Raw genomic sequence first — 143,015 nt, forward strand, 5'->3', positions numbered from 1 at the left:
AAGGTTCTAGAAAGTTGTGCTTCACTGTGAGGCTATAGTTTACCAGGCATGAGGCCCTGGGTGTGAGAGGATGTGTGTAGTTCAGCATGCATGAGGCCCTGGGATGTATGTAGTTCAGCATGCATGAGGCCCTGGGTGTGACAGGATGTATGTAGTTCAGCATGCATGAAGCCCTGGGTGTGACAGGATGTATGTAGTTCAGCATGCATGAGGCCCTGGGTGTGACAGGATGTATGTAGTTCAGCATGCATGAGGCCCTCCCTGGGTGTGACAGGATGTATGTAGTTCAGCATGCATGAGGCCCTGGGATGTATGTAGTTCAGCATGCATGAGGCCCTGGGTGTGACAGGATGTATGTAGTTCAGCATGCATGAGGCCCTGGGTGTGAGAGGATGTGTGTAGTTCAGCATGCATGAGGCCCTGGGATGTATGTAGTTCAGCATGCATGAGGCACTGGGTGTGAGAGGATGTGTGTAGTTCAGCATGCATAAGGCCCTGGGTGTGAGAGGATGTGTGTAGTTCAGCATGCATGAGGCCCTGGGCTTGAGCCTCGGCTTTGGGGGATAAAAAGGTACCTGAGCTCATGAAGAATGTTTACCCTCTACCTGACATCACAAACTAGATCTCTAGTCTTGGGGATACAGTTAATCCCACTTTACTGACAGGGAAATGGAGGCCCAGAGTGGCTACATAGCTTGTCCAAGGTCACACAGATGAAGAGTGGCAGAGTGGAGCTCTGAATTTAGGCCTTTGGGCCCAGAGCTTACTGTACTTGTGCCAGCCTGATTGCCTTCCGTTTTAAAAAAGGTTTTATTCATATATGCGTATTTATGCACCTGTGTGTACAGGTGCCACCAGAGACCAAGGGTGTTCGATCACCTGGAGCCAGAGTTCCTGGATGTTTTGAGTCGTACTCCCCACCCCCACCCCACCGTGAGGGTGCAAGGATCTGAACTCTGGTTCAGCTCCTGACTGCTGATTCGTCCCTCCAGCCCCCTCCTTCCCCTTTCTTCCTACCAAGGGAGGATACTGCTATGTAACGAGGGCAAAGATGCTTACGTTCTGCAGACAGACAGCTCTTTGAAGCCTGGTGCTTGAAGAGCTGCACTGTACACAGTAGAAGACTTGACCTCTGGGCACTGTTTTCAGAGCAATTAGGCAGCACCCAGTTGAGATCAAGATCCAACCTTGTGTGTGAGCTTTGTCTCCTTGGAGGTGGATTGGGAAGGGCGGGTCCCCAGTAATAACAGCTCCTAGCCACTAGTTACCTTTGGACTTGGGGGTGGCATGAAGGCTTTGAAGCCTTGGCAGTTAGGGTTATATTTAGGGAGAAAAGGGGAAGAAAGTGTTGTGAAAGAACCAGAGAACACACGTGCCTGCTTTGGGGTGATAGCCTCCCCCAAGTCAATTCAGGAACTAGATGGCTTCCTCAGCCTTCAGCAAATTCAGCTTGTGCAAGGACAGTACGCCTCACAGGGTAACACCCATTGTGGACTCATTCCCTGGCAGGCTCAGGTGAAGTTCTTTCCTCCTGGTATCTTACCCAGTGGGCAGGATAACCTCCGGAGGGCTGGAGAAGTGGCTCAGTTGGTGGAGCACTTGCCTGGCTTAAGTGACCCAGCATGACCAATGTGGGGCACTCCTCTAATCCCAGTTGTCCAAAGGGAAAGGTTGGGTTAGGAGTTCAAGGTCAGCCTTGTCGGCAGAGCAGCTCTAGGCCAGCCTGGGCTGTGTGTGACACCTGCCTCCAAAAAATGAAGACAAAGCAAACCAAATCAAGATAACCTTGAGGAAGGGACTGTGAATACAGGTTAAGAAATCTAGGTTGAAGCATATACTCACAGGAAGCACTACTAATAAAAACTCAAAAGACAGAAATCAGGGTTCAACCTGAAGGTCAGAAAAGCAAAACAGTCAGCCACTGGCTTTTACCTCAACCTCAGTCCGAAATGGCGATCCTGCCTCCAGGAATCTCAGAATGAGCCTGAGCCTGAGAGCTGTCTCCTCCTGTTTTATAATCCTCTCTAGTTCTGGGATTAAGGGCGTGCACCATTACCACCTGGTTACTATGGCAAGCTAGTGTGGCTACTGGGATTAAAGGTGTGTGTTGTTGCTGTCTGATCCGAAAGGCTGGCCAATGTGGCCGTGTTACTTTTCTGATCCTCGGGCAAGCTTTAGTTATTAAAACACAAATGAAATGCCGCTGCACTCACAGTCATGAGACACAAAAGCAGGGAGGCAGAAGTAGGCTCAACAGTCTGAGCAGAGAGCTCAGCATCCACTGCTCTTTCAGAGGACCTGAGTTGGGTTCTTAGCACCCACATCAGGCAGCTCACAACCAACTGCAACTCCAGCCCCAAGGAACTAGACCCCCTCTTCTGTCCTTTGTGGGCACCAGGAACAAATACAGCACACAGAATCATGTGGGCAAAACACCTATACACAGAATTAAAATAAATCTTTAAAAAATTAGGTGCTGGAGAGATGACTTAGAAGAGAACTTATTGCTCTTGCAAAGGATCCAAGTTCAATTCCCAACATCCACATGTTGGCTTACAACTGTCCATAACTCCAGTTCCAAGGGATCCAATGTTCCCTCTGGCTTCCAGGGGCACCAAGCACATACATGGTACACATACACACATGCAAACACAAAATGAATAAATTAAAATTCTTAAAAAAATAGATCTTCAAAAACAACAGCAGCAAAAGGCTTATCATCCAGAGGGAGGGTCCTTGAAAGATGATCCAGAGATGTTTCATTCAATGAAAAGAAACAGTCAGCTTTCAGGACCCACATCTACAGTACACGCAGGCTGAGGCAGTAGAATTGCCTTGAGTTCAGGGACGGCATGGTGCTACGTAGTGAGTCGCCTGGGATAGAGTGCAAAACTCTGAAGGAGCCAGGCAGTGGCACACACCTTTAATCCTAGCACTTGGGAGGCAGAGGCACGCAAATCTCTCAAAGTTCAAGGCCAGCCTGGTCTACAGAGCTAGTTCCGGAGAGTTGTTACACAGAGAAACCCTGTCTTGAAACACTAAAACCAACCAAACAAAAAACCAAACCAAACCAACAAACAAAAAACTTCTGAAGAAAAAAACAGACTGTAAGGAGAAGTGGGTGTAGTGTTGTGACTCTCAGCTCTTTTGTAGGGATGGGGATAAAGACAAAGGGAAGGTTGGCAAGGTGGGTTAGGTGCTTGATGACCTCAGTTGGATCCCCAGGGTCATGGTGGCAGAAGGTAAGAACTGACTCCCTCAAGCTGTCCTCTGACCTCCACATGTGCTGTGGTATGCAGCAACACCCCCCTCCACCTAGCACCCACAAACACAATAACTAAATGTAAAAACAAACAAAAAGGTCAAGCTGGAAGGTGGTTGCACACACCTGTAACCCCTGCACCTAGGAAGTGGTGACAGAGTCCTAGGCCAGCCTAGGCGACATAGCATGTTTTAGGCGAGCAAGAGCTGCTACCAACCAACCCCCAGTAATGACAGATGTTGCTGAGTGCTTAGTGCTTGTGTGGACCACCTGCCATCAGCTGCATCCTGTAGGTGCTGTGGTCATCCAGAAGCTGACAGCCAGGAGCCTGAGTAGAGGCTTCAGGCTCTCTAGTGCTCACCAGACACTGTGAGCTAGCACTCCGGAAGACACCATCCCTACTATGCACAGCACAGTGTGTTCCAGGCTCTAGTACTTTAGTACCTTGTTTTGTGTTTGCCAGCAGCTGGGTCTCATCTCCTGGTTCTTTCTTGCCTGATTGCTTTCTTCCCTTCAGCTGAAAAGAAGGCCAGACCTGTGCATAAGCTCAAAACCCAACCAAAAAACTATGGAACTTATTGAGTCCCAGGGGTTGAACCTGAAGCCTCGTGCTGTGAGGCAAACACTCTGCAACAAGAAGCATGCTGCTGGCCCTTCCAAAGGACTCAGGTTCAACTCCCAGCACCCACACGGAAGTTCACAACCGTTTGTAACTCTAGCTCTAGATGATCTGATCACCCTGACCTCTCTGGCTTCCGGGGGCACCAGGCATCCACGTGGTACACAGATAAACATGCAGGCAAAATACCCATGCACATAACTTAAAATAAATTGTCTTTGCTTGTTTTTTTGAGACAGGGTTTCTCTTGTAGCCCTGGTTGTTCTAGAACTCCCTCTGTAGACCAGGCTGGGCTCAAACTCACAGAGATCCGCCTGCCTCTGCCTCCTGAGTGCTGGGATTAAAGGCGAGTACCACACCACCTGTCCGAGATTCTTTATGTGCAGCTGGGCGTCAGATCCCCTAGAGCTGAAGTTATGGGCGATTGTGGGCTTCGTAATGTGGGTGCTGAGAATTGTAATTTGGTCCTCTGGAAGAACAGCAAGGGTTCTTAACTGTGGAGCGCCTCCTCTACCCCCAACCAGACCACTTTTCACTGCTTAGGTCTCAGGTTGGTATTGAACTCACATTCATTCTCCTGCCTTGGCCTCAGTGCCGGGCCTGGCACGACGGGGAAAACAGGCATCTGGCCTATATTCCTGTCTCTGGTTGGCTTTGGATATTTACACGAACCTAAACTCAGTAATGCTGGCTGATGCTTGTTTTGTTTTTGCTGTGCGGTGTCTTTTCCTTGCACTGTGTTTTGAGGCATTGTAGAGGTTCAACATCCTCTGCAGGTGCCGGTTGGTTAGGCAGACACACCACTCACCTGCTGCTGTGCAGAACCCACCTCCTTTGTCTGCCACTGTAATCATTCAGCTTCCTGCGCTTGCGTTTCTCTCTCAGAGGCCAAGAAAGCCCACTCCTGGGTCACAGGGTAGCTCCTCTTTTGGTTTTCATTCTGTGTGCTTCTGTATTGTTGGACTCCTGCTACTTTTGTGATTTACAGAAAAAAAAATCATAAAAAATAGAAAGAGGTAGGTAGAGTGTTGGCTCCTAAAAAGTGAGGGTGCCTGACGGTTGTCACATGATCATTATGTAACCTGCTAATCATTATGTAATGAAGTCTGGATACTAAACACAAAGTCCCAAGTCTTCATTTGTGTCAAGGATGAGAAATGTGTCTCTCTTGAGACCTTGGGTCTTTTCTAACAGGAAATGTCACATGTTTCCATCACCAGGGCTTCCCTCTTGGCTGTCACAGAACCACAGAGGTGGAAGGGACTTTCTCGAGGCTTCATGTGAAAATGCAAGCTTGTCACACTTGCCGAGAGGGCTTTTATTTCCTTTCTTTGTTTGGGGAATTGAAACAGAGTCTCATGTAGCTCAGGCTGGCCCCAACCTACTATTAGGCAAGGACAGCCTTGAGCTCCTGATTCTCCTGCCTCTATCTCCTGAGTTCTGAGAGACTACAGGCATGCACCACCACTCCTGGCTTGAAAAGATTTATTTTTTAATTATATGTACGTGTCTGCAGGTGCTCTCAGAGGTAAAGCTAGAAGATGGAGTTGGATCCCCTGGAGTTGGAGTTACGGTTGTGAAGAGCCTGATGTGGGAGCTACAAACCAAACTTGGATCATCTGAAAAAGCAGTGCACACTTCTAACCTAAACTTACGTGTGGAGTTACATCAAGCTTTCTGACAAACCTTACTGGCTTTATTTTCTTGGTGTCACCCTGGTTCTAAGAGTGACTCGTACAACCAAAGAACACCAGTTGGATGGCTCCTGATCAGACATGCACAGGGCTCCTTGGGAATACAGGTGAAAAGGGATGTGGGTCCTGGTGCAGATAGCAGGCTGAATACATCTGTGGCCTGTAGTGCTGAGATACAATTCCGAAAGTGTTGTGGGAAGCCAGAAGAGAAATGCTCTGGATCTTTTAGCCGGAGAAATCAGAAGACGCCAGGAAGAAAGCAAGACAGGGAAGGGCATTCATTATCCATTACCAGGCAGCAGGGTGTGGAGAGGCCAGAGGGGTGAACAAACAAGGTATAGGGGCACACACCTTTAATCTCAGCACTCAAGAGGCAGAGGCAGGTGGATCTGTTAGTTCGAGGCCAGTCTGGTCAACATAGTGAGTTCTAGGACAGTCAAGGTTACACATCGAGACTGTGTTAAGAAAACAAAAATTCCAGCCAATCAAAAATGATGCTCTATGCCTAATAAATGTATCTGGCACTCAACAAACTCTGGGGATTCTGCAGCAAACCATCTCTCTCTCTTAAGTTAAAAAATATATACATATATATTTTTTGAGACAGGGTTTCTCTGTGGCTTTGAAACCTCTCCTGGAACTAGCTTTTGTAGACCAGGCTGATCTCGAACTCAGAGAGATCCGCCTGCCTCTGCCTTCTGAGTGCTGGAATTAAAGGCGTGCGCCACCACTGCCTAGCTTAAAAAAATATTTCATGTGTATGATCATTTTTTCTTTTTGCCTGGATGAATGACTGTATACCACATGTGCAGTGCCGTCTCGGAGGCCAGAAGAGGGCGTCTAATTTCCTGTGACTGGCATGTGGTTCTGGGGAACTGAAACCAGGTCCTTGAGCAGCATCCCTTAAAGGCTGAGCCATTTCTCCAGCACAGCCTCCTGAAGTTATCTCTCAGAGAGCTCCCGGTCAATGTGACAAATAGGAGTTAGAGAAATCTATGAAAAGTCAAGTGGCAAGCTGTTAGGACATAAGCCAGTGTAGACAGCAGGTCTCAAAGGGAAATGGGTGGACTGTTTTTGCCCCTCTGGTTTCCATGGTTACAGAACAGAGGGAAGAAGCCAGCTTCATTCAGGAGACAGGCAGACTGAGCTCCACGAAGTAGCCAGTGTCCTTAGGAAAGCTTTCCACAGGTTACAAGTGAGTTCCAGGCCAGAACACATAGTAAGCTCTAGACTAGTTAGGGCTACGTGTCTCAAACAACTCCTTTAGGTCCTTAGTCTGTGCTCGCTATGTACTAAGTAGTTTCTATGTAGTAGTTCATTCTGACTACAGCTCACTAGGCAGCTGCTATTGTTATTATTACTGCTTTTAAAGGGTATTATGATGAGGCTCAGAGAGGTTAGGTGGCTTGTTTAAGGCCATGCTTCTGCCAGTAATCAGTTAAGTCAACACTGGGAGTCTCCCCACCCTTTTTCATTGTTGAGAACTGAACCCAGGGAGTACGCATGGGCTAGGCAAGGGTTCTAGGCCTGCTACAGCCCCAGCCTATTATTATTATTATTTTAGACAGGAGCTCGCTAAACTATTCATGTTAGCCTTAAACTCACACTTCTCCTGACTCAGCCTTCGGAATAGTTGGGATTAGTGAGGTTCAATCTATGGATTAATGGGAATAATGGATTATTATCACTTGAGACAGTTTCGCTATGTAGCGACTTATTTTTATTTTACGTTATGTGTTGCCTGCATTTATGTATGTGCACCACGTGCGTGACTGGTACCCGTGGAGGTCAGAGAGGGCATCAGAGCCCCTAGAACTGTTATCGATGGTTGTGAGCCTCCACGCGGGTTCTAGGAATCAAACCTGGGTCCTCTGAAAGTAACAAGTATTCCTAAATGCGGAGGCTTCTCCTGAGCCCCATCCCTCCTCCCCCATCTGCATCATTAATCTCGGTCGCCTGTAAACACCCAAGGTCCTCTCTCCAGTCTCACGTGACCTCCGCCTACGCTTTGTCTCTATCCCCAGCGGTTTTGTCTTTGAAACGCGAACGCGGGTCTCGACGTCAGTCCGGGCTCTCAAGTACTGTCCTGACCAGGGGAAAGCCGGCCAGGTGGAAAAACCAATCTCCCCGCTCTAGTACCCGTTTCCATGACAACCCGGTTAACCAGCATCTGCGGGCGAAGCGTTGTGCGTCACTTCTAGCTCATTTGCTTCCGGATTCCACTTGTGCCTCCTCGACGGTCCCGAAGGGGTGAAGTCGGGTTCCGCGGAGAAGTGCTCCCCATCCCATCTCCCGCCGCCTCCTCTCCGCTCTCCGTTCCTCGTGTTAATCGGCTGGGCACAGGTTTCCGCCGGTCCTTTCTAGGCTCAACGCGCAGCCGTGACCCAGCCTCTCGCAGAGCCCGCCTCCGTGGCGTCACTTCCGGGCTGAGTGCTTCCGGGCCGCCGCTGGCTCGGGTCCTGGTCTCGGTCCCCGGAGCCGGCGGGAGCGGTGGGACCGTACAGGGGTCGTGCTCCGGCGGCGTTCGCTTCTCTGGCGGGCAGCGGCGGGTGAGTGCGGGGCAGGCGGGAGGACAGGTCCCTGTGGGCGTTGTCGTTGGCCAGGCCCTCGGCTTCGTCCCTGCGGCCTCAGCTGCTATTTGCGGCCGACCCCAGCACTCGTTCCCGGGTGAGACTGCACACGCGTCCCCGGCGGCCCCGGGGGCAGGCACCGCGCGCGGCCCGCAGCTGGGAGGGGAGGCGGACCTGGCTTTGGGCTCACGGAGTAGTGACCTTACCTGAGTCGCTCCGCCTCGGGAGTCTCAGTCTCCGCGTCTGTGAGGAGGGACGCGGCGGCCTTCCGGGGCTGCGGTGGGCGTGGAATGAGAGGACGCAGGCGTTACACGGTGCCGGTTACAGCAAGTGTCCAGTGACGGGTCCCGGTACTTCATTGGCAGAGGGAAGGGCGTTAGCGAGAGCTTGCCTAGCGTGTGAGGTGCTCTGGTTTCTGCCTCCAGTTCCCAGCACCACCGACAAAAGACCGTACGCGACTGCCTCTGAGCTTGGGGCGTTTTCCGCGCCGCTACGGCGGTCCGAAGCTGGCGACTCACCCAGCAGGGAGAAGCCGCCGCAGGTTTGCGTTCCCTGCAGAGAAGGGACGTAGCTCCCTTCAGAACCCCCAGGAGAAGCAGCCGTGGGGAAGAGAAGCCATGTTCCAGTACAGCCCAAGCTGTTTTCAGAGCTTTGGAAGGCCGGGTGATAGTGTTTCTGGAGGCTAGAAGGGGTGGGGAGTTCCTGTAGTGTTCTACAGTCAGCAGGAGATGCCGCCGATGGGTCTGGGAACCTCTGGCTTAGAATGAGTGCATAGAGGTTGGGTAGAGAGAAGAGAGGTGGAGCCGCGTCTCTCTGATCCTATTTGGAGGCCGAAGCTGAACCAGGGGTGTGTAAACATATAGATTGGAGAACTGGGACCCAAATAGCATCTGCCAGTGTAGGGAGGGGGTGTGCCACGGGACACATTCTGCTCAAAAGGACCAGGAGAGGTAAAGCCGAACCGATGTTCTACTTCCCAGATTATTTGGATTTCATTCGGGTGAACTTTAAACGCGTTCGGCTTTCCCCGTTGGATGTTTAAAGAATAATTGTTGGTTAAGGCCCCTCCCTCCCTGTGCACTGGTCATCCATCCTTCTGCTTCTGTGTTCCCGATATTCTCAGAGCTGTATTTTCCTCCTGCCAGCCTAGTATGGCTTGGCATTCCAGTCTTTGGGTTGCTTGGAGAAATTAGCAGCTTCTGTCGCTGGGCTATCTTGCTCTCCCGTAACCAGGCTGTGTTTTGCAGAGAACGTGTTTTTTTGTTGTGCTTTCCAGAGTGTTGGGAATAAATTGCTGGCTCTGTGCTCAGAAAAGACACCAGTTAGGGCCAGCCACAAGGCAGCCTGTATTCTTAGGGAATGTATTCAGCAGGGATGATGTAACTGCCTCACTGTTGGCTGGTCTCTGGCCAACCTCTCTCCTGGGCCCTTGAGCTTACATCATAAAGAGGCTGGTGGCTCTCCCAGCCCATTCAGTGTGGGAAGATGGCAGTTTTGCTACTGTCAGATTTGGATTCCCGGCTGCAGGGCATTTTGACTGATGGAGCCCTTCAAGGAGCCCACTCCAGAAGATGCAACAAGATGGCTTTTGCCTAGGGTTCGACTCAAGTTCAGGTCTCATATCCATGTCTTCTTGGCTCTGTGACTTAGGACAAGTGAGTTGCCTCTTTGTGCTCAGTTTCATCTTGAATGTTGGGGCTGTCCTGTGATCTTTCTGATTTTTAAACAGCTGGCACAGGGACCTGCGTATCCTGGTACCAATTACAGCCAGAAATGAGTGAGCTGAATGGAAGCGAGCCAGTCCTCGGGACCCGTTGGCCCGTTTGGCCCTGCTGGAGATGTTGAGGGCATCTCGGTTTCCTCAGCTGCTGTCAGGATGAAATGGGAGATGTGAATAAAGTGGGGAGCCTGTCATGTCACTTGGGACTTAGTAGGTCCCCTATTCACTGTTCCATTCTCTTACCCTGCCATGTGTGGTCATCCGGTCTTCATACCTGCACATATATCTATAGAGGAAGCCAGAGGTTGCATGACTCTCTTATCTCTGCATTTTAATAATTTTTTTCTATTTATTTTTATTTATATGGTTGGGTGTTTTGCCTTCATGCATGTCTGTGGACCATGTGTGTGCCTTGGAGGCCTGAAGGGGATGTTATATCCCCTGGGGTTGGTGTGTTCTGGGAATTAAATCCAGGTCCTCAGCCAGGGCTCTTAACCACTGAGCCATCTCTCCAGCCCCTTCCCCCACTAAAAAAAAGTTTGTTTTAATGTGTGTGGGTATTTTGTTTGAATGTATATCAGTCCACATTCTGGGCATGCCAGATGCCCACTGAGGTCAGAAGAGGGTGTCAGATCCCTGGAACTAGAGTTATAGACAGTTGTTAGCTGTCATATGGGTGCCGGGAATTAAACACAGGTGCCTGTAAGAACAGGTGTTTTTAACCACTGAGCCCTCTCTTTAGCTGCTGCTGTCACCTCTTTTTTTTTCTTCTTTTTCTTTTCTTTTTTTTTTTCTTTTTTTGAAATAGGGTATTGCTGTGTAGCCCTGATTGGGCTGGAAATCACAGAGATTCACCTGCCTGCCTCTCTCTGCTATCAAGTGCTGGAACTAGGCTCTCTTCACATTTTATTTTATTTTTAAAATAGGGTGTATCTGTGTAGCCTTGGCTGCCCTGGAACTCTGTCTGTAGACCAGGCTGGCCTCATCCTCCTGGCACTTGGGACCAAAGATATGTGTCACCATGCCCAGCTTTTAATTTTATTTAAGAGAGAGGGTCTCTCACTGAGTGTGCAGCTCCCGTTCTTTTATTTATTTGTTTGTTTGTTTTGAGACAGGGTTTCTCTGTAGCTTTGGAGCATGTCCTGGAACTAGCTCCTGTAGACCAGGCCGGCCTCGAACTCACAGAGATCTGCCTGCCTCTGCCTCCCGTGTGCTGGGATTAAAGGCGTGCGCCACCACCGCCTGGCATCACCCGTTCTAGGCTGGCTGTTCATCAAGCTCTCAGACTCCCCAGTGCTGGTGCTACAGTGTGCACAGTGCCCTGCTCGCTTGCATGGAAAGCACTGCTGAGCCATCTCCCTGTTCCTCTGTTCTTTTTTGTGCAGGGTCTTACTCTGTACCCTAGGTTGGCTTTGGACTCTTTTTTTAATTATGTATACACTATTCTGTCTGTATGCTTGTAGGCCAGAAGAGGGCACCAGACCTCATTACAGATGGTTGAGAGCCACCATGTGGTTGCCAGGAATTGAGCTCAGGACCTTTGGAAGAGCAGGCAATGCTCTTAACTGCTGAGCCATCTCTCCAGCCCCCTGGCTTTGGACTCTTAAGAGATCTTCCTCTTCTAACCTCCTGAGTGCTGGGATTGCAGGAATTCGTTTTCTTTGCCTTTCGCCTCTCCTACTAGACCTATTTGAGATTTTCCTGAGAGTAGTCCATACTGTGCTTATGTGCATAGCAATCCTCCTGCCTCAGCCTCTAGGGCTGGGTTTCTAGGTGTGTGTTGCTGCTACGCTCAGCTTCAGGATTCTTCCTACGTGTGTTTTTCACCCTTATTTTGGGACTGTGAGCACCCACTGAAGTTGTGGGTCTCCTTTTTTGTTTGTTGTTTGCCAGCAAAAAAACAAGAGTGTGGTGTGAGGAGCCATTGCCAAACAGCACCTTTAAACTGATCAGGGAAGGAGGGTGGCTCACTTTGAAAACATCACCTGTTTGGATCTCAAGGCTGGCTTCTATGGAGAGAAGAAAATAGCAATGCTTAGGGAGATGCATGGTAGCCACCCCACTGCTGCCCTCCTCCTCAAAAAGACTGTTTCTTTGTAGCCCTGGCTGGCCTGGAACTCACAGAGATCCACCTGCGTGCTTCCTGAGTGCTGGGATTAAAGGTGTGTGTGGCCCATGCCTGTCTTATATGTATGGGTGATTTGCCTGTATATAGGCCTGTACATCGTGTGCATGCAGGGCTCTCAAAGGTCAGAAGAGGCCATCAGATCCCCTGAGACTAGAGTTACAGACAGTGTTGCCATGTGGCTCCTGGGAATCAAAGCTGGGTCCTTTGCAAGAGCTGTCAGAGCACTTAACTGCTGAACCATAGCTCCAGCCTTCAGCCCTTCTCATTAATATTTTATCTCAGGACCTGGAAGGCTGAGGCAGGAGGATCAGAAGTTCAAGGTCATCCTCAGCAGTGTAGCAAATTTGAGGTCAGCTTGCTTTACATGAGACATGTAAACTGCATGAGACCCTGTCTAGAGCTTATGATGGGATTCAGGGTCTCATGCATATAGGCAGGTGCTCCACCACTGAGTCACCTCCATCCACTTGATATTCTTTTTGGTTTTCAAACTTAACAAAAACCAGTTCAGCTTCGTAAGCGGGAGGGAGCTTCTCATAGCTAAACCCCATATTTATTATCTAGAGCAGCTGCACATGTTTATATTGAGAGGATGTGCATGCTCAGGTGGCTGCTGAGCTGTTCTAGGTAGAACTGGTCCACACTGTCTTCCTCACCGATGGCTTCTACAATTCATGTCCCCTACCCATAACCAGGCCAGGCAGAAGGTAGGTGCTTTGTAAAACATTGGTGTGACATGGACTTCATGGTTGTCCGGGGCACAGGCTCACCCTGAGCTTCAGGCTGCATGGCATGCCATATTTGCAACCTGTCCTCCAGCTGCTCTCATGACCCTGCTGAGAGGTGAAGGTCAGTGTGTGTGTGCATGAATTCCTTGCATCATGCATTGCTCCATGTATTAGGTGCCTACTTTGCACTGCATCAGCACTAAGTGCTGTGGTGACCTCCAACTCGGTGGGAGTTACAGGTTATGAGGGAGGAACTGAGAGGAAGCTAGTAAAAGAATAAGGCTGAGAGTTCCAGGACAGGCTCCAAAGCCACAGAGAAACCCTGTCTCGAAAAACCAAAAAAAAAAAAAAAAAAAAAAAAAAAAAAGAATAAGGCTGATCTTTTCATATTGTGGCTCTCGTAGGGTTACATGGCATTGAGGTGGGGTTTCCTCAGTGTGACGCAGCAGCAGCAGCAGCAGCAGCAGCTCTGTGTTGGAGCTGAGGCCTGCTTGATGCAGTGAGCCAGTCACTCAAGCCAGAAAGAACAGAAAATCCATGCATGTACAAACAGCCGAGGAGCCAGGGACTGTATGGCTGTTGCTACGAGGGCGAGTGGGGCCCCAGAGGCCTCTGGCCTTGGTCTGGAGTTAGCACTCGCCTTTGGAGCCCTGTGTTTGCCTTTTGGGCACTCAGTCATTTGCTTCTAAAGTGCTGGGTACCCTCAAAGACAGTGGGTAGAAGAAGGGGGCCTTTCAGGTCCTTAAGTGTCTGTTGTTAGTTTGTTCCAACCTCACTCTGTAACCAAGGCTATCATGCCTTACCTCCAGAGTGTGCCCCACATCCATTGTGTTACCCCAGTTTTGCTGTGTGTTCCACCTCTTACCCTACTGTTAATGCTGCCAGACATCTTTCCAAACCAGAGCTCCTGAGCTTACTGAGGCCAGGGTGGTTCTGTGGACCTTGTGATTGTTGTCAGAGCACAGATCTGCTAGAGACCCCACAGGCCAGCCTACTTACCTCCCCTGCCTTTTTTCATCCCACAGTCTCAGTGATGTTGAACTCTAGCCCCACCTGGGCAGGTGCAGAGGTTCGCTTAGAGTAAGGTAGTCACCACCCATACTCTGGGTTTCTGGCCAGGAAAGTGTCAGGTGTGGTTCACATCCACTCTGCTGGAGCCTTCTTTAGAGCCTAGTGTCTTGCGAGTGGGCACCTTGCCAGGGTGGAGAAAGTCCTGTCACCATCTTGCTAAACAAGTATAAGTCCTTACCTGGCCACATTTGCAGAGCTATGTGTGCTGATCAGGGTTCATGAAAAAGGAGCCCAGGGGTTGAGGGATTGTCCCAGTGACGTGGACCAGGGCTCTGAACTCAGGCTTGGGAGCCCCTGCATTGCTGCCTCATTGGTCCTGGTGTACCCTTTTGAGCCATGTGTGGCAGTGTGAATGCTGCTCTGTTTACCCGAGGTTGCCTGTGAGCTGCCGGACTGATGTGCATTCTGGCCCCATCTAAGATGAAGGGGACAGCAGTCTGTTTGGTCTCTGAGGTCCCTCTTCAGACCCTTGAGCTAAACTCCTCAGTGGCCATTCACAAAAACCCTGCTGGGTGTGCTGTTGGGAGTGGGGCCCAGGGTCTCTCTCCACATAGATCACTACGGTCCCAGCCCCCACCACCAGGACAGGGGTTGGTGTGCCCCGTGAGTAGTCAGCCTTCTCCAACCTTCCCCCATCTCCTCTTGCTGCCTGGTCTTTAGCAGCCTCCTTTCTGTTGGTGCCAAGCTACTTCCTGCTCCAGGAAAGCTGGGTGTGGTGGTCTGGGCCTGGACTCTGGAGCCTGCCTGGTCTCTGACCTTAGCTTTGCCTTGGGAGCTTTGTGACCCTGGGTAGTTTTCTCAATAGCTGCCTGTCTCCAGGACCCACAGTAGCTCCCTGTGCTCCACTTGCTTAGGAGTAAGGGAGTTAAGTGCCTGGGACACGCTCTGCAGAGCCAGCTCAGCACCTCCCTCCTGCCTCCTGCAGTGTCACACCCTGGCCTGGCAGTGCTTCAGGTTTAACTCTGCCTCGGGGCTTTCCCAAACTCCTCCTCTGTGACACCAAGGCCAAAACATGCACCAGCTCCCTGACCCTGCCTCCAAGGCATTAGTCACTCCTGTGAGCTGCTGGACCCAGGACCTGGTGCGTTTTCTCTTCCTTGCATCATGGAATCTGTGCCAGGTGGAAGAGCATATGGTGACCATCTGGGCTAAAGAGCCAGCATAGCCAAGGCCAGCTCTGGGCTTTGCTGTCCTCAGCATTCTGAAACTGGGGTAGGGACCAGTCAGATGGATAATGGCTTCTTGTTCCTCCCTTTTCAGAGCATGCGCTGGTCCATGGGCACCATGCCAATTCTTCATGTGATGTACCAGCCTCCAGTTCCAGGGCCATGGGGGAGATGAGGTAGCCCTTGGGTTTGATTGGGGAAGCCCAGTTCAATGGATACGAAGTACAAGGATGATTTATTTCGGAAGTACGTGCAGTTCCATGAGGGCAAAGTGGACACCACCCCCAGCAAGCAGCAGCCTGGCAGCGATGAGTACCTGCGAGTGGCAGCCGCCACCCTGCTCAGCCTGCACAAGGTGGACCCCTTGCACCGATTTCGGCTGATCCGGTTTTATGAAGTGGTAGAGAGCTCCCTCCGCTCACTGAGCAGCTCCAGCCTGAGTGCTCTGCACTGCGCCTTCAGCATGTTAGAGACGGTGGCCATCAACCTCTTCCTGTTCCCCTGGAAGAAGGAATTCCGCAGCATCAAGGTGAGGTGGGGTGGCCGCCTCTGCCTGCTGTTCCCTCCTGAGTGCACATACCCTGTTATCATCTCATGGGCTCCAAACAGCTGGGAGCTGGTGTGGACCAAAGCTCCAGTTGGGGAAGGTGGGGGGTTGAGAGAAGAGCCATAGCAGGGGAATGGGGGTGAGTAGATACTGCCCCAGGCCAGGCTGGAACCGTGGCGTGTTTATTGTAGTGGGATTAAACCTGTAGTGCATGCTGTATCCCAGGCCATATCCCCAGGCTCTGTGTGTTCTTCAAACTTTGGCGAAGGCCCAAAAAGGACATTCTCTGGGTTTAGTATCCCACTCCCTATAGTCCCATCCCCTGTGCTTCCTCGTGGAGCAGAGCCTTCATGCCTACACAGAGAGCTGATGACCTTATTGGGCTCATAGGGGCCATGTGTGTCCCTTGCTTGGTGGTGAGCATTTAGCATGCTCTTGCCTCTATGGTCTGCAGGCAGAATCTTCCCGTCTCTCCTTGCTGGTCCTGCTCTGCACTTGGTTTGAATAGGCCTCTCTGTAGCATGCCTCTTTTTTGTTTTTGTTTTTGTTTTTTGCCCGCTTTCTCCCTAGACCTACACAGGCCCTTTTGTTTACTATGTCAAGTCCACTTTGCTGGAGGAGGACATCCGAGCCATTCTGAGGTTCATGGGCTACGAGCCTGAGTTGGGAACTGCGTACAAACTCAGGGAGCTTGTGGAGTCCCTCCAGGTGAAGATGGTCTCCTTTGAGCTCTTCCTGGCCAAGGTCGAGTGTGAGCAGATGCTGGGGATCCACTCGCAGGTGAAGGACAAGGGCTACTCAGAGCTGGATGTGGTGACTGAACGCAAGAGCAGCACAGAGGATGCGCATGGGTGCTCAGACGCTCTGCGGCGACGGGCTGAGAGCAGGGAACACCTGACCACATCCATGGCTCGTGTGGCACTTCAGAAGTCAGCCAGTGAGCGGGCAGCCAAGGACTACTACAAGCCTCGAGTAACCAAACCCTCCAGGTCTGTGGATGCCTACGACAGCTACTGGGAGAGCAGGAAGCTCCCCTCAAAGGCCTCACTGAGTCTGCGAAAGGAGCCCCTGGCCATGGATGTAGGGGATGACCTGAAGGATGAGATCATCCGCCCATCCCCCTCCTTGCTGACCATGTCCAGCTCCCCCCATGGCAGCCCTGATGACCTTCCATCCATCTCCCCCATCAACGGCCTTGGCCTGCTGCGCAGTACGTACTTTTCCACTCAGGATGACGTGGACCTGTATACGGACTCAGAAACCCGGGCCGCCTATCGGAGGCAGGATGCTCTGCGGCCGGACGTATGGCTCGTCAAAAATGATGCTCACCCCATCTACCACAAGCGTTCACCCCCCACCAAAGAGTCTGCCCTATCCAAGTGCCAAAACTGCGGCCTGTCCTGCAGCTCCGCCCTCTGCCAGCGCTGTGACAGTCTACTGGCCGCCAAGCCCAGCGCCTTTCCCAGCAAGGCATCTGCTCACGACAGCCTGGTCCATGGGGCAGCTATGCGGGAGAAGTATGTGGGTCAGACTCAGGGCCTTGACCGGCTGCCACCTGTCCACTCAAAGCCCAAGCCCTCCACCACAGCCACCTCCCGCTGTGGCTTTTGTAACCGTGTGGGTGCCACCAATACCTGCACCCAGTGTTCAAAAGTCTCCTGTGACGCCTGCCTTGGCGCCTACCACTACGACCCGTGCTGCAGAAAGAGTGAGCTGCACAAGTTCATGCCCAACAACCAGCTGAACTACAAATCCACTCAGTTCTCCCATCTCGTGTACAGATAGGCCCCATCCCCATCTTCCGCTACAAGGGCTACACCGCTGACCTGGCTTGGTCCCGTCCAGAGGTAGCAGAGCAGCATCAGAAGCTGGGACCTGAGCTTGACCACGGAAGCAGCCAGGGTCACTGCTCCTTCACACTCTTGGTCTGAGGGACAGGGTGGCACTTCCATTCAGTCATTCCGCTGACCTCTCCACTCCCTGCTCAGCTGGTTTGGGTTTGGGTTTGGGTTTCGGTTCTGGTTCCTTTGAAAGAAGATCTCTGTCTCTGGGACTCTTGCCACATCTACCCCTCCCACTGCAAAGCCAGCTTGGACTGGGAAGGATCCTTTGGGTCACCTTCAAATGCCCACCAGGAGTGGCGAGCTAGAGGCCTGCTGGCTTGTGAAATGAGCCCTCCTGCCATACCGGGCCTCTCTGATGGCTCGCCTCTTTTCCTGCTCCCGATACAAGGATCCCTAGGCAGATGTCCCCGTCCCCTACCTCCCAGCAACTGGTATCAAAAGGGAGCAAGTCCAGTATTAGCTGAATGCCTTCTTGCCAGCTCCACTCAATCAGCTCACAGTGTTGGCGAGCTCTGCTCAGCGATTGGAAAGTGGACTCCACAGCAGGACTGATGTCCCTTCCTGTTTGCGCACCCCCCCCCCCCACTGTACTGTATATACAGAGTTTGAGGTTATTTTTAAGTGAGTATTCAACTTGCTGTGTATTTCAACATGGTGAAAGAAACTAATGATAACGGTATTTATAAAGGTGCCCTGGGTCCTTTAGTCTTCCAAGGGGGGTGGAACCAATAGCCTCGGGGTAGGGGACTGACAAAGCCCATGGTCCTTGTATGGGTAGAGGGTGGCTGCCCTTCCCTACAGTTAATATTATACACCTACCTCCAGTGTGCACGTGGGGTTAGCACGGTGCCGAGGGCTGCAATGACCCCAGTGACAAGGTGGAGACCTCAGCCCTCACATCTACAGCTCTGGTCTTGGTGCCTGCTGAGCATGATCTCGCATCCCAAACCTCAAGTTCATTTGAGAAGGAAATTCAGGTGGGGTTCCCTCCACCCCATCTAAGCCTTCCTCACTGGTTCGCAGGGCTCTCAGCAGTAGCTCTCAGTCTTTTTGCACTAGGGTGGGCAGAGGTGGTGTGTGCCCATCAGATAAACGCTTCTCCAGTACGCAGCTGAGTGTCCACGACTCCTTGTATAAATTACCCACCTCTCGATTTTCCTTTTTTGGGGAGCAGAGACAGGAGTAGGGCAGGAATTTTAAGCTGTCACTTTCTTGTGAACTGGTAGCACACTTTAGCCATAGGCAGCTGTGACGTCTGCTGTTTGGGACATATATGCTAGTAGGGTTTTCCCGAAGAAAGGCACAGCTCTAGAGCAGGCTTGACTCTGGCCAAACCCTGAGCCACTGTGAATTTGCTGGTGTTCTTCCGATTTACTGGAGTGATTTTAAGGTTTTCAGATCTTATATGGCTCTTTTTTTTAATCTCTAGCTGATAGATTACATGTAGATAGGTGTATATACAGCTAAATTTGTGCAATTTTATTACTGAGACTAGCCTCCCTGGGCAGCGGTCTTTGAAGTTCCGTCCATGCTTTGGAACTGGCGATGCCTGGCCCACTCCTGCGAGCTCTAGTTTTCCTTTCCAGTTTGCTCCAGCATTGCAGGGACTCTAAGATGGAGGCCAGGTTGCCCAGGTTAGTCCAGTGTAGTTTCTCCCAGGAAATATTGTGTGTACAGACTGGCATGGCCTCACCCTCCTAGGTGTGTCTCACCATAGGAGAGTGCTGTGATCCGGAGAGTTGAGTATATGCTAATTTAAAATGTACATTATTTTACGTTTGATTTCTACAGAGTTGAGATGTTCAGAGATTTAAAAAAAAACTAAATAAAGTGTCTTCCATTGTTAAACAAAGTGTTGATGGTGTTATAGCCCCCTTTTGTGGCTCCCCTCATTTGCAGCAACACTGGCCTCTAAGCCATTGTCCATTCAAGTAACAGGACTCAGGAACTGTCTGGTCATCTGGGGGAGATGGGAACTAGGCTCAGGGGTCAAGCTGCCCATTTCCCCAAAGTGGGTTGTCCTCTGGGAGTAAATTGTTGGTGGCTACAGACATTATTAAGATTCCTCCCTCCAGATTTCTCTAATTAAAGGCATGCTCTACCACACCCAGTCAATGATTCCTTTTTTTTTTTTTTTTTTTGGTTTTTCGAGGCAGGGCTTCTCTGTAGCTTTGGGGCCTGTCCTGGAACTAGCTTTTGTAGACCAGGCTGGCCTCGAACTCAGAGATCTGCCTGCCTCTGCCTCCCGAGTGCTGGGATCAAAGGCATGTACCACCACTGCCTGGCTTAAAATCTTACCTTTCTGTATACAGTGTTCTGCCTACATGCCGGAAGAGCACACCAGATCTCACTGTAGGCGGTTGTGAGCCATGTGGTTGCTGAGAATTGAACTCAGGACCTAATAACCTCTGAGTCATCTTTCCAGCCACCCCCCCCCCCCCCCAAATTTTTGGGCTTTTTATATGTATGGGTATTTTGTCTGTAAGTTTGTGTATTATATGCATGCAGTGCCCACTGAGGCCAGAAGAGGGCATGGAATCCCTTGGAATTGGAGTCAAGGTAGCTGGCAGAGAGCCAGATCTGCTGGGACTGGAACCCAGTCCTCTGTGAAAGCAGCCAGTGTTCTCAGACTGAGCAGGAGGCATGGCGAAGCCATTGAGGCCACTATTCCCTATTTAGCTGTCATTTCACTCAATGCTAACATGTGGGCACTCCAGTTCTGTTAGCAACTGGATCATTGCTGTCTCTTCTAGAAAAGGACACTCTTTGGTGGTGTGAATCTAGATGTGAAAAACCATGCCGAACTGAAGGAACACACAAACCACATAAACATTTTCTGGTTTTTGCAAGAATGTCTCTCTAATCATTGTTAGCTGGTGTTCATGGAGCCCAGGCTGGTCTCAAACTTGAAGCAATCCTCCTGCCTCAGCCTCCCAAATGCTTGAATTTTAAGTACCTACCACCATACTGTAACTGCATGTGAAACAGACTGTTCTGGGGAGATGGCTCATTTGGTTAAATGTTTGCCTCAATTATGAAAACCCAAATTGTTTCCCAAAACGCATATTTAAAATACCAGATGTGGGACTAGAGATGTCTTGGTGGAGACTGCTTGCCACTCTTTTGGAGAACAGGAGTTTGGTTCCTAGCCTCACCTTAGGTGGCTCACAACTACCTGTAATTCCAGCTCTTAGTGGCACAGGCCTTTAAGCCCAGCACTCAGGAGACAGGCGGACCTTTGAATTTGAGGACAGATAGGGATACACAGAGAAATTCTGTCTCAAAACACAAACCAAAAAATGCTCTGCCATCCTCATGAAACCTCCCTTCTGGGCTTCAGAATGGCTGCCACAAGTCCAAGTTTTACACCTGCATATAAGGGGAAGAACTGTGAGTAGCTCCCCAGGGTGCTGCTCTCTCTTGCTACGCTGGGTCTGAGGTGTTCCTCAACAAATAAAAGGACTGACAGGAGTGCTGGCCTGGGACTGGGCCTAGCTTTTCAGAGATTACCCACCCATCAAAGCCGAAGGCCCAGAGACACCATGGAGAACTCAAGTGTAATTTGTAGTATGTGTGTCTTTTCTGCTTTGCCTTTTTTTCCTTTTTGACTACTTTTGTGTAATCAAGGATGGCTCAAAATTGAGGACATCTTTCTTGTCTCAGCCTCCTTAGTGTTGTGATTATGGTTATACACCACTATGTCTGGCAGCATAGTGCATTGCCCTGGTTGGCCTGGAACTTGCTATGTAGGCCAAGCTGGCTTCCAACTCAGATTCCCGTCTCTGCCTCCCAAGTGCTGGGATGGAAGGCAGGTATCACCACACCCAATACAGCATGTTTTTAGCGTGCACTAAATGCATACTCTTCCTCAGACTGAGTTCCTTCACGGGATGGTTTGGGGGCTCTGGGACCCTTTTCTCCACTGCTTCTGGTCTCGGAAGAAGTTATTTCTTCCTGCTTCTCTCTCTACCTTGAGGGCTTTTCTCTGGAGTTGCCCAGGTTATCTTTCCATGGGGCTGAGCCCTCCTCTCCTCCAGGCTGGCACTACTCATCTTCAAGGCCAGGGCATCCTGAGAGTTTGGTCTGTGTTCACCTGTGTGTTCCCTGACTTACGCTAATTAAGTCTGTACTGGGAGATGTCACACTAGGGCAGCTTTCGCTGACAGGCCCCAGGCTACACAGAGGGGCCCTCGTGACCTGCACCCTTGGTGCATCGTCAGCCTGGAGATACGGGTGCCACTTCAGTCTCTCAGCTGCTGGTGGGTGGAGGAATCTGAGAGCTAGAAACCAGGAAGTTGGTTTCTGCCTTGTGTGTGCATGCACAGGACCTTACATAAGGCCTCCCTTTGTGCGCTGAGGACCAGATAGGCTTTGGTTCCTCAGTCATGTGGATTTAATGGATAAGTTTTCGATTCTTCTGCATGTAGACAGCTGTAAAATCAATGGGCAACCAAGCAGCAGCAGGCCCTGAGAGGCCTGGAGCTCTGGAAGGAAGCCATGGATAATAGAAGCATTCTGCTTCGCATGTGGCTCACTTCTTGGAACATGCCTAATGCTGCCCTGGAGAGCTGTGGGGACCCAAAGCCACATTCACGAGTGTGCAAACCCAGCTTTTGCAAAGTCACTGACACAACTGAGCACTCTGGTTCCACAGCCTTTTATTTCTAACTATTCAGGGAGGTGGTGAGGGGAGGGAGGCAGGCAGGCGAGGGGGTACTCCAGCAGAGTGACACAATTCGCACTGCTCAGGCCCAGGCCCCTTCCAGAAAGCAGCAAAGGGTCCCTCAGATCCCAGGGACTTTACACACATGGCTCCCAGATGCCTCCCCAAACCACAACAGAAACGGTGCTCATCCAAAACCTTCCACTGTCAGAGAAGAAAGGAACCCAGGCTTGTGAAGAGAGCCTCTAGCTTCTCTTTGGTGAGAAGAGAAGCTCTCGCCCCACCCAGAACCATGGCTGGATATCAGGGCCACAGCTACCAAGAGTGGCCTGTCCCACCATGACTACACATGATCGTGCCTTGGTGAGGGGGCCATAGCACCTCCCTCGTCTGAAACTGGGTAGACAGGGGGGAAGGCTAGATGGAGAAGCAGGGCCACAAGAAGGCCCTCCCTCCCTCCTACCATTCAGTTTTAGGTAACACAGCCTGGCTCTGGGACCCTGAGAGAACCTGGTGACTTGCCGCTGCCACCGCTTAGACCTGGTTTCCTGGGCACCAGCCAACAGAAATCAAGCTGCTATTTCTGAGAGAATTGGAAGGGCTCCTGTCTCCATGTGGCATCTTAGAAGCCTTATGGGTGGCAGACAGCCACTGAATTCCTCCTCACATGGGAGCCAGGAACAGCTGACCTCTACCTCTACCTCCACAGCTAAGGGGGGCGGGATCTGGGCAGCAACCACCCAGCCCAGAACCTACCATGGACATGTAGACCTAGTAGTCCTTAGGGTGGGTTTTAAGAAGGCTTCTCTGCTCAGTCTTGGCATTCTATTGCACAGAAAGGAATCTGCATATCAGGCCGTCAGCCTGTCAGGTTTCACCCTAAAATGCAGGATGAGGCTGTTTGGAGGAACCCTGTGACCATAACACTGCAGAAAGCAGGTCACTGATCCCAAGAATTGGCTCATACACACTGCAGGGATGGGCCACCAGGACTTGAGGGTGGGGCCTGCCCACTGGCTAAAGTGCCAGATCTCCAAGGGCAGCCATGCCCCTCACTCTGAAGTATTACCTTCTGTGTGCTCAGCTGGCCTGTCCCTTGGCCTAGACCTGAAATCTGCAGCACAACTGGGTCCTCTTCTACCATACACATCCATCGCTGCACACAACAAAACGGGCGGGTCTGAGAAGGTGGTGGCAGCCATTTGTTTCTCATCTGAGAAATCCCCTCTAGAGCTATGCTCCCTGGCCATGGGCCCTTGAGGGCTGGGCACTCTCCAAGCTGCTAAGTCCACATTCCCCAGGAAGGGGCAGAGGTGCTTATACTGGCATTCAGGGCTGGTGCAACAGTCCTACCACCAAGTTCCCAGAAGATCACTTCATGTCTTGGCCAAGAGTGCTGTGTCAGAGACCTGGCGACAAGGGCTGAGTAAGTGACATCCCGGTGCCTCACTGCTCAAAGAAAGCACTGAGCTTGGAAAGCAACTTCCATCTTAGAGATGGAGCCTGAGTTCTGGAAAGAGAACAATCCAGCTTGACCTCAGCCCCACCCCCAATTACACAAGGCCACAGGTGGCTACAGCTCCAGGTTTAAAGCGAGAGACAAGGAAGAGGACCATATCTTGGTTATGCCAAGGATAAGTGACTGCTTCCAACTCTGCCACCTTCTGCAGCAAGTGAGGTGGAGAGCTTCGAACAGCAGAACCACAGTACCTGAGGTGGGAAACACCTGCAACTAGCTCACTCAGGCCCACTGTGTCCCCACTGTGAGGACAAGGCCATACACAACAACTAAGCCACCTGGGGAGCAAGGAAGGACTATGGCCACATGAGTAGTTGCTGAAGGGCCATGGAAGGGGAGACTGCAGCAGCTATAAAAGGGCAGGTGAGGAAATCAGACAGTAACCATCGCCTGTGGTGTGATCCAGCACGCCTTACACTGACACATGCATGGGAGTGTGTTTGTGTGACCCAAAGTCACTGGCATCCCCAGAGGCAATTGGCTGGAGTAGGGAGCCCTGGCCTCAGCGGCTGTGCTGTGGCCCCTGCCCCAGTGTCTTGGAGATCTGGGGTCCTGGCACGGAGGGCAGAGGACCCAAGCTCCAGGAACTGGTGAAAGAAGAGGCGGGGCTCTGGGCAGAGGACAAGGTGAGGGATGAGGCAGTGGTGGAGAGGAGAGAGGATATGGAAGTAGCTCCGACACTTGGGAAAGGTGCCCCCAAGGATTCTGTGCTTCCAGGGTCAAAAGACCCCCCTTGTCTCTTCGAAGAGTAGTCCAACAAAACCTTTCCTGGAAGCCTGCAGGCTGATCCCTGCCAGGTACCAGTGTAAACATTTGCAGTATGCCCACAGGAGGGCTGCAGCTGTCTGCCCAAAGGCAGGCCTGAGAGGTGCCAGTTCCATGGCAAGAAAAAGGTCCTTCAGCCTTTCTTTTTGGGGACACAGGACAGGACTGTGGGGCTTTTAAAGTCTCTCAGCCTTGGCACCAGGCCTGAAACTGCTGCTGCCGCTGCCGCCACCAAGGCACCTCGACAATGCAGAGACAAATAGCAGATGTGCCTGCCAACAGCTGCTCCAGGGGTGTGAGGAAGGTGTGGCCCTGGCACGGTGTGAGCTGAGCACGCCAGCCTCCCAAGTTTTCTCTGGGCCTGGCACAGAAGCAGGAAGGAGGCTGGTTGCTGCCCTCCTCTGTTCTGCAGGCCCAGAAACAACACAGGGGCAGGTCTGGCTCGTGAGCCATGGAGACCAGTCACATTCCCAAAGCCAGCACTCTCCAAGGGCCTCAGGCTTCCTAGCTAAGACTAGCCCTCAACCTACCATCCCGTGTTCTGAGGAGGCTGCACGAGGCATCATCTTCTGGGCTTGGGGCACCGTGGACTCAGAACAGCTCCTGCTCATCATCCTCAGAGCCCGACGGGCCCTGGCGGACCTCCTCATACCACTTGTTGGTGAGGCTTTTCATCTGGATGCGCCCATGGTGGAGGTCCTGGAGCAAGACAGGGAAGTGTCAGTGACAAGGTCAGGGAACAAGAGGCTGCTGTGAAGCTATGGGTTGGAGGTAACAGGAGGGCCTGGTGAGAACTGAGGGATGGAGGGGGAAATGGCACTTTAGAAATTCAGCCTTAGGAATTAGGTAAACCTCATCTCTGCCAGCTTTGGAACATGTTGCCCTGTGCATGTGAGCTTTCGCTGGGCCTCAATTTCCCCTGCTGTCAAATGAGATAACATGCTTTTCTGCTTAGCTGTTGGAGGACTTGGTCTTGGGGGTGTGAGGGGCTGCTGTGGAGAGAGGGAGAGCAGCCAGGGGAGCCGTCACCCCTGGAGGAGGCAGCTGCAGTGCCTGGAGGGACAGGGTCACAAGCTGATCTAAGACTTCTTGGCTCAGCATCAGGAGCTGATTCATGTCCATGAGGGCAGCAGGGTCAGAGCTAGGCTGCTTACTAGCGTACTCCAACGACTTCCCTCCCCACCTCTGGCCACTGCAGGCCTGATGGGAGGCAAGGGATTCCTGATATGCCCACCTCCTGTGTCAGCCGCCGTGTGAAGAAGGGGTTCAGGTACTTGGCATCCAGCCACATGAAGCCTTTGAGGTCCTGCTGTCTGATGTAGTGGGCTTCATATTCCTCCTCGGTGAGCTCAGACAGGTGCTCTGACTCAATGGCATTGCCCTGTGTGACAGAGCTGGCAGTGTGAGCAGGCACTTCCCTGGGAGCCCCCACTCTGCCTTCCTTCTAGAATACCACCCCTAACGCATGCGACCCTAGTATAGGTGATCACCAAAGGGCTCGCAAAGCCTACTCTCTGCAGGAAGGCCCAATGACAAGTTTTGTGCATAGGAGTCTCCAAAGTTGCAAAGCCCTGCTTGCCTGGGCCTGCAGTGCAGAGGACAGTGGAGGAGTGCATGGTCAATCTCTGGGGTCTGAGAGCCCTGAAGATGCTACACATTTCAGCCCCAGCTGTAATTCCTGCAATAGCAGGTTAGCGGGAGGGCTACCACATCTGCACACTTAATAACTTCCTACACTGCTGCTGGGACCCTCCTCTCAAAACCTAGTTAGAGCATCTGTCGGTGAGTACAGGCTCTGAGTGGAACCTTTTTTGTGCCTCAGTATCCTCCTCACCTGCAGACTGGGGACTATAAAAGACCCTGCTTCCTGTAGAGTCCAAGTGCCTGTGTTATGGTTGTCCAAGAGGGACTGACTGTAGCCTTGGCAGAAATGTCAACCTACACAAGGATCCCATCTGTAATTCCCAGAACTTGGGAGGTAGAGGCAAAAACACTGCAAGGCAGCTGTAGCCACAACACAGTCAAGTCCAGTTTAATCTACAGTGAGCCCATATCAAAACACAAAAATGTTAATCCCAGCACTCGGGAGGCAGAGGCAGGCGGATCTCTGAGTTCGAGGCCAGCCTGGTCTACAAGAGCTAGCTCCAGGACAGGCTCTAGAAACTACAGGGAAACCCTGTCTCAAAAAACCAAAAAAAAAAAAAAAAAAAAAAAAAGAAAACACAAAAATGGGCTGGAAAGATGGCTCAGTCGTTCTGAATGTTTGCTGCTTTTCCAGAGGACTGCAGTTCAGTTCCCAGTACCCATGTTAGGCTCATCATTGCTTGTAGTTCCAGTTCTGGAGGATCTAATGCTCTCTTATTGCATGGGCATGAGTACATGTACACATGTACGCACACGTGAGCGCACACACACAGCTTACACATACACAGACAGATGCAGACTTTTAAAAAGTTGAAAATAAGGAAACAAAACCAGCAAGAACAAAAAAGTAAAAAAATCACAACACAACCCCAAGCAAACTGGTTAGCTAGACGCTGGGAAGAGAGGACTCTGAGCATGAAAAGGACCTGCAGAGTCCAAGGCTGGCTACCTAGAGGAAAGGCCCTGGACCAATGGCCCTGACTCTCCCATTCCAGATAGCACTGTGATGATTGACCCAAGTTACTGACATCGTCCTCAAAGAGGGAGACTAGAAGGAAATGCATCTCAGAATGCAGAGGGTGGGTAGAAAGGTGGGTCAGGAGTCAGGGTTGCTGCCATGAGGAAGGAAGGGCAGGGAGCCAATGCAAGGTGGTCCCAGCCTGAGAGTAGGCAGCAGGAGGTGACTCACAGGAAGCAGAGGTGTGCAAGGGGGCACAGCAGCCTCAGTTTCCAATGTCGGGGCCCTGAACCCTTCTATCCCTAAACCATGACCCCTGTGTCCTTGAGGATGCCACCTTGAGCTGACCCCCCAGCTACAAGCCATCATCCTCTTGGTCCCTATCGAGAGGTATAAACACACACTGAAGAATACCTAATTTTGAAACCATCTGGTCCCTGACCTGGCCTTCTGGCTCAGCTCCTGGCGGCTGAGGCACTCTCCCGGGACTCTGGCATAGGACCAGGCTCTACTTCAAATGTCCTGAGCTACAGATGGCATCAGTTCTCAGCTGCTGTGGCTTTGGCAGGTCACAAGGCTGGCACACGCCCTACCCCAGAGTCATGCTTCAGAAGCCAAGTTGCCGCACCTGTTCTCAGGCCTGCACTGCTGGCTGACCCTGGGGTAAGCAAATGCATATGTGAGAGCCTGACCTGCTCTCCCTGGCAGACAGGCCACAGGGCCCACAGCCGCACTAACCATCTTCTCAGTCTTGCTGAGGTTGACGTCCTTCTTGTTCCTGCGGCGTGCCCGGGCATCCTCAATGTCCACGAGGTGGATGAGAGGCATGGTGCTGCCTCCCAGAAGCAAGATGGTGAAGAGCACAATGACAATGGTGGTGGTGCCGATGAGCTGTCGCTTCTCCATGGGCTCCAGGCCCAGATGCAAACTCAGGGCATAGGGGATGGCCCCTCGAAGGCCTGGAACGGTAAATGGAGATTCAGGGCCAAGCAAGAAGCAGGGAGAGAACAGAGAAGAAAGTGGCTCCAGCTTAGCACCACTAACAGTAGGACCTGCAGAAATGGCCTAGGATGTGAGAGTAGGTAGCAGGGCAGACAGGCTGAATTCCCTTGTGTGTTCTGCATGGGCTGGTTCCAGGCAAGGTGACTACAGCCATGGCACCGTGTAGCAGGCGTACTCGGGGACCCATCAGATCTGTTATATGACAGCGATGGTAGCTGAGTCCTACCCGGGTGCCCCAGGCCCCCTACTAGGTGTTCTGTGCACAGACAGGGCTATCTGCCACAGAAACCTGCCCAGCAGGTGCTTCCACTCTCCACAGTGCCCAGGCAGGGACCAGCCTAGAGTAGAAGTGCAGCAGACAGGGTATGATTTGCCGAGTGACTCTCCTATCTGCGGAGCTTGCTGGTAATGATGACAGGACTAGGGGTGTGGGCAGAGCTGGAGCCAGTTGCTCTGTACCATACACACAGAGCAGAGGCTCCTGAGCCCTGCCTCCAGAAGGTCCCAGAGCAGCTAGGTCAGTAAACACAAAACTAAATTCAGAAGAGGCAGCTAAGACATGTAAGGGGAGTGGGGGCTCTGAGAAGCCTGGCTGCTGCAGCAGTCCAGACCTGAGATGGCCAGGAGGTCAGGATTCAGAGATATAAGCAGAGCAAGCTACTCTTCTCCAAACCTACAAGGGTCACAGGATGAGGGGACCTGACACATGTGACAGGCTCAGTGTGCACGTATGCCTAGCAGGGCTAGGAAGGGAGCGATATATACCAGTCCATAGTGCTGCTTCCCATGGAAGGGAGGACAAGCCAAGCAGCAGGCAGGCAGTGGGCTCAAGGAACTCGCTGTGGCCCATGACACCCAGAAATAGAAAGGAGTAGGAACTGGGTTCCAAAGGAAGGGCTGGTTTGGAGAGCTGGATAGATGAAAAGGCCAGATCAGGAAGTCCAATACTGTCAGAACACAGACTCAGAAAGAGGTGGGGCCAGGACCCAGGATGCCACTGTCTGGGGTCGGTGTGGGAAGGGCTGAGTGGGAGACTGGGGAGGTGTCTTTGGTATACTAGCAACAGTAGTGGGAAGAGGGAGCCTGAAGCATGGCAGATACACTAGGTCAAGGGATGATTCTGCAGAAGCCACTGGTGAGCTGCTCGGGGCCAAGGCCAGCACAGCAGACAGGAACAGAGGTGGAGAAAATGAGGAGAGTGAGGAGCTGGGGCTGGGAGAGTAGCTCTGGTTTTGACTGGGAGGAGACATTAACTGTTTAAATGATAATTCCAGCACTTGGGAGGCAGAGGCAAGGAGGATGGCTGCAAGTTCAAACCTAGACTCCATTGCAAGTTTCAGGTCAGCTAGATCTCTACATGTTTATGTGAGACAGGGGTTCAGGTTGGACTCAAGCTAGAAATCCACCTGCCCTGTTCTTCCAAGTAGCTGGCATTACAGGTAAGTGCCAGTGTACTTAGCTCAGTTTTTACAATAAGGCCTTTCTGAAGAAAAAGAACTATGAGGCAAATTGTAGTGAACATTATGAAGCACTTCAACCCACATGGAAATATTCAGTTATATTTACTTATTTTATTTTTTGAGATGGTCTCACTCTGTAGCCCTGGCTGGCCTGGAACTCAGAGAGATCTGCCTGTCTCTGCTGGGATCACGGCCTGTGCCTCCACACCTGACTAATGACACTTAATAGGAAGAGAACAGAGAGTTAGAGTTCCTAAGGCTCTGCAGCAGAAGAAGAAATAACCTGGATAGCATCAGGAGGCAGTGGGTCGAATCCCCATGCTTAGCACCACCCCACACCACACACCATGCTACACAGGCCTGCCCAGGGTATGCATGGAGCTGGACAGGTTCTTGCTTTGCCTCCAAGGGTTCCTGGATGCTAGGCATGATCTTTGCCCTCCTGGAACCTGAGCATCCTCATTCCAGAGTTGGAAAAGGGCCAACCACTTCATGGTGCTGTGACAAGGACGCCATCTGGTAACACCTGTTGGAGCCTGACTTGCCAGGGGCCCATGTACACAGCCCAGGTTTAGGCCCACCCACCCTGGCTGCCACTCACCACTGAACCACATGATGAACATCATCTTGGGGGTAATTTTGTGATCTCGGAAGAAATTCAGCAGGTAGGACAGAGGGAAGATGTTGACAGCTCTGCCGAACAGTACCAGTACCTGTTGATATCAATGTGCTCAATGCAGGAGGAATCCACTGCACCTTCAGGCCAATATTAGTGTAACACACCTGTCTACGGTAGTCCTGCCTTCAGCTAGAGAGACCCCAACATCAGTGTAACACACCTGTCTAAGGTAGTCCTGCCTTCAGCTAGAGAGACCCCAACATCAGTGTAACACACCTGTCTAAGGTAGTCCTGCCTTCAGCTAGAGAGACCCCAACATCAGTGTAACACACCTGTCTAAGGTAGTCCTGCCTTCAGCTAGAGAGGCCCCAACAGTCAGAGCCTCACACATGTGCTGCTGCCCTGGCTCAGCCTGGGTGGAGCTTTTCAGTCTGACATTTTGTCTCAGATGCTAGAAGAGGTTAGAAGCATCATCCTAGGTTTTAGTCATACAGCCTCAGAACAAAGGCAGCACCACCAGGCTCCCAGTGGGGCCTAGAGACAACTAGGAATCCATAATGGGATGGGCTTATGCTAATCCTCCCCACTGTGGCACTGTGGGGAAGAGGGGACACAGGTACTTCTGCCTTTGCTCTGGGGTCTGGCTCCTCAGAGCAAGGAGGACTGGCTGAGTGAGGCCTACCTGGGAGCACAAAGGTGGCTCAAGTCCTGGGCCTATTGTGGGGTAAAGCCTCCTACTTTAAACAACCACAGCTCCAAGGGGCTGGGGTAAGGGCTGGGCGCCAAGCATCTGCTTCTGCACAAGGCCCTGGGTTAGCTGTGAAAGGCCTTCCCAAGGCTTTCCCCCAGACCTGTGTCACAGGACAGACTGACATAGGCAGGCAGCCACTCTAAATGGAGGTCACATGGGAACGGGAAAGAGTCAAAAGGACCCAAAATAACTGGGGTCTCGTGCAGTTGAACACATTTCTCCTTTCCTTTGAGGCAGGTTCTGCTTGTGAGCCTAGGCTGTTCTTGAACGTGCAATGTAGTTAAAACTGCCCTTAAGACTTCTTTCTGGGGGCCTGGAGAGAACATCAGTGCACATAAAATAAAAATAAATAAATCATTAAAAAAAACTTTCTTGAGACAGGGTCTCACTGTGTATGTAGTCTGGAACTTGCTACACAGACCAGGGTGGCCTTAAACTCACAGAGATCTGCCTGCTTCTGCTTCCCAAGTGTTGGGATTAAGGGTGTGCACCATTACACCCAGCTGGCCTTAAACTCTTAATCCTCCTGCCTACATCTCCCAAGTGCTGGGGTTATGGGCACCCACTGACATGCTCTGGCTAAGACTGTACTGTTTGAAGGTGACCACACCATTCAAGGACACTGAAAATATAAAACATCCAGATGCTTATGTCTGGGATTTTTTAAAGAAAAGTCATTTTCAACAGAATTACGTCTCTGTAGTTGTCGGCTCTAAACTGGTCATAGTTATATAGATGGTTCCAGACCATGTAGTTGATATTCTAACAATAAACATTCAATAAAAACAAGAAAATACTTACTATGCACCAGATGACAAAGGAAATTTCAAACTTGTGAGGGAAACTAAAAATGGACAGGCCAAGAAATGCAAACACACATGTTTCTGAAAGAAATCAAAGAATGGATTATTCACTCCAGTTCCTTTCTTACAATCCAGTAATAACTTAAGCAGGCATTCCCAAGTCACACCAACAGCCATCTTATTTTCTGGAAAAATCTTGCACCAGATACTGTGGTTAGACTTTGTACTTAGTATTTTTTTGGTGTGTGTGTGGGGGGGGGGGGCGGGGTAGATGGAATGAGATAAGGTCCTGCTATCTGGCCCAGGCTGGCCTAGAATGCAATCTGAGTACTGGAATTGCAGGCATGAACCACCATGACCAGCTTCCTCCTTTACTGTCACACAGGCAATTTATCTCTGCTATTGACAATTTCCCAACATAATAAGCTGTCAGATACTGTATGCAAATAAAACAAGCTCCCACCTGTGTATCTGCTGAACACAGAATCAGTCAGGATCCTACATGGCTCAAAATGGCAAGAATTCCAAGCATTTGACTGTAGGTTCCGTATGACAAGTGAGAAAGGGGGCTTTAGTTAACTCCCTCCCAGTTCATCGTGCCGACAGCACCCACTGGTGGACAGAATGTACCGATGTTGGCTGGAGGTTCAAGAGGCAGCAAACCCACAGGGTTAGCTTGTGGGAAGGACCCATTTGCAGACTTAGTCACACTTGGTGCAAACACTGTGTGTGCTAAAAAGAGCACCTCATAAATTTACAGGCTCCTGATTAAACTACGGGGCCCAAAAGAAGAGCCTAAAGAGTCCAACACCTAAGGAGACAGGGATTTCATTTTAAAATGTGCACATCAGCTGGTGAGGCTATTTAAATCACTTCAGTGGCGTTTGCAGTGGCTTATGTATTCTTCAACACAGCACTAGCCAGGTGCTTGTCCCTCCCCCTCCCTGGGACACCTTATCTAATAAAGTGCGATCCTTCAAGCCAGTGCATTCAGGCCTACTCCACTTCTCCCTAACAGCGGGAAGTGTGCTTGACTTAAGCCATCCTTTCAGGGTGGCCACATAAGCTGCTTCTGGAAATGCAAGCTACATGAAGGCAGCCTAGCGCACTGGCTAACCTCCTCACAAAGAGCCTGGTGAATTCCCACGGATGCTGTGATGGCGTTTCAGAGATGGCGTGCATGTACAGTCCCAGAACTGAGTACTAACTAGAGCTGGTCAGGGGCACAAAACAGAAGCCAAGAGGTGCGCTGTTCTCTGCTCCACCCTGTGAGGACCAGGTCAGAGCCTTTGGCCAAGGCTTTCTGGTAAGAGCTGTGGATCAGCTGGGCAGTAGTGGCACACGCCTTTAATCCTAGCCCTCGGGAGGCAGAGGCAGGCAGATCTCTGTGAGTTCGAGGCCAGCCTGGTCTACAAGAGCTAGTTCCAGAACAGGCTCCAAAGCCACAGAGAAACCCTGTCTCGGAAGAAAAGAAAAAAAAAAAAGAGCCGTGGATCAAACAGCCACTGGGGCACTATAGGCCTGTCTCCTAGCTTGTACCTTGGCAATGGGCTATCTGGCCTCTCCTTACCCAGCTTCCCTACCTTGCAGACAGCCCTGCCATCCCCGGCTCCAAAGTGAAACAAGGCCCCTCAACACCAAGGAATGCTAAAATTGCAGCTGAGGTCTAGCCCCAGCGCGTATGCACACCTGAGCAGTTTAGAGGGATGGTTAAAGATAGCATCTTTACTCCAGGTATGAACAGGAGTGGGTGTGTGGTACATGGAGGGGGAGGAAGCTCCAACTGTCACTGCTTGACAGGCCTCATATTCATCCCAGGGGAACACATCTCTGGAATTTCCCCCAGGGCTAGGATGCCCTCGTTTAGAAGCTCACAGTGCCCCTAGATGGAAAGCCTAAGACCCCACCACTCAAGGGTGGGGCCATTTGACCACCCTCAGCATCATCTCTAAGGAACATCTGTGGAGATCTCCACATTAACATCCAGAATGTTCAGCAGCAGTTCCATTTTTGGCCATAAACTACAGGCACCAAACGTCCATTTCTTAAGTATTGTACATCTTCTATGGAATCACAAAACCACAGAAACCAACCCAGGAGTTAGGAGCATGGTACTTGCTTGGGCTTGGAAGGATTCTGGGCCCTGCTGCCAAGGAAAAACCCTAGCTTACACCCGACCAGGGCAGGAATCCCAGTTTGTGTGGACACTCAGAGGTGGGACTCACCACACAGGAAGGCCACTGTCCGGAGCGTCTGTTGCATGAGGATCTGGGTGACTGGGGAGAGGTTATGGTGTGTGTAATGTGACATCACGATGCCAGAGAACAGGATAGCCATGATGCCTGGAGAGAGGGGCAGAGGGAAGACATGACACACAGCACAGGACAGGTGTGCAGATTAGACCACACTCTTCCCTGGGTCCCAGAACCCCAAATATTAGGGATTTAAGAAAATGGAGGGTCTGGAAAGATGACTCAGAGGTAACAAGCAGTGGCTACCCTTCCACAGGACCCACACTCGGTTTCCAGCACCTACAAGGTAGCTTACAACTATGTGTGACTCCAGTTCCAGAGGACCCGCCACCCTCTTTTGATTCCATGAGCACCAGCTTTGCAAGCAGTACAAAGGCACACATTCAGGCAAAACATGCAGGTACACAAAAAGGAAAGAAAAAGAACACAGAAAGAAACTGGGATACAGTTTCAGTTGGCAGACTGTCTGCCTAGCATGCAAGAAGTCCTGGGTCCCATCCCTAGTAGTACATAACCAGATGTGGTGGCACACACCGGCAATATCACCAACTGGGAAGTAGACAGCAGGTCAGAAATTCAAGGTCATCATTGGTTAAATAGCAAGTTTGAGGGCAGCCTGGGCTACATAAAACTCTGCCTCAAAAATGAGAAGGAGACAGAGAAAGAAAGTGAGGAACAAGGTGTGGGGAGAGACAGAGGCAGGGAGAGAAGGGGGGCTGCAGACACACAATCCTGAGGCCTTTCAGAAGCTACAGAGAAATGGCCAGGGCCTTGCCTCTCTCTGCCAGCTGGTGACACTGGCCAAGTGGCTCCCCATCTCCAAGCTACAGTTCCCTCGGCCCTGCTCCCACAATAGTCAGGGGTGAGTAAAAGATATGAACTGAACATCACAGTTGTGGAATATTCTTTTACATTGTGTGAAGATGTGTCACTGTGACTGGTTTAATAAAAAGCTAATAGCTAGACAGGATTTTCAGGGCAGAGAAGATGCTGGAAAAAAGACAGAAGTCGAGAGACAGACATGGAGGAAGTAGGAAAGCAAGATGGACAGAATGTAGATGAGGTAAACGAGCCTGGGGCAGCACACAGATGAACAGAAATGGGTTAAGTTGTAAGAGCTAGTTAGAAACAAGCCTAAGTTACTGAATGAGTTTTTATAATTAATAAGAAGTATCCTTGTTGTGATTTGGGAGCTGGCTGCCAGGACAGAGAAAGACTCGCAACATATGGCACCCAACGTGGAGGACATATTTCCACATAAGACCTGAGAAAGCTTTTTTAAAAGGCTGCAAACACACAAAAACAGAGCCAAATGTGACTTTTTAGTCCCACAGTCTCTCATGCAGGCTGCAGTACTGAAAAGCATCTCTCAGTCACTGCCTGTGGGCTTGAGTCACTAGTGTACCATGAGCTAAGCTGTGCAGTGGTTTAAGGTTTTGCTCATGTAGACAGAAAAAAATTACAGATACGTAGTAAAGCCAATTCAAAGAGAAAAAAACTCTAAACAGGTTACAGTGTGTTTAACAATGTGTGTAGGCTTAAAGGGGAAAAAAAGCAGGGTATAGACAATCATAAAAAATAATTGAAAAATAAAGTAGCCTTTATTTTTCAGAATTAGAAAAGTAAAGTAATAAAAAAAGGATAATCCATGTAAGGATGGGAAATATTATAAAATAGGAGTTTGACCTTATATGGTACTTTGTTAATTTTGAAATTTTAAAATGATAATGAACAGATAACAGCTGATGAGAGACACTGGGTTGTAGAAGGGACTGCTAAATTAAATTACCCTATATATTTTAACAATGTTTTAGATGGGTAGTGGTGGTGCATGCCTTTAATCCCAATACTCGGAGGCAGGGGTAGGTGGATCTCTGTGAGTTCGAGGCCAGCATGGTCTAGAAGAGCTAGTTCCAGGATAGCTAGGGCTGTTACACAGAGAAACCTTGTCTCAAAAAAAAAAAAAAAAAAAAAAGTCTTAACTTCAAAATGAAAGTCAAAAACTATGTTACAGTGGGGAAGAAGTTATGCTTTTGTTTCCACAGAAAATGAAAGGCTGTGGATTCATTCAAGGTTGATGGAGATCAGATTTGATCAGAGAAGACCCCCTGAAAATTCTGGTTACAAACAAAAAGAAAGACATGTGACGTATACTTTACCTGCTCAAACATGAAATAAACACTCATCTCCGGCTCGATTATGTACAGCACATAGTCCGTCTTATGTTAATATAGATATTATATTACCTTTAAAGGTTTGTGTGTTTTCAGAGCAAGGAGACCAGATACCAATGAAGACGAGTGGCCTAGGTGATCCAGCCTCTCAGAGTGCCTCTGCTGCAATTTCCTCAGAGTTCTGCATCCAGAACAGCTTCAAGGCTGCTGGCTGAGATGGTCCACCCTCACAGACTATTCGCCAGGACTTGACCATTATCCTAATTTTCTCAGGGTCCCCCAAAGATGCCAGAGCCCCCAGACAACAGGAAGCAGTCTAGCATTCCCAAGAGGTGGGATGGGTGGATTTTGGTCATTTGGTGGGTTTATAGATATTTGTCATCATTTGGGGGGTTGGTTATGAATTGTTACTGGTCATGGTCAGGGAGAAAGCTAAACAAAGATTAGATCCAGGGATCTCTTTCTGAAGGGAAAAAGGGGGATACAATATAGAAATGGTGGGATAAAAGGGTGAATTGTTGAGTCTACTTTTAAACAACCAGTAGTCTCAAATATTTGACATTGGTATGGATCTTTTTGTATATTGATACAGATTTAAGGTTATTTGTTAGAACATACTTATGTTTCTGCTATTTTTTAAAGATTTATTTATGTATACAACATTCTGTCTGCATGTACACCTGCATGCCAGAAGAGGACGCCAGATCTCATTACAGATGGTTGTGAGCCACCATGTGGTTCCTGGAGATTGAACTCATGACCTCTGGAAGAGCAGCCAGTGTTCTTAACCACTGAGCCATCTCTCCAGCCCCCTCTGCTATTGTTTAAGGTATTATACCTATGCAACTCATTTAACAATGGAATATAAATTTCTAGTCTTTAAAAGCTATTATTACAAACGAATTAAAATAATTAAAAAATGCAGGTTAGTAATCAATCATTTATACCAATCAAACTTGTAGCTGTGGTAGATATGTTTTCAAGGTGAAACAGATTTTTGAGGTAGACAGGTGGTCTTCAAACACTTCACAGATCTACAAAATATGGCATTTGAGATGTTTTAATAACATAAGGTTGTTTATGACAGTGAGACATGTCTGCTCCTGGCAGCACTGATCTATTTCAGAAATGACTGACATCAAAGAACTCCATATGGAGTTTGCTTTCTTTATAGCAAAAGTAAGCCAGTGGGCAAGAAATGGCCCTTTCTTCAACTGTTGACAGTATGCTGTCCAAATTGGATAAGCAGGACACAAAAGTGACTGCCAAACATTGCCAAAATAATGTAGATCAGTCCTTCAAAATTCTTGCTTCACAGAAAAAATATGTCAGATATTCTAGTTCATAGGCTAAAGATGGATGCCCCAACATTACAGAGGAAGCTTGGATGACTGTCTAGGCAGCCAGCTGTATCTGTCATTTCTATAGTTTTGAAATTTTTTTTGCTCTGCACTTCCTGTTTATGCAGGTAATATTATATCCTTCTGGGGTTTTTGACGGAGTTGAAGACTAGGTAGTTATAACTGCAGCTTTTGTTAGTTATTACAAAAGATAAATTAGATTCAGAGCTTTGGACACATCAAGATAGAATAAATAATGGAGTATTTTCTCAAAATAAGACAAATACAAATGGGCTGGACATTGTTAATGTAATTCTTACCTAATAATTGTTCTTATTGTTTTTAGTTTTATTATGTTAGCATTAAAAACTTTCCTTTTTATTTGGATAAAAAGGGGGAAATGTGGAATGTTCCTTTACACTGTGTAAAGACATGTCACTGTGATTGGTTTAATAAAAAGCTAAATGGCCAATAGCTAGGCAGGATTTTGGGGGCAGAGAGAACACTGGGAAGAAGGCAAAACTGCCAGCCAGACACAGAAGCAGGAAAGCAAGATGGACCGAATGTGGATGAGGTAAACGAGCCTCAGGGCAGCAAGCAGATAAACAGAAATGGGTTAATTTAAGTTGTAGGAGCTAGTTAGAAACAAGCCCAAGCTATCGACTGAGCTTTCATAATTAATAAGAAGTATCCTTATTGTGATTTGGGAGCTGGCTGCCAGGACAGAGGAAGACTTGCCACACACAGTACCAGGCTCCATGGCTGTGTGGCTGGTACTGTCACCTAAGAACCAGGATATAAAGGGTGGCCTCATGGACCTTTAAGATACTCTCAGTCCCATCTGAGCAGAAGGAAACTGAGTTTTTTTTTTTTTAAAGCCACTTATAAGCCAAATTTTAATTTGCTTCCACCATTTTGGAGAAGCAGTTAAAACTACACTTGTGCAAGACAAAGATCACAAGCTGTGTCACATACTAGCCACTGAACTGACCACACACTAGACCCTGCAAAACAGGTCACCTGCTCTTGGAAATCCCCACACAGCACCTGCTCTTGGAAATCCCCACAGGGCTGGGCTGTGTACATGACAGAAGGACTGGAATGTTGTATCCCCAACCTCCAATGAAGCAGCCCTTTCCTTTATGCTCCCATTTTGTCTGCAAAAGGGGACAGACAAGGAGATAATCCAAAGCAGATGAACAAAGGGAAGGGGCAGTAAGTACAAAGTGGGCTTTTCCTAGAGCTGCAGTGGACAAAGAACCCCTAGCACTCCCCATCTTTGCCTGCTCTCACTGTGTCCCTGAAGGTGTTCTCTAGGAAAGCTGATCCTCCCTCATCCTGCAGTACCACCATAGCCATCAAATGTGACACCAGGAGGCTGGCAAGATGGCTTGGCGGTTAAGGGTACTTGCTGCTCTTGCAAAGGACCTGAGTGTGAGCCCTAGCAACCATGTGGTAGCTAACAATCACCCACAATTCCCAGGCATTTATGTGGTACACAATCATACACAACAATAAATCTAGTCAGGTGTTGCGAATTAGGTCAGTCCATTAACTAACCAGGCCAGCTCAAGAATAACAATTATATTTTAATGGTTATAAGGGGAAACTCACGCTACAAGAGTGGGAGGACTGACTTCCTATCTGCCCGGTGGGCGCCGCTCAGAGAGCGAGTGCACCTGGGTCCTCCCAGGATCCTCCCAGTTTTTTTTTTTCCTGGGCCCCCCGGTAGCCATGCCTTAACTAGATGTGATTGGTTGACAGAGTTTCCCCATCAACCAGGCATGGTGGCAAGCCTTTAATTAAAGGCAAACCTTTAATCCTAGCACTCAAGAGGAAGAGGCAGGCAGATCTGTGTTGAGTGTCAGGAAACTCAGAGCTACCCAACAGAAAGCCCATGTTATCAAAAAACAAAACATGCAAAAAATAATCTAAAAATTAATAAATAAAATAAATAAAAATTTACAAAAATGTGACAGCAGGCAGGGATGCCAGTTTGGAAAGTCACGTTCAGCACATGTGAGGTCCTGGCCTTGGGCCCCTCTGTCCAGCACTATAGCAGCAACCAGCACCAAGAAGCACCCATGGACTAGGAGGGAGGCCATGACAGGGAGTGGTCTCAAGCTCTCTGGCCCTCCTAAGTCCAGTGCTCACAGGGCTGCCTTAGACAAAGGTCATCGACATGCTTTTAATCTCAATGTAATGTTAACCCAAGCTACAATGCCCCCATCAGCTGAACCACAGCTCCGTCATGCTACAAAGAGAGAGGCTGCTGTGACTGGCAGAAGGAACTATAAATACTTGCTCCAGAGAGCGAAGGCTCAGGGAGCAGCCTGTATGGAAATTTCCCAGGATCTGTCCAGAACAGTGTTGCTCAGTTCCTGTAGGGGGCAGTCTAGGCAAAGGGCTGCAGGTGGTCATGTTGCACTGGACCAGGGTTAAGTACACCAAGAACACTTGGTATGGGAGAGTACCAGAGCAGTGGCCGCCAGGACGAATGCACAGTTCTCTCTCTTAATTAGGGAGCTGCAGACCTGCTGGGCAGCATCTTCACTTCTGAGATAGAGTTTCTTACCACATGGATGCTGAGTCTGACCGAGAAGAGCCCAGATGGGCACTTCAAGGGACAGTTCAGGAGTCTGCCCATGAAGCCTCTCCACACCTGACCACCCTGACCCTTAGACGATCTCAGCTACTTAAATTGTCACCCATACAGGCCCAAAGAATCAGAGGTCAGGGATGGTGCCACTGAGGCTCTCTTTTGGGAAAATACATGAATTAGCTACATTCAAAAAAACCTTTTAAAAAAATTTATATGCCCATGATCTGCTGGAAAAACACAAGAAAATGGGTTTTTGTTTGTTTGCTTGTTTGTTTTTTTGATTTTCGAGACAGGGTTTCTCTCTGTAGGCCTGGCTGTCAAACACTAAACAGTTCTTAACAAAGTAAAACTGAGGCTGGGCAGTGGTGGTGCCTGTCTTTACTGCCAGCACTCAGGAGGCAGAGGCAGGTGGATCTCTGTGAGTTCAAGGCCAGCCTGGTCTACAAAGCAAGTTTCAGGACAGGCTCCAGAGTGACAGAGAACCCTGTCTCAAAACAAACAAGACAATAACAAAAAAGTAAAACTGATATGCATCACATCACCTAGCAAAGTCACATAATCAAAAACATTTGAGAATATTCACAGGCCAAAGTGGAAACTCTGATCACCCCTTGAATGAGATGGTAGTGCGCTAGTGCTTCCTGCCACCTCTGTCATAGACAGAATCAGGTACCAACGACTAGATGTCACATAATGTCACCTAGTGACATCTGGGAAAGAACTACTAACAATGCAGTTCATGGTGACTGCAGAAGACACAGAGATCTGACCAGAGCCCTGTGACTACACACATCCATCAAAACTCAACAGAACACCATACATCAATGGCTGCTGTTATTGTTGTGATCAACCCGATCAACCCCACTGTAGTTTAAACTCAAAAGAACACCAACATGGACAGCTGCTGTTTACTACTGTAGAGATCAACCCACTGCAGTTTAAAGGAGAAGCCTTCCCACAGCAGAGTTCAGTCCGATCCGTGTGCTGCTTCTCTTCCTCATACAGCCCTTACCTAAGGGTGGAGTCCTGGTGTCAAGGAGCCCTCCTCATTCAGCTGTACCTGCACCTAGGAACAAGGCATGGAGCTTGTGCTGGACCTGCAAGGCTGGTGCTCTTACAATTTGACAAATAGTGGACACAGGATCTACACCACTTGGGGCAGAAAGCTAACAGACAGGCTGCTGACTGATCCCACAGCATGGAAGGCTGCAGAAACCAGTGCTCAGTGGACAGCCCCTCCTCCTACAGCAGGGAAATAGGCACCTGGGAAGTATGGGGTTCAGGGAGCCAGTGTTTAAGTCTCATAACCTCACAACCTAATCAACTGGATACCCACTCCAGGGGCTGGTGAGGTTAAAACCTAAGTGCCAGCCAGCGAGGGAACACACCTCAGCTATGAAGGAGGCTGAGGCAGGAATATTTTGAGTTCAAAGCTAACCTGGGCTAAATTCCCACTTCAAAAATCAAAACAAATATGAGGCCAGCCTGGTCTACAAAAGCTAGTTTCAGGACAGGATCCAAAGCTATAGAGAAACCGCCTCAAAAAAAAAAAAATCAAAACAAATAATACATTTTCCTGCGTGTAAGCCCCACTATGTTATCCTGTTGCAGCGTGTGGTTTCATGAGAAGCTTGCTGGAGGGAGCTGGATAAGCCGGTTCTGAACCTCACTCAGTTCAGGGGACCAGACATCACTGCTCTAATTCCAGTGCGACAGCAGCAGGTGTTTTGCTTTGCTTTTGTGCTGTGTACACGCTCTATATGGGCATCTGCATGCCTGTTTGTATGTATGTGCATGTGGAGGTTGGAGTTTGACTTCAGGTGTCTTCTGCTTTTGATCTCATTTTTAAGGCAAGGCTTCTCATTGAACCTGGAGCTCATCAATTCTGTTAGACTGACTGGCCAGCAAGCTCTGAGAATCTCCACGTCTCAGCGCCCCAGTGCTGGGGTTACAGACACACGCACGCTGTATACCTAGCTTTCACTTGAGCAAGGCGGGTCCAAACTCACATCCTCATGTTCCACAGTGAGCACTTTACCAACTGACCCATCTCTCTAGCCCCTGACGTTTTAAATAGAGTACACTGATTTAGCTACTTTGTCTGTCTGCCTTCTGTCTATGTTTTCGGGAGTGTGTACACACGCGGAGGGCAGAGGACAAATGCTGGAGTCAGTTCTCAACCTTCCACTATGGGAATTCTGGGGATCAAATTAAGGCCATCAGTTTTGGTGGCAGCTGCCTGCACTTGCTGAGCCATCTCAGAGTTTGAGTGTTTCTGAGGCAGAATCTCATGAAGCCCAGGCTAAACTTGCTGTGTGGTGGAAGACGATCTTGAACTCCTGACCCTTCTGCCTGCATCACCCGCCCTGCCCCAGTGTAGTACACTTCAACCTCAGGTTTTCTTATGGTAAAACTGGAGCCACCACAGCACCGTTACCTCTGCCAAGAGAAAGCAACTCACCTGACAAAACCTCTATCACCAGGTAAAACACTAAGCCACAGTCACAGCATGCTGGTTACTGTCTCTAGCCACGGTCACAGCGTGCTGGTTACTGTCTCTAGCCACAGTCACAGCGTGCTGGTTACTGTCTCTAGCCACAGTCACAGCGTGCTGGTTACTGTCTCTAGCCACAGTCACAGCGTGCTGGTTACTGTCTCTAGCCACAGTCACAGCGTGCTGGTTACTGTCTCTAGCCACGGTCACAGCGTGCTGGTTACTGTCTCTAGCCACGGTCACAGCGTGCTGGTTACTATACCTTACCTGAGAGTGAGATTCCCTCTGCCAGCCCATATGGCAGGTAAGCAAAAATGATCATCATGCCAAACTCCAGGGAAGGCGTTCTCCTCAGGTCAATGTGCTTCAGCACGTGGCACAGGTGTCAAGGAGAAAGGCTCAGGGCACTGGAGGAAGGCAAGGCCAGGCACAGATACACAAAGCAGACGAGCAGCGAGAAAGATGCTGATCCTGGCACAGTTACAGCGGGGAATTTCTCACTACAGAATTGTTTTTCATTGTAGAAACAAGAACCTGACAGACATTCAGAGACACTGACTTATCTGTGGCTGCAGACAGCTCACTCAACTGCTTACTCTCCAAGGACTCATCGCCCTGCTGAAAGGCCTGTCCTTCCTGTCCCTGCATAATACCACTCATGCCCCTAAGAGCAGAGGGCCTGTGTTCCCAGGCCCTGACTGAAGCGGAGTTCCCATGTTCTTGCCTCATTACAATATGTGCTCCTTGAAGGCAGCCACATTCACTGCCGTTTTCTTTCTTTCCTTCTCTGCCCCTTCCTTTTCTTTTTGCCTCTCTTTCAGAAAAGATCTTATTATGCAGCATTGCTGGCCTCAAACTTGTGGGAATCCATCTGCCTCAGTCTCCTGAATGCTGGGATTATAGGCATGTATCACTATCTCTGGCATGTTTTTAATTTTTTTTTTTTTACATTTTATGTGTATGAGTGTTTTGCCTGTATGCCAGTGTACCACATGTGTGCAGTGCCCACAGAGGTCAGAAGAGGGTGTCTGATCCCCTGGAACTGGAGTTTCAGGTAGTTGTGAGCTGTCGTATGGGTGCTGGGAACTGAACGTGGATCCTCTGTAGGAGCAGCAAGTGCTCTTAACTGCTGAGCTCTAAGTGTGGAGGAAACACTACATCCTCACTCTGCTTATTGACAGCTGTTCATCAACTCAATCAGCCTTCAGCCTCTGGACAGAGGAACAGACCAGAACATAGCCAGCATGGTAAGAAACATACTCAGAACCAGGCAAGAGTGTTCCAGCTAGCTGAGGGACAAACTGCTTCAGGAGGGCCATGTGGCCATTCTGGGGACATGGGCCAGTTGCCGAACTTCTCTGGAGCCTGTCCTATTTCTGCAGATAAACTGTCACCAGCAATAAGGTCTCACTGCTATAGAGTCCTGTTCTCTGGCTGACAGCCCTCACCTGGAAAGCAGTTCACAGTGCAAACCATGTGGGCGGTACTTCCTAAAAGCCCACGTGGATGGTACTTCCTGAAAGCCCATGTGGATGGTACTTCTGAAAGCCCTTGCCATCCTTCCAGATAAACTCTCACCCAGGGAGGATGGTCAGAGCACCAAACTTCTAGGCTAGGGAGATGGCTCTGTGGTGAAGAGCTCACTCTGTAGACCAGGTTGGCCTTGAACTCAGAGATTCACCTGCCTCTGACTCCCAAGTGCTGGGATTAAAGGCATGCACTACCACCACCCGGCTAAAAATAAATCTTAAAATAAAAACACACAAAACCCATATACAACCTAGAGTGGCTAAGAAAATTCCCAGTTTTCTGGGTGTGAAAACCATGGCAGTGATAGAATGATGTCATCTGTCTGTGGCTCTCAACCTGCAGCAGCAGCAGCAGGTCAGATCAAATCTGCCACCCTAACAGCAAGGCTTTGAAAATTCCCTACCAGGAGTGGTAGCACATACCTCTAATCCCAGCTCTTGGGAGGCAGAGGCAGACGGATTTTTGTGAGTTTAAGGCCAGCCTAGTCAGACATACTGAGTTCCAGGACAGCTAGGGCTATGAAGACACCCTGTCTCAGAAAACAACAACAATAAACAAACAAAAAAAGGAACCAAATGAAAGAAATTGGTGTCCTTGAGTAATGGCAGGAAGACCTGTCATTTCAGCAGGACACAAAGCTCAAGGCCAGCTGATGTCTAGAAGAGAAAGTGTCCTCCTAACACTTCAGAGGTTGAATTTAAGAGTCCTTGAGTTTAGAGTCTTTCTCAAACCACAATTTAGCACAAAACCTTCCTTTAAAAAGCTTTAGATTAAAATTGGACCCTTGAGGAAGAGGAGAAAATAGTGAGAGTGGATGCCATCCATGTGATCCCTACACCTCATGCTCCCATGCTAAAGGATATCAATGCAGAAATCAAGCCAGTTAGAGTGCCAAGTGCTGCAGAGCCAAAGAACATTTTGAGGAAGTAGCCGAGGGCCTGTGAGAACGTCTGCCACCCACTGACATCCGACATATGTTTTCTTGTTAGACCTTCAGCCGTGCTAGGAAAGAAGAAAACAGAGAAAGTTAAAGTGCTGTAGACAGAGTCCTCCGCCTCAGCTCTGAGCATAACTGTTCCTTCCAGATCCCCTTTCTTTCCCACATTCTGTTCATCACTCCAAGTTCTATGGTTACCTACTTGTCCAGGTGGTTTCTGGGGCTCAGAGGTGATGTCCTCAGGAGCTGCCCTGGGAATGAGGGGGAAGGACCAAGGGCTGTGAAAACAGGGTGGGCATCTAACTCAGACTGGGGAGAGGGTGACTGAGGAAGGTTCCTGACGCAATATAGACTGGGTTTCCCCTAAAGGGTTCTCAGGCTGAGGAAACTGCCCAGGGGTGGACATAGAAGAGCAGCAGCCAGTGCAGGGCCCATGGACAGTGGGAGGGCCAGCGGTTCACCCTGAAGGCCTCACCTCTCAACCATTATGAGTATAGGAATCCTACCATAAAGCCCCAGACAGGGCCTCGGGCTGAAAGGAGAACTCAGGGAGCCCAGAGATGAGCTGGAAGGTCCTCCCTTTCACTGTGCCAAAGCAGCAGTGGGAAGCCAGTCAAAGTGGCTTTGTTACCAAAGGGAAGAGCACCATTAATAGATAACATCACACACGGTCCTTCGCTCTCCGTCCTGGGTCCATCTGTTCACAGACCACACCTCCACCCTTCTCTGAGCCACATCTGTCTTCAAGTCAGGTCTGCATCAGCAGCTGAAGTGATCCCTTTAACACGCACTTGCCAAGGAACAGCTGCTCCAAAGCTTCAGCATGGCCAATCCCTGACAGCTCTGTCCAGTTCTTTCTCCTCTGTGGTATCCTACATGGGCAATGGCCTTTTTCTGCAGGGCATTCTTCACTGTCCCTGGCTCTGCTAACTTACCTGTTCTTTGGGACAGTCCCCTCCTTCCCTAAAACAACTTTCCTGAGCAGGTCAACCCATTTCCAGGTCCCTCTGAGCCAGCTCTTCCTTCAGAGCATGTGGCAACTACAGTGGGACTCTCTCCATCCTGTTCTGTGTTCCAGGCCAAAGCACAGCGCAGCCTATCAGAGGTACTCATGTGTGTCTGTGGAATCAGGCAACAAACTAAGAGCCATTCAGCTTCACTAACTGGTATTCTATCTGACAGGAGACCGACCTCTGAAGAGATAAACTAGTCAGGTGACTCAGATCCCTGGTAACAGATGCACAGGCTGGAGGAGCGCGACACAGTTCTGAGAGGTCTCACAAATAAAGTCTGCCCTCAGAGGGCGGCAAGATGGCCCAGAAGACAGAGGTGCCTGTGCCAAAACCTGGGCATCAACTACTGAAGGATATACTCTGAGTTCCAATTTTGGACTGTGTGCATATAAGTGCACACATCCATATAAAATAAATAAAAGTATTAACTGAAAAGAACTCATCACCTAAGTTTCCTGGGCTCCTGTGTCACCTCCTCGACTCCTCCTTTCCCAGCAGATCAACTAGGGAATGTGGGAGCAACAAGGGCTCTTGCTGGAAGCTGATTTGGTTGACCAAATCCCCAGTGGACCACACCCACAACTGTGTGTAAGAATGCAGTGGGAGGGCCCAGCTGCTGCTCAGGACTTACCTGTAGCAGCCTCCCTCCCCACCTTCACCTACAGACACCCTGCTGAGACACTGGGAGTCCCTGGATAACAGACTTCCCTGAACCAGGGCCTATTGGTGGCCATACATGCTGCTCCCACTCCCTCCCCTGCCTCCTACCCGGGAATCAGAGCCTCTACCCAGGCTTATGTTGTGAAACCTTTCCATTCTCAGAACAGTGTAAAAATTAAACTCCTACTTCTGCCTCATGGGTTGACTCCTCCAGACCCTGCATGGTATTTCTGATGCTAAAGCCTGAAAGGTTCTTGGAGCCCCCACCATGGCCTCTGGTATCCACAGTGTTAGCAACTTTCCCAATAAACTACTTATCGCCCTAGAGATCCATCTCAGTGTCCCTCATGAACACACTCCATCTCAAATCTCCCTGTGCAGCTCAGCATTCTGTATTTCTGGTTGGAACACACTAATCTGCTGCCTGCTTACTAGAGCAGGGAGCAGAGTTCCACAGAATAACTGGCTGTCATAGCCAAGGACCAGCAGGTGGCTTAGGATCATGATGTGGGATTCCCCTCTGTATGCTGTGAATATGTTTTATTACCATTGGTTAATAAAGAAGCTGTTTTGGGCCTATTACAGTGCAGAACAGAGCAAGGCAGGAATTCCAATCAGAGATTGAGGAAAAAAGAAAGTGGAGTTGGAGAGATGCCATGTAGCCACTGAAGCAGACTGATCTCAGGAACCTTACCGGTAAACCTTTAGCCTCGTGGTAAAATATAAAATAATGAAAATGGGTTAATTTAAGATATAAGAGCTAGCTAGTGATACGATTAAGTGATTAGCCAAGCAGTGTTGTAGTTAATATAGTTTTTGTGTGATTATTTCAGGTGTGGGCAGCCGGGAAACAAGCATTCCACTGCCTACGGGAGCACCAAAGAAATTAAAGCAGACTGACACCCTCAGGGTATAAGATGGGGTTTCCTGGGCTGGAGAGATGGCTCAGAGGTTAAGAGCATTGCCTGCTCTTCCAAAGGTCCTGAGTTCAATTGCCAGCAACCACATGGTGGCTCACAACCATCTGTAATGAGGTCTGGTGCCCTCTTCTGGCCTGTAGGCACACACACAGACAGAATATTGTACACATAATAAATAAACAAACAAACAAACAAACCTTTAAAAAAAAGATGGGGTTTCCTCCCCAGCAACTGACAAAAGGAAAAACTGTGATAACAACAAATTAAAGCTAGAAAGGAGCTACTAGGAGGTTGAGGTAGAAAGATTAGGAGATCAAGACCAGCTTGTGTCAGGAGACTGTGTCTCAAAACAAAAAAAAAAAAAAAAACCCAAACCACCAAGTAAATAAATAAAGGTTAAAAACAACCCAGGAGTTAAAGAAGAACCAGAAGGGCTTAAGTTTTCTGGCAACACTGAAAGGAGGCCCTGCAATTTGCTTATGTAGGTGAGAGGCCTGAGCACTTTGGAAAGAACTGTTGTTGACAGGCATCCCTTCGGAACCAGGAGGACAGCAGCTGGGTTTTGGAAGTTCAGAAGCCACTGAAAAGGGGACAAGCCTTCTATCTCCATTCTTCCTCCTTCTGTCTGAAAATGCTCATTGGCCTGGAGCATAAGACACCCTTTCTGGAATCCTCTATGGCATTTCTGCCTCTGCCCCTCTCTTGTGTGCCACTTCTCTTTGGCCCACCATAGACCAAGTAAGTCACATCCAACTGAAATCTAAACCACATAGGCAGAAAGTAGACAACCTTTAGAGCATTTGCTGTCCAGAGAATCTGACTGTAACGGAGGTGGCCTTGACAATGAAAAAGGAAGTTGCCCATTCTAGATATACATAATGCAGAGCCACCTGCAGGAACTAATGTGGGTGGCTGTTGAAGCCACTCTTCCAGTAAGATGTGTAATGATGACAATCTTTCCCGTTTGTTTTAAAAATATATCTTCAACTTGGCAGTTGTGCAACAGAGGCCTGAGAAAACTGATATTTCCTACTGACAGACTTGTTTTCAAAGAAATCAGAGGCAAAGCAATTGAGTTCTGCTCCTAACCATAAAAATAGCTCATGCCATCACCTACAAGCAGGCAATTCCTTACCACATCACTTAGTGTGTGCACTAGGAGATGGGATGCAGGCAGAGCTAAGAAGCTTTTAGAAAAGAATCTATTTTGGACACAGGGTCCCATGTATCCCAGGCTAGCCTCAAACTCCTTATGTAGTAGAGGATAACCTTTAACTTTTGGTTCTGGGATTATAGGTATGTGCTGCCATGCACGTTGTATGTGCTGCTCTGGGCAGAACCCAAGCTTTTGTACATGTTGGATAAGTACTGTACCAACTAAGTTAAACTTTTAGGAAATATCTTACAGAAGAAAACCAGCTCTAAAGGCCGTATGCACGATGCTCACCATCTCCTACCTAAATCCACAGGCGTTTCTATGAAGAGGGAGTGCGAGGGCAGCGGGTGACACGACAGTAAGTGACACCCAGAAAATGGTGACACCCTAGACAGTTTTGTTTTATTTTATTTTGAAACAGGGTTTCTCTGTATAGCCTGGCTATGCTGGAACTCACTCAGTAGATCAGGTCAGCCTCAAACTCAGAGAAATCCTCCTGCCTCTGCCTCCTGAGTGCTGAGACTAGAGCTGTGAGTCACTAAGCCCAGTGACTTTGAACTCTTGACCCTCTTACCTCCACTTTAAGGATAATAACTGCGTGCCAACATTTTCTACCTTTTTATGAGGACTATGTATTAGCCTTAGAATAACAGAACATTCTGAAGTCTGGGTCTGTTTTAAGGTCGGAGGACTTCCTGCACTGAGCACTGCTTGGCAAGCCCTGCCTGCAGCAACTGGTAAAGAGGTGACCTCATAAGAACAGTGCAGGGCTAGAGGAGCTGGCTGCCTCTCAAACGGCGGGCGTTGCATTTACCCACCTAGTCAGTCCTTCAGTTCAACGTGAGGCCAAGGCCATATTGCCATCACATTGTAACAAGGAACATAATCTGTTGGGGAGCTCAGAGAGGCAGAGAGTCACATGGCTGGGTGGGGTCAACAGGAAAACCTGTGCTTTGCCTTGCAACATGTCGGATCTCAGATTCCATCAAAGGCAGCAACCCCAGTGAACATGGACTTTCATTTTTCAACCTCATGTGGTGGAGCAGGACTCTTACCCTGGCACATGGGAGGTAGAGGCAGGAGGAACAGCAGGTCACAGTCATCCTTGGCTACATGGTCAATCTGAGGCTAGCCTGGGCTACATGAGACTTTATCTCACAGCCGGAGGAAGCTGAACAGATGGCTCAGCAGTCAGAGGACTCTGGTTTGATTCTCAGCACCCACACTGCAGTTCACAATCACTTGGAACTCCACTTCTGCCCTCTGTAAGCTGTTGGTCTCTATGGAGCTGGACATGGCACCACGGCCTCTTACAGGGTTGAGCAAGCCAGCAACATTGGCCCACACTGCATTCACTACTCCAGCAATGCTGTCTGAACACTAATCCCTCACTTGGCTGCTACCAGTCATCAAGGGAGCATACCACAGACCCACTGCAAAAGAGGTTATGAGGTACAACTTGGGATGTCACCTCTGAGAAGCCCTTCCAGGATGCTGAGAAACACAGACACAACTCCTTGCAGCAGCCTGGCTGAGAAACAGTTGATGCAGAGGCAGTAGGGAGCCGATCACACGGGACTAACCTCTGTACTGGCATCAGAGTGGTGCTGGGACCTTCCACTCTCTCCTACTTACTTGGTTAGGACAATGGAGACTGCATCGTTGAGAATGCTTTCTCCAAACACCAGCATGTTGAGCACAGGGTCCACGTGCAGTGCATTGAAAATTGCGATAGTGGCTACTGGGTCAACCGCAGATATCAGGGAGCCGAACGCAAAACTGCAAGGAGAAAAGCAAGGCAGATTCTGTAAAGCATGATGCTGGGTCCACACAGATGTGCTCTGGACATGATGCTGAGATGGGAGCTGAAGGGCCAGGAGAGAGGGTGGGCTTTCCCACCGACCCCTGCCTAGCACAGGAGTGGAGAGGCTTAGACACAGTGCTGAGAGTGCCCACATCCCAGCGGTAGTGCTGTACTCTGTTCTGGCCAACGCTGCCCAGAAGACTGCTTACCCTAGCACACACTGCCCAGCTTTCTCAGCCAGAAAATCCTATAAACAGTAGGCTTTGACCTCTGTTCTATCACCAGGTCAATTGTGCCAACTGTGCCCAAGACCAGCCTCCACTTAAGATTTGCAACATCCAAGAAGGTGCCAAAAGTGAGCAGCCATCAGAGGATGCAGCCGGGGCTGTTGACTGGAGTTGGGCCCTCAGGTTTCACAGGCAGCACTTGATCATAAGGTCCAATGCCCGAATACTGGTCATCCGCCTACCAGGTTTTCAGCCCCTAGGGCTCACCAGTGAACATCTCCTTAGCATGTGGGATCTGGCCCCAAGCCCTTCACCACTGACTGTCTAGCTCAGAGCCAGTGCCTCTGGCCTTGAGGAGGGTGTAGCAATAAGCAAGGCCCAGGTCAACTTAGGAAGCACAATGTGGACTGGGTTACAGTGCTCACTAAGCATGCTGGAGGCCAAGCATCACAAAACAGCTGAGGGTACACACTTGTAACCCCAGCACGTGGGAGATATCGCCCACAGGAACATCAAGGAAGATGAACAGCTCACTGTGTCAAAGGAGGCCACAGTGGGCTGTGCTCTGCAGGGGTCTTGTATGGAGTGCATTAGACATAGTCTCTGGTCTCACTGCCCAACACCCACAGCCTCTGGATGCTGTCCTCCCACTATCTAGGGAGTGGGTACAGTGCACAAGGTTGGACCAGTTTTGCCAGGTCATTAGGAGCGGACTGACCCTAAGTGAGGAATGCCTGGAGCTGCCTGTGCTCCATGTGAGGTGGACACCAGCGAGGGGAGAGCTGGTCTGAGACCTCTGAGAGGAGTGTCCTGGAGGGTGTTGAGCTGGGGCCATCATGCTTGAGACACTTCAGCCCTATGAGCCAACTACTGGGTTGCAGGTACACAGAGAGATGCCTGTCCAAGGTACTTTGTTAGTTACTGCAGCCTCTTAACCAGAACTCTGGGATCAGGGCCCACAGGCATGCCTGGGGAGGGATGGACAGAGGGAATGCTAACACAGATGCTGGAGATGCAGGCCGGGAGGAGCTGCAGGTGCAGGTGCTCACTACACAGGGTCTCGATGTTTGAGTCATACTCTTCAGAATACAAAACTGGGGCCATGCCTTGTGGAAAAGCCAGCACAGGACAGTGGTGCCCGCAGGGAACTCAGTTGGCAAGGGTTGACCATGAGCCCCGAGGTCCCAAAAGGCCTGGGTCTGGCCAGCAGTGGTTCCACATCCACTGTCAGGACCTAGTCCTCGAAAGGCTTCAAGCAACTGGCTCAAGCTAAAATCATGTTCTTTTATTCTCTCCCTCAGAGTCAGTGACACCAACAAAACATGGGAAGATGGACAGGGTGGGAATGGGAGGAGCAGGGACAAGCTGGAGAGTTGTTGCCATCTATGAAGGGCAAACTCTCACCAGCAGAGATATCTGTGGCCAGACCCATGCCACCAGCAATGGCTGTATTCTCGGAAGAGCAGAGGCGAGACAGGCAGCCTGTGGGTCTGTGGGAAAACTGGTGTTGTCAACACTCAAAAACTGGAGCAATGGGCAGGGCGTGGCACGTTAATGCCAGACAGAGGCAGCGAACCTCCTCCATAAGATCCAGTTCAAGGCCAGCCTGAAGGATAAAGTGACTTCTAGGTAAGCCAGGGCTACACAGTGGGGTGTCCTGTCTCAAAAAGCAAACAGTAAAACTGAAGCAAGGTATGGTGGTGTACATTTATAATCCCAGCACTTGATCAGAAATTCAAGGTCATCCTTAGCTACACAGTAGGTTTGAGGTCAGCCTGGGCTACATGATGCACTACATGACAACAACAAAAACCACCTAAAAAAAAGAAGCCAACAAAAAGTCCCAGGAAATATCTATAACTTGGCTTTCTAAAATCCATACTCTGTGTATGTTTGTTTGTGGGGGAGGAAGGAGGGGAAAAGGAAGGAGAGGGGGAGGAAGACGGGGGGGGGGGGGGGGGGGGGGGGAGGGGAGAGACAAACTTACTTCCTTTTGGCTAAGAAGAAGCTTATTTATTTATTTATTTATATTATTTTTTCCCCCAAGACAGGGCTTCTCTGTATAACAGCTCTGGCTGTCCTGCAACTCTCTGATTAGACTGGCAGCAAATTCTCAGCAATCTACCTGCCTCTGGAGTACTGGGATTAAAGGCGTGGTCACTATGTCCGGCCTGCAGGTTCTTTAAAGCAGAGCTGCAGCACATACATGCAGCATCTGCCTAGCACATGAGGTCCTGGGCTCCACTCCCAGCACAAGAAAAACTTAAAAAAAAAAAAAAAAAAAGGATCTATCTATCTATTTATTTATTTATTTATTTATTATGTTTATAGTGTTCTGGTATGTATGCCTGCAGGCCAGAAGAGGGCACCAGATCTCATTACAGATGGCTGTGAGCCACCATGTGGTTGCTGGGAATTGAACTCAGGACCTCTGGAAGAGCAGTCAGTGCTCTTAACCACTGAGCTGTCTATCCAGCCCCAAGAAAAACTTTTTAAACATTTAGTAACTGCAGGCCATGTGTCCACAAGGTGATCAGGAGGAGCTGAGGAGTGCTGTCTCTTGCAGATAGCAGAGCTCACCTGTGGCCACCATCAGACCTCCATTACCCTGGTCACTTCCCTCTGTTAAGGCTCTGCTGTTCTATACAGCAGTCTCCATCCAATGCACAGACCATCCAAGAGAAAGGGGCACATCTGCACAGGGGAGGCTGGCTGGAGGTCCACCCATTCAGCCAAAGGTATTGCTTTTGTCTCTCCACCCAAATGTCCAACTGGCTTTAACTTTATTCTAAACAATGATCAACACTGCTTTTTCACAAGTATCCCCAAAAGCAGGCAGAGCCCACACCTTCCTTAATGCCAAGAGTGCTCTGGGCATTTCCTTTCCTTTCCAGCACACCTAGAAAACACCAGGTCCTGGTTCTGTTGTACTTCAGGCTCCTGTAGGAAGGTGACTCCGGCTGCTTGGCTATGTATCAAACTTTCTGGGCTGCTCACACATCTGTAATCCCGACACTTGGAAGGCTAAGTTTGGGGGCCAGCCTGGACTACATACTGAATAAGACCTTGTCACAAACAAACAAGAAATACTTTTTCTTTTTTTAAACAACAAAAGCTCCAATTCTCCTGCCTGGGGAGGGTGAATAATGGGCACTGGGGACCAAGCTTGTTATCAGTGGTCCATTTCCATGAACAGGTTCTGAGGCTCTGGTCCAAGGTGCTACACTGTAGCTGAAGTCTGACATTCTCAGTTCACAGGAATGATCTAGAACTGACTACTTGGCTTTCTTCCTCAGCTCCCCACTCAGTCACTGATAGGTGCTGAGAGTGGACACAGGGACACAGAACAAGGCACAATCCAGACTTCTCAACTGCACTGGGCTAGGGTCTTTTTGGAACTCTAGATCTGGTACCTTCTGGGATGCAGCTGCCCAAGCTGCTGCTCCCTGAGCGGGTTAAGAAGATTTTAAGAGTCTCCTGAGCAGAAGGTCACTGGAGTGTCTTCTGGACACTCAATCAGATTGAGAAGATGTCCATCCCACGGTCAGGTTCTGCCTGCTTCCCCTAGTCCTGGTGGGAATTCCAGATTCACTCTCTCCCATTCCATACTTATTAGGAAGGCAACCTCCTTCCACATGGCTATCAAGAAAACTGAGGTTTTTGTTTGTTTGCTTTTACAGTGTTGGGGACTAAAGCCAGGGCCTCGTAAGTGGCAGGCTAGGGCTCTGCCACTGAGCTATACATACATTCCCAGCTCTGAATACAATTCCTAATGGAAGGACAGAGTATATGATGTGACTGGGATACAGGTGGGTAGTTAACTGGCCAGTCATTCCCTCCAAAGCATAAATGAGATCAATCATTTCAATCAACAAAGTTGTGACCAGGGGTCTTCAAAAGTCTCAATATAATTTTGATTCATTTCAGAGATAATTAATTCAGAATAGATTCTGTACTGAAAACATTGGCAAGTCAGGCAAAGGGAAGAGAGGAAAGGACCACACCCAGGAAGCCACGTGCAAAAAATGTCCCAGGCCTGAACAGCAGTTGCATGAGAAAATTACAGTGTGAAAGATTTACCTGTCTGTCATGTTGAGTTTAAAGATTACATCAGCCTGTAAAATAAAACACACAAACACACAGACACACACAAAAAAATTCCCTGGAGAACAGCCAAGAAAATGTCCATCAGTGCTTTCTTATCAACTAATAAGGACATTATCTTCAGTCCCCACTGAAAGGAAACCCCAAAGGGCTGCTGTAAGCATGCATAGGCATCTAGACCCAAAGATGGGCACAATTTTCCTTCTTCCAGCCTGGCAGCTATGATCCTCTGCTCGAAAGGGGGCTCCCCTTGACCCTGAGGGAACACAGAGAAAGCAAGCATCTAGGAAAGCTGCAGGGCACACTTGATCTTGGCTGTTGAGTCAGCCATGAAGGTAACACAGTCAGCAGGAATAGGCTGTGGCTACCAAGAGAAACAGCAGCCACGTGAACAGCAATCGGCTGGACCCCCAGCTTGGTTTGTTCTCAGCACCGGGGTGGCTCAGCTTTCTGCACACGACACAAGAACGGGTGCTGCACAGCACAGCACTGCACTGCACAGCACAGCACAGCACAGCACAGCACGCACGTGAGGGTCTGAGTGCCACCTTCCGAGGCTTTTGTTCTAGCTGAAGTAAACTAATGTGAAGCCCAAAGCCTGGGCTGCTGCCTCATTGAAGGGCTCACAACAGCAAGGAGCATCATGGGAACTGAGAGAACAGATTCATAGCCAGCTCTGGTTTAAAGGCAAATCTTCACCCAAGAACAACTTTTGGCCCTACTGCAGTTGCCCGGAGAACACAACTGCCACTTGTATCATTTCAGGGTGCAGTACTGCACACTACTCTGCTTCATGGCATTCCAATGGAAGAGACTGGTTTGCAAGTAGAATCAAGTATCTGGGGGTGATTATAGTCTCCTCAATTCCAGATGCCCTAGACACATGCATGAGCGGGGACTTCCTCCAAGGAGGGCACACACTACCAGGCAGCTCCTGCCCCACCCTGCACTGCCCTCCAATAGAAGATCTTCAAGGTCATCGGGGTGCTTTGCTTACCTGACCCAGAAAGTAAATTCCTCCACCTACTACAAAAGCAGAGATAGCCGTTCCAAAGACAGCAAAGAGGGTGATGGAGCCGATGTTCTGAAAGAAGTTCCCCTGGGAAGGGGGAACAGAGGGACAAGAGGCCTACTGGTGAGCCAGGGAAGCCAAAATAGACTTTTCCCAACTGTGCCTTCTCCAAGGCTGGACTCTCCTACAAAGGTCAGGGTACCCCTGCCTGCCCTGCTGGCTGGAATCCCTGCCACCGTCTCCGGGCTTCCCTGTCTCACAGGTCCCTTATCCTAACCCAAGGCAAGAGCTAACCAGTCTCACCTGTTCCCAGTCCCTTTCCCTCTACTGTGTACCGCTTCCAGAGTAATCTGCAAAAGCTCAGTCTGATGGTGCTGCCTCTGCCCTGATTCCCACTAGCACTTGAGATGCGAGCGAGCCCCAACCCTAGCTGAACCTGGGAAGGCCTGTGCCTTCATGAATCAGCATGCCACCTAGTTGCCTGGGCCCTAGTCATAAGGGTGTGCCCTGAAACCTCCTGCAGAGCGGTCTTGCCTGGGCCTACCACCCCCCCCTCCCCGCTGGCTCCCATAAAGGATCTGGCTGTGTTCTTTCAATGCCAGCTGCACCGCAGCGCTCACTTATGTAAAGCTGACTGACAAGTGCCTTTCTCAAAGGGCTGAAGGCTCAGGAGGAACAATGACATCAGTCATATGGACAATGCTCAATTCACAGGTGTGGAAAGAATCAACCATGGTCCATGTTTGGTCTCAGTCTAAATCCACACTATCACAGTTTTCTTTTATTCAATTAAAAGGTGCATTCTGAAGTCACCTAAACTCAAAGATCAGAACAATAGTGTTAGGTACCAAAGAAACCTGGGACAAAGGCTGAGTGCCTATTACCACATCAAAGTGGAAGCTGGCTGCCAGGCTCCTCAGCATCAGAAACACCTGTTACAGAGTCCAGGCTCCTCCAGCACTTCTCACCCTGTCCCCCACACTAAACCTCTCCAGTCCCTGAGCTCCCCTTCCCTTCCCCCACTTCTCTTCAGCCATTTGGCCACAGGCTCCGGGCTCTGCTCTTGGATCTCTCTTGATCAGCTTGCCCCATCTCGCTCTCCCTTTTTCTCTCCTCTCATGACCCTGTCTATTCTGCTAGTCATGGTCGGTCTGGACCTTTCTTGATGCCTCTGGCTGTCCTCTCCCTCATATTTAAAGACCTCCTCCTTAACCACACCTAGGAGGCCCATGCCCTCACTTTCATTCAGTCAGAAGACCTTTATGCTGTATTAGCAGCATGAGACAGACAGGCAGAAAGCTCGGCTGGGGCAGGGCTAAACTGGTAAAGTGCTTGGGTTACCCCAGCACCGCATACACCAGGTGCTGGGACATATGCCTATAATCCTAGCACCTGGGAGGTGTAAGCAGGAAGATCAGAAGTTCAAGGTCATTCTCAGCCACGTGGAAAGTCCGGGCCTGCCTGGGCTATGTGAGACCCTAACTCGAAAGATCCTAAACCATAAAAGAGAAAATATTTCAGTTCTGGCAGCATGGAAGTTCCCACATTCCCACACAAGAAGGAAATGAAGCTACCAGACCCTCACAGACTCCACTTAGGAGGCATCAAGGGTTTCAGTGACCAAGATTTTTGCTCCTTGTTACTAGGGTCAGGTTTACTTCAAGAGTATCCTCTGGGGGTGGGGGTGGGGGTGGGGTAGAAATGGTTTAAAGTTAAGAGGATGTTCTGTGGCTAGGTGTGGTGGTACACACTTTTAATCCTACCACCCAGGCAGCAGAGACAAAGTGAGGTCCAGGCTAACCAGGGCCACACAATGAGATCTTATCTCAAAGAAAAAAAAAAAAAGAAAAGAAAAGAAAAAAAGGGCCTTCTGCTCCTGTAGTCTGCTGCACCCTGTCGTGGCTGCCAACCTTCAAACTGCTGCCTCAGAAGCTCGGACTGTGTGAAGGATCAGCATGTCAGTCAGTTCTTCCCCAGGCACTAGAGGTCACTGCTGTTAAAGTTACTGAACTCAAAGGAGCACCCCACCCCCAGACAGGAGTAGCCACCCCCACCAAAGCTCCAGGTGAACCTTACCTTGTGCAGTGAATATCCCGACTCAAAGATGATGGGTGGGAGCAAGAGAAGGAAAAACATGTTGGGACGAAACATTTCTTCTTCCTATGAAGTCAAAAAGGGAGGACACTCAGGAGTGGGAATGCACAACCATGAGACCTAGCTATCAGTCCCCACAATAGAGCAAGTATTCTTAACCATAGTCATCTCTCAACCCACACCCCCACTTGGGTCTTTTCAAACCCTAAGTATTCACAAGCACCTTAATCTGTAGCCCAGGCTACAGAACTAGGTTCTGCACTGAAGTACCCCTGACTTCATCTGCATCTAATCTACTTAGAAAAACAAATATAGGCTATAGGGGTACAGCTCAGTGGTAAAGTCCATGCTCAGCATGCTCAAGGCCCTGCGTTCCATCCTCAGCACCACATTAAATGAACGACCGCCCAACAGGGTCCATAGCATTCACCTGTAGTCCCATTTACTTGGGAGGCTGAGGCAGGAGGATTGACAATTCCTGGATATAGAGAGACCCTGTTTTGAAAAAAAAAAAAAAAACAAACCAAGCCAAGTCTGGTGGCAACTCCTTTAATCTCAGCACTCAGGAGACAGAAGAGGAATCTATCCCCAGCAATTAAACATAAAGATAGGATGCATGTTTGGAATCCCAGCACCAGGGATGCAGAGACATGATGGTTTCTAGTTTCATGGCCTTCCTGCCTGGCCTACATAATGAGTTCTAGGCCAGGAGAGACCTTTCTCAAAAAATAAGGTGGACAGCATCAGAGGAACATGTGACACCCAAGACTATTGGCCTCTGGTCTCCAGACATGGGCTCATGCATCCACATACACACAATGACAAGCAGAAGCTGTGACTGTGTCAAACCTACCTTCCAATTTGCCAGCTTTTTAAACTCTATAATTTTTATAACTGCTCCCATGAGAATACCTAGAAGAGAGAAAAGCAAAGTTGAGCAGAAACACAGCATAAGGTTGCCCGGCTGGACTGGGTGGTGCCCACTGGTGCCCTAGAGCTCTGCAGAGGATCTGAGAATAACAACAGGAACTGCCGGGAAGCGGTAAATCACCGAGTTTCCCACTTACATCTCAGGCAAACACACCACGGCAAATTTAAGATATGTGGGGAGAAGAAAACTCTTGTCACTGCAATGCCAAGTGTGGAGGGCTCACGGCTGGTCACCCTCTCTGGACCACCCAGTTTCAATGGAAAATAGCAGAAGGCTATAGGCCAGGCACGTCCTACACTGCTTATTCTTAGTCCTGTCATTCACAAATGGGGGTAGGGGTAGAGTGGCTCGGCTGGTAAAGCATTTACCACTAAGCCTGATGACGCGAGTTCTAACCCAGGACTCCCAGGCTACAAAGAGACCAACTCCCAGAAGTTGTCCTCTGACCTCTACCTGGCACAACAACAGCAAGGGCACACAAACAACTGTTGGGTGTGGTTTCCAGTGAAGGCAGGTAGAGGTGAGCACAAGCTGATTTAGAAACCGGCCTCAAACTGTAGCTAGGAGAGCCTTGAACTCCTGATCCTTCTACCTCTTGTAGTGATAAGCTGGGGGCCAGCTTCCCGCCACCGGCTAGCTTATGCCCCGAAATAACATCACACAAATTGTATTCTTTTAAACACTGCCTGGCCCATTATTTTCTGCCTCTTACTCATATCTTGACTAACCCATATCTAATAATCTGTGTAGCACCACAAAGTGGTGCCTTACCAGGTAGATTCTAGTGTGCGTCCATCTTGGGCTGGAGCTTCATCGCGTCTGGCTTCTCTCTCTGAGGAGAGGCACAGCGGTCTGTCTAACTTAGGAGAGGTGTAGCATCTGACTGATCCATCTACCTCACTTCCTTCTTCCTGTTCTGTCTGCTCCACCCACCTAAGGACTGGCCAATCAAATGGGCCAGGCAGTTTCTTTATTAGCCAATGAAATCAACTCAAACAGAAGACTCTCCCACATCATTTCCCCTTTTTCTGTTTAAACAATAAAAAGAAGGCTTTAACTTTAACATAGCAAAATTACATATAACAAAACAGTTATCAAGCAAGAATTATAGTTATAATATTTATATCTACTTTATCTTTTATCATAACTAAGGAAAACTATAACTATCTATCCATTCTTCAACTCCATCAAAGACTCCAGAAGGATATAATATTACCTAGGTGAACAAGAAGTAAGCTACTTCCAAAACTCTAGAAATCACAGAGACATCTCGCTGCTTGGACAGTCACCCAAAGTTCCTCTGTACCGTTGGGGCATCCATCTTCGGCCTACAGGCCCATAGTTTCCAGCAGACGTTTCCATGAAGCAGGAAATTTCAAAGGCAGTTCAGTCAGTATCTGCTGTGTCCTGCAGAATGTCTCGCAGACTCTTTCATGAGTCAGGAACCCCAAAGAATCATCTCACCTTTAGGCAAGTTCAGCAGTCCTCTCTCTGTGGGTTCTTTGTGTCCAGTTTCTGCAACAGTCCAGGCAAGAGCAGTTTCTTGCCCAAATTGCTACCAAACTCCATAAGGATCCTCTTCGATGCCCATCATCTTCTTGAAGTAGATTGGTGCTGCCAGGAGCAGACGTGTCTCATTGTCATGAAAAGCCTTAAGTTATTAAAACATTTAAGTGGAATATTCTGTAGTCTTTGAAAGATATGAAGAATGTCTATCTAACTGAAATATATCTCTATATATCTAGAAAATCTAACTAACATGACTATAAGCTTTACTATTATCGATGATTATCCATTAACAACCTATATTTCTTAACTATACATTACATTTTTAAAATGAACTACACAATCACAATACCTTAATCAGTATCAAAAATACATATACATATAACAAAATTGACCTTAAAATCCATACCAATGCAAATTATTCATATATATATCATATCCCCCTTTAAATGTAAAAGAACATTTATAAACAATATTTGGGAACATGGGCGCAGTTATTTCTCTCCAAACTGCTTCCTGCTGAATGGGGACGCTGTTAATCAAATCTTTCATGGTATAACCTGTGTGCCAGGTTCATCTCAGTCATCAGTTGAGTGAAGTAATTTTCTGAAGTTGTTCACAGCAACCTTTCAGGAGGCCGTGGTCTATCATACCATATTGGGATAGATGCAATCCATAGGGTCTCATTTTCTGTAAAAATAAAAGAAGAATCTCTTTTCCAAAGTATCATATCCTTAGATCCAAATTCTGAAGTCAAAGTATTTTCAAAATATCTATCTTGGATTAGTTCAGCAGCATTTATAAACAAATATCTTTTAGCAGCTGTTGCTCCTTCCTCAGCATTCAAACAATTCAAAGAGAGCACAATAGCATATAGTATCAAGATTCTCTGTTTATTTTCCATCTTTGTGCAGCTTTATTTTAACCTCTATTTCATTTATTTTTACTTTTATTTTTTGAGACAGGTTCTCTTTATATCTTTGTCCTGGAATAACTCTTTAGACCAGGCTGTCCTTGAACTCACAGAGATCCACTGTCTTTGCTTCCCAAGTGCTGGGATTAAAGGTGTGTGCTACAACACCTTGAACTCACAGAGATCTGTCTGTCTCTGCCTCCCACGCATTGGGATTAAAGGTGTGTCCTGCCACACCTTGAAGTCACAGAGGTCAATCTACCTTTGCCTCTCAAGTGTTGGGATTAAAGGTGTGTACTATCACACCCAACTACTTTCTTTCTTCCTTTTTTACCCTAAGAACTTTAACCTTTAGCTTGCGTATATTTTTAACACACTGTAAAACATTTAGAGGTTTTCTTTGTCTTTGAATCTTTCTTTACTGTATATTTCTCTTTTTCTGACCACATGAGTCTTTAATTTACCAAACAATATCAGTAGGACTAAAGCCGTGACTTTGGCGGCTGGATCCAGCCCATTCCTTAGCTTTCCAGCCTCGTGGCAGAGGTACCAGCTGTAGCCATGTTTATCATCACAACTCTGTGGCGGTTCAAGGTCCCTGCCAGCAAGCAAGCTGCAACAGTGTTAAACAACACCCCAAAGCTCCGTAGTCAGGACTGCCTGCTTGAAAGAGTCAGAATTTGCCCTGGCAGGATGGCCCAGAAAGCTGGCATTTTAAAACGGCACAGCTTTTTTTCCTGCTACGGCTAAAAAACAAAAAACACACATTCAGCTTTTCATCAACACCATTTAAGTGTTTCGTGGCAGGACCTCTTAAAAGAGCTGCACGGTTTTGCAGCTGAAGCTGAGTCAGGAAGCCTCTCTTAGATGAGAGCGCTTGCTCAGACCCGAGAAATTGCTGTTATCAAGAACACATGCTTTACTCTAGTCTTTCCCAAGCTTTCTCAGGCTTTCTGTGGATTCAGTTATCCACGTTGGGTGCCATTCTGTAGTGATAAGCTGGGGGCCAGCTTCCCGCCACCGGCTAGCTTATGCCCCGAAATAACATCACACAAATTGTATTCTTTTAAACACTGCCTGGCCCATTATTTTCTGCCTCTTACTCATATCTTGACTAACCCATATCTAATAATCTGTGTAGCACCACAAAGTGGTGCCTTACCAGGTAGATTCTAGTGTGCGTCCATCTTGGGCTGGAGCTTCATCGCGTCTGGCTTCTCTCTCTGAGGAGAGGCACAGCGGTCTGTCTAACTTAGGAGAGGTGTAGCATCTGACTGATCCATCTACCTCACTTCCTTCTTCCTGTTCTGTCTGCTCCACCCACCTAAGGACTGGCCAATCAAATGGGCCAGGCAGTTTCTTTATTAGCCAATGAAATCAACTCAAACAGAAGACTCTCCCACATCAACCTCTGATTTTTGGGGTTTTTTTTCCTTGATTTTCTGCAATGTTATTCAACTTTGTGCCCCTTTATTTTTTAAAAAACACACTGGCAACAGTGATGCACACCTTTAATTCCACCTCAGGAGGCAGAAGCAGATGTATCTCTGTGAATTTGAGGCCAGCCTGGTCTACATAGAGAGTTCCAGGATAGCCCGGGCTACAAAGTGAGATTCTGTCTGGAAAAACAAACAAAGCAAAATTATCAAGTCCATACATGTTGCCCATATATTCTCTTGGATATGTGGCCTTCTACCAGGGGCCATTCCCCTTTAAAAAGCCTGCCTTTCCCTCTCTCTTCCAGCAGCTGTGAGCTGTCTGGAAGAAGCAGAGATCAGCTGAGCTGCCTGGAAATGCCAGCTGTACCTGCTAAGCTGCAGCCCATGCTGGGGTGGGCTTTGGTGATGCTGCTGTATTTGAGTCAGCTTTGTTCCTAAACACAGGGACAGCCAGACAGCTCTGAACCAGGACTAAGGAACCCTCTTAAGGATATACAATTGGAACTGTTTTCTGGAGCAAGTGAAAAGACAGCTAGGCCTTCGCTCAAAGCAAAGGAAAGTGGAAGGGGAAGTGCTTTTGAGTGTGGACGGAGGTCCTCTTAACCTCAACACAAAAGGCCAAAATGTGCTAAGTGACTGAAGGCCACATATACCCAAGGGGACATGTCTGCTTCCTTTCAGCCTCCTGTGGAGTTGTTTTTGTCACAACAGTCAGACAGTCTTGAAGGAGCCACCTCAACTTATGTAACACCATGCTCCAGCTGGAGAAGTCCATTTCCCATCATTTAAAAATTAGTTAATATATTTTATGGAGGAGTGGCATCCATTCTATAGTGGAGCTCAGAGGACAACTTGAAGTAGTCAGTTGTTTCCTTCTACCCCGTGTGCAAGCTGAGGATTAAACTCAGGCTGAAGGCCTGGCAGCAAGCACTTTTACCCACCGAACCGTCTCACCAGCCCCAGGTTACAGTGGGCTGTCAGTTCAAGACAACAATAAACCAAGACTCCGGCCTTCCCATCTGTCCCCTTGGACAGACTCAGTATTCTGGCTTTTGTCTTTGTGCTATGTAATTGCAAGATGACTACAATGCTCCAGGCATCACATCCCAAAAGAAGGGGAGGCTAACTTCTCTCACTTTTACCAGGAAAGAGAACCAAACCCCACCACCCTGGAACACTTCCCTTTGGCCCGATTGTCTTATCCCCTCAACCAATCAGAGCAAAGAAACATGTGATATCATGATAGCCAAGACTAAAACTATCTGAGCACCTCCTTCCTCCTTGGGCACCACAGCAAGATGCCTGATCAAAATGAGGATTCCACTAGGTGGTGGCACACACCTTTAATCCCAGCACATAGGAGGCAGAGGCTGGCAAATCTCTTGAGTTTGGAGCCAACCTGGTCTACAGAGGGAATGCCAAGACAATCAGGGGTACACAGAGAAACCCTACCTCAAAAAACCAAAGGTGGGTGGGAATACAGCTTAGTGGGAGAGCAACCACCTGCCTATGGTGCCCTGGGTTCGGTTCCCAGCAGCAAAAACCACGTACAAGATAAAGTTTATTTCCAGGAAACAAGTGGCAAAAGGCTCTTGCCAGGCAGCCATTTCTGCTGAGAGCCTGAGAGCCAGTGCTGGTGTCAGGAGTCATAGCACCCACACTTAACAGTCTGTCTGTATACCTGTGTGTGTATATGCCCACAAGTAGGTACTGGACCCACTGAAGTCACAGCCAGCTCTGAACCACCTGATGTGGGTGCTGGGAACTCAACTGTGTGCCCCGAAAACGCAGCAAGTGTTCTTAACCACTGAGAAATCTCTCTTGTCCCTAATTTTTAATTTTTTTAAAGATTTTTTTTTTTAATTTTATGTGTGTTTTGTCTGCATGTATGTCTGTACCACAAGCATGTCTGTTGTCTAAGGGTATCAGGTTCCCTGGATGGTTACCATGTAGGTGCTGGGAACTGAATCCAGGCCTTCTGTAAAAGCAGCCAATGCTCTTAACTGCTAAACCAATTTTTGCTCTTTTTTTCCCCCCAGACAGGGTAACCCTATGTAGCCCTGACTGTCCTGGAACTTGACACAGACCAGGCAGCTCTTGAACTAATATAGACCTGCCTGCCTCTGCTTCCTAAGTGTTAGGATTAAAGGTGTGCGCCCAGCTGAACATTTATTTATTTTTTTATTGGGCAAATAAGTGTTTTGTCTTCATGTATATCTGTGCATCCCCTGTGTGCAGTGTTCTAAGAGGCCAGAAGAGGATGGCAAATCTCCTAGAACTGGAGTAACAGGCAATTCTGAGCTGCCATGTGGGTACTGGGAATTGAATCCGGATCCTTTGGAAGAGAAGTCTATGCTCTTAACTGCTGAGCCACCTCGCCAGTCCACCAATATTTATTCTTAATAACTGGTGAAACTATTTAGGAAAAGTCAGGCTGTGGTGGCACATGCCTTTAATCCCAGCACTCAGGAGGCACAGGCAAGTGAATCTCTGAGAGTTTGAGGCCAGCCTGGTCTACAAAGACAGGCCTCCAAAACTACAAAGAAACCCTGTTTCAAAAAACCAAAAAAAAAAAAAAAAAAAACAAAAAAACAACAACAACAACAACAAAAAAACCCCAGCTATTCAGGAAACTGTCCATTCCCTGAAGCAGGTTTTTAACCCCTTTCTGAAATGCCCCAGAAAGGGAGGGAGGCTCTGGTCTACAGGAGCCCTTTGCCAGCTGTAAGGCCAGGGCCCTTCTAGCTCTGTGACTCTGCAAGCTAACTGTCAGCCAACTTCAGTGCAGCAGGACACTGTCAGGCGAGAAGCAGTAGGCCATAGAAAGATGGCTTCTCCATCACCTTTAGGCGGTCAGCACCCTTCTCAGATTCCTCCCCGCCCCCAACACACATTGTAAAATGGACTCTAAGGCCCTGTGGTGAACTGTGGAAAGGTGACCCCAAGAAAAAGAGTGTTATTGTGTACCAGTGCAGTGTTCTGGACTGCCAGTATCACTTACCTAGAGAAACGACAGCCACACTCTCAGGCAGGAAGTGTAATCGGTACCGGATCAGCAGGTGCACCAGGATGATGCAGATGGCTGTGAGAGGCACAAGAACTGTGTAAAAGCCCCATCAGGTAAGAGACAGCAAGCTCAGGGCTTGCTAAATGTCAGCTAACAGACATTTGGCAAACAAACAATGAACAGTGGTCATATTTTTAGTGTCTTCTTCCTTTTTTTTAAACAACAACAACAGACTACTTGTAGAGTCTGTGAGATGGCTCAGCAGACAAAGGCATTTTCTGATAAACCTGACAACCAGAGTTTAATTACCATGATCAACATGTAGGAGAGACTCTCTACTTCTGAGGTCTGTCTCAGATTTCTCTCAGACCTCTGAGTGTACATTTGCTGCATATATACGCACGCATGCATAATCTTTATTTTGTGTACACATCTGAGTGCCTACATGTATACATGTGTTTCATGTGAACACGATGCCCAATAGAGGCCAGAAGAGGGCACTGAATCCCCTAGAATTGAAGTTAGAGGCCACTGTGAGCCATGGTGTGGGTGCTAGGAATTTGAACGTGGGTCCTTTGCAAGAAATGCTCGTAACCACTGAGCCATCTCCAGTCCCACAAATGGTTTGTGTGTGTGTGTGTGTGTGTGTGTGTGTGTATTATTGCTTTTTGGTTTTTTTTGGGACAGGGTCTCACTATGTAGCCGTCATTTGTCTGACCAGGCTGGCCTCAAACTAACAGAGCTCTGCCTGCCTCTGTCTCCTGGGGCTAAAGGTGGATAGCACCTATTTCTAAAATAACTGTGGGGCATAACACAGAAGGTATAGCTCTGGCTACGGCCCTCTCCTTGGAGCTTTACATGGGTTCTCAGGATGGAACTCAGGTCACCAGGCTTGTGTGGCGCGCGCGTGTGTGGCGTGTGTGTGTGTGTGTGTGTGTGTGTGTGTGTATTATTGCTTATTGGTTTTTTTGGGGACAGGGTCTCACTATGTAGCCTTGAAGGCCCTCTAATAGCAGATTTTTAGAAATCTATAGCTTTGACAGCCATTTTTTTTTTTGGAGGGCAGAGTATTTTTTGAGACAGGGTTTCTCCATAGCTTTGAAGCCTCTCCTAGAACTTGCTCTGTAGACCTGCTGGCGTTGAACTCAGAGACCCATCTGTCTCTGCCTCCCAAGTGCTGGGATTAAAGGCTGTGCCACCATCACCCAGAATTTGACAGCCACTTAAAAAGGTTCACATTTTCCTGATTATGATACATGTCCTGCTCTCTTCTTTTTGTTGCTGGGTTTTGTTTTGTTTTGTTTTGATTTGATTTTCAAGACAGAGTTTCTCTGTGTAGTCTTGGTTATCCTGGAACTCACTCTGTACACAAGGCTGGCCTCGAACTCAGATCCCTGCATCTGCTGGGAGATTAAAGGCGTGCACCACTACCACCTAGTTTTGTTGTTGTATTTTAAGCCTTGGTCTCAGCCTAGGCTGCTGTATTTGTTATGTACAGGAGTACAGGAGGATGACCATCAATTTCTGATTTTTTTTAAGTTATAAACTGACTGGCCCATTAGCTCAGGCTTTGTATTAGCTCTTATATCATCTCATTATTCTTATCTATGTTAGCCACATGGCTCAGTACCTTTTTTTTTTTTTTTTTTTTTTTTTTTTTTTGGTTTTTTGAGACAGGGTTTCCCTGTAGTTTCTAGAGCCTGTCCTGGAACTAGCTCTTGTAGACCAGGCTGGCCTCGAACTCAGAGATCCGCCTGCCTCTGCCTCCCGAGTGTTGGGATTAAAGGCGTGTGCCACCACCGCCCTGCGGCTCAGTACTTTTTTCAGCAGGGCAGGTCACATCCTGCTTCTTAGGTGTCTGGACAGGACTGCGGAGGAATGGGCCTCTTCCTTCCCAGAACTCTCCTGTTCTCATTGACCTGCCTCTACTTCCTGTCTGGTTGTCCCACCCATACTTCCTGCCTGGCTACTGACCAATCAGTGTTTATCCAAAACATAATTGACAGAATACAGGATTGTCCCACACCACTCCCCCCCCCCTTTTCTTGTTTTTTTTTTTTTTTTTTTTTTTTTTTTTTAAAACAAAGGAAAATATCCATAGTCCATTTTTTGGGGGAATGTGGCCATAGTTTTCCAGGATACTTCCTGATGGTTGGAGGTGCTAATAATCTTAATGGGGACCTAAAGAAAATTTAGAATTATGATCAAGTCCTGACTGGAGTATCCTGTGAGTCTTGATCATCTCAGGCAGCAGTCTTGAATCTGTCTGGATGTAGAACTTAGACATCTGGGCCATCTGTTCCTACCAGAAATTTCTCAGGTGGTCTTCCTTGATCAAACCTGATTTTCCTTAACTCAGAATGAATCCACAGCATCTCATTTCCTTTTTCAGCAGGGCAGGTCACATCCTGCTTCTTAGGTGTCTGGACAGGACTGCCAATTTCTAATGTTTTTGCCTCTACCTTCCTAGTGTTGAGATTATAGGTGCCCAGTTTATGCTAGGGACTAAACCCAGGGCTTTGTGTGCTAGGCAAGATCTTAATCAACTAATCTACATTCCCTAACTAAATAATATAACAGTTCATATGGCAAGACCCAGCCTTAAAACACACACACACACACACACACACACACTGGGTGTGGTAGCGCACACCTTTAATCCCAGCTCTCCTGGAGGCAGAGGCAAGTGGATCTCTGAGTTCAAGACCACCCTGTTCTACACAGTTAGGACAGCCAGGGCTGTACAGTGAAACACCTCATCTTAGGGGGCAGGAGAAAAGCCAGAGAGATGGTTAGGGGGATTGGGGACACTTGTTCAACAACACTGATGAGAAACCAACTCCTGAAAGTCTTCTTCTAACTTTCACATATGTATAACCACAAACACACTAATAAAAATAATAAAAACTTTTGAAAGAAAAAAACTTTTGGCCCCAAACCCCACTTTTGTGTATTTGCACCACTCTAAATGTCACTTCATGGTTCAGATGCTAGTGTGCATGGCTCTCCAGCCCTGAGGCCACACCCCAGTTCACTAACTACAGAAGAGCATCAGCAGGGTCTTACGACATAGGACTAAGGCTAACCTGGTTCTTACTTAGTAGCCCTCCGTGGTCTTGAACTCATAGCAATCTCCTGCTGCAGATTCTCAAGTATTGGGATTACAGAGTTGTTACCATGCTCAGCTCTAGAAATAATTTTTTTAATTTATTTTTATTTTATGTGCACTTATTTGCCTGTATGTCAATCTGTGTGAAGGTATCAGATCACCTGAAACTGGAGTTATAAGCTGCCATGTGGATGTTGGGAGTTGAACCCAAGTCCTCTGAAGAGGTAGTCAACACTCTTAACCAGTGAACCATCTCTCCAGCTCCTAGAAATATACTCTTTTTTTTGGGAGGGGGGTTCGAGACAGGGTTTCTCTATATCTTTGGAGCCTGTCCTGGAATTAGCTCTGTAGACCAGGCTGGCCTTGAACTCACAGTGATCTGCCCATCTCTCCCGAGTGCTGGGATTAAAAATATCTGCTACTACCACCTGGCGAAATAATTGTTCAAATGGGGTAAGGAAGTGGGTGAAGTGCTTGCCACATAAGCATGAGTTGAGTTCAGAGCCAAGCTGGTACACATCTCTGTAATCCCAGCACTGGGGAAGTGAAAACAGAAGAGTCTCTGGGACTCTTACCAGCCTGGCTGTGTCAGTGAGCTCTGGGGTCCCCAAGAGACCTGTCAGTGAGAGCAGTTGAGGAAGACACCTGTAATGGACCTCCATCTTCCACAAGCATGTGTGCATATACAGATATGTACATACTACACTTATACCCCAAACATACACATAAAACACACACACACAGACACACACAAAAATTGAGAGAGAGAGAGAGAGAGAGAGAGAGAGAGAGAGAGAGAAAGAGAGAAGCTCTGACTGTTCGGAGCTGCTAACAGACCACCCTCAGAGTTTGTACTGACAACTTTGGTTTCATCAATCCCATCAAAAAGTACCAGATGGCCAAAGAAAACACTGTCAATTCAGAAGTCTGGTCCTCTTTTCCTTCTGCACTGTAAGCTATCAATTTGTGATATTGTTTCAATGTAAATATTTAACCTAGTTAGTGAATGAAAAAAAATAAAAAGGAAAGAAAAGGACATGACTGCTCCTAGGTACCATGGAGGAGGAAGTTTATTACAAATGAAAGGAAGAGCATAGTTATCATTTTTAAAGAGGTGGGACCATGACTGGTGCCATGAGGGGTGGCGGTGGGTCACCCGAGAGAATTTGGGTATAGAGTTTATTTAGTGGGTTATAGAGAGGAGAGGGAAGAGGAAGGGGAGAGAAGGGGGGAAAAGAGAGAGAGATAGAAGCTGCCTCTACAGAAGAAGGGCAGACAGAGAGAAAGAGAGAGAGGAAGGGAGGGAGAGGAAGGGGGACCGGAGAGGAGGTGGGAGATGGCTTGCCTTGGCAAAGGGTGAGGGGAGGTTTAGGAGTGGGCAGAGCTTGTCTCTTAAAGGTACAGGGTACCCAGGTAACAGAACAAGCCAGCAGATTACAACAACAGCCACAGTCAGACACCAAGTTGGAGAGTCCAAAGGGATCATAAGTAGACTGAGCTAGCCCATGTGAGGAAAGGGGCGAAGAAGGGGGAGAGGGGAACATGGGTATAGCAGCCAGGAGGCTATAAGTCACAAAAAGATGTGGTAACCAAAACGTCTGGATTATGGAGAGAAAAGCCTCTGGGCTGCAGAGCAGGGGGGTGTATGCTATCCATATTCTGCAATAGGTAGGGCCACAGGAATGCTGGAAGAACCTGTTGGCCAGGTCTGCTTAGATATGTTATTTTTGTCCTGTTTGTCCTGGGTTTGACACCTAGAATTAGAAGTATCAAATTAACAATTAGAATAATTAAAAAATCTTGCACTCTCTTGCTGAGCCAAAGCCAAATAAGCACAGGAACCACTAATACACTAGATGAGAATTGAGGTCTCTGCTGCTTATAATCTGTCTGTCTGTCTGTATGCAAACATGCAGGGGGTGCACACAGAAACGAGACAGTGTGGTGGTTTGAAAGAAAATGGCCCCCAAACAGAATGAAACTATTAGGAGGCATAGTCTTGTTGGAGGAAGTGTGTCACTGTGGGTCTGGGCTTTTAGGTATCCTATGCTCAAGCTACATACAATGTCACAGTTCACTTCCTGTTACCTGAAGATCAAGATGTAGTTCAGTTCCACTTACAGGAGCTAACTTATCTGGCAACTCCCGAGACAGCATGACCAAAGTGCTGGCTGCCAGAAGAGGGAACATCACATCACAGCTAGCCATAGCCTGGACTGAGATTTCTCCTTGGGTGATGACCGTTTTGTAGAAGTAGATGGTAGGGATTGTTGTAGAATATTTGTATACACTGTAATGATGTGTCTCTGCCTAAGGTGCCTTCTGATTGGTTTAATAAAGAGCTAAATGGCCAACAGTTAGGCAAGAAAAGGTTAGGCAGGACTTCTGGGGACAGAGAGAACTCTAGGAATGAGAAAGGCAGACCCACAAGCCAGATGCAGAGAAAGCAGGGTGGGTAGTGCAGCAATGAGGTAACTGAGCCACATAGCAGGACACAGATTAATATAAGTGGGTTAATTATAAAAACTGGTTAGGTGGTGGTACACGCCTTTAATCCCAGCACTCAGGAGGCAGAAGCAGGTGGATCTCTATGAGTTCAAGGACAACCTGGTCTACAAGAGCTAGTTCCAGGACAGGCTCCAAAGCTACAGAGAAACCCTGTCTTGAAAAACAACAACCACAACAACAACAACAAACAAACAAACAAAAAAGAACTAGTTAGGAACTAAGCTAAGGTCGAGCATTCATAATTAAGTCTCCTGCTGTTATTTGGAAGCTGGCTATGGTACAGATAAAGGAATAGCAACACTATGGGCGTGATAAACACGAATGATTAGGGGTTCTTTAGATCCAAAGGAAATTCCAATTCCCCAAACTCCAAAAGGCAGTCCAATAAGCTCAACTGGGACTACAGGAGCATTAGATAAAAACCAGCATCCCTCAGGAACTAAAGTGACTACCAAAGGAGTCACTTCCCTTACCTCTGGCAGAAGGGACATATGGACCTGGGCACCTACTAGAATATCAAAGTGCACAGCCCCCATGCTCCCTCAGTATCACAAGTACCTGCTACACATTTCAACCCATGCTAGCACCCTAGCCCTTCTCACCTCTCCAGCTCACAGGCTTCCCTCTCCCCAGCTACTCATTCTCCTTATGCTCTACCCATGTTTCTGTTTTCTGTTCCTGTCCCCTGCTGTGCTCCCTCTCTCACAGACAGCCCTGGCCATATTTGTATTTCACTTTCCCTCTGCTCTGGACTCTTCCAGAAGCCTCTAGCTGTTCTACAATAACCCCCTCTTAACCACACTAAGGAGTGGTCATGTCAGTTTATACGAGGACTTTGGCTGGGTAAACAGAAGGATTGTTATCTGGTAAACAAGCCTTTAAACAGGTTTCTGTTTACCAGAAAAGCAGATCTCTCTAAACAGGGTTGTCAGAAACTATCCTTAGTCCTCCAAGAAGCTCCCTTAATCTTCGAGCAAAGGTCAATGACCTCTAGCAAGGGCATCTAGTCCTAGTGAATCCCAACACCCTGTATTAGCTCAGATCCCCACCTGCTGACATATAATATCCGTTTGCCTTTCCACAATTTTCTCTTCTCTCTGCACCCCCACCAAATTGGTTTTAGCAATTTGATCCCCAATAAACCTTTCTACCCACAGAGCAGTCTAGTAGTTTCTCTGCACCATCAGTTCTATTTGGTGTTGAAACCTAGGACTGACCCAGGGACCTTTATACCATGGCTAACTGTCTCTCCTTGCCTCACACTAGGAGCAGTCTGTTCTGTCTCTGCCCTTTCACTGGCTTGCTGGAACCTGCTGTCTCTGTCTCTTGGCTCCTGGAGCCTACCCCATAGAGTTGTGCAGGTAATCAGGCAGCTTCTCTATGCCATCCTGGGGCCATACAATATTGGATTCCTCACTCTGGCAGAGTTCCTGCTTGTGACCCTTCCCCTAACCCTCTCCCACCTCCTCCTTACTCTGCTTCCAACGAATGTCTTCTCTTTTCTCAGCTTGCTCCTGCCTCTAACCACAAGCTCTTCCCATTCACAAGTTGTCTCATGACTCCTCACCACCTCTATTCTCTATCCCTCCTTGAATTCAGAGATTCCATTAGAGCCTGCTGTCTTATTGCGAAAGGCTGGCCTCACTGTAAACTAAATAATCAACCTCAATGGCCAAAAAACGGCACACTCAATTTCAGATTCTCACACCTCTGCCACACACAAGAAAGAATTCCTTCTCTGCTCTCTGGTCTAGTTTCTACCTCTCATCACTAAATTCAGTTTGTAAGGATTCAAATGTCTTTGGATATGGATAATATTAACAATTGCCACGTGCTGTTCTACTTTATTAAAAGGCTGACTCTGGAGCTCAGATTTGGCCCCCCTCTCCAGACCCAAGCATGCTTGTTTGAGTTTCTTCCAAAGTGAAGAGTCCAAGAATAAGAATATAAAAATGTAGATACCAAAAATAAGTAGAAATAAATATAAAGTTGTGAGCCTAGGAGAATAAGAGCATCGGCAGCTTTCTCAGCAGCTTAAGGATTAACTATTAATAGTGGATTACTCTGCTTTACAACCCACAGCTCTATTTGCAAGGCTGAAGCATCTCTCTGCAAACTTAGGGTGGTTCTGCAAACTGAGGATCAGCTTTTAGATACCCTGCCCCCAGCCACTCATGACCATAAATTGATGTGAACTGAGTTAACTTTTAAATGATGGGGTGTACATGATTTTTGACATTTTGGTTTTATAGTGTCCCATACCCTTCCCTGCTTTGCAAAACTGGCAGTGTCAGGGGAGGTGCAGAGCCTTGGTAAACACTATCAAGAAATGCCAGGTAAGACAATAGTAAGTACAAACACTAGTTTAACTGAAAAACTCTGTTAATGGAAAATGCAAAGAAGGGCAATTTGTTACTCAGTTTTACCTTGAGATTGTAAAAATTCTTTTGTTATTGCCTAATGCTTGCTATAAAAGGAGTTCAAAAACTGGTCTTGCCACAGCCTTACAAGTCCATCTCTGACTGTGGTCTCAGCTAGCTGATAAGCTTTTTGTGCCCCATGGAGATTTATTTTTTAATTATTTTTTTCCTGGAATAAAGTTTGCTTCTAGATTATTAGACTTTGGTAGTCTGTCCCCATCTTTGCACAACTCCATGGACCCAACACAAAGTCTCTGTCCTGGTCAGGCTGGCTATGTAACTCTGTGACAGGGAGGAGAGCCACGCAGAGCAGCACAGGAAAACACCCTATATTGAAACAGTAAGAAGTAGAGTATTCCCAGCAGGGGCTGCTGCTGCTCGTTTCAGCCCTTTTCTCATTTCTGTTTCCTAGCTCTAAAAAAGACGAAGTATAATCATGATGTTTAACTCTCTGAATACAACCACCCCAATATCTCTAAAACTTTTGCTAAAGTATAAACTTCTATATCCCAGGATTTGTAATTCACTGGGTGTGGTTTAAAAGATCTGTAAAATCTTTAACCAAGTTAGCTTCAAACTTGTAAAACAGTTGATGGTTAAAAGAAAAAAAAACTATACATAGGTAATCTTAATTTGCTACAGCATGCTTGTATGGAACTTGGATTCAATTCTTGTTTAGGAAAATAGATGTTTTTAAAAAAGAAAAAGAGGCAGTTCCTGATGGGCTCACCATGGAGTAAACAGCACCATGGCCTGCTGCCATCTTGACTGATGACCTCACCAGGATGGAAGCACCCATGTGTGCAGCAGCTGTCATCACTAAGGTTAAAAAGAGGGCACACTATGGGACTTCACTATTATCTTGGTTAAGGCGACCGCATGGCATACACCAACTAAAGCAACACCAATAAAGCCCTCACTAAGGAGGCAACAACAGACCTCCAAGATGATTTTTTTTTTATTTTATTTTCCCTACATTAACGAGGCAACAGCAGGCCTTCAAGATATTTTGGATCAGGATAAATTTTTGTATGATTTTTGCCATGAGAGTGAAAAATAACTGATAAGGATAAAATCATGAACAAGGTTATGGGAAGTAGGACTTAACATGTATTTGATCGTTATGGTTTCTAAATTCCTAAAGTTATAATGATTTACTCAGGTGTGCTTTTTGTGGTCTGATCTTGAGGCAAGTTCTGGGATTGATGAGATTCTGAGGCAGCTCAGGGACTGGTGGGATTTCGTGTTCAGTCACATCTATTTGACACTAACCAGCTCCTCCACCTTCCTGCCCAGATGCTTGGTGAGGACTCACTAACTAGACCACTTGTGCCAGCCAGGGTTAAATGTTAACTGAGTCACTGTTCCCTGTGGAGCCAAAGCTCAGGCAGGGTTAAATTCAAGGTAAAGCCTTCCTTCTCAGCCCAGGGGCCATGGTGGACTGCTGTGACGAGCTTAAAGAACACCAGGTTACAATTCTAATGACTTCTCTCAAACAGAAACAAAAGTGGGGGCTGTGTGGCCAGAACGGGGTTCCCAAGGTCTAGAAAACACTAGGACACTAGGCACAGCAGTTACAGGAGGGTTAAAGGGTTAGCAAGTTCTTCAGTCACTAATTAATAGTTTCCCCTTATCAGGTCAACGGATAGCTAATCAGGAATGGCTGGCGATAACACAGGGACACAGGAAACCCATACCTTTGAGTGAGGTGTAGCGCCACATTGCAGTGGTCCAGAGAGGTGAAGGCAAGGAGGAGGAGCAGGAGTTCAAAATCATCCTTGGAGCCTGGCAAGGTGACAGACACTTAATCCTAGCACCTGGGAAGGCAGAGGTAGCTATCTCTATGAGTTCCAGGCTAGGTAAAGCTACACAGTGAGACCCAGTCTCAAACAAACAAACAAACAAACAAACAAACAAGAAGCCAAAGATCAGAGAGAACCTGGAGCCTCTGAGTACCTTGCAGTCCTTTTTTTTTTTTTGGTTTTTCGAGACAGGGTTTCCCTGTAGTTTCTAGAGTCTGTCCTGGAACTAGCTCTTGTAGACCAGGCTGGCCTCAAACTCAGAGATCCGCCTGCCTCTGCCTCCCGAGTGCTGGGATTAAAGGCATGCGCCACCACCGCCTGGCCCCTTGCAGTCCTTTTTGCCCCCAGGGGAATTAGCAGCTACAAGCATCCAGCACCTGCTAGTTCTGTAGTCTCCAGGTCAAACTAAGCTTAAGTGCTCCACACTCTGAAAGTGACCTTCAACATCCCTGCACTGCATCCTCCACAACAAAGGGGCTGCAAAAGTCCTTTCTGGCAGGTCTCATAGCCTCTAACTGCGACCACTGGTCAACACCCTCAAAGAAAATTTCAGACATTAAAGATTTCTTAATCTGATAAAAAGTCTGTTGTTCCAGGAGTGTGACAAAAGCCAGCGTGTGGTGGCATCTGCCCACCTGTGAGCCAACCCTGGGAAGGAAAAGGCAGGTGGACAGTGGGGAGTTTGAGGCCAGCCTGGGCCTCACAAAAGCAAAACATCAATCAACTGACCAACTGACCAGTTGGTCATTACTATGGTGTTCAGTTGACTATTTACTACAGTATGAATGTAAATGTAGAAAAAAATGCATTTGTCTTTAAGATCTAGTCCTAGCAGGCATTAGAGAAATGCTCAAGGGGGGAGGGTATATGATGGTAACCTGCGATCCCAGCAACAGGAAGGCAGAAGCAGGAGGATCACAAGCTCAAGGTCAGTTACTCCAAGGTACAAAGCTTGAGGCCAGCCTGAACTGGCAGAGATCCTGTCTCAGGAAATACTAAAACCCCAGTTCTGCCTTCTGCTCTCCTGGAAATGTATGACCCAAAAGATGACTCTGGTATTAGCAAAGAAGTGTAGATGGTAGACAAGGCCGGGGTGGTGGGACACGTCCATAATCGTAGCACTGGGGGTAAAGACTGACTGCTCCCTAAAAAGTCCACGGCCAGCCTGGGCATCCTGAGACCCTGTCTCCAAAAATGTGGAAAGAAAGAAAGGCAGAACAGGAAATGCGGCAGCGTTACTGCCTGGCAGAGCAGGAAATGCGGCAGCGTCACTGCCCGGCAGCGCACAGGATTGTGTCATATTCCCTAAGCCTTTTCCTTATCCCTGAGATAATCTAAGTAGTGCTTCTCAACCTTCCTAAGGCTGGGACCTTTTCAATACACTTCCTCATGTGCTGACCCCCAACCATAAAATGATTTTCATTGCAATTTCATAACTGTAATTTTGCTACTGTTCTTGTGAGGTCCTGACTTTGCAAAGTCCATTTTAAAGAAGGGGCTTCATTTTAAGCCATATAACGAGCTGGGAGGTGGGTCATCTCAGTTCCAGAAATGTGCTGCCATAGCAGAAATTTGAACAGATACCCTAAAAATGGCCAATGAAGAAGATAGGGAGCAGGCCAAAAAATTTAATAAAGTCCAGATGTTCTTGGGAGGCATAATGTCCTTGAAGATACCTTGGTCTGTAATTTGTGGCTCTTTGTTAGGTTTTTGCGCCCCAAAACTGACCAATGGGTTCAGAAACTATGTACTCCTTACCCGATCCCAAGACGACAAGACATGAACTTCCCTGATTACGACATTTCCCCTTTAAAAGTTCTACCCTCCCAGGGCTCCCTGCCACACTTTCTGCACCCACCATGCTGGGGTGCTGGAAAGGTATTGGCCCAAACTTAAATCTGAATATTATTAAAAACCCTCATGTAATTTGCATCGGAAACCAGGCTCCGTGAATTTATTTGGGAACCAGAAACTTGGGCATGACATTCTGATTCACAATGTAAATTTTTCTGGTGGAAGCTAGAAGACATGTTGGGTGTTATCTTCAGAAATGCTTCCCACCTTCTTTGAAACAGGGTCTCCAACCAGCCTGGCGCTCACTGATTCAAGTAGACTGACTAGCCAACGATCCCAAGGGATCTTCCCGTCTTTGCTGTCCCAGCAAGGGATTACATATGCAAGCTACTACCCCTGTCCAGATCAAGAGCTCTTTCATGGCCAGGATAGTGGCGCACACCTTTAATCCCAACACACGGGAGGCAGAGGTGGGAGGATCTCTGAGTTTGAGGCTAGCCTGGTCTACAAAGAAAGCTCTAGGACAATAAGGGCTTTACATAGAGAGATCCTGTCTTAATTTTTTTTTTTTCTCAAAAGCTAAGACATTGCACTAAAGGTTTTCAGAACTGCTAGACCTCTGATGTAGCAGGTAACTGAGAGCCCTGGGCGTGCTCACCTAGGACGAGAAGGCTGAAGAAAATGGTCATGCCACTCGACTGTTCCTCCTGCTGGGCCTGCTCCCCTGTTTGAACCGGAAGGATGGGCTTGGCAGGTGTCGGGAGCACCAGCTTCGTGGTGACACCCAGGGTGGTGTGAAGGGTGAAGTTGAAGTTTTCATGGGTTGTGTTGGAGAACCTGTTGGAAACACACAAGTGGGAGTCAGGTAAAGAAGAGGGTCAAGGAATCAAAACACACCTTGACTGAATTGAGGACAGAGCAAAGCCCTGAGGGTACAAACAGCAGGCAGGTCTTTAAGAAGGAGAGCTCTGCCTACAAATGCCCCAGCCAGTGACCTCTAGCATCTGTGACCTTGGCCATCCAGAGGTCAGGAAGAAGGGGGTCAGGCCTGTGGAGAAAGAAACGCAAAAGGCTGGGTCTAGGCCAGGGATGTAGATCAGCTGGTAGGGCTGGTAATGAGGCCCTGGGTTTGATCCCCAGTATTATACAAGCCAGGTGTGTGTGGCACAGGCTGATACTCCCAGTACTCAGGAGGAAGAGGAGAAAGATCAAGAGTTTGAGGGCATTTTCAGCTAAAAGACCAGCTTGGGCAACGTGAAACCCTGTCTAACAAAGCAAAAATGCTGAGCCTAAGGCTACCAAACAGTCGGTTAGGCAGGAGGACCACAAGTTAACCTGCAGGGGGTAGTGAGTTCAATGTCAGCCTAGGCAACTTGGTGAGACCCTTTCTCAAAATAAGTAAAAGAGGAGATAGCACAGTGGCACCCGCCTGTAATACCAGCAGAGGAGAACCACAAGTTTTGCTGTGTACCGAAACCGTCTCAAATACATGACTAAGAACAGCTCGGCTGTAGAGGGCTTGCTCAGCCCTACAGGCCCTAGAGGTCAATCCTCAGTAGGCCCCTTTCTTCCCAATAAAAATAACAACAAAAAAGACGAAATGCCGTCTGTCCTTTGAATTTAGTGAGGGTAGCAGGGTATGGTAACCCAATGCTTGCAATCCCTGCATTTGGGAGACAGAGGCGGGAAAGTTAGGAGTTCAAGACAGGAAAGTTAGGAGTTCAAGGCCAAGGGCCCTTTGGGCTACATAGTGATGATACACAGTGAGCTGAGGATCAGCCCTGTGGGCTACATGAGACAGACTCAAAAAGGAAAAACAAAACAGATTCCCGGAGTGGGGCTGGAGTCTCCCACACCACAGGTTCTACACTATTTACTAGGAGCCTTTCCTGTGCTAGTCACATTTCTGCTTGGATTCCATATGCACTGTATGTCACTTGGACTTGAACCCAGGACCTTGTGTGTGGCCAGCAAAGCTCCACAACTTAGACCCCAGTCCTTCTGGGATTACGTCCATAAACTAAAAAAGTCACCTGAGTTTGCCCAGCTGTTGTGCTCAGAGTACACTAACCTACCCTGCCAAACCCTTCTCGAATGTCAGAAGGCTCGGGTTGCCTGCTCTGGTACACTGCACGCTACCCAAGGCTTTGGTCCTTGCTCTCCTTGTTAGGTTTGTGAGGTAACGCTGTAGTGGCCCAGATGTGAGTGGAACAGGTGGTATCCACCGAGCAGGGCTTCACTCCAGCATCTAGTCACACAGCAAATCTCTAGAGACTCCATAACTGACCAAGCTTCAAATACACACTTCAAACCATTTGACCCCACATTATCTCTTTAGTCTTGAACGGCCAAGGCCTACTTTATCATCTGGGACAGCACGCATACACAGTGAGTTCGTGACTTGGCAGCTGACTAGCCAAGGGACACCTGAAATGCATGATCCCAGTACAAGTTCAGTATTATTTAGAGGGGTTCCTTGTTCATTTTCAGGAGCTCATTCCAAAGACAGAATTTGTAACATACAACAAGAGACGGCGTCCTGCCAAGTAGGAAGATGGACTAACAGCGGCACATGCCCAGAGAGCGGGAGCTCACCTGGTTATGGAAGACGCTCTCTACACTGTCAACCAGCGGCCAGCGCCTCACTCCAGAGTACTCGCCCTCTCTCTTTTCTTTCCTGCCTGGGATGAGGACTGAACTGGGGACTCACGGAACTACAGCCCTTTCTTGGTTCAGGCTTTGGAACTTGTCACCCTCCCTATCTCTCCTGGGGACTCAAGGTTTGGGTCACAAGATATTTTTCTTCCAGGGCTGACTCCTCGCCCCTCACACTACTCATTTTCCTTCCAAACATTTGGCAGGGTCGGAAAACACCCTGCCTACACAAAGCCTCCTACGACAGCAGAAAGGCCGCTCCCTGCGGGCAGCTCTTGGCGCCCAAAAGCGAGCGGAGCGAACAACCAGCAGCTAATGAATGAATGAAACCGTCTGGAGACAGACATCAACACTGAGGTTGCTGATGGTTTTAAGGAGGACGAGAGCCGCTTGTGTGGCAATGGGAGGACTTCCTGAAGGAGGAGCGCCTGGGACACCTCAGATAACCGGAAACTGGAAGCGGGATGTGTGTTGGCGTTTCCGCCCGGCTACGCTACAGGCCTGCGCGCGTAGGCCGATGTATGACCTCCGGGAGGCCGCAGGGCCCGAGTCCTCATCCCGCCCCCCGCCGACCCCGGCCGGCTGGGCCAGAGCCACTCTACCCGGGCTCCCGAGGCCCGTTGTCGCCCGCCGGCCCGGCCCTGCCGCCTCCGCCACCCGAAGCAGCGCACTCACTCCTCCTCCGCCATCTTCTCCCCCATCCTGCTAGCCTCCGAGACTACCGAGTTGGGCGCCGCAGGGCTAGTAGGGCCTGCGGCTGCTTCCGGCTTCCGCTGCGGGCGGAGGCGGGGCTTAGCCGCCCAGGGAGACCCTCTGCCCCGTCGTCTCGGTGGCCCAAGACTTCGGGGGTTTTCTCTACGCCTGTTCCATCCGAGCCATGTGACGGTCAAGCCCCTGGACTGTCCGACTTTTTCCGGTCACCGGGCGGGAAGGACGTGGGGGATACTCTTCTGAGATCCCGGTGACTCAGCTGTGAGCAAAACCGTCCTCCCCGCTTGGAATTCACAGGGCTAAGAATAGAGGGGGACGGACTTTGTGGGCATCCGGGTAGGCTGTGCCAAGGGGCGCGTCCCGAGTCAACTTCAGTTTCCCCAGACGTGGGAGGAATAAGCAGAGGGCCTTCGGAACATCCCTAGTGTAAAAGTGAGTGCAGGGGATGTACGGGCTGGGCATTCACCAACCCCTACGTTGGTTCATTGGCTTGTGTGGTTTATGTGTAAATGGGGAGATCCAGGACATTCTGAGGGCTTTGATTCTCGCCTTCCACCATGTGGGTCCTTGATATTGAACTCTGGTAGTAAGGCTTGGCAGCCAGCGCCCTTATTCATTGATCCTTCTCACCACCCAACAATTCTTACTAACCTGCGTGTGTGGTGTGTGGGTGCATTAGGACGCCCGAGATTGTTGTCAGACGTCTTCCTTGCTCGTGCTCCGTCTTAATTTATGAGACAGAGTCTCCACCTGAACTGAAAGCTGGAGATCTGATATACTGGCTGGTCAGCAACTTAGCGATCCTCCATTCTGGATCTCTCTAGCCCTAGGGTTACAATTGACAGCAGCTCTGCTTGGCTTTTATGTGGACGTTTGGGATATGAACTCCAGTGTTTATGCTTTCCCAGTAAATGCTTTACCCACTGGTCTTTAAACACGGGGAAACTTTATTTTCTGGGACAGCCTTACTCTGTTGCCTGTAGGGGAAAAGGGCCAGCCAAAGAAACCCACCCCAGCCCTGAAACCAGAACCAGTAAAAGAAACACACCCTGGCTCTGAGACCCGAGCCAGTGAAAGAAATGCCTTAGTTCTGAACCCAGAACCAAAGAAATACACCCTGACCCTGAAACCTGTGCCAAAGAAACACACATTGGCCCTAGAAGCAGAGTCAGTGAAAGAAATATGCCCTGGCCCCAAAACTGGAGCCGAAAAGCTTTAAAAGGCCGGTGAAAGAAACACAGTTTGGCTCTGAAATCAGTCATCTCTGCCCCGACCAACTAAGCTAACCAATCCCTGAACAGGAAAAATTAGCCAATCCCTCTTCTCCCAGGGAAAATTCTGCTCCTAAGAAGCCCTATATAAGCCCTGTGCCTGTTCAGATTGCAGCTGTTCTTCTTCTACCCTGGAAAAGGCAGCCACTTTCCTGGTTCTTCCCTCCCAATAAATCTCTTGAACACTTTCGCTGGGGGACCTTCCCCTAGCAGAGCAGTGTCGCTGCAGAGCCAAGCTGTAACAGCTTCACTAGGGAAGCCCTGTCCTGCAAGAGCAGAGCTGTTACACTGAGGAAGCCTTTCCGCACCTAGAGCAGGGCTGTAACACTCAGTATTCATTCCCTGGCCCCTGACTGCCAGAATACTTTTCCGTCTGAGCTATAGCACTGAGTATCCCTTGGCTCCTGGCTGCCAGGATCCCTTTCTATCTGAGCTGCAAGGTTTATATTGCCCAAGCTGGCCTGACACTGCCGAGGTCTTTAAGGGACCTTCTCAGTATTGGTTCTCCACAGCCTCACCCTGGGTAGTAGTCAATGAACCATAATAAACAATTGCTCTGCCCCCCCTCCAAAAATGATCCTTCTTCCTCAGCCTCTGAGCAGTTGGGATTTGAGTGTGAGAGCCCCCTCCAACTCAGGCAGCTGTCTGTCTATTGTGATGCAGGGATGGAGCGTAAGGCAAGGTGTGTAGGTGGTCTCTGCTGAGCTAACATGCCCGAGTTCTGAATAGAGACCTGCTGTTTCCTTAGGTGTACCTTCTGAAGTCGAGGCTCAAGGAACAAGATACACAGATATTAGGCAAAGTAAAGAAAATTAAATGGGCCTGGGAAGGCCATGCAGAGTGTAATTGAAGCCTCCCACCAATTCTAAGAATTCTAGCACAATTAATGTTTGCCAAGAAGGCCTCCCACATAAGGACATTTTCAAAGGTAAATGTTAAAAATAGGACTGCCTCATGACCTTAACTCAGTTCCTGTGACACTCATGGTGGTAAAGGAGAGAACTGACCCCTGCAAACTGTCCTCTGCCCTCCACATGGATGGTATGACACATGTCCACACTCACACTGTGCTGGCTAGTTTTTTTTTTTTTTTTTTTTTTTTGGTTTTTCGAGACAGGGTTTCCCTATAGTTTCTAGAGCCTGTTCTGGAACTAGCTCTTGCAGACCAGGCTGGCCTCGAACTCAGAAATCTGCCTGCCTCTGCCTCCCGAGTACTGGGATTAAAGGTGTGCGCCACCACCGCCCGGCTGTGCTGGCTAGTCTTGCATCAAATAAGCTAGAGGCATCTGAGAGGAGGGAACCTCATTTGAGAAAATGCCTCAATAAGATGCAGCTGTAGGGCATTTTCAGATCACTATAGGTGACGCCATCCCTGTGCTGGTGGTCCTGAGTTCTGTAAGACAGATCAGCAAGCCAGTAAGCAGCACCCGTCCATGGCCTCTACATCACCTCCCTCCCTGACTTCCTTGGATGATGAACAGTAATGTGGAAGTGTAAACCAAATTAACCCTTTCCTCCCTAAGTTGCTTTGATCATAGTGTTTCATCCTAGCAAAAGAAACCCTGACCAGGGCTGGAGAGATGGCTCAGTGGCCAAAAGCATTGGTTTCTTTTCCAGAGTTCCTGAGTTCAATTCCCAGCAACCACATGGTATCTCAACCATCCATCATGATATTTGGTGCCCTCTTCTGGCCCGCAGACATACATGCAGGCAGAACACTATACATAATAAATAAATAAATCTTAAAAAGAAGAAAGAAAGAATATATATAATTTTTACAAGGAATTTAAAAATGCAGTAAGCCAGCTGGGCAGTGGTACGCATTGTTAATCCCAGCATTTGGGAGACAGTGGCAGGCAGATCTCTGAGTTTGAGGCCAGCCTGGTCTACAGAGTGAGTTCCAGGACAGCAAAGACTGTTACACAGAGAAACCCTGTACTGAAAATCCAAAACCAAAAAAAAAGGAGGAGGAGGAAGAAGAGGAGGAGGAGGAGGAAAAGAAAGGAAGAAAGAAAGAAAGAAGTAATAATAATAAGCAATAAGGGCTTCGAGGTTACTTAGTGGATAAGAGCACTGGCTGCTCTTCCAGAGGACCTGGGTTCCTATCCTAGCACCACTTAGAGCTGTAACCCCAGTTCTGGGAGATTCAGCATTGCCTTCTGGCCTCTGCAGGCTCTGCATGTACGTAGCGTACAGGTATACATGCAGGCAAAACACCCATACACATAATTAGAAAAAATTATAAATAACGGGGACTGGAGAGATGGCTCAGTGGTCGAGAACATTGACTCCTGTTCCAGAGAACCTAGGTTCCAATTCCAGCAGAGGACACCTTTGTGGAGCCTCTTCTCCCCCACCTTTATGTGGATTCGAGGTACTGAACTCAAGTCTGCAGGCTTGGCATGCACAGTAGTGGTTCTAGCTTGCTAGCTAAAGCCATGAGCCCTCTGCAATCCACCGCAGCAAAGCGTTCTTAAGGCCTGTGCACAGACTACAGTAACTATGACCTCACTCCCTACTCAAATGTTTTCTGGGACTCTCCCAAAATTACTGTGAAAGCACCTGAATTTCCCATGGAGCCCTTGGGAAGGAGGGTTTTACCTAATCAGCTACAATCCTGTCCTTGGCACATCAGGAATCAACCATCCTATGATTGATGTTCTCCACCCAAGAAATTCCTTAGCCACCCTGTGAGCCCTGACTTTAGAAGCCACCAAAGCCAGGTAGCTAGGTTTTGTAAAGACAGCCAGCTCTCTGGGGAAGCCCGAACCCACACTTTCAGGTGGGCCTTACCCCTTCCTAGACACTTTGCTTCTTTTCTCTTTTTTGATTTTTTTTGTTTGGTTTTGGTTTTTTAAAGCATGATTTCTCTGTGTAGCCCTGGCTGTCCTGGAACTCACTCTGTAGACCAGGCTGGCCTCAAGCTCAGATATCTGCCTGCTTCTGCCTCCCAAGTATGTGTCAACATTGCTTGTCCCTGGATGTCTTTCTTAAACCTGTGTGTGTGTGTGTGTGTGTGTGTGTGTGTGTGTGAGTGTGTGGGGGTGTGTGTGAGTGGGGGGGTGTGTGAAGAAAAACCTCTAAGGGGCCAATGAAATGGCTGAGCAGGTAAAAGTGTTCGATGCCAGGCCCTTCAGAGAACTGACTCCTGAAAGCTGACCTCTGACCTACACATGGGAGAGTGCACACACAGAAATGTCAAAAGAAACCTCATCATACTCATCTTGAAATTCTGGGGCTGAGTCAAAAATCCTGGGGCCAGGCTGGCAGGATGACTCAGTGGGTTGAACGCACCTGCTACCAAGCCCAAGGACCTGAGTTTCTTCCCTGGGACCCACATGGTGGACGGAAAGAAACCTTTGTTCTTTAACCTCTGTACGTGTGCCGTTGCGCCTGTACACCTCTGACACATAGATAAATGTGTTTTTGTTTTGCTTTTTTCTTCTGAATCTTGGGACTGAGCATATTGGTCAGTTGGTAGAATGTTTGCCTAAGTGTGTGAAGCCCTGGGTTTGATTAAGACCTCGCCCTGGGGAGACTTGAGGCAGAAAGGTCAGGGGGTCAAAGGTCTTTCCCTGATTGTTAGTGAGCTGGAGGCCAGCCTGGGCTGTGTGAGACCCTGTCTCCAAAAGAGAAAAGGAATTCTTCTTAGATTTACCTGATAGGAAATCTCTAGAAGGAAATCTCTAGAAAGAACTGCAGGCGGCAGTATAGAACTGCCTGTCTCCAGGTACACTCTAAGGCCACCAGTAGTAAGACAGCCTCTACCTCTCTAGTCCCAGCGCTCTGGACATTGAGGCCAATCTGGCCAGTATAGCAAGACCCTGTCCAAAAAGGGGGGAGGGCATGGGTGTTGGGCCCTGTATCTACTACTCAGAAGGCAGATCACTGTAAATTCAAGGTCTACCTGCCGTAGGTATCCAGTTCCAGGCCAGCCAGGCTTACGTAGCCAAATCTGTTCCCTCCAGAAGTCAGGACTTTAGGTTCCCTGGAACTGGACCAATGGACGGTTGTGAACCACTATTCAGGTGCTGGGAATTGAACTCCGGTCCTCTGAGAAAGCAACAAGTGCTCTTAACCGCTGAGCCTTCTTTCCAGCCCCACAGAATGAATGCAAATAAGTTCATCCTGGGTGTGTTAGGAAGTAAAGCCAGGGGCCTGCCTGGGAGATGGCTCGGCAGCAAAAGGTGCTTCCCAGCAAGATGGCAGGCCACATTTGATCGTCAATAGCGAAAAGGTGGAAGAGGAGCCAGCGCCACAGAGTTGTCCTCTGACCCCCACACCCATGCACATACATACTGTAAATAAAAATTTTAAAATAAGTCAGCCAGGTGTGGTGGCACATGCATTTTAGTCCCAGCACTTTCAAGGCAGAAACAGGCAGATCTCTGTGAGTTCAAGGCCAACCTGGTCTACCTAGTGAGTTCCAGGACAGAGACTCAGTCTCAAAAGAGAGAGAGAGAGAGAGAGAGAGAGAGAGAGAGAGAGAGAGAGAGAGAGAGAGAGAGAGAAGAGAAGTGTTAGCTGCTTGGCTGGCGGGACCTAGGGTGGAAGCCCTGAACCAGGAGCCCTGTGCAGTGACTCACACAGAGCTAATGATGGCAGGGTGACAGGGTGGAGGTGGCAGGAATGAGTGGCCTCCTAGTGCAGACTAAAGTCTAGTTTGGGCCTAGTGGCTGAAGCAGCCCTCTAACCGCCAAAGCCTCTTAGGACTATGGTCAAAAACACACTGACACAGTGGTTAAGATGAGCCAGTTTGACACTTAGTCCTTCCTGTAGGTGTGGTCTTCTTTATTGTTTCCTTAATTCCTTATGCGTCATCCCAGCAGATACTAAAATATCCAGAAGTCACAAAGAAGCCAAACCTGCTGTCATACAGCGAGCCACTGTTGTGATTGGGATTCTGGTACAGTCTGGTTTTGACGGAGCTGTGCTGCTCCAGACTGTCTTAGTTTGCCTGGGTGGAGACTGGGTCTCTGACAGGTCACACTTGTCAACTGTGGGCAAGAGGCTGTCACTCTTCTAGAGGCAGAGACCTAGCTGTAATTCCCTGCGGGCTGCCCTCCCTCCCTGCCCACTGCCCTTACAGAGCCTGCAGTCAAGGCTGAGCTGGGTTTTCATAAAGACCACAGGCCACCCAGCCACGCCTCTGTTGGGCCTAGCACCAACCTCAGCCAACCCTGGGGCTGCTCTGTACCTGCCCTCTGGCTCCTGCGTAAATCCCAAGGCTCTTGTCACCTATTCCTGGGTTATTGCCCCAGGGAGGCAAATAGAGTCTTTGAACTTGAGCGTGTGCTGTGCCAGGCGGAGAGGTTAGTGTTGTTAGTGTTAAAGAGCGCAGCCGAAGCCGGGCAGGGACGGTGGTGGTTCAGTCTTTAATCCCAGTGCTCGGGAGGCAGAGGCAGGTGGATCCCTGTGAGTTCGAGGTCAGCGTGGTCTACAATGCTAGTTCCAGGACAGCTAGAACTGTTACACAGAGAAACCCTGTCTTGAAAAACCAAAAAGGAGCACAGCCAGTCCTGGCGCCAGGTCCTGTTTCTCAGCTGCAGGGGCCACAGCACAACCACAGAGCACTACCTGCAGCCCTGACACCCCTCCCTGAAAGGCTGCTGTCTGTGCTGTCTAGTTACAGGGCAAACTCTTGCCTGTGTTCTCTGCGTGGCCTTTAATGTTCCCATCCTTGTCATTAAGCCTTTGGTTGTCTCAGTTGAAAGGTCGCCGCCTCTGGAAGCCCTCTCTGATTGTTCATGCTGAGACTTGTCTCTAAAGAGCTGGCAGGAAGTACTGTGGGATTTGGGGCCTGGCACCCTGTGGGGCATAGCCTCAACTTCACAATATGCAAATACCAACGGATCAGCTGGCTTGTGCTAAAACCTTTAAGCACTGAAAGACTTGCACTGGAGGATATAGCTCTGTAGTAGAGCTCTTGCCTAGCACTCATGAGGTCTTAGGCTCAATCCACTAGTAGCAGAGGGGAAAGTCCAGCACACACGTTCCACTCCAGCACTAGGAGACCAGACACAGGCAGACCTTTGTGGGTTCCAGGCCAGCCTAGTCTACGTAGCAAATTCCAAGCCCAACAGGGTTACATGGTATCAAAAATATATATGCGCTGCCAGTATTTTGGGCTGGTTGGATGATTCAGTAGGTGTAGGAGGAAGTCACTTGGCTGCTTATTTGTTTCCTGGCTGCACAGACCCCCAAAATAATCACACAGAAACTACATTAATTAAATCACTGCTTGACCCATTAGCTCTAGGTTCTTATTGGCTAACTCTTACATATTAACTTAACCCATTTCTATTAATCTGTGTACAGCCAGGTGGCAGTGGCTTACAGGCAAAGTTTTGGCATGTCTGACTCTGGCAGCAGTTCCATGGCTTCTCTCTGACTCCGCTCTTCTTTCTCCCAGCATTCAGCCTAGCTTTCCCTGCCTACCTAAGTTCTGCCTTGCTATAGGTTGAAAGCAGTTTCTTTATTCATTAATGGTAATCACAGCACACAGAGGGGACTCCCCACATCACCTTCCCTTTTCTGTTTAAATTAAAAGGAAGGTCTTAACTTTAACATAGTAAAATTACACAAAGCTAAACATGTACCAAACAAGAATTAAAGTTATAATATTTATATCTACTTTATCTTTTATCATAACTAAGGAAAACTATAATTATAAATTCTTCAACTCCATCAAAGACTCCAAAAGGTTATAATATTACCTAAGTAAACAGAAAGTACATTGTAAGCAACTTCAAAACTCTAGGAATGACAGCGACATCTCGCTACCTGGACAGTCACCCAGAGTTCTTCTGTACCATTGGGGCACCCATATTCAGCCTACAGGCTCATAGTATCTAGCAGACTTTTCCAAGAAGCAGGAAGTTTTAAAGACAGGTCCACCTGTTTGTCAATCACTTTCTCCTGTGTTCTACAGAATGTCTTGCAGACTCTTTCATGAAGCAGGAACCCCGAAGGATCATCTCACCTTTAGGCAAGTTCAGCAGTCATTTCTCTGCAGGCCCTGCATGTCTAGGTTATCAAGCAGTTCAGGGAAGAGCAGTTTCTTGCCCAAATGGTTAACCAACACCATAAAGAGCCTCTTCGATGCCCATCTTCCTCTTGAAGTAATTGGTGCTGCCAGGAGCATATGGATCTCATTGTCATGATAAGTCCTAAATTCTTAAAACATTTAAAATGCCATATTCTGTAGTCTTTGAAAGGTTTGAAGAATACCTATCTATCTGAAATACATCTTTGTAAATCTAGAAAATTTAACTAATATGACTATAAGCTTTGGCTATTATAGATGATTATCTATTAGTCTATATTTCTTAATTACACATTACATTTTTAAATGAGCTACACAGACATGATACCTTAATCAAAAGAAATATATAACCAAATTGACCTTAAATTTGTATCAATAAACCAAGATGCATACTAATACAAATCTCTATAGTATATCCCCCTTTAAATGTAAAGAAACATTTATAGACAATATTTGGGAATAAGGGTGTAGTTCTGTCCAAACTACTTCCTGCTGTTTATTGGGTGAAGTAATTTTTTGAGGGGTGTTCAAGACAACCTTTAATGGGATCTTGATCCATCAAACAATATTAATCTGGAAGCATTCCACAGGGTCTCATCCTCTGTGGAAACAAAAGAAAAACCTCTTTTCCAAAGCAACATATCCTTAGATCCATATTTTGAAAACAAAAGACCTTTAAAGTATATATGCTGGTTTAGTTTAACAGTCTATACAATGATATGTCTCTCTGTATTTAGCTCCTTCGCAGTCAAAAAATTCAAAGATAACACAATACACATAATTCAGACTCTGTGAATTTTCCATTTTTGCATGGCTTATTTTTCTTCTTTTAATCTATGGCTATCTGTACTCTGTCTCTTTAAAGACTTATCCATCACTATGACTCATCTGAATTTGTCTTTATTGCATATCTGTAATTAGTTAACTGTCCAGGAGTGCTTTTTAAAATGCTAAGTGCTTCTTAAAACTTGAGCTGCGCCATTACTATGATATATATGTTACTTCCTGTTTGCCTTCCCAGTCTAAAACTTAAACTGTGCCATTACTATGATATAAGTTGGTCAAGGTGCTTGTCAGCAAGTCTGAGGACCTGAGTTCAATCCCAGAGACTCACATAGTGAAAAGCAAGAACCTACTCTCTCAAGTTGTCCTCTGACATCCAACATGACTATCCACATATGAGCTATAGTTCACACACACACACACACACACACACACGTAAATTACACCCACACAAGTCAATAATTTTTATAAAGAAAAGTCTGAATATAAGGTTTTTATTTGTTTTGTGTACATGAGTGTTTCACCTGCATATCTGGTGCCCATGGAGGTCATGGGAATTGAACCTGGGTCCTCTGCAAGAATATCCAGTGCTAGCCGGGCGGTGGTGGTGCACGCCTTTAATCCCAGCACTCGGGAGGCAGAGGCAGGCGGATCTCTGTGAGTTCGAGGCCAGCCTGGTCTACAAGAGCTAGTTCCAGGACAGGCTCTAAAAAAGCTTCAGAGAAACCCTGTCTCGAAAAACCAAAAAAAAAAAAAAAAAAAAAAAAAAAAAGAATATCCAGTGCTTTTAACCACTGAGCCATCTTTCAGTCCCCCAAATCTTTAAAAAAAATTTCAGACAGGCTGGGCAATGGTCACGCATGCCTTTTAGGCAGAGACAGGTAGATCTGTTAATTCAAGGCCAGCCTGGTCTACAGAGTGAGTTACAGGACAGCTAGGGCTATTACAAAAACAAACCATGTCTCAGAAAAAAAATCAAATGAAACAAAACAAAAAGCACCCATAAATCCTCAAAGTTCTGAAAGACTTAGAGATGCACCAGGGACCCCTGGAAGTAAAGCTGAAAGGGTGGGGACCTATGGGGACAAAGTATAAAACAAAGAAATAAGTCTATTTAAGAAGCTGGTTTTCTGGTCCAGCCAAGATGCATCACTGTGAAACTTGAGCTCAGAACAAAGACCCTGTGGTCTTCTAGAAGGAACAGAGAATATAGGCTCCACACCGAGAGAGATGGATGAGTCCTGGAAGCCAGCGCTCAGGAGGCAGAGAAAAGCAGGCCAGACCCAAAATGACTCATGCAGGAGCCTGGAGGCCTGAGTCAGATTCTGGACCCTTGTAAAGAAAGGAGAGAAACACTACCCTGTTGACCTCTGACCTCATGTTTGTGCCATGACACATGAACCCCATCCATAAATAAATAGATGTAATTTAAAACCATTCTCAGATCTGAAAATCTCAGACTGCCTACCTCATTCACATTCTTTCTCAGGGTGGTAGAAGCTGTGCTACCATGAGAGGGGGTGTGTCAAGCAAGGAAGAGTGAGACACGTGACCAAGCAAATGAAAGCTTGGAGTAGGCTTTCTTTTGGGTCTCCAAATTAGCTCCCAAATCATAACATGGGGACTTCTTATTAGTTATGAACTCAGCCTTTCTTAACTCTTGCTTTAATCTGTTTCTCCTTAGCTGTCTACATTTAGCCTCTGGGCTTTGTACTTTTTTTTTTGAGACAGGGCTTATCTGTAGCTTTGGAGCATGTCTCTGTAGACCCTGTTGGCCTCTAACTCACAGAGCTCTGCCTGCCTCTGTCTCCCGAGTGCTGGGATTAAAGGCGTGTGCCACCACTGCCCAACAATTCTGTGTATCTTACTTTCCTATTTCCTCATGTCTTTCTGGCAGCTGCTTGGCTTCTGGCCCCGGGCGTGTCCCTCTCTTTCTTCCTCATTCTCTCTTCTCTCATTGTCCCAGCCTAGATGTCTCCTACTCCTACTTCTCTCTGCCCATCTGCCCAGCTATCCTTCTATTGCCTAGCTATTGATCATTCAGCTTTTTATTAGACCAATCAGGTGCCTTAGGCAGGCAAGGTGAAACAAATGCAGCACATTTTTACATAATTAAACAAATGTACCATAAGCAAATGTAACACACCTTTACACAGTTAAAATAACATTCTGCAACAAAAGTCAGCACTAGAGAGAAGTTGACAGGGCCCTATATGATGGTATGAGGGAGATCCCAGAATGGCAGATGGGAGAATTCCTTGGAAATCAGTTAAAGGGCATGTGGACTATTGATAGAGTATGGAATTGAACTGGTAACCAACACTGCGGATTAAGGCGGGGAAGTTAGAGGGGAGTAAGACAGTTAATTAAGGACCAGAGAGAAATATGCAGAGGCTTGCCCTGGGACTCAGCTGAGGTGGTCATTTCTACAGTCACAATAATGGTGTGGGAGGTCCTCCTGTCTATGTGTTGCTTTTATTGGTTAATGAATAAAGAAACTGGCTTGGCCTGATAGGGTAAACAGAGCTAGGCATGGAAAACTAAACTGAATGCTGGGAGAAAGAAGGAGGAGATAGAAAGAAGCCATGGAACCACCAGAGACAGACATGCTGAAACTTTGCTGGTAGGCTACAACCTCATGATGGTGCACAGATTAATGGAGATGGGTTATATTAAGATGTAAGAGTTAGCCAATAAGAAGCTAGAGTTAATGGGCCAACCAGTGATTTAAATAATATAGTTTGTGTGATTATTTTGGGGCTGAGCAGCCAGGAACCAACAAGTAGCCTCCTCCAACACAATAAAAGTCAGCAGCAAATATTGACCTCTTCAAAATGATCCCATGACTACATAGAGAAGGTGGGGTAGGAAGGCTGACATGGAAAAGGTTGGAGTGTTTGGGGACAGTGAGCAGGTCAGTGACCTGAGGGAGTGAGTTCCTTATTTCCATGATGTTAGAACACCTCTCCTCTTACCCCTCCTTCTCCTTATCTCTTTTTGGTGTGAAGGAAAGAAATACACTCAGGCACTTTCTGCGAATCCTTCCGACCTACTCCCTTTCTTCCTTCCTTCCTTCCTTCCTTCAATTCATTACACTTCCGCCTTTTACTTCCCTCACTACATCCCTCCCTCCTTCCTTAATTCCTCTCTGTGCTTATCTTTTAATAATTCTTGTAATTCAAACACAATTGGCAGTTCCTAAACACAGAAGTGTCTGGAAGCCCCAGCCCCAGGGTTCCTATTTTGCTATTCCAGCTGTTTCCTGACTGTGCTCTTGCAGGGGGTCTTGTTTCCTAAGAGGGTAATGACCCTTTTTCTCATGATGGTGCCTCCCCTCTGCCCAGGATTTTCTGGAAGTTTCCTGAAGGTGAGTGTGTTGGCTGGGAGACATTCCTATTCCCCTACCCGTATTTGCCTCCTTTTGATGCCAACCCTTCAGTGTGGGGCTGCTTCTTGGGGTTACCAAGAGAAGCTGTGGGTGCACTTCTTTAGAGTGAGGGGCTGTAGGGAACCTCAACAGGACTCCTAGAAATAGCCTCGTGGTCCCCTGAGAGTCTGCATACCTCCCTACTCCTAAACACCAACTCACTGAGGAGCCCTCACTTCCCCCGGGCCCTAGCCTTCTCCCACACTACAGCCACAGAATCCTCTAGAAGCCACACTGTCCTTCCCTGTCCTGAATCTCCCTGCCCCCAAGACCTACCCAACGCCAGGAGAGTGGCAGTCATTCAACCCTGGATTCAGCATCTTTGGAGATGGACAGCCTGTGGAGGCTGGGCTCCAGGTTTGGCCTTGTCCCATCCTCTCCCTCCCCTCATCTTTCTGCTCCTCTCTCCTGGGCTGGGACCCTTGCTACACCTGTCAGACCTACACACACACACACACACACACACACACACAAACGCATGCATGCACAGCCAGGAGCTGTCACTTACTGGACCACTATCCCTGCCCTCTAAAGCTCTACCTGCTTCTAGTCCCCTACACACAGGAAAACATCGGTATGCAGCATGCAGTAGGTGCTCAATGGGTGCTTGGCAAGGAGAGCCTGGGACCTCTGTAGGGTGTTCAGGATGCCAGCAGGAGCAGTGGAGACAGGCTGACGGCACCTCCCCACGTGGGGGTTCTGTGTCTCTTTGTCTCTGTGGTCCTGTCTCTGTGTCATGTTCCATCTTACTCTTGTCTTCTCTGGTGTTTGGATTTTGTCTTTCACTCTCTTCTCTCCTCTTCCTGTGTCTCATCTCTGTGCCTCCGTCTCTCCTGCTGGAACTCCTGAATCTCTCCTCTCTCCTCTCAGGCTCCTGCCACCAAGAGCACTCCCCACCTCTCCAGCCTCCATGGCCCCATGGTGCCCATGGGACGGTGACAAAGCGTGCTGGCTCTGCAGTCCCCAGGGAGCAGGAGCTAAGCCCATCACACAGCTCTCTGGAACCTTCCACAGCTTTCCAGTTCTGATCCTCTCGTCTCAACAGCAGACAGCTTTGGGGTCTCTTGTAATTTCTATTCCAAATCAGCTTATTATTTCATAGGAGTAGCGAGGCTCAGAGTTCATGGGGGCCTCATCAGGGGACCCCACCAGAAGCCTCCCTAGCTGACTGCAAACCCTGTTCAGGACTTGGTGGGAGTGTTTCCTGGCTTGGCTAAGACACAGATGGCGCTGGGTACCGCACACAGCCTGACGTCTACCAGCAAGGCCTCCTGGGAAATCATGAATATGTTTGGTACCCTCTGCTTACACGCACTTTGCACATTCTTTTCCTGGGCAGGGACATTCTTCCCTTGACTTGAAGCCAAGTTAACCATCCATGTGTCTTCTACCCATACGGCTCAAATGCCACCTCTTCCAGGAGGCCTTCCGGATCCCCACTCTAGGCCTGGCATCCCTCACTGTGAGCCTGCCTCTTTCTGTCATGGCATGGTGATCACTGCCTTACAAATTGCTCCTGAAACAATACAAAGAGGAAATTTTATTAATTTCCTAGGATAGGTTTACAGAAAGTACAAATCAGGAGTGATCAATTATGATTTTCAAAAATTGTTGGCAGATATTAACTGGCTCTGACCCACATCGAATTAACTACTCAAGAAGTAACTAATTAACTACTCAAGAAGTAAATAATTTATTTCAAACCTTACAAGGTGATAAGGACTTAAATAAGCCAAGAAAATTATTAGCTAAGACTGAGAGAGAATTGGATCTGGTAGAAAAGAAATTCCAGTGGATGACTTGGATCCATGCTTGACTGTGTTGTAGCTATACTACCTTCTGTGCATTCTCCCACGAGAATTATGCAGAGACAAGACATCTCAGAATGCATAAACAGAGTAAGATATTAAAAATCTATGAAAAAAAGTTTTCGGAATTGATTCTGAAAGGAGAAATGAGACCTTGTCCATAAACAGGAACAGACCCAGCTGAAATTGTGGCACTGTTTACGAATGCTGAAACTGACTCATTATGGACAGAAAATGAATGTTGAAATAGAGTTTGCGGAAATTTCTTGGGAGAGATTAGCAACAAATATCCCCAAAGCAAAAGACTTCAGTTTTTAAAAATAACTGATTGGATCCTTCCCACTCTGTATGGGAAACACCAATTTCTGGAGCCCCTATGTTCTACACTGGTGCAAACAAATCAGTAAAGGTAGGTTATGAGTCAGGAAAAATAAGTAAAGTGATTCAAAACCCTTATGATTCAGTTCAGAAATCAGAATTATATGCTATTCTCATGGTATTATTGGATTTTGCAGAACCTCTTAATATAGTTACTGACTCTCAATATGAAGAAAGAGTTGTTTTACATATTGAAATCTCTGAACTTATTCCAGATGATTTAGAATTAACTTTGTGATTTGTTCAATTGCAACAAATAATCAGAAATAGAATTCATCCCTTATATATACACATATCAGATCCCATATGGGTCTACCAGGCCCTCTAGCACAAGATAATGATGAAATAATCAATTATTGGTAGAAAATGTGCTAGAAGTCTCGAAATTTCATAATAAACACCATGCTATCTGGGCAGTGGTGGCGCATGCCTTTGATCCCAGCATTTGGGAGGCAGAGGCAGGTGGATCTCTGTGAGTTCAAGGCCAGCCTGGTCTACAAGAGCTAGTTCCAGGACAGGCTCCAAAGCTACAGAGAAACCCTGCCTCAAAAAACAAAAAAAAAAAAAACAACAACAACAACAGAAAAACACCATTCTCATAGCAAAGGTTTGAAGAGTTTTCTACCACTTGGCAACATGCCAAGGAAATTATAAGAAAATGTCCTTCTTATTCTTTGTATAACCAAATTCTACTACCTGCAAGAAGTAACCCAAAGGGTACTCAAAGAAATGAAATTTGGCAAGTGGACGTGTTTCCTTTTGTAGAGATTGGGAAGTTAAAGTATGTGCATCAAAGCAAAGATATCTTTTCAGGAATTCAAGGGGCAACTGCTTTGAGAACTGAAAAGGCGGACTCTGTAATCACACATTTACTAGAAGTTATAGCCATTATGGGGATACATGTACAAATAAAATTCACAAGGCTTCAGCATATGACTCTAATAAAATGAAACAATTTTTGCATATTACAACATAAAGTATATTAGAGGTAATACCATATAATCTTACAGGACAAGCACTGTAGAAAGATCTAATCACACTTTCAAAGATATGCTTAATAAACAGAAAAAGGTAATAAGACCCCAGAGATGGATTACAGAGTGCTTTATTAACTTTAAATGTTTTAAATGCTAATGAGGAAGGGACAACGGCTGCAGAGAGAGACATTGAATGGTAGATAGCACTGCTGAATTAAATACTTTAAGAATGTGATGAGCGGGGCATGGTGGCGCATGCCTTTAATCCCAGCACTTGGGAGGCACAGGCAGATTTCTGTGAGTCTGAGACTAGCTTGGTCTGCCCAGACTAGGAGAGGTGATAGTTCATCAAACAGCATGGCCATTCAATCTAAACTAATAAGACTAACATGACTTTCATTTGATCAGATATAACCTGCCGAAAAGGAAAACTCCCCAAAGCTGAGGTTGGTGCAGGGTTTGTTTGTTTGTTTGTTTGTTTTTTCTTTCCAGGAGAATAAAAACATCCAACTACGGAATATGAACACCACTGGTGTGCTGGGACCTGAGGATCTAGGTGTTGGCTCCTGTGGGCTCCTGGCCCAGCCTACCTGAGTGAGTTCCTACAGAGATCTGGGTGTTGCTTTGTGCCAGAATGCAAGTGTGTGGGTCAGGGGATCAGGGCACTGTCTGAGGGTGGTGGAGTGTCTCATGGGGGTTGGAGGGAAGTCCTGAATCTGCAAAGGCAACAACGCCGGGAACCTCCCAGATACCTGACTGGAGCCTGTCCTTCTATCTCCATCCAGACAGGATGGGCTGAGAGGTGAGGGAGGAGGCATTTGAAACTAGGAGTGACAGAGGTGGCCTTGTAGGGGTAGGGCACCCACCGGGGTGGCAGGGCAGAGACGAAGGCCAGAACGGGCTATGGGGCAGGGTGGGGTGACTTGTACATCCTATTCCTCCTCCTCCACTCACTCACTCACTCACTCACTCACTCAGCCAACGTTCATGACCTAGTCTGGTCAGCTGATGATTCCTGCCCCGGGGTGTGTGTGTGTCAATTCAGGATGACAGGGATGTGCACAGGGATGGGGAGGAGGCTGGGAGTTTAGGGAGGCCAGGAAGGGGCTGAGCTGAGAGCGGATCCGTGAGCAGAGCTAGATGGATGGGAAAGAGGGAACAAGGGCCCTCAGCATAGTAAGAGTTCTGTGGTGGACGCAGCAGAGGAAGAGCAGCTAGGAGGCCCTGTGACTGCAGCCTCCCCAGACCCCAGGTACCCAGCCCTCCCCCTCGGAGCTCAGGACATGAGGACAAGCAGCTTTTGCTTCCCTTTTGGGACAGTCCCAGAGCTGTGGTTAAACGGAAACAGGGCCTCTATCCATCCCCACCCTGTCCATTCCCAGCCCAGACTCTTCCTGGCTGACCAATGCCTCCTTCCCTTTTTCTCTGGGTGGGAGGAAATGAGTCTGGGAAGATCCCAGACTCAGTTTCTCCATCTGACAAGGTTGGTCTACTTTGTCAGATGTAGATATATATTTTATATAAAATACAAAACAAATAAATAATATATAATAAAATAATAATTACTATATTTTTTAAATGTACCTGGGTCTGGTCAAATTTGAATTGGTTTGGCACAGTTGTGTCTGGAACTTAGCCAGTCTTGGCTATCTTGTCAGATTCTGTCTCAAAATAAAACAAAAAAAGAAAATAAATTGGTGTCTAGTCAGGTGTAGTGGCACGGGCCTGTAATCCCAATACTGGAAAGACTGAGGCAGGAGAATTATGAGTTTGAGGTCAGACTGGCTGAGACCTATTGTAAATCACTAACCCAACCCAAAGTCCACAAAAAGGCTCAGTGGATGGAAGGTGCCGGCTGCCAAGCCTCAGGACTTGAGTTCAATCCCCGGGACCCACATGGTGGGAGGAGAGAACCAATTCTTGCAAGTTGTCCTCTGAGCTCCACATGCCTGCTGTGGTGTGCATACACCATCTGCCTAATGAATAAAACTGTGATTTAAAAGACAAAAACAAGACAAACAGAAGTTTCGTGTGTGTGTGTGTGTGTGTGTGTGTGTGTGTGTGTGTGTGTGTGGCTTGGGGGTCATGGAGTCACGGTTTCTAAGGACTGTTGTTCCACACCCCCCCTGAACACCGTGCTCTCTGCTGTCTGCGGTGGGCCCACAACACACCATGATAACTTCAGACATGGAGGGTCATGGGGAGGGTGGCGGCCAGTGTCTCAGGAGAGACTCTGAGGAAGCAGTGTGCTGCAGGGAGAGGGACCAGCAAGGGTACAGGGCAGAGAGCCGGTGGACATGGAAGGGACACTTAGGAGACTTGGGGAGGGTCGGAGGAGGTAGTTAAGGAGTTTGTACCCATGGTCTCCTGGCAGGGTGTGGGGACAAGGGACAACAGGGAGACAGACTGGAGATGAGCACAGATGTCCAGGTGAGTGACGATGGTGGCTTGGACTCGGGAGACAGCCATCAACATAGGCACAGGGCCAGAGCTGGCAAGGGGCCATGCTCTGTCTTCCTCTCTGCTTTCCCCTCGCACCGCTGGCCGCAGTCTGTGGGTCAGTGGACTTTCCCTGGCACTGCCAAGGAGCCTGCAGCATCTCTAGGGTTAACCCTGGACCCCGTCCCTGGAGCAGCTGCTGCCTCCCCATCCCAGGCCCACTGTGGCCTGAACCCCTGCCTGCCACTGAACCACTTCTGCCCTGAGGAAGTGACCCTGAGGATCCTGGACCCAGGGAGATGTGAAGGCAGGAAGGGGTAGGGCATCTGCCTGTACCAGTGTCTCAAGGACCCGTATCCCGCTCCATCCACTTTATCAACACTGGAGCGAGCAGATGCACTGGTTTACAGAGGCTATGCTGTCCCTGCTGGTAGCACTGGAGTGTGGTGTTAAGTCTTGCTGAGTCTGCATCAGGACTCCTGGGAAATTGGATCCTCATTGATTAGTAATGCCTGATGTGGGCCTGGGAGCAAGGCTGGGGTCTCAAGGGTCTCCTGTTTATGTCTATTCATCCAGTAGGGCCTCAGTTTACCCTCCCCTAAGGTACTTTAACATCTTCAAGCATAACAGATAACAATTATCTGAGGCTTTGAAAGGAAGACTATAGTCACAGTGTGTGTATGAACTGTGGCATTTAGAATCATGCTGCTGGTAAGTTGCGGAGCTGGTATTTGAACCCAGGACTCCTGAGTCAAGGACAGGCAGATGGAGCAGTTGGCTAGGGAGCGGAAGGTGCTACTGGAATTGCCCTGTGACCTTACGACCCACTTCTGCTTTCTCTCCAATGCGCTCAGCACACAGGAAGCCTGGTGGGGGCCTCCCTTGACTGTCCTGTTTGCAGCCGGGTGGACATGGGGTCCAGGCCCCACTTCCTGTGTTGTGCAAGATGTGGCATTCCCTTTGTGGAACAGGCAGTGGCCTCGGAGGATGGGTGCAGTCGAGGCTCGGAGTTATCTCACAGGCCTGGCCTTGGCCACCTCCCCCTTCTTTTACTCCTCTATGGCCCTGAGGTTTAGGCAGCCGTGAGCAAGAGTCTGGGGTGGTCTTTCCCGCCACAGACTGTCCCAAATGAAGTCTAAGGCTAGGCAGCCACAAGGGAGCCTGAACCACACAGCAGCCTTATGGACGGCGTGAGTAAAGGGCTCCTGGGTTCCAGGTCAAACCTCACCACAAATCTCAGTGTCCCAACTCTGCAAATGCCCTGTGGAGCATCATTCAACACGACCCCTTTTCTCAGATGAGGAAACTGAGGCCCCAGGGGTAGAGCAATCTGCCCAAGGGTGGACCAATCACAGTTGGGCTGTACCCCCTGAAGGTTACTGTGTTCCTGGGTGAACACTGTCCTAGACATCAGGAAAGACAGGGGAAGACTCAATGCTTTCTGGGGCCATCACAGAGCACAGTGTCCTCTGAAGGCCTCAGTTTCCCCTTCTGCTCCGTTTCCAGCTGGAGGTTGTGTTTCTGGGTCAGAAGGTCCCAGGCAATGCCATAGCAGTGTGGAGAAGAGAGGCAGAGGGCTCCCTAAAAACCAAGGAGCCAGGGATTGTGGGATGCCCAATGGGCAGTGTTTGCCACTGTTCCAAACACTTCTGTCTGAGGGCTTGGGCATAGAATGAGGGACCCCAACTGACAAAAGTGGGGTACTTGGCAAAGACCCTACTTTCTCATCTGAGACCTGTTCCCAGAGGCACCTGGGGACAGAGTCAGCCTGCCATAGGGGGACTGGAACCTCATACCTGGGTTCCCGTTCCTTCTCCCCACAGTTCCCACTGCTGGGCTCATCCAAGTGCCTGGGTCTCTCGGTCCACACTGTCCACCACTGCTGTCTGCAACAGGTCCTTCTGCCTTTACTCTTGCTCTTCCAGAACAGGGTTTCCACAGAACCCTCCAGGGCTCCAGCTCTCTCAGCAGAAAGACTTCAGAGGCTGTAAGGCTGTGCACCCCAGCTCTGCCCCCAGCCCCTCTCTCAGCTTTCTTTCCTCTCACATCCACACTAGCCTCACCTCTGCAACACCTCACTCTGCTGCCCCAGGACCTTTGCATGTGCTGCTCCTCAGCTCGATCCACAGTCTTCTCTGTTCACAGAGGCCTTCCCTGGTCAACCCCTCTTGCCTCCTGCCTAGAACTTTCTCGAAATTACCCTCTTGTTTATCCAGTTCCTCCTCCATCTCCCTCCTCTGGAATTCAGCTGTGGCACAGGTGGGGGATCCGGCTGTTTTGCTCTAGGCTGCACACCCACCTCCCAGCACAGGCCTGGCTACCCTGTAAGTAATGGGAATGAGGGATGCCTGCTTCTCCCTGAGCCAGTCCTGCACACTGTCTGCCCACTCTCTGCTGCTCTTGCAGGCGCATTCCCCCTCCCCTGGTGTGTATGTGCTATGGGACAAGTCAGCCCCCTCTTGTGCAATGTGTGTGTGGGGCTATGTGGTACCTGTGACCCCGGGGAGGTGCTGGCAATACACACACAGTAGCTGCTCCGCAAAGAGAGCGTGGTCTGGGGTGGGGCACGGGAAGTCCCCACCTCCACGCTATGGCTAGGAACTCTATTTACTCTGGTCAACAGGTTGAGAGATTCCACATGTGGGCAGTGCAGTGGTCTGGTGCTGGCCCCCTGAGTCCTTGGGCGCTGTCCACCCGGGCCTGGAGGCTTACGTTCCTCATGGTTTCCTAACACCTGTAGCAACTTTCCCAGAAGGGTTTCTTGGCTGGGGTGGGGGTTGTTGTGGATTCCAGTCTGGACTGCTAACTTGATCTCCTGTGAGTTCCAAGAAGCTGAGGGTGGGAGGGAGTCCTGCCAACCCACAGACACCCTTGCCATGAGCCAGTGGTTCTCAACCTTCCTAGTGCTGCCACCCTTTAATACAGTTTCTCATGCTGTGGTGCCCGCCAACCATAACATTATTTTCGTTGCTATTTCATAATCGTAATTTTGCTGCTGTTATGAATTGGAATGTAAATATCTGTGTTTCCCAGTGGTCTTAGAGATCCCTGAACCATGGCTCTAGAACCTTCCTTGGCCCTCTCCTGCCATCCCTGTTCATTTCCCTCCAGTGTCCTTCGAAACTTCCAATCATGGCTGTTGCAGTCACACAGAACAGTCTTCCCTCTGGTGCACACTCCCCTCCTTGTCTTGGTCTCTGTGGGTGAAACTTTCCCTCAATGCCTTTGGAGCTGTCTTCTGCTGTGGGTGAAACTTTCCCTCAATGCCTTTGGAGCTGTCTTCTGCTGCGTTGCTCTGTGTTCCGTTCCCTGGTTGGTCCCCTCCACCACAGGTGCTCAGTATCCTTGTGTACCCTCCCTGTAGGCGTGACCTCTCAGTCAGGGCACAGTTTGGGGTCTGTTTTGCTCTCTAATGAGTCCAGGTTCCTAGTTAGCTCCCAGACAAGCTTGTAAGATGACTGAGGGACTGGATAAGACCATGGCAGATAATGACTCTTGAGTCTCATAGAGGTTGTACCAGAGGCCACACAATTGTCTTAGAAGCTGGTTTCATCATGAAAGGCGCTGACATCTTGGGAGTCTTGTCAGAAGAATGGCACCGGGGAGATCCAGTTCTGACTCAGGGTACCCCAGACCCTCTAGCCCATAGCCCCAGGCTGGTAGGACTTGACTTGGCCCTTCCCTTAGCCCAGGCACCCACAGGCTTGGTGCATTCTATTTTGAGTCTCTGGTCTGAGTACTTCATGTTCCAGCAGGCAGCGTGGCCAGTTCTGAGCCTGGGTGTGGCTGTCACCCTATTTGGGGCCCAAGGGCCATAACCTGTGGCTGCTAAGGCTTTGGTCCTAGCTGGCTCTTCACCCAGCTCTGTCCAGCTGACCCCATCCAAGCCCTGCCTGGTGCCTGCCTGGTGCCTTCCAGGAGTGGCTTCGGGTCACCCACCTGGCATTGGTCACCCTTCTTCTCCCACCCAATTCCTGACTGCTCCTTCTTGGCTGTGTAACCATTGGCTGTTCACCTCACCTCTCTGGGCCTCTCTGTTCTTCTCTGGGGGGACCATAGGAGCCCCATCTCCTGAGATTGTGGCAGACTCTGTGTGATAACTTGAGGGGCTCCAGACCCAGCAGGAGATCAGGAGAAACCTGGTGACGAGAGCGCCGTCATCAGTAGGCTGAGGTCGAACTGTCACAGCCTTCAAGGGTGATGACAGTATGAAGATGTCCCTCACCCCTGCGTCTTCTCTGCCACCTGCCCTGTCTGTACCGGTGACTGATGGCCACCCCTTCTGCTCCTTCTGGGCTCACCTGCTTGCTGGCTGCCTGGTCTTTCATTGGCTCTGTTTCCTGCAATGTCCCCTGAGCTGACTGCAGTACCTGCACACAGCAGGCACTCTGTAAATGTCGGAAGAATAAGGAGTGACTCCTGGGCGGTGAGCCTGTGAGCAGAGTGTGACCACCCCTTCCCAGCCCAGGGGAGGGTAGCCCAGACCCAAGCTTCATATAGCTGCACAGGCGGACATCTCCCCAGGTCCAGAAAGGGAATGTCACCTTTCTTATGTCACAGAGCACTCTGCATCCGAGTGGGTCCAGCTGGACAGGGAATGGCGTGGGATGGGAGAACAGAGTGTATTCATTTCAAGAGAGGGGGTTAATGGTGACCATGATCTTCCGAGGACTGGGGCCTAGGGTATCCAATTCCTCCAGAAGAGGGGGGCTGGGAGACAGTGGGGAGTCAGAGCCTGGGGCTTCTTGGTCCCCAGCTCAGTCCCAGTTTCCTTTCCTGGGTAGTTGTCCTAATGCACAGGGACCAGGTACAGACCTGGCTGGGGACTTCTGGGCTGGTGGGGTCCCCCTCTGGGGTTGGACCAAGAATCTGACTGACCCTGAAGCTCAGGATGCCCCCTCAGCCTCCACACCCCAGGAACAGCCTGGTACCCCAGCACAGCTTAGAGGTCCAGATCCAGCCTCAAAGACCCAGGTTCAAATTGTAGCTTTGCTACATACAGCCCCATCCTAGGGGCCTTGGGTATTTGGCCCCTGAGTGATGGGGTGACTTTAGGAGTGTGTGTGCTTCTTGTGTGTGTGTGTGTGTCTGTGTGTGTGTGTCTCTCTCTCTCTCTCTGTGTGTGTGTGTGTGTGTGTGTGTGTGAGAGAGAGAGAGAGAGAGAGAGAGAGAGAGAGAGAGAGAGAGAGAGAGAGAGAGAAAGAGAGAGAGAATTCCTCGCCAGCCTCCTCAGTCTCTCTCCCTCTGACTGGGCCTTCTGATTTGCCACTGGCCCTTTCCCAGGGGCCTCAGGATCCATCCATGCTGCTCTCTGGGAAACAGCAACTTTGAAGCCTGGAGCTCTATTCTGGGGGCACAACCGGGCTAGTCCAAGACCCCTGTGCCTTCTCAATGTCTGCTGCTGCTGAGTGGCCCTGGGGGCTGCCCTAGGCTCTGCAGAAGGGGCCTGCTGTGGTGCTGGCTTTAGGGACCAACCCTGGTGCTGTGTAGTGGCATGGTGACACGGGCTGGCGCTAGACTGAGCAGGGGGTGTAGTTTTTATCCTCATCCAAACAGGCGAGTTCCTAGTGCTTCCCCCCACCCAGACCCAATCCTTCCCAGTGCCTTCCCACCACTGGGGTGGCCTGGAGGCAGTTCCCAACCTCCATGTCTCCCTCGTGGTTAATGGCCCCCATTCTCACTTGCCCTGTGTCTGATACTTGCCACTCGAGACCCTTCAGATTCATCCAGGACCCATCTGTGCCCCACTTTCACAGTTGCCACCAGACTCTCACCTTCAGCACCCCCTTCCCTGGTGGTTGTGGTCACCACCAACCCCTCCATAGTCTCCTTGTTGCTCTGTGTGAACTGAGGGTCCAATCTGCCTCAGAGTCTTTGCACACCCTGTTCTTGCCTTTGCACACTCTGTGTCCTTGCCTTTGCACACCCTGTGTCCCTGCCATTGCACACTCTGGTCCCTTCCTTTGCATACTCTGTGTCCCTGCCTTTGCACACTCTGTGTTCCTGCCAGAGCCCACATCCTCAGCGTAGTCCCCTTTTAACCTTTCAACTTTATGCCTCCTTTTAACCCTTTGAGTCCTGTATTCCAGTGGTTGTCAACCGTCCTCATGCTGCGACCCTTTAATACAGTTCCTCACATGGTGGTGACCCCAACCATAAGATTATTTTATTGCTACTTCATAACTGTAGTTTTGCTACTATTGTGAATCAATAATATCTGAAACCTGACCCCAAAGGGGTTGTGACCCACAGGTTGAGAACCACTGCTCTAAAGGGAACAGTGAAAGTTTCCTCCATTTCTCTCCTTTTGCTTATTTCTATTTGACTGCTTTTAATGCAAACATCACATGATTTGAACTGTGAAAAAATGTTTAACTTTATAAGGGAGCTAGGAGTGAGGATATCCCACACTTGGAAACTGGAGGCGGTAGGGTATCCTCAGGTGCACAGAGAGTTGAGGCTAGCCTGGTCTATATCTGACCTGGGCTATAATAAAGTCAATTATCTAATTAATTTTAAAAGGATCCCCAGGCTGCTGTGTAGCCTGCTGGGGACAGAGGAGCAGACAGAGGAGGTCAGCAAAGCCCTTGCCCATGCCTGGCACACTCCCCAACTGCCCATCCTCTTTCCCAAACTAACAAGGCACTAGCCTGCCTTGCCCGCTTAGTCACAGGAAGCCCGGATCCTGTGTTGACATTTCTCATGGCCCTGTCCTCCCTACCCTGTGAGTCATAGAACCTTCTCCCTTCTTTCTTCTTCCTGGACCAAAGAGCATGGTCCGTGCAAAACAGATCTCTTCTCAAAGGCATTCAGAATGCATCCTGGAGCCAAATACCAGGGCCTGTGGCCTGGAAACGCATATTTACATCACCTCACATTCCAGTTGCGACGTGGGAGCAATATTAGGGGGTTGTTATGGAAACCGAACAAAGGAAGCCATAAATCAAGACAGTTCTGGAATGCATTGGTGGCAATGTTAGGTGGACAGGTCATAGCCCAACGGGTAAATCTGTGCTACAGGCCTCAGGTGCTATCTGGTGACACTCCAGACCTCTTGGTTGGTGTGCACATGATGCCTGTACATTTTAGAGATTTACCCAGTGCAAGGACCAAAGCAACAGATAGATTTTTAGAGTGCTAAGGGTGGCTAAGGATAGTTTGACTCTGAATTTGCATTATTCCAACTTTTCCTCCACCACTGGATCCCTAATCAGTTGATTGGCTTTTCAGAAGGGTTAGTGCAAGGTAAACATTTTCTCTGGGTTCTCTCATCCACAGCACTCCCGTGTCTGCCCAGTCCTCATCCAGATGCCGGTCACACCTTCAGATACCATTTTCCAGATGTCCAGTTCAGTGCCTTCTCATTTCTGACTATGGAGAGAATTGCCTTGTGTCCCCAAATAAGGAAACAGGAATTACAGCCTCAAGAAGTGAATCCCAACAGCCATCTGAGAGAGCAAGCAGGCTGGCTTTTCCAGAGGACAGTTCAGGCAGCCATGTCTGTTTCTGCCTTTTGGTGTTCTGACTATAGAAGTCACAGCCCTGGGGGCTGGAGAAATGGCTCAGCGGTTAAGAGCATTGCCTGCTCTTCCAAAGGTCCTGAGTTCAATTCCCAGCAACCACATGGTGGCTCACAACCATCTGTAATGAGGTCTGGTGCCCTCTTCTGGCCTTCAGGCATACATGCAGAAAGAATATTGTATACATAATAAATAAATAAATATGAAAAAAGAAGTCGCAGGCCTCAACAACCTCAGACTGCAGAACTGGGGGCCCCCAGTGACTGTGGACATAGGGGCCGGGAGATGGTTTCTCAATCATGAGGACCGGTGCCCCACCCACCCTCAGCACCCGTGTAAACAGCTGGGGACACACATGTAGCTCCTGCACTTAGGAGGCGAAAGCAATAGGATCAGATTCAAAGCCAAGCTGAGCTATATGAGACCCTGTCTCAATAAACAAAACGTAGACCCTGTCTCAATAAACAAAACACACACACACACACAGAGAGGGGGGGGAGGGGGAGGGGGAGGGGGAGAGGGAGAGGGAGAGACAGAGAGAGAGAGAGAGAGAGAGAGATCTCAAGACTTTGTCTTGATGCCTTCTGCCTCTCTACTTCTTAAGCATTGGGATTACGGGCATGTGCCAACAAGCATGGTTTTATGCAGGGCTGGGGATCTAACTCAGGGCTTCATGTATGCTGGGCAAGCACTTGACCAAGGCAGAGTCCAGCTCCTGTTTTTTGTTACAGGCTCTTAACATGCAGCCCGGACTGGCCTCAGACTCACAGAATTGATCCTGCTTCTGCCTCTCCGATGCTGGATTACAGTGTATACGAGCATGTCTGCCTTGAAAATACCTTTAGGGGCTGGAAGGATGGCTCAGCGGTTGAGAACACTTTCTATTCCTGCAGAAGTCCCCATTTTGGGTCCCAGCTCCCAGAAGGGTGAATCATAGCCACCTCTAACTCAAGCTCAAAGGGATCAAATGCCCTTTTCTGGCCTCCCGAGGCACCCACATGTAGCATACACAGACACACAGCACACTCATAAATAAAATAAAAATTTAAAAGGAAGTATCTATTATAATAACGAGCCAGTGTTATTTTCAGACTCAGAAAGGCAAGTCGACTGCTTTCGGGAGTGGGCGCTGAGCCAACCCCGCCTCCCTGTAGCACTGTGGCAGTATTGAGTGGCCTGCGAGCCTTTGTCCTTGTGTTTGGGGATCATGTCGCCTGGGTAGCTCTTGCCTGGACATGAAGTCACCCTTGTTTGTTCAAGTCTTTGCTCCCTGAAACACAAGGAACCTGTTAAAGACTGGGTGGGTCTCCTGGGTCCCCTCCTCTGTCCCATCCTGTATTTGTATTTGTGAGTGGAGGGGGGGAAGGGTCCTGACTCACTCAACTCTTGCTTTGTTTAATGTCCTTTCAGTTTGGTTTGGTGTGGGACTTTCATTTTGTTTTGTTTGGAGACAGGAACTCGTATGTACCTGAGGAGATCTAGGACTCTGATCCTCAGTTCTCCACTTCCCAAGGATGATGACCACAGGTTGGCCCACCAGCTCCTCCATCCTCCACTTCCCAAGGGTGATGACCACAGGTTGGCCCACCAGCTCCTCCATCCTCCACTTCCCAAGGATGATGACCACAGGTTGGCCCACCAGCTCCTCCATCCTCCACTTCCCAAGGATGATGACCACAGGTTGGCCCACCAGCTCCTCCATCCTCCACTTCCCAAGGATGATGACCACAGGTTGGCCCACCAGCTCCTCCATCCTCCACTTCCCAAGGATGATGACTACAGGTTGGCCCACCAGCTTCTCTGTCCTCTACTTCCCAATGATGATGACCACAGGTTGCCCCACCAGCTCCAGTGCTTTCAGCCTCTTGTGCCCACTTCATGACTCCATGCTTTCCTCAGTGGGTATTCTGTTCCATCTCAACAACTGAGGCCGAGTCACACATCATTCCAGAAAGAGTCTGTCACAGCACCGTTCAGCTCAGACAAGCCTGCTGAGTCCATGAATACAGAGCAGTATCCATTCAACAAGTGTGTACTGAATACGTAGCCAGACTGCTGCAGGACCTATGAACCTAGTGATGACAATCAATCAAAACCAAAAACTGTGTCGTCACAGAGGTAACATGCCGATACAAGCAAAAATGTACAAAAACCAAACAACAACAACAACAACAACAACAACAAAACAGTGATATTTAAAGCACTTTTTATCTGGCAGCCTATAATCCCAGCATTTGGAAGGCAGAGGTAGGTGGATCTTTGTGAGACCATCCTGCTCTACCTAGTGAGCTTGACCAGTCAGAGCCATATAAAGAGATCCCATTTTAAAAAAATTAGGAAGAGCACCTAGGTCATAGGTCATAGGTCAGTAGTAGAGGGCTTGCCTTGAATATGTGAAGCCTAGGGTTCAATCCCCAGCACAAGACACACACACACACACGCACAGCCTAAACACAGTATTTAAGTTATTTTTAAAAAGCCATGTAGGGTGAGGCACACCTTTAATCCCAGCATTCAGAAAGAAGAGGCAGGCAGGTCTCTGTGAATTTGAGGTCAGCCTGGTTTACGTGGTGAGTTCCAGGTCAGTCAGGGCTACATTCTAATACCATGTCTCAAAAGTAAATAAAATATCCCCGAAGCCGGTTAGAAAGAAAGGTAAGATTGTGGGACCTCCAGAGTACATTTTAAAGACCCTCACTACCAGAGGAGCAAGGATTTCAGCACAGTGAAATTTTCTTTAACATACGGCTGTTTTGTGTTAAAATAGCAATGAACCAGGCCTAAGACCTAAATGTACGAGTGGGGTCTCACTCTCCCAAACACTTTCCTGGACTCTCCCTCACAGGACTATGAAGTTTATCTACAATGAGTAGGTCCTGACTCCCTGTTCTCTGTGTGAATGTGTGCCTGGGTGCCCGTGGGTATATGCATGAGGACAGGTGCCCTCAGAGGTCAGAGACATCGGGTCCCCTGGAGCTGGAGCTACAGGTGATCATGAGCATCCTGGCATGGGTGCTGGGAACAGAACTCAGATTCTTTGCAAGAGTAATGACTAAGGGTTTCTATTTCCCTGAAGAGACACCATGCCCATGTTAACTCTTATGAAGAAAAATGTTTAATTGGGATGGCTCGCTTATAATTCAGAGGTTCAGTCCATTATTATCATGGTGGGACATGGTGGCATGCAGGCATACATGGTGCTTCTAAAAGACATTTAATTATAAATGCTGCTTGATTAATCCACCCTATATATTTTGAAAATGCCTTGACTTCAAAATTTAAGTGAAAAGATATGTTACTTTGGAGAAGAGCTTTTGCTTTTGTTTCCACAGGAAATGAGAGGCTGTGGATTCATTCTGGGTTAAGAAAAATCAGGTTTGATTGAGAAAAAAAAAACCCTGAAAAATCTTTGTAGAATCGGATGGCCCAAATGAGTCAATGTCTCAGAGCACCTCTGTTGCAGTTTCCTCTGAGTTCTACATCCAGAACAGCTTCAAGACCGCTGGCTGAGATGATCCAGCCTTACAGAATACTTCAGTCAGGACTTGATCATAATCCTAAATTCTCTTTTGGTCCCCATAAGATTATCAGTGCCCCCAATCAATAGGAAGTAGTCTAGAAAACTAAGCCCACATTCCCCCAAAATGGATTATGGATGTTTGTCTTTGTTTAGAGTGTCAGTTATAAGTTGTTATGGATAATGGTCAGGAGAAAAACTAAACAAAGGAGATTAGATTCAGAGTTCTTTTTTTTTTAAGGAAAAAGGGGATGTGCTGTGGGATAATACTCTTGTACCCTGTAAAAATTTGCCGCTTGTATTGCTTTAACAAAATGCTTATTGGCCAGTAACCAGGCAGGAAGTATAGGCAGGGCAATCAGAGTAGGAGAATTCTGGGAAGAGGAAAGGCTCAGTCTGTATTCACCATTCAGATGTAGAGGAAGCAAAATGAGAGTGCCTTACTGGGTAAGGTACCAAGCCATGTGGCTAAACATAGATAAGAATTATGGGTTAATTTAAGTAGTAAGAGTAGTTAATAATAAGCCTGAGCTAATAGGCCAACCAGTTTATAATTAATATAAACCTCTGTGTGAATGGCTGCAGAACCAGGCGGGACAGAAACTTCCATCTACAGCCTCCAGAGTGCTGTGATCACAGGTGTGTGCCTCCTCCTCTAGCTCCAGTGCTTTTAACTTAAAGTTTTATTGTATTTTTTGTATGTGGTGCATTTGCCTGCATGCATGCTTTTGCACCACTTACATGCCTGGTGCCTGCAAAGGCCAGAAGGGGGCATTGGAGCCCCTGGGGCTGAGGTTACAGTGTGAGCTGCCATGTGAGTGCTGGAATCAAACCTTCTGCAAAAGCAGGCAGTGACCTTAATCTCCAAGTCATTTTCTAGCCCCTCTACTGCTTTTAATCAATTTGTTTCTGCTCAGCTCCTTTAGTTGATTCTTAGTTTTTAAGGCAGTTTCATGTAGCCCAAGCTGGCCTCAAAGTCCCTACTAGCTGAGGATGGCCTTGAAGATGATTCTTCTACCTCTACCTCCTCAATTTTAGGATCACAGGCGTGTGCCACCATGCTTAGCTTATGTGATACTGGGAATTGAACCAAGGGTTTCATGCTTGCAGGGCAAGCGCTCAACTACCTGAGCTACATCCTTAGTCCTCTAGCTGACTCTGCTGTCTGCAGCGTAGAACCCCTGCCCACATACTCATTCAGTATTTCTTGACTGTGTGAATGAATGAACGGATGAACAAATGAATGAATGGTTCATTGTGGGAACTCCTCTCTTCCCATTGTCTCTATCCCAAGAGAGAACATCACAGTCTTTGTCACAGATCGCTGGTGGACAGGGTGCTTTCAAAGGTCAGGGACAGGAAGATGACGCGGAGTTCTTATCACCTGGAGGCCTTGCAGATGAAAGGGTGGAGGAAGGACTCAGGGCTTCTTTGGGGCCAGCTGAGTGGGAGCTAGCTGTCCAAGCTTGGTGATGAATGGACCGGGAGGAGGTAGGAGTGGGAGGGTGGTAGCGGCATCTGGATCCTGCCCAGGAACAGCCAGGGGTGGGGGGTGAGGGGTGGAGGTGGGGGTGGATTGGGAAGTGAGGGGGTGTCCTTCTTGCCTGGCCTTTCTGCTTCACATACCATAAGTTACCTTATAGAATATAGCACACGCCCTGCTTTAGGTGTAAAGCAGGCTGGGAAAATACAGCTATGAGGCAAATACCTTTAAAGATTTATGATTATGATTATTATTATTTTGAGAGAGGGTCTATGTAGTCCTGACTCTTCTGGAGCTCACAATATGTAAACTAGGCTGACCTCGAATTCTCAGAGATCCATTTACCTCTGCCTCCCCAGTGCTGGGACTAAAGGCATATACCACCATGCCTGGCTATTATTTTATTTTTAATTTTGTGTATGTCCAGATGTGGGCATTTGCATGTGAGTGTGGGTGCTGGAGGATGCCAGAGGGTGTCAGATTCCCCTGTAGCTGGAGTTGCAGGTGGTTGAGAGCTACCAAAATGTGGTGTGGGTGCTGGGAACTAAATTTGGGTTTTCTGCAAGAACAGTATAGGCTCTTACTCACTGAGTCATCTCACTAGCCCCGTGAGGCAAATACATTAAAAAAAAATGTTTACACTTGGTGTCAGAGCAGTTCAGCTGTGCAGGTCAGAAACCATCCTTGGAAATGGGTCTAAGAGTGGGTTTGTGTGCAAGCAGTTTGGTTGTGACATAGCCAGTCCCCAGAAACTCAGCTGGAGGGCAGGGACAGGGAGGAAGATGGGGAGAGAGAGCTAGCCTAAGGGTAGCTTGATCAGAGAAGTGGCAAAGAAGTGACCTCCTCTCCTTCCTTGATCTAAAAGGCTGAGCATCTCTTTAAGTCCCTCCCTAATACTTCCTGTATCTCTCTATATGTTCTTGGTCCTCCAAAACCCCTATGGCTAATTTTAGTCAGCTCTGCCCTCTGATTCAAAGTAAACTTTATTGTCAATCTTAGGAGTATCAGACTATCAGAGGTCAATCTTAGGAGTATGAGACTATCAGAGGTCAGAAGTATTCCACAAATTCCCCCCTTTTTGTCTAAATAAAAAAAGGAAGGTTTTAACTCTAACACAGTAAAACTATATACAATAAGAACAATTACCGGGTAAGAATTGCATTTACAATGTCCAGTCCATTTGCATTTGGCAAATTAAGAGAAAATACTCCATTATCCATACTATCTTGGTGAGCTCAAAGTTTAGTATCTGATTTACTTTTTATTCTAACTTGTAATACCAACCCCAAACTATCTTTTTAGGCCCAAAATATTTTCTTAGATAAACAATTTAAGCTTTTATGACTCTCAACCCTATGCACTTATACATCTTTTATGAGTTTCTTTTCTGAATTTGGTAACAAGAAAAACTGTAACTATAACTATCTCATCTCTAACTCCACCACAGACCCAGGAAGAATATAATATTACCTGAATAAACAGGAAGTACAAAGCAAACAACTTCCAAAACTATAGAAATGACAGAGACAGCTGGCTGCCTGGACAGTCACCCAAGGTTCCTCTACTACATTGGGGCATCCATCTTCATCCTACAGACCTAGAATATATGACAGACTTCTGTGAGCAGGAATTTGGAAGGATGGGTCTACCTTGTCTTAACAAAGTTTGATAGTCACCTTCTTTTGTGTTCAGCTTGTCCAGTTTGGATAGCATACTATCAACAGTCGAGGCAAGGACAGTTTCTTGCCCATTGGCTAGCTTTGCCACAAAGAAAGCAAACTCCATTTGGAGGTTCTTTGATGTCCATCATCTCTTTGAACTAGATTGTTGCTACCAGGAGAAGATGTGTCTCACTATCATGAAAACCTTATGTTATTTTCTTTTTTAAAAACATTTATTTATTACGTATACAATATTCTGTCTGTGTGTATGTATCCCTGCAGGCCAGAAGAGGGCACCAGACTCCATTACAGATGGTTGTGAGCCACCATGTGGTTGCTGGGAATTGAACTCAGGACCTTTGGAAGAGCAGGCAATGCTCTTAACCACTGAGCCATCTTTCCAGTCCTAGTAGTTGCTTTTTAAGTGTAAAAGTAGATTAAATAAAATATCCTCTTATCATTTTTTTGTTTTTCTCTTTTTTTCTTTCTTTTCTTTTCTTTCTTTCTTTCTTTTTTTTTTTTCAAGACAGGGTTTCTCTGTGGCTTTGGAGCCTGTCCCGGAACTAACTCTTGTAGACCAGGCTGGCCTTGAACTCACAGAGATCTGCCTGCCTCTGCCTCCCAAGTGCTGGGATTAAAGATATGTGCCACCCCTCCCAGTGAGGCCTACCTTACTATTCTTATATCCTCCATTTTTCTTTTCAGAACAAGATTCCTGAATCTAATCTCCTTCGCTTAGTTTCCTCCCTGACTATGACCAATAACAACTTGCAACCAACCCCCCTAAACAAGGATAAACTTCCACAATTCATCAAATGACCAAAAAGTCACCCACTCCACCTCTTGGGAATGTGGGTGTCATGTTTTCTAGACTGCTTCCAATTGTCTGGGGGCAATGGAATATTTAGGGGACCCTGAGAAACTTGGGATAATGGTCAAGTCTCAGGAGAGCCAGCCATATTATTTTTAATTTAGTATCTATGTGATGGGAAAGCATAAAACTTACCTGAAGTCCTGGCTGGAGTAGTCAATGAGGCTGGACCATCTCAGCTAACTGCCTGGAGGTTGTCCTGAGCAGTTTGTAGTCCAAAACTGATTTTTGGGTGGTGTTTGTTAGTTTGATGGCATTACCACAATCCAGGTGGAAACATTGTTGTGGGGCTCCATCTTTCTTTTGGAGACCTCAAAGGTCACTGTTAGGAATGGTCACGGTTCACTGCAGGAAACTTAAACATTCTAAATGTCATAGCAGTAGATCTTGGGGGAGGTTAAAGGACCACAGTTTGTTTAGTACATCCAGGGTGCACACAAACTTAATTTCTAGTTACTTGTTTTTGACTCAAGCCTGAAATCATGTACAGAAAGCTTGATGAAGCCTATATCTAGAATTAGTTAGTGCTCTATATGACCATTAACACAATGGCAGAAAGTGTATATATATATATATATATATATATATATATATAATAAATTTTGAGATAATATTTATACTTCAATAAAACTTTTAAGGAGCCAAAATAAAACCAATAGAATTAGTGGCAATAGAATAATTCCTAATTTTGGCTTTTTTCCTTTCCATTGCCAGGTGACTCTTCTGACATGAGATAGAGATTTTGGATTTTCCTTTAAAACGCATGCTTGGGTTTAGAGAAGGAGATAGCCACACTTCAACTCCAAACCCAGCTTTAGTTTTTAATTGAATTGGGACTACAAAAAAAACCCCACTTGCTTTATTATTTGTATAGAGGAGCAGAAACAAACATTTGGGAAGATGTATGAAATTTTATCCTGTTGGTGGTGTGCTAAACCACTAGGCAAATTTGTTCCTTTTCTTAGAACTTTTCTCTGGATGATTTCTCCTTCTTCTTCAAGTCTCATTTGTCCAGTGGTCTTTAGATTACTTAGTAAGATGTTTGTATTCTCCTGGAAAGACAAAAAAATAAAACCCTTCTCCAACCCTAACTTTGGGTTAGGGTTCCCTTTTTGACAGGTAATATCTAATCAAATAAAAGATATTTGTTAGTCTTATAAGTTAGTTTGGATTGAACGACCATACTGTTTGATGAACTGTCTCCTCTCCTGATCAAGAGGTCTTGCTTGTTCAAATCAAATCTTTATCAATCTTGATGGTATCCATAGCTCTTCTTTTCATGTGGAAACAAAATCAAAACTTCTTCCCCAATGTAGCACATATCTGGTTTCCATTCTGACGTCAACACATCTCTTTAAAGTATACAGACTGATTTAATTCAGCAATTTATTCTATTATTCAATGTCTCTCTGCATGTCATTCCTTTCTCATTAGCATTTAAAAGATTTAAAGCTAGTAAAGAATTATGCAATCTATCTCAGGGGCTCTTTATTACCTCTTTTTGTTTATTAAGCATTTAATTTAAAGTGTAATTAGATCTTTCTACAACTGTTTGTCCTGTAGGATTATGTGGTATATCCGTAATATGCTTTATGTTGTAATATGCAAAAGACGGTTTATTTTTTTCTAGAGACATATGCTGGAGCCTTGTCAGGTATTCCCATAATGGCCATAACTTTTAATAAATGTATAATTATGTAATCAAAATCAACATTTTCAGAACTCAAAGCAGCTGCCCATTGAAATCCTGAGTATGTATTTATGGTATGGTGCACATACTTTATTTTCCGAACTCAAGGACAGCTGCAGCTGCTCGCCTGTCGTTGAGAGTGTGCGGCAGTGGCAGCAGCAGTACAAACCGAAGCAGGTGTCAAGGCAGCCGAACTGGTGTGGCAGTGCATGGAGATGGGAGTCCAGAAGTCCACGGCCCACAGGGAGAGAGAGAAAGCCCCTGGTAAAGCAGATACAGGGGGTTGCCAGCTCGCATGGCAGGAAGCATGGGTATGACAGAGTAGGCCTGCAGTGGGCAGCTAACTACAGAGGTGTTTGGTGCCCATCTGCCTGTGGTGTTTTGGCATTTGGGGCTGAGCACAGGTGGCAGCTGGAGGCTGCTATGGAAAGACTGGTGGGGGAGCAGCCATGGTGGTGATGCCAGTGGCTCCAAAGTAGGCTGCTGCCTCGTGATCTCGTGCCCCAAGTTGGATACCAGATGAAGCCTTTATCTAACTACTCTTTATCAATAAAACCTCAGGAGTCAGATATCAGGGTAAGAACCTGATTGACCAGAGAAGTGGTGAAGTGACCAGTGACCTCCTCTCCTTCCTCAATCCAACAGGACCGAGCATCTCTTAAGCCCCTCCCTACTACTTCCTGTGTCCCTCTCTCTATGTCCTTAGTCTTTCAAAACTTCTATGGTTAATTTTGGTCGGCTAGCTCTGCCCTCTGACTCAAAGTAATCTTTATTGTCCATCTGGGGAGTGTCAGAGTGGAATCAAAATATCCCACATCCATGGTGAGAGTGGGGGCGGAGGCAGAAAACCAACATCACCCGCTACCACGTCTTCAGCTGAAGGGGGAATGAGATTGGTATGTGGAGATGACATGATTTAGCTTCAGGCTCAGCTAGATTCTGCCTCGTGTTCTCAGGACTCAGGGTTCTGTGACTGGAGACCCAATCATGGCCACCTTTGCGCTTTAAGACTCACTGATTCACCTCAGCCGAAATAAAGCCTGAGCTCGTGAGACGGCTCAGTGAGGAAAAGCAATTGGTACAAAGCCTGACGACCTGAGTTTGACCACTGGGGCCCACCAAGGTGAGAACTGGTTCCAACAAGTCGTCCTTCGACTTTTACACACGTGCTACGGTGCACGTGTGCTCCTCCCTTGCCACACACAAAAGGAGTAAACTAAATGTAATTTAAAAAATAAGTAATCGGCCGGGCGGTGGTGGCGCACGCCTTTAATCCCAGCCCTTAGGAGGCAGAGGCAGGCGGATCTCTGTGAGTTCACCGCCAGTCTACAGAGCTAGTTCCAAGACAGCCAGGGCTATATAGAGAAACCCTGTCTTGAAAAAAAAAAAAAAAAAAAAGAGAGGAAGAAGAAAGAAATCAATGCCTACCCAATAATTCTAGCAAAATCCCAAGGACTAAAGCAAATGTGTTAGTATACACAGACCATCCCAGCATGTGGAAAGATGAATCAGAAGGGTCACAAGTTCAAGGCCAACCTGGACTACTTAGTGAGTCCTGTTTCCAGAAAAACAAACTACTCCCCTGCCTCCCAAATTCCAAAGTCTGATTCATGGGCCTTTTGGGATCCATGAGCTTCCCTAGATCCATTCAATGGGTGGAGCAATGAGATTTGCTGACTGACCAGCTCCGTGCATTCAGTCTTCCTTGGAGCCATGGCTCAAGCAAACTCCACAGGCCTCATGTGGGCATGGAGTCAAAAGGGACGTCACAGGTGACAGGGTGTTGTGGTGAGGGGATGGGGAGTTGATACTGACTGGTCAAACCCAGTACTAGCAGGGCTTTGTGCTCATTGCAATCCCAGCCCTTGAGTGTCCTGGTCAGGGTTCCCACTGCTCTGGTAAAACACCATGGCCAAAACAACCTGAGGAGGAAAGGGTTCATTTGACCTACACTTCCACATCACAGTCCGTCACTGAAGGAAGTTAGGACAGGAACTCAAACAGGGCAGGCACCTGGAGGTAGGAGCAGAGACCATGGAGGGGTGCTGCTTACTGGCTTGCTGTACCCCATGACTTGCTCAGCCTGCTTTTCTCATAGAACCAGGACCACCTGGAGTGCATCATCCACAACTAGCTGGGCCCTTCTGCATCAGTCACTGATTAAGAAAACGCTTTTGAGCTGGATCTTATGGAGGTGCTCTCTCAATTGAGGCTCTTTCCTTTCGGATAACTCTAGCTTGTGTCAAGTTGACATAAAACCAGCCAGCCGAGGAGGCTAAGGCAGGAAGACCACTGTGAATTTAAGGCCTTCCTAGGCCACAAAGTGAGTTCAAGGCTACTATGGGCAATTTAGGTAAGAATTTGTCTTGAAAAGAAGTGAAGGTGAGTGAGATAGCTCAGGGGTTAGAGCGTTCATCTTATAGCCTAACAGCCTGAGCTCATTGCCACCATGCACAACTACGCAAACACACTTAGTAGATAAATGCAAAGATATATATGTGTTGAGATTTTGAGGGTTGGCTCAGTGATTAAGAACAACTGTTGCAGCCGGGCGGTGGTGGCGCACGCCTTTAATCCCAGCACTCAGGAGGCAGAGGCAGGTGGATCTCTGTGAGATCGAGGTCAGTCTGGTCTAAAAGAGCTAGGTTTCAGGACAGGCTCCAAAGCCACAGAGAAACCCTGTCTCAAAAAGACACAAAAAAACAAAAACAAAACCAACCAACCAACCAACCAACCAACCAAACAAACAAACAAAAAACAGTTGTTGCTCTTGTAGAGTACCTGGACTCAACTCCCAGCACCCACACAGTGGCTCACAGCTGTCTGTAACTCCAGTCTGGGGGAGCCTGATGCCCTCTTGTGACCTCCGAGGGCACCAGAGACACACAATCATGCACACAGGCACACACATAAATACAATGCTTTTCCAGACAAGGCTTTCTGTGGACTTTGAACAGCTTTCTGTCACTATACCCAAACACATGACGGAGTGACTTCATAGAGAGGAGACAGTCTCACTCTTGGAGCTGTGTCTCGACGGGGGTCCCAGGTGGTGTGGAGCACATGGAAACAAGGTGCCTCCTAGTGAAGTCAGGAAACAAAGCAGAGAGGACCCGTGGGGGTCACACCAACCCTGTCCACAACATGCCCAGCCTAAACTTCCCATAGGCTGTGTGGCTGTGTGGCTGTGTGGATGGCCCCCAGTGTCCTCCTCTCCTTGTTCTTGCTTCTCCTCTCAAATTTCTCCTCCCATTTATTCTCTCTGTCTGCCAGTCCTGCCTATCCCTCTCCTGCCTAGCTATTGGTTGTTCAACTCTTTATTAGACCAATCAGGTGTTTTAGACAGACAAAGTGACATGCCTTCACAGAGTTAAATGCAACATAAAAGAATACAACACATCTTTTTTATTATGTTTTTTTGAGACAGGGTCTCTCTCTCTCTCTCTCTCTCTCTCTCTCTCTCTCTCTCTCTCTCTCTCTCTCTCTCCCCGTATAACAGCCCTGGCTGTCCTGTAACTCACTTTGTAGACCAGGCTGGACTTGAACTCATAGAGATCCATTTGCCTATGCCTTACATCTTTGCCTCATTAAACAAATGTTCCACAGCATAAATAAATGTAACGTATCTTAAAATAACATTCCACAACAACCCAGAGTAACCATAAGGATGTGGGCAGGACCCTCTTCCTGGCTACAGGGGTGTTGTCCTTGCCAAAGTTCACCAAGCTGTCACTTATGTATAAACTCTTCTGACATGATGGGCTAGGTCAGGGTGGTGTGGCTGAAGTCATGTGTGCACTGCATGATGGGCTAGGTCAGGGTGGTGTGGCTGAAGTCATGTGTGCACTGCATGATGGGCTAGGTCAGGGTGGTGTGGCTGAAGTCATGTGTGAACTGATCTGGCCAGATCAGTAGCCATGAGTGTACTTTTTCTGATGAACCGGACTCTGAAACCCAGTGCTTCCTGAATGCATCTTATGCCTCAGTTGAAAGCTTCCCCTACCATGTTCTTGTAGTCTTTTCGAAGCTGGTTATGGCCGGGGCTGAGGGCCAAAATGGGAACATCCTTCCCGAGAGCACAGGTGCCAGCTTTCCTTGCCTCTGGCCACAGCATCCCCACTGCCCCTATAATGTGGCCTGATGACCACATCCAGGTTCAGTTGGGTGCCAGACAGAGCTGTGGGGAAGATTCCATTCATAACATCCATGGTGCTCTCACTTAGTATTTCATTTTGTAATAAACATTTGTTATCTATCTATCTATCTATCTATCTATCATCTATCTATCTATCGATCTATCTATCTATCTATCTATCTATCTATCTATATCTATCTATCTCTCTCTATCTATCTTATCTATCTATCTATCTATCATCTATCTATCTATCTCCATCTATCTATCTATCTATCTATATCTATCTATCTATCTATCTTCTATGTATCATACTGGGGATCAAATCTAGAGTCCCCCATATATCTGAGAAATACTCTATCAGTAACACACACCCCTAACCTTAAGAGTATTTATTTTGTTTTATTTACTTTTTCTTTCTTTTTGGAGACAGGGTCTCATTTATCCCAGGCTAGCCTCAACCTCATTTTTTAGCCAAGTATGACATTGCATTTCTGATCTCTTGCCTCCCATCCCAAGTGCTGGGATTGCAGGCATTCACTACCACACTTAGCACTGGGAGTATTTATTGAGCATCCGCTGTGCACAGTGCCAGGAGCCGTATATGTCTGTGAGCTTCTGGTGGAAAACAGAGACCGAGTTCCAGGACAGTCAGAGCTACACAAAGAAACCCTGTCTTGAAATAAAAAAAAAAAGTCATTATTTTCTGTGCACGGGTGTTTTTGTTGCAGGTGTGTCTGTGCAGTGTGTGTGTGTGCCTAGTGCCCTCAGAGGTCAGAAAAGAGCATTTGACCTTCTGGAACTGGAGTTATAGACAGCTGTGAGCTGCTATGTGGGGGCTGGGAATTGAGCTTGGGTCAAGAGACAAAGCCCTCTTAGCTGCTGAAATATCTCTCCAGCCCAGTTTTCTCTCCCCCCCCCCTCTCTCCAGAGTCTCAACCTAGTCTATACTGGCCTTGAACTGTATTGATCCCCCTGCCTCAGCTCAGTTTTGGGATTATTTTGATGTAGATGAGCAGCCGCGCTCATCTAGATCAAGAGTGTGTGTGCACCAATGTACATGCACGAGAAGGCAGAGGATACTGAATGCCATTCCTCAGGCATCATTTACCTTTAGTTTTTTTTTCTTTTAATTTTGAGACAAGGTGTCTCACTAATTAGGAACTCACAGGCTGGCTAGCGAGCCCCAGAGACCTGCTGATCTCCCCAGTGCTAGGCTTATAAGCAAGTGCCAACATGTCTGGCTTTTTACGCAAAGTTCTTCGGTGAAACTAAGGTCCTTGTGGTTGCACTGGCTACACGGCTCCAACCCCTGCATGTAGTTTTGTTCTTTTTTGAGACAGGGTCTCTTACGTTGCTCTAGCTGACCTGAATTTTGCAATGGAGACCTGCACTAACTGGCTTTGAACTCAGAGATCCAGCGGCCTCTGCCTTCCGAATGCTAGGGTTAAAGGTGTGCACCGTCCCCATTTCACATTCAATCTTAATGTTAACATTTCCCCGGGCAGGTAACATAAAATTCAAGAGCTGAAGAAGACGAGAGAGGGAGCTATTCCAGCACATGAGCAAAGACAGAGAAGGGGCTGTCCTTAAAATAACGTGATCCACCCTCAAGGGCAAGGCAGCTTCTCTTGAGCAAAGAGGGCTTGGCCCTTGTAAGCAACTGACATCTGCTGCCAGCCAAAGGAATGAAGTTTGACTCTATCAAACCTGAATGTGTCTACGCAGGCCAGGAGTTCAGAGCATCTGTCTCCCACAGCAGGCCGTCTCTGAACTCAGGTCCCGCAGGGATGAGGATCTTCTGTGGCTGTTGTTACCATTACTGTTACACTAATCCAAAGGAGGTACAGTCTGTGTGCTGGCTAGTTTTATGTCATCTTGACAAGAGATAGAGTCATCTGAGAAGAGAAACCTCAATTAAGAAAATGCCTCCATAAAATCGGGCTGTAGGTAAGATTGCAGGGCATTTTCTTTTTTTTTTTTTTAATATTTATTTATTTGTTATGTATACAATATTCCGTCTCTGTGTATGTCTGCAGCCCAGAAGAGGGCACCAGACCTCATTACAGATGGTTGTGAGCCACCATGTGGTTGCTGGGAATTGAACTCAGGACCTTTGGAAGAGCAGGCAGTGCTCTTAACCACTGAGCCATCTCTCCAGTCCTGCAGGGCATTTTCTTAATTACTGCTTAATATGGTGCCGTCCCTGGGCTGGTGGTCCTGGGTTCTATAAGAAAGCAGGCTGAGCAAGCCATAGGGAGCAAGCCAGTAAATAGCATCCTCCATGGCCTCTGCATCAGCTCCTGCCTCCAGGTTCCTATCCTGTTTGAGTTCCTGTCCTGATTTCCTTTGATGACAAACAGTGATCTGGAAGTGTAAGCCAAATTAACCCTTTCCTCCCCAAAGTGTTTTAGTCACAGTGTTTCATCACAGCTGTAGCAACACTGACTAAAGGAAGAGAGGAGAGCAGAGAAAAATGTAGAGCTCAATAAAAACAACAACAACAACAACAACAACAACAAGAAACCCTGACTAAGACAGTGCATGAAGTAACAGGTCTGTGTTTTTCAAAAACCACCAGTGTCACAAGAGACATGGCCTGAGTGTGTACCTGCAGTCCTAGAACTGGGGAGTTAAAGACAGGTGGATCTTGAGAGCTCACTGCCCAGTCAGCTTAGCCTAATCAAGGAGTTCCAGGCCAACCAGAGAACCTGTCTCAAAACAAAACAAAACAAACAAAAGATCCTGGTGTGATTAGTGGCAGCATACAACTTTAATCCCAGCAGAGGTAGGCAGATCTCTGTGGGTTTGAGGACAGTATAGTCTACAAAGAAAGTTTATAGCCAGCCAGAGCTACACAATGAAACCCTGTATCCCCCCCCCCCAAAAAAAATAAAAGATAAAAGGAGCCAGATATGGTGGACCATGCCTTTTAAACTCAGCAATCAGGAGAGAAACCCTGTTTTGGGAAAAAAAAAAAAACATAAAACCAAACAAACACAAAAGATAAAAGGAGGTAAGTAATACCTGAGAATGACACCAGAGGTTGTTCCCTGGTCTCCACAGGCACTCACATGCACACGGAATAGTCATGTGGTTGTTCCCTGGTCTCCACGGGTACTCACATGCACATGGGATAGTCATGCGATTGTTCCCTGGTCTCCACGGGCACTCACACACACACATGGAATAGTCACATGGTTGTTCTCTGGTCTCCACGGGCACTCACACACACATGGAATAGTCACGTGGTTGTTCTCTGGTCTCCACGGGCACACACACACACACACACACACACACACGGAATAGTCACGTGGTTGTTCTCTGGTCTCTGTGGGCACACACACGCGCGCGCGCGCACACACACACACACACACACACACACAGAATAGTCACGTGGTTGTTCTCTGGTCTCCATGGGCACACACACACACACACACACACGGAATAGTCACGTGGTTGTTCTCTGGTCTCTGTGGGCACACACACGCGTACACACACACACACACATACACAGAATAGTCACGTGGTTGTTCTCTGGTCTCCATGGGCACTCACACGCACACGGGATAGTCACATGTGTGCTATAATCCTGTAACCCCACCAAGACGAGGCATGGGTAGAAACACTGCAGCACTTCTGAGGCCAGCCTGGGCTACAAGTTTGAGATTAGCCAGGGCTACACAGTGAGAGCAGGACAGTGGACTAGAGCAAGGCTTTGTTGTGAGAGTGACACCGTCCATGGCCGGTGACACAAGTACAAATTGCCTAAGGACATGTTTCTCCACGCAGACCCACATTAGGAAAGACAGGTAATGAAGTAACTTTTCCAGATTTGCTAAGAGTCCTGTGGTTGTCAACAATTATATCATCTTCCTTGGGAACGTGTTGAAATGTTGAGGGAAAACTGGGTGTGACTCAGATCCTAAATGGGTCTGAAAAATTAGCATTATTGGTTATATTAATAAGCTAGCCAAAAGTAGGCGATTGGGCTGAGCACCGTGTGTGAGCCTGTAATTGCAATATAGAAGTGGGGAGGATAGGAGTTCAGGGTCGTCCTTGGCCACTTAGGTGAGTTTGAGGCCAGCCTGGGCTTCATGAGGCTATCTCAAAAAAAAAAAAAAAAAGAAAGAAAGAAAGAAAAGAAAAAGAAAAGGAAAAGGAAAAGGAAAAGAAACAAGGGCTTGAAGCTGGGCAGTGGTGGCGCATGCCTTTAATCCCAGCACTCGGGAGGCAGAGGCAGGCGGATCTCTGTGAGTTCAAGACCAGCCTGGTCTACAAGAGCTAGGTTCAGGACAGGCTCTAGAAACTACAGGGAAACCCTGTCTCGAAAAATCAAAAAAAAAAACAAGGGCTTGAGCTGTAGCTCAGTGGTAAAGCTCTTGCCTAGCATTTGTAAAGACCTATGTTCAATCCCTGGTACTGGTAAAAAATAAAACAAATAAGCCAGGGGTGGCGGTACACGCCTTTATTTATCCTAGCACTCAGGAGGCAGAGGCAGTCAGGTATCTGTGAGTTTGAGACCAAATCAATCCACTAGGACAGCCAGGGCTACATAGAGAAACCCTGTCTTGAAAAAAACCCCAAAATAAATAAAACAAATAAATAGGTGGTTCTGGCTCCCCTGGAATTTACTACATGGACCAGGCTAGCTCTGGGGTTTTTTGTTTGTTTGTTTGGGTTTTTCAGGACAGGGTTTCTCTGTGTAGCCCTGGCTTTCCTGGGACTCTCTCTGTAGCCCAGGCTGGCCTTGAACTCCTATTTTTCCTGCCTAACTCCTCCAAAAGGATGGGATGACAGTCAGCGCTCTGGCATCCTCTGAATAATTCTTGCAGCAATTCTGTAACTTGGAAGTGGTTTTGAAACCCTTTCTCGTGGTTGTGTCGGGAGAGGAAGTGGGTGGCTCCAGGAACTGGGGGAAGACTGTCTTGTTTTTCACCGTTTTCTGCTTTTCGAAAGTATATGCCAATCAAATAATCAAGTGGAAATGGGAGAGAAATGGTCACTGAGTAGACAAAAATTCTAGGCTTTGTGCCAAGCCAGTTAGTGCTGGACAAATCCTTACAAATTTTTGTGAGTGTGTGATATATATTCACTTTTCTGTATGGCTGCACACTCCCGTTTGCTTGGGTGGAAGCCAGAAGTCACACTGAGCATCTTTCTCTACCTTTCTCCACGTTATTTTATGTATTTCTTTATTTGAAATTTAAATTTTGAAAAGAGCTTTTATGTGGGTGGATGTCTGCCTGAATATATATCTGGGTACTAGGCACATGCCTAGTGTCTGCAGAAGCCAGACGAGGGTGTCATAACTCCAGAACTGAAATTGTAAATGACTGTGAGCCACTATGTGGGTGCTGGGAACTGAACCCCGGTCGTCTGGAAGAACAGCCAGTGCTCTTAACTACTGAGCAACCTCTCAAGATACACACACACACACACACACACACACACACACACACACACACACACACACACATTTGAGGCAATGTCTCTCTATATGCCATATGGCCCTATCTGGCCTGGACTCCTAGATGTTGACCAATCTGGACTTGAACTCACAGAGTGTCTCCACCTCCCAAGTGCTGGGATTAAAGGTGTGCACCATCATGCCTGGTCTCTGCCTTAGTTTTTGAGCCAGGATATCTCACTGAACTGTCTGGCCAGCAAAGGAAACTTCCTGTATCTGCTCCCCTACAAAGATGAGGTTACAGGTTTGCACCACTATTCCTGGCTTTTTACATTGGTACAGAAATCCGAATTCCTCATGCAGTGGGCCAAGCACTTTATCAATTTAGCTATCTTTTTAGCTCCCATGATTCTTACTTATGCCTCGAAATTCTGCTCCTTGCATGTATAGGGAAACTGAGGCCCTCAAAGGAGATGGCTTGCTCAGTGCAGAATCCATGCCTGGGCGTTAACTAAGGTCCCTCCTGCATCAGGAGTCTCAGCACTCACGTGGGTGGGAGCTTGGTCTTTAAAAAGAGGACACAGTCAGTGCACATCTTTAATCCCAGCACTCGGGAGGCAGAGGCAAGCAGATCTCTGTGAGTTCGAGGCCAGCCTGGTCTACAAGAGCTAGTTCCAGGACAGCCAGAACTGTTACACAGAAAAACCCTGCCTTGAAAAACCAAGAGAGAGAGAGAGAGAGAGAGAGAGAGAGAGAGAGGGAGGGAGGGAGGGAGGGAGGGAGGGAGGGAGGGAGGAAGAGAGAGAGAGAGAGAGGTTGTTTTGGAAAGCATGTTTCATTGTTTCAAGAAGAACCCAAACCCAGCCTCCTGGCACTCATGGTATGGGTGTGGGTGATCTACTGTGGAGAATGATCTGAGGTGCACCTGGCAACCAGTCACTTCAGAGACAGTGAGTTGATGCTGAAACACCGTTGAGCCCAGAGGCAGCTTTGGCATGGCCTCCCAGTGCAGATGGGAGTGGGAGCCCTAGAATGTCAGAACTCACAGAGATTTGCCTACCACTGCCTCCCAGGTTCTGGGATTAAAGATGTGTGCTACCACTGTCTTGCTCAGATCTCAATTTCTTGTCCATTATTAGATGTGCTCCACTTGGGTGGTTTTGTGAGTCACCCGATGAGTTGAGGTCTAATCTCTGAGACCTAGACAGTTTTCCAGAAGGGCTGTGCTACTTTCCATCCCCTCGAGCCGGCCCCTGAATAGCACAGTTTTGCTGTCTCTGATGAGCTACCTAGACACTGTGGGTCCTCATTTTCCTATATCTTACATGAGGATCCACTGGTTGGTCAAGGCTGGGCTGTGGCTCAGTGGAAAACATGTGCTTAGCATGCACAAGTCCCGGGGTTCCATGCTTGGGAAAAAGGTTGAGGATTGAGTTCAGTCTGGGCTACATAAGTTTCAAGCAGGGCTGGAGAGATGGCTCAGTGGTTAAGAGCACTGGCTGTTCTTCCGGAGGTCCTGAGTTCAATTCCCAGCAACCACATGGTGGCTCACAACGATCTGTACTGAGATCTGGTGCCCTCCTCTGGCGTGCAGGCATATATCGAGGCAGAATGTTATATACATAATAAATAAATAAATCTTTAAAAAAATAAGTTTCAAGCGATCCACAGACTTCCTTCCTTCCTTCTTTCCTCATTTTAAAGGGGGAGGTTCCTCACAATATTTGAGGTGAGGAGATGAGTCAGCTCAGAAAGGGCACACCCAAGGCACAGTGGCTACAGACCTATTGGATACCCTTCCCCCAGAGAAACAAAAGCTGCCTGGGTGCCAGTCAGCCAAACAACTATAGCACAGCATATAGAAATATCTTGTAGGCAGATACCTACCAGCTCCCAAATAATCACATGGAAACATTAATTATGAAAGTTCTGCCGATAGCTTAGGCTTATTTCTAACTAGCTCTTACAACTTAAATTAGCCCAGTTTTATTAATTTACATGATGACATGTGGCTCATTGTTTGTTACTTCATCTCCTACATGTCATGTTTCCTCTGTGTCTCCTTGAAACTCGGCCCTTCTTTTTCCCAGCATCCCCTGTGCCTGGAAATCCTGTCTAGGCACTGACTATTCAGTTGTTTAGTAAACCAATCAGAACGACATGACATATCTTCACACAGTGTGCAGGAGTATCCCACATCAATTCCTACCCCATTTCACACTAGGAGATCTTCCCCCCAAGCAACCTCAGGAGATCTGTGGCTCAGTATGTGGCATCAGCTGACATTTTAGGGCTGTGGGCTTGGTCAGTAGATGATGGGACCTGACTTTATTCGAACAGGAGCCATGCCTGAGCCAGGAGAGTTAAACCCAATGACTGAGTCAGGGCCCCGGGAAAGGAAGGAAGCCTAGGCCGAAGCTGCAGCCTCCTCTTCCTCCTTCCTCCACTGTCCCCCTCAAGCACTTGCATTTGCTAGAATGAGACCCTTCTCCTTCGGTGCTCTTTCTGGTCTTCTTTCTGGTCTTTTCCTCCCTGTCACCTGGTAAAGTCCAGCTGAACTTGCGTTTTCAATTTGAAGGCCATCTCTCCAAGAAACTGTCTTCTGCCTTTACATGTGTGACAAATCTTACATCCTCTCATTGGAAGACAGCCATCCACTGCCCCATTTGTTCTGTTGTCCAGGCTGGCCTTGAACTCTATGTAGAGAGAATGATCTTGAGCTTCTGACTTTGGTGCCTCTACCTCCCAAGTGCTAGGTTATAGGTGCTCTGAATTATGCCCAGGTATATGCAGTCTGGGGGATCAAACATAGGGGAAGTACTCTATTCAACAACTCCTGCCTCTGTTGGTACCCAAGCCTTAGGCGTGGTTTTGGGAAATTCCCTGGCTGTTGAAATTGGTTCTTGGACAAGCTCCTGGCTCCAGCTGGACTAATCAGATTCATTCTCGGAATCTTTGCTGGAACTGCCGAGAATAGGAGATCCTATTCTACAGGAGAATCCTAAGCTACAGGAGAGTTTACAGAGGCACTCACCACCCCTCCAGAAATGAAAGTGGAGCCGTGGGCACCCAGCCATGGGCTCCAGCCATAGGCGTCACCATGTACAGGGCGCTTGAGTGAACATGAATCCAAGCAGAGTAGAGCAGAGCTAAAGAGTGATGGGGGAGATGGATTTTAAGATTTATTTAGTGTGTGTGTGTGTGTGTGTGTGTGTGTGTGTGTGTGTGTGTGTGTGTGAACTTGTGCCATGACATGTGTGTAGAGGTCCTTGAACAACTTGTGGGAGTCCATTCTCTCCTACTGTGGGTTCTGGGGATCAGACTCAGGTGACCCAGTTTGTGCCACAGGAACCTACCTAGCTATCTCGCCAGCTGGATATTCTGGTGTTGAGTCCCTGGATCCAGTGACACCAAACAGATTTACTCCATGGTTTACCCTACAAAAAATATTTCACCCTCTTTTTTATTTACCTTGTTGATTGGTAGTCTGCTGCCAGCTAAACACCATGGCCAGCATGCATGGTGATGATGATGGTGGTGATGGTGATGATGGTGGTGATGGTGGGGATGGTGATGGTGATGATAGTGGTGATGATGATGGTGATGATGGTGATGATGGTGGTGATGGTGATGATGGTGGTGATGGTGATGGTGATGATGGTGATGGTGGTGATGGTGATGGTGATGATGATGGTGATGATGGTGGTGATGGTGGTGATGGTGATGGTGATGATGGTGATGATGGTGGTGATGGTGGTGATGGTGATGGTGATGATGATGGTGGTGATGGTGGTGATGGTGGTGATGGTAATGATGATGGCAGTGATGATGACAGTATTGATGATGATGACAGTATTGATGATGGTAATAATGGTAATGCTGCTGCTGCTGCTGATGGTAATGATGATCTCAAGTGACAATAGTAATAATGGTGACAATAATGATGGTGGTGGTGATGGTGATGGTGATGATAATGTTGTTAATTATAATGGTGATGATCTTCTGAAGAATTAATGAGGAACACACACACACACACACACACACACACACACACACCTTATCTGAACAACCAAAGCATAGTATTGATTGTACTAATGAACGCTGACCATGGGAAAGCATATAGAGGAGCTGGCTTTACTCAAGGGGGACATGTGGCCAAACCCTCAGTGGAAACCTGAAACCATAGATGTCACAAAGCCCTCTCTGTCACTATGGTGCGGTACATGCACAGCCCTGCTTAAGCAAATGATTAAGGAGAATAATTTTAAGAACAGACCAGTGCCCCAAGAGTAGATTCAGATCTAAAATGGCTGCTGAGTCACTTCTGAAACCCGACAAGGTACATGTATGTAGGCCACCTGCACATGAGGAAGAGTGGCCTCCTGAGGAGATGGTACAGGAGGGTTCCAAATCTCACTATGCTATTTGGCAGTGGTGCCCGACTTAAAACTTACGAATTGTAATCTGGTGTGGTGCACACCTTCAGTCCCAGCACTCAGGAGGCAGAGGCAGGACAAGCTTCATAAGTTTGTGTTTAGTTTAGTCTACACAGCGAGTCCCTGGCAAGCCAGAACTGTATAGTGAGAGACTGTGGCTCAAAATTAGTTAAGTTTAAGAATTGTTTGTTTCTGGAATTTTCCATTTGCTATTGTTGGATTGCAGTTGGCTTCAGGGAGCTTAGACTATAGAAGAAAAAAACAAACAAACAAAAAAAACAAACCCAACTAAAGGGCATAGGTTGTACTCAAAGATGAAGTCACTTTGCCCCTCCTAATATGCATGCGTTAGATGAATGAATAATGCATACCTATAAATAGTTGGTGAATGAATGATTAAGAGACAGTGGTACAGAGGCTTAGTTCAAGGTGACCCCCACCCAGCAGGCCAATGGCTTTCCCTGAAAGTCTGGGCCTTGGGCCAAGGTTTTATTTCTTCCTGGAATGGGTACCTTATCTGGATGTCTTTTTTCCCCAGGAACCTTGGGGAATGACTCACAGGGCTTTTGGTGAACCGCACGTCTGCTAGTGACCAGTTACCTCCTGCTACTGAAGCAGGTGTGATCTCCGTGGGTCAAGCAGAGAGCGCCTGCCTACTGAGTTCCTGTGTGGCTGGGGCCAGTGGTTGCCTTGACCTACGATGTACAATAGCATTTCTTTTGCTGAATGAGTACATGGTTAACTGTTCTGTTTCTAGTTCCTTCAGTTGAGTTAGGTTACTGTATTTATTTATTTTAGATAGGGTCTCCTTGTAGCTCTGGCTGGCTGGAACTCACTGTGCGTGCCAAGTTGGCCCCAAACTTCCAGTGATCCACTGGCTCTGCTGTCCGATGCTGGGATTAAAGATTTCTTCTGTTGAGTGGTGGTAGCACACGCCTTTAATTCCAGCACTAGGGAGGCAAAAGCAGGTGGATCTCTAGGAGTTTGAGGCCAGCCTGGACTACATAGTGAGTTCCAGGACTAGTGATGTTTGTCTTCATCATCTCCCTCCTCCATCCTCCTTGTCTTCACCCTCCTCCCTGTCTCCTACTTTTTAAACATGACTGTTTCCATCTTATAAACACCTTGGGGTGATGTCTATGAGGCCAGGGTAGTGACTTGGAACCCAGGTGTCCCTGAGTCTGTAGCTAGAACAGACGATGGCTATGCCGAGATGGAGAGGAGAGAGCCTTAGTGGCTTGCACACTCGCCTGGCTCTCACGCTCCCCTGGCTTTCATGCACTTCATACCCAGAATTCAACTTCTCTTCTGAGGTTAGAGCTGAGCCCTCTGTTCTCTTCTGTCCACAGGTCTGCCTTCCCTGTGTGGCCACAAAGCTGTGGGTTTTCAGTCTCCGGTTTTGGGGGGGTGAAATGTCCCCACCTTTAGTTTCCTGTTGCTTTGGGAACTCTGAGTAGCCAGGAGAGGGAGGAGGAAGGTGGGAGGTGGTGACCATTGGGCTTGTTGAGACATCATCTTCTAATTTCTCAGCTCTGGGTCCTTAAAGAATGAGAAATCCTGCCCTGCTTTGTGAGAAGGACAAGAAAGCCCTTCATTTCTTCCCAGCGCCTCCCGACTCTTAGGCAGAATTCACAACCATCTTTCCTCCAACTGAGAACTTGAATTTTGATAGACAGGGTCTCTCACTGAACCTGGGTCTATGCTGGTAGCCACCAAGAGCCCTAGCTTCCTTCTTTCTCTGCTTACTGAAGAAATGAGGTTATGGGTGTACGGCCACTCCCAACTTTTATTTTGTGTGCTGGGAATTTGAACTCAGGTTCACATGCTCTCCAGGAAAGAGCTTTCCCCCACTGAGCCAGCTCCCTAGTTCAGGTTCCCTTCCCTTCCTCCCTTTCTGTCTCTGTCTTTTCTTAGAGATAAGGTCTTGCTATGTAGCCCAGGCTAGCCCAAATGCTAGCTCTTCCTGTGCCCTCCTCCAGAGTGCCAGACTACATTTGTGCTTCACAACGCAGGGTTTGCAAATTTGCCTTTCAAATGTGCTTCTCCGAAGTTGAAAATTTAGATAAACCAGGAGAGGTGGAGGTTATCTTTGGCCACATGGTGCCTTTGTGTCTTCCTGTCCTATTTAGGAGGTTTTTTGTTTTTTGGTTTTTTGTTTGTTTGTTTATTTTTTAATTTCCAGATAGAGTTTCTCTGTGTAGCTTTGGAACATGTCCTGGAACTCACTCTGTAGACCAGGCTGGCCTCAAACTCAGAGATCCTCCTGCCTCTGCCTCCTGAGTGCTGGGATTAAAGGTGTGCACCACCAATGCCCTTCAGGAGTTATTATTTTTGAGAAAAAAATTAATGTCCCCTACATATATAAAACAAGCTGTATCCTGTGTGGGACCAGGTATGCATTGGCTTGTACAAGGCAGCTTTGTTGACAGTGGGAACAGCTTGGTGCTTATGTGGGTCCCCTAAAGGACCCTGAAAAAAAAGAGCTTCTCAGTGGAAACTCTCTCCATTCTCATGCTGTCCCCTGTCTAGACACTTTTTGAGGGCCCATGACATTGTGATTAGGTTCTCAAAGTGGCCAAGCTGTTGTGTTCTTTTAAAAATGTTATGGAGTCCCAGGCTGCAGCTGTAGGCAAGCAGCAAATGCTATGAAGTCCCAAATGGTGGTAACAGGCCATGTGGCGGCAGACAGCGGGGGCCCTGCGAGCAGCCAGTCCCAAGCAGAGAAGGCTGCCTGTCTTAGAGTGGTGGCCTGAGCAGTGGTGGCGGCCCATGTGGTGGCAGGCAGTGGGCTCTGGGAGCAGCCAGTCCCAGGCAGAGATGGCTGCCGGTCCCCGAGCAGTGGCTGGTCCCAGGCAGGGAGACACATGGCAGGCGGGCAGAAGACAGAGACATGGTGAGGTTGAATATTTATTCAGGGGGGTGATGAAGGGGGAAGGAGGAGGGAGAGAGAGAGGGGGGAAGCAGAGAAGTGGGGAGAGAGGCAGAAGCGAAGCTACCTCTCCGAGAGGAAGATGGAAAAGGAAGCAAGCTCAGACAGGAAGCTGAAGATCAGCCTGTCTCAGGCGGAATGGGGAGGGAATGGTGCATGGCTTGTTCTCTTAAAAAGGGTACATGGACCAAAATCATAACACTTTCCCAGGATCCTTCCTTATAAACAAAAAGCGATGATAGACACCAACAGTTTTGAAGGAATCGGGATCGTATGGCGAACTTCTCTCAAGACTGCATTCCTGCTGATTGTGGGCGTCGTCTTTTGGGGGGGGGGGGGAAACCCGAGAGAAGGGGCTGGGTGCTTGGTCCAACAGAGGATCCTGGCTAGCTGGTCTCTTCTTCTGACCGGTGTCTGCTGGCATGGAAATGTCTGGTAGTACTCGTAAGGTTATTGGCAGAACAAAGAACAAAGTTAAATTAATGAAAAAAAAATTTTTGGACCAGGGAATGGACGGGTATCTTACTGTTAAGATGGATTCCTTAATCTTGGCATCTCTGGGAATCTCACAAAAGACTCCTTGAAATTTGTGAAAACAGAAGGTTTAGACATAATAATGACTGTAGCATAAGAGATAAAATTGATTTGGAAATTTCGTTTTGGTGAGGTAATCTGGGAAAACCGGCTCAGCTGTCAAACTGTCATAGATCGTTGAGAAGGATAAGGTTTTACACTTGAGTTAACTTGATTAAAAATGACAGAGAACTTACTTGGTTGGCACCCAGAGCTCGCTCCTTGTTAGAGTGATCCTCCACAGTCGCTGAAAGGTGCACGTTGACCTTGTTGGTTAGCGTCAGGTGCCTGCCAGGGGCATCACCAGATAGACCTTGTGGGCTAAGAAATCTGTAGGAAGACAGGCCTACCTTGACCTGAGCAGCTAGGCTGTCAATTCCAGCGATCCAAAACCATAACACAAGCCATTATGTTCATCCACACCAGTCGTAAGAGCTAGGCAACATGACAGTGGTGGCACAGGCCAAGTTCAAGTCCCTGCTTCTTAAAAGATCCGTATTTCAAACATGTGGGAAGACATGAAGACACAGGGACAGAACGTTGGCTCACTGCTGGTGGCCCCCAGGACGAGTGGCGGGACCTGTGCTCCCAAGGTTGTCCACCTCTCCTTGGTCACTCTTCAAAAACCCCCACTTCCAGTCTACCCAAAGGTGCATGGAAACTCACCTGGGGCGAGAGGGGGCGCTCTACCTCAGTGCTGTGCTCAGCAGCCTCGTTCTCACCCATATCTGCTCTACTGCGGGTCGTAGCCGGATGCTGACTTGTCTTTCTGACATAGCCTGAGACAGGCTGTAGCTACTCCTCAAAAACTCTATGGCCTTCGGGCACCTAAGACAAAAAAATCTCTCTCTCTATCTCTCTCTCACAAGCTCCATCTCTTCTCTCCGATCGATCTCGTCTCACTCACCTTCTCTCTCTCTGACTCTCAGGTCTCTCTCTCTCTCCTTCGCCTATCTCTCGGCATCCCGATCAGCTTTGTTTGTTTTGAGACAGGATTTCTCTGTGTAGTTCTGGCTGTCCCAGAACTCACTTGGTGGCCTGGAACTCAGAGATCTGCCTGTCTCTGCTTCCTGAGTGCTGGGATTAAAACCATGTGCCACCACCATCCAGCTCAGTTAAGGCCTCTTGACTGACCATATAGTGACCACAGCCCAAAGCATGTGCCTACAGGTGGGCTTGTTGGAGTGCCCAGAGTGCATGCTGGCTCTCCGGTGGGGCAGCCTTTCCAGCTTTGTCCTGAGAGCTGGGGAGAGGTGTTTGTCTGTGGTAAGCACTAACAACTCATTGAGATTCTGTCACTATAGGCTTTGTAAGTGATGAGTATCTATTGGGACAACCCCTCTCACCTTGGGCAGGCACCTCCAGGAGGGAAGGAGGGACTCCGGAAGAGAAATGGTTGCTAAGTGCTGCGGTCATTTCTGCCCCTAGAAAGGGCCATTTTTCCTTCTCTGGCAGTCTGCTCAACTTGCCACGTGAGAGTCTGCCCCTTCAATTGTGTGCACTCATAGGCACTGTCCCAGCTGCTGAAAGATCAGACCCTTGTTTGTTTTTCTGCCTCTTGTTTCTTTAAGCTGCCTCAGAAATCTAATAGTAAATCTGGGAGTTGCCCGCAGCCTGAGGCATATTCCAGCATTTACGGCACAGCGGGTCATAGTGGGCTGGCCCGTGTCCTCATACCGACCTGAGCTAAGAAACCAAAATGACTAGGACCTGGAATGTGACTCCTTGCAGGAGGCAAGCCCTGGGCTCCACCCCAAGCACAAGGAAGAATGGAGCTAGGCTCAGCACTTATCATGCATAGTTCCTTGTCTGCTCATGCATAGTTCCTTGTCTGCTACTGCATGAGATAGAAGTGCCTGCCTGTAATCTCAGTATTTAGGATGTAGAGGCAGGAGGAACACATGGGTTTGAGGCTAGCCTAGGCTATAAAATAAGTTCCAGGACAGCCTGGGTTATAGAGTGAGATCATGTCCCAAACAAACAAGCAGAAATTTCAAGATTAAATATGTCTATATATTGAGTTCCTCATCTGCCTGAGCTATAGGACACCTTGGGTCAACAAACAGCTAAGTACAGTGGTGAACATCTGTAATTTCAACAGTAGAAAGCCTGAGGTAAGAGGATCTGAAGTTCCAGGCTAGACTGGGCTACATCCTGAGAAGTTGCCTCATTAAACAGATAGATGATAGATAGATAGATAGATAGATAGATAGATAGATAGATAGATAGATAGACAGATAGATGATAGATAGATGGATGGATAGATAGATAGATAGATAGACAGATGATAGATAGATAGTAGACAGATGATAAACATTCAGACAGACAGACAGATTCGGATTTGCTGCATAGAAGAAGATGACCTTGAACTCCTGACGCTCTGGCCTGTACAGCTCTAGGGCTGTGATCACGGTCACACACCATCATGCCTGTTTATGCAATGCTGGGGTTTGAACCTAGGGCTTTGTGCATCAAGGTGACCGCTCTAGTGACAGAGCTGTACCCCGAACCTTGCTGCTTTTTTCATAGGGGCCACCCAGCACTAACATTCTTAGAAAACAAGGGAGACCCCTTGGGCAGGGTGGCAAAGGGGACCAGAGGACCCAGGCATGGAAGACCCATGCTAAGAGAGTGTTAGCTGTTTAGGAGCCTTGGTGACTTGTACCTCATCACCAACTGGCTTTGTGTCATCTTGGGAAAACTTCTCCTCCAGAACCCCAGCCGCCTGCCTTACGTAACAAATGACAAGACCACCTTTGAGGTCCTTCAGCTGCTAGCCACACTTTCTTCGTGGTCTTTGAAGAAGACGTAGGCGGAATCATTTGAACTTGACATTCAAAGAAACTTCAAGGAGGTACAGCCAGTGCCTGGGTGCGCTCAGGAAATCTTTGAAATGCAGGACTGGGGGACTGGAGGGTGATAGAGCGGCAGGCAGGAAGGATGCTGGGGGTCCCTCGGATGCAGTGCTGGATCACCTCTGACCTCTTAGTCATGAAACCTGCCAACAACTTTCTTTGCTTTCTGAGGGACAGCATCTGGGAGACTTTCTACTGTGGCTGGGCTTGCCCGATAAAAGGCTTACTTATCTCATGTACTTCAAAGAAATGTAAAACCCTGTTGTTGGGCTGACTTTGAAGTCTTGTTACCTAGGTTTTGGAATGGTGAAGGCTGACCTCAAGTTAGCAAACTCCAAACACAGTAAAAATCCAGGAATGGGGGTGGGGCCGGGAAACTGCTTGTAAACCGAGTTCAGTCCACAGCAGCCGTGTGGAAAAACTGGGCTCCCAGGAAAGTTGGGGTGGTAAAGACTGGTGGATGGATCACTGGGGCTCCCTGGCTAGTCTGCCTAGCTGAAACAGTGAACCCCAGGTCCCACTGAGAATCTTTTCTCAAACAAATTGGACAGCTCCTGTGGCACGACACCCAAATTTGTTCTCTGCTTCCAAAGAGTACCTCTGCCTGCCCACGAGTACCAGTTCACATGCGTGAACACATACACAGAGGCATACACAGGCAGGCACACACACACACACACACACACAACAATAGGATCTGGGAGTGTGCCTCAGTCAATAGTGCACTTGTCTAGAATGCAGGAAGTCCTGAGCACCACATACCTGGGCGCGTGGCACACACCTGTAATCTCAGCACTTCGGTGGTGGAGACAGGAGGATGAGGACGTCAAGGAGGTCAAAGTCATCCTTGGCTATATTGGGAGTTTGAGACAACCCGGGCTACAGGAGATTCTGTCTCAATTATGTACGTATGTAAAATAAAAAAAAATCCAGTGCTAGACATAGTGGTCTCCTTTCCTCCCAGCTCTCAGGAGGTGGGGCCAGCAGAGCTCTGGGAGTCCAAGGCCAATCCGGAACACACAGTTTGTTCTAGGGCAGCCAAGACTTCACGGTGAGACCCTGCCTTTTATATTTTTTTAAAACCCAGAATGACAGGGTGTGGCTGTGCCTGCCTGTAATCCCGGCACTTGGAAGTCTTAGGCAGGAGGACTGCTGTGAGTTTGAAGCCAGCACTGATGCTACAAAGTGAAATTCTGTCTTCAACAACATCAATAAATGTGTGTGTTGTGTTGTGTGTGTGTGTGCGTGTGTGTCTGTCTGTCTGTGCGTCGACAGGATAAGGAAGCCTGTCCCTCAGCCCCTGGAGGCCTGGTCCTCAGAAACACCCAGAATTCTTCTTCCCTTTCCTCTGTCTGAGCATGTGTGTACACATTTTTAGGATGATTTGGGCTGTGTATCTAGCGTCCCGTGTCCTCAGGATGTCTAGACCTAGGTTCCCTTGGGAATATGAGAACATCAAGGACTCCCTCTGCTATCCTTAGCAGGATGCCTTTTTTTTTTTTTTGGTTTTTCGAGACAGGGTTTCTCTGTAGCTTTGGAGCCTGTCCTGGAACTAGCTCTTGTAGACCAGGCTGGTCTCGAACTCACAGAGATCCGCCTGCCTCTGCCTCCCGAGTGCTGGGATTAAAGGCGTGCGCCACCGCCGCCCGGCTGGATGCCTTTTTTGTTTTGGTTTGAGACAGGGTCTCAGATGCCTTATAGTCAAGGATGACCTCGAGCTCCTGAACCTCCTCTCTTGTCTCTACTTCCCTAGTGCTTGGGCTGTAGACGTGTGAGTCACCTGGCTACAGCTGGACCTGCAGGCAGGGCCCCCAGAAGTGAAGAGAGAATGGGAGAGAGCATCCAGGCGGGTTTGGGGCAGTCAGGAAGCAACAGCTTGGTTTTGACCTTATTAAATTTGAACTTCCTTATACAAACAGCAAGTGGCTCTTGGACATGCAAATCAGCCTATATGCCCCGCCCTCTTCCCTTTTAGTTAATCTGGGACAGGGTCTCCTTGTGTAGACCTAACTGGCCTGGACATCAATGAATAGACTAGGCTAGCCTTGAAATTTCAGCAATACTTTGAATACTTTCTATCTCAATGGTAGCGATAACAGATTGTTTTTACAGCTATCTATTTATTTGCCTACCTACCCACCTATTTATTTATTTTGGGATGGGAGCCAGCGTGCGTGCCATTCACATATACAGAGGTCAGAGGACAACTTGTAGCAGTGTTCTCTCTCTATGTGTTGTTTGGCATCAACTTTCTTCTACCGAGACCTCTCACTGGCCCCAGGATACAGGGTTTTTTTGTTTGTTTGCTTGCTTGCTTGGTTTGTTGCTTGGTTGGTTGGCTTCTCGGGACAGGGCTTCTCTGAGCAGTCTTGGCTGTCCTGGAACTCACTCCTGTAGACCAGGGGAATTACAGAGTTTAAAAAGTACTTGTCTTGGCCGGGCGGTGGTGGCGCACGCCTTTAATCCCAGCACTCCAGCCTGGTCTTCAAGAGCTAGTTCCATGACAGGCTCTAGAAACTACCGGGAAACCCTGTCTCGAAAAACAAAAAAAAAAAAAAAAAAAACAAAAAACAAAAAACAACAACAACAAAAAAAGTACTCGTCTTTCTGTGTGTGGTGGCTCACAGCAAGCATCATGGGCACCTTAATAAATCTCTACCCCAGGGCCAGACATGGAGACGTGCCTTTAATGCCAGCATTCATACCTTTACTGCCAACGTTCAGGAGGCTGAGGCAGGCAGAATTTCATGAATTCAAGGTCAGCCTTGTCTACACAGTGAATTCCAGGTCAGCCAAGACTCCATAGAGAGACTCTTTTTCAAACAACAAACATCACAACAACAACAACAAAAAAAAAATCAAATGCACTCCTGTGGATAAGTGCATGGTACTTTTGTAACTTTTTCCTGTTTGTTTGCTTTGTTTCTTTGAGACAGGGCTTCTCTGTGTAATCCTGGCTGTCCTGGAACTAACTTTTCAGACCAGGCTTGCCTTGAACTCAGAGATCCTCTTGCCTCTGCCTCCCAAATGCTGGGATTACAGGTGTACACTACCATGCCTAGTTTAGCTTTTGCATTTTTGAAACGGAGTCTCAAGTAGTGCAGGCTGGCCTGGGACACGTTTTAGCTGGGGTTGACCACACAGTTGCAGTGGTCCTCTGGCCTCAGGCTTCTGAGTTCTGGGGTGGCAGATGTGGGGCACTGCCACCCACATTCTTTCTCTTTGACTGCCAGTGCAGGTGTGTTAGGACTTATTCAAAACAAAACTTTCTCTCTCTCTCTTTACTTATTTTTGTCTTTACACTGATTGCTTGTGTGGGAGCATGTGTCATGCCATGCATGTGGAGGTCAGAGGACAACTTTTAGGAGTTGGTGCTCTCCTCCTACTCCCACGTGAGTCCTGGGACTGAACTCAGGTGGTCGGGCTTGGCAGCAAGCCCCTTTACCTGCCAAGCATTCTCGCTGTCCTGGGCTTTCTCTTATTGTCATCTAGTCTTTGCATCGAGATCCACTGAAGGCTTCTTTTTAATGCTTGATATTAAATATTTTCCCATTCTAATTTCACATTACTCTGCCAAGGCAGACAAAACCTGAAAGTTGTCTGAAAGCTGTGCATGGCAAGTCCACGATGAGCCAGGCAGGCTAGAACTTGGTGACCTTATTCTCTGTGGGGCATAAGCAGAGTTCAGCCCTGCAAAGAGGGAGCGGACTTTGACCTTCTTATTTTTATTTTTATTTTTTTAAGATTTATTTTTATTTTAGATTCTGTGCATGCAATCAGAGGCATTTGTTGCCCTGCTTCCAAGCTGGTCAGTTATAGCCATTTATCTGCTGAGGTCACAGTGATTGGGTCAGGGCTGGGCACATGACTCAGTAAAACCCCACAGCACTCTATTCTGGGCTTTGCTGTTGAAATCAATGAATAGACAGAATCTTTTTGGCCTGTGGTTGCTGGGGGCTACGAGTGGCCATGTTACCTCCTGAATATGGGATTCCTATGAGGAGAACTAGAGAGCAGGGCTGGGGAGGGAGGGACAGAGGGATTGACCCCAGGATGTCATTTGAACCCTTGGGAGCAGCTGTGCTAGGGCTGACCCTGGCATTTTATTTCAAAGGTGTGAGGTGTGTGTGTGTGTGTGTGTGTGTGTGTGTGTGTGTGTGTGAGAGAGAGAGGGAGAGAGAGAGGGAGAGAGAGAGAGAGAGAGAGATGGAGAGAGAGAGAGAGAGAGAGAACCCCATTGCGTGCACATGGAAATCAGGATGTTTGGGAGTCAGTTCTCAGGACCAAACTCAGGGTTTGTGCTCCAAAGGCCTTTACCTATTGTGCTATCTTGCCACCATCTCCCACCCGCCTTTTTTGAGATAGGACCTCATGTAGCCCAGGCTAGCCTTGAACTCATTAAAACTCACTGAGTAGCTGAGGATGACCTTGGACTTCTGATTCTCCTGCCATTTCAGTGTTGGAAATACAGATGTCCACCACCATGGTGGTTTTTATGGGAGTTGGTTCTCTCCTTCTGCCATGTGGGTCTTGGGAGTTGAACTTAGGTTGTCAGGCTTGCTTGGCTCCAAGGTCTTTTACACACTGAGCCATCTTGCCAGTCCTTGTTTCTTGTTTTGCTTTACTTACTATGTAGTAGAGGCTGACCTCAAATCAGGGCAATCCTCTTGTCTCAGGCTCCTGGGTTCAGAGATTACAGATTACAGGCATGTACTCTTTTCTTCTCTTTTCTTTTTGTTTTCTTTCTTTCTTTCTTTCTTTTCTTTTCTTTTTTTTGACAAAGTTTCCCTGTGTAACAGTCCTAGCTGTCCTGGAACTAGCTCTTGTAGACCAGGCTGGCCTCGAACTCACAGGGATTCACCTGCCTCTGCCTCCCGGGTGCTGGGATTAAAGGCGTGCATCACCACTGCCTGGCCAAGCGTGTACTCTTTTTTTTTTTTTTAAAGATTTATTTATTAATTATGTATACAGTATTCTGTCTGTATGTCTGCTGCAGGCCAGAAGAGGGGACCAGATCTCATTACAGATGGTTGTGAGCCACCATGTGGTTACTGGGAATTGAACTCAGGACCTCTGGAAGAGTAGTCAGTGTTCTTAACCTCTGAGCCATCTCTCCAGCCCCCAAGCGTGTACTCTTATGCCCGGTTTTTGTTGCTTTGCTTTTGTGTGTGTGCAGTGCTGGGGATCTAAGCCAGAGCCTCACGAATGCCAGGCAAGCAGTCTGCCACTGAGCTCTCCCTCAGCCCACGTCCGGTGATTTTAGTGAAGTGAGCCAGGGATCAGCCTCTTCCTGTCATCACGGAGTCATGGACTGAGACGCCCTTCGGCAAGTCCCCTTCTTGCCCTAGCTGCTTGGGTCCCAAGCTAACACTCCATTCCCAGGAGTCCTGTGGGTCTGGACTGCCTTCTTTGTTTCCTTTTCTTGCTCTTCTCTTTTGAAAAGGGGAAGTGAGAATTCCCATTGGTCCAGGAAGGACAGTATATCAGCCTTGGCCACCACCACTGTCCTGTGAGAAAGGTCCTGTCACAGCCCCATCACCATTGGTTCAAGTTGGCAGGGAAGAGCAGGTCCAGCCGGGTAGGCTTGACGGGTGAGGACATAGACAACCAGCCTGGTGGGGCACCCTCAGACCCTGAGCAGGATTTGAACCTGACTGTAGACTTCAAAGCCTGACCATCATTCGCCACCTGTCCCGGCCAGCATCCAGAGTGTTCCCAGGTCCAGCCACTTGCTGGGCAAGGTCTGAGGTTCCTACCTGGTGCACTTTGGTCTCATTCCAGGTATAGCTGTTTATTTGAAGGAGCAACTGACAGAGATTGCTGGTAATGTAAATACCTGAGAAAAGCTTGGGGAGGTACGGATGAAGGGCCAAAGACTCCACCCCCTCAGTTATGAGAGCAAAGTAAGCCTGGACCTCTTTTTAAAGTTTCTTTTTACTTTTTTTTGGGGGGGGGTTTCGAGACAGGGTTTCTCTGCAGCTTTTTTAGAGCCTGTCCTGGAACTAGCTCTTGTAGACCAGGCTGGCCTCGAACTCACAGAGATCCGCCTGCCTCTGCCTCCCGAGTGCTGGGATTAAAGGCGTGCGCCACCACCGCCCGGCTAAAGTTTCTTTTTACTTAAAAAGTTATTTTTACCTCCTGTATCTCTCCTACCCCTTGTGTGTGTGTGTGTGTGTGTGTGTGCGCGCGCTCACACACACACAAATGAAGATCCCTGTGGAGGCCAGAAGAAGGCTTTGAATCCCTGGGTGTTATAGGCAGCTGTGACCCATCCAGCATGGGTGCTGGGAATCAAACTCAAGTCCTCCTCAAGAGCAGCAAGAGCTAGCTCCTGACCGCTGAGCGGGGTCGCAGCGCCCTCCTCGACTTCCTTCATTTCACTTTCCTTTCGTGTTAAGTGAAGGTTCTTCTGGAGGCCGAGTTAAAATGGAAACAGCACATGAAACCTGACCATGTGGCCCCAGACTCACATTTGCAATCGCCCAAGGGAGAGAGGCTGAAGCAAGCAGGTGGCCATGGAGTTTCAGGCCGGCTGGGCTAGATGAGACCATGCTCCCCACAAAAACCCCAAATCGTAACTCCCCCAAAAACAGAAAAGAAAGAGAGAGGAGGTAAGTAGACCAAGTTCAAGACCGTAGACTGTTCGATGCTGAACTGAGGTACGTGAGACCCGGATCCAAAGCAACAAAACAAAGAGAAAGCCCGCTATCTCACGAGTAGTTAAGATAACCGAGGACTCTCCTAGAGCATGATTCTCTCACCTGCCAGGGTGCCCAGGCTCTCATGGAGAGCTCCACACCTATACACGGCCAAGTCTTTGAGAAGTTATGCCAAGGGCACAGGACAGGAAAATCTAGGGTCCTAGCTCTGGAGCTCAGCGTCTTCCAGGCTAGAGCACTGCTCCCTCACTGTCTCTCTGTCTGGACTGCCCTCCGTCTACGACCTGTGCCTCTTAGGTGGCAGCCTGCATAGAGCCAGGGCCTGTGCTGTGTCTCCCCAGAAGACCTTGAAGGGCACCATGCCAGGCCCTTTCTTTCCTTTGGAGCCTGGCCTGGCTCATACGGGTTGCACTGTGAGCCCGTGGGCAGGAGGCCTCTCTGACCAGCAGTGTTGGGTTACCCCAGTGACATTCAATTGTTCCTAAGCGAGGAGGCCCGCTTCTT

The 143,015-nt window shown here is 48.1% G+C and overlaps 2 protein-coding genes across 5 annotated transcripts; one reads left to right on the forward strand and one right to left on the reverse strand.

Moving 5' to 3' along the window:
* The first annotated feature begins 7,785 nt into the window (after positions 1–7,785).
* Positions 7,786–19,201, forward strand: Spata2 (spermatogenesis associated 2). The gene is made up of 3 exons (XM_038331287.1): positions 7,786–8,124; positions 15,053–15,487; positions 16,076–19,201. The coding sequence occupies exons 2-3, from the start codon at positions 15,170–15,172 to the stop codon at positions 17,288–17,290; spliced, it is 1,533 nt and encodes a 510-aa protein (XP_038187215.1). The 5' UTR covers positions 7,786–8,124; positions 15,053–15,169; the 3' UTR covers positions 17,291–19,201.
* A 2,789-nt stretch (positions 19,202–21,990) lies between these two features.
* On the reverse strand, positions 21,991–80,765 carry Slc9a8 (solute carrier family 9 member A8). Of its 4 annotated transcripts, none has more exons than XM_038329608.1 (16): positions 80,612–80,765; positions 77,940–78,118; positions 65,643–65,723; positions 58,706–58,764; positions 57,835–57,918; positions 55,744–55,845; positions 54,723–54,757; positions 50,247–50,390; positions 44,789–44,927; positions 42,663–42,768; positions 33,759–33,875; positions 31,532–31,614; positions 29,962–30,073; positions 27,637–27,857; positions 25,531–25,677; positions 21,991–24,995 (listed from the first exon to the last, which is right to left on the reverse strand). In XM_038329608.1, exons 1-16 carry the CDS (start codon positions 80,635–80,637, stop codon positions 24,888–24,890), a joined length of 1,743 nt encoding a protein of 580 aa, XP_038185536.1. In that variant the 5' UTR covers positions 80,638–80,765; the 3' UTR covers positions 21,991–24,887. The 4 variants fall into 4 exon arrangements, with proteins under 4 accessions (XP_038185536.1, XP_038185535.1, XP_038185538.1 ...); XM_038329607.1 differs by having other exon boundaries at positions 55,744–55,875; XM_038329610.1 differs by lacking the exon at positions 80,612–80,765 and adding an exon at positions 79,877–80,357 and having other exon boundaries at positions 55,744–55,875.
* Positions 80,766–143,015: the final 62,250 nt, after the last annotated feature.

The sequence above is a fragment of the Arvicola amphibius genome, chromosome 5, assembly GCF_903992535.2.
Source record: "Arvicola amphibius chromosome 5, mArvAmp1.2, whole genome shotgun sequence".
Classification (NCBI taxonomy): domain Eukaryota; kingdom Metazoa; phylum Chordata; class Mammalia; order Rodentia; family Cricetidae; genus Arvicola; species Arvicola amphibius.

Coding starts and splice junctions, on each gene's coding strand:
- Spata2 (XM_038331287.1), top strand. CDS start 15,170: ATGGATACGAAGTACAAGGATGATTTATTTCGGAAGTACGTGCAGTTC. Junction 15,488..16,075: donor AGGAATTCCGCAGCATCAAG/GTGAGGTGGGGT, acceptor CTTTCTCCCTAG/ACCTACACAGGCCCTTTTGT.
- Slc9a8 (XM_038329607.1), bottom strand. CDS start 80,637: ATGGGGGAGAAGATGGCGGAGGAGGA. Junction 57,919..58,705: donor AAAAGCTGGCAAATTGGAAG/GTAGGTTTGACA, acceptor TTGACTTCATAG/GAAGAAGAAATGTTTCGTCC. Junction 25,678..27,636: donor TCAGCAAGACTGAGAAGATG/GTTAGTGCGGCT, acceptor TCTGTCACACAG/GGCAATGCCATTGAGTCAGA.